At 43.3% G+C, this 112,493-nt stretch overlaps 9 protein-coding genes across 13 annotated transcripts; 5 read left to right on the top strand and 4 right to left on the bottom strand.

Moving 5' to 3' along the window:
* Positions 1-10,257: 10,257 nt before the first annotated feature.
* Positions 10,258-40,513, top strand: ep300b (EP300 lysine acetyltransferase b). Of its 4 annotated transcripts, none has more exons than XM_075454462.1 (30): positions 10,258-11,903; positions 13,650-14,254; positions 15,761-15,940; positions 16,931-17,222; positions 17,708-17,821; positions 18,042-18,284; positions 18,751-18,856; positions 18,994-19,122; positions 19,247-19,364; positions 19,465-19,648; positions 19,764-19,841; positions 19,971-20,056; positions 20,222-20,374; positions 20,611-21,159; positions 21,342-21,611; positions 21,720-21,915; positions 22,469-22,587; positions 26,487-26,726; positions 27,427-27,515; positions 28,654-28,734; positions 31,228-31,284; positions 31,477-31,554; positions 31,963-32,030; positions 32,355-32,505; positions 33,445-33,705; positions 33,820-33,985; positions 34,667-34,834; positions 34,926-35,087; positions 35,317-35,598; positions 35,738-40,513. In XM_075454462.1, the coding sequence occupies exons 1-30, from the start codon at positions 11,810-11,812 to the stop codon at positions 39,035-39,037; spliced, it is 8,619 nt and encodes a 2,872-aa protein (XP_075310577.1). In that variant the 5' UTR covers positions 10,258-11,809; the 3' UTR covers positions 39,038-40,513. The 4 variants fall into 4 exon arrangements, with proteins under 4 accessions (XP_075310577.1, XP_075310575.1, XP_075310576.1 ...); XM_075454460.1 differs by having other exon boundaries at positions 22,469-22,620; XM_075454461.1 differs by having other exon boundaries at positions 19,764-19,859.
* A 1,523-nt stretch (positions 40,514-42,036) lies between these two features.
* On the bottom strand, positions 42,037-47,619 carry cbx7a (chromobox homolog 7a). Its single transcript, XM_075453970.1, has 6 exons — positions 47,284-47,619; positions 46,092-46,135; positions 45,873-45,938; positions 45,713-45,779; positions 43,791-44,085; positions 42,037-43,696 (listed from the first exon to the last, which is right to left on the bottom strand). The coding sequence occupies exons 1-6, from the start codon at positions 47,350-47,352 to the stop codon at positions 43,119-43,121; spliced, it is 1,119 nt and encodes a 372-aa protein (XP_075310085.1). The 5' UTR covers positions 47,353-47,619; the 3' UTR covers positions 42,037-43,118.
* Positions 47,620-51,606: 3,987 nt separating this feature from the next.
* Positions 51,607-67,870, bottom strand: top3a (DNA topoisomerase III alpha). The gene is made up of 20 exons (XM_075454268.1): positions 67,174-67,870; positions 65,562-65,621; positions 65,402-65,475; positions 65,233-65,308; positions 64,867-64,975; positions 64,591-64,734; positions 64,258-64,428; positions 64,078-64,178; positions 62,338-62,412; positions 62,099-62,181; positions 61,511-61,721; positions 60,292-60,477; positions 60,068-60,197; positions 59,152-59,265; positions 58,882-59,047; positions 58,509-58,655; positions 58,120-58,242; positions 54,762-54,919; positions 54,060-54,653; positions 51,607-52,715 (listed from the first exon to the last, which is right to left on the bottom strand). Exons 1-20 carry the CDS (start codon positions 67,402-67,404, stop codon positions 52,546-52,548), a joined length of 3,123 nt encoding a protein of 1,040 aa, XP_075310383.1. The 5' UTR covers positions 67,405-67,870; the 3' UTR covers positions 51,607-52,545.
* Positions 67,871-68,520: 650 nt separating this feature from the next.
* smcr8a (Smith-Magenis syndrome chromosome region, candidate 8a) lies at positions 68,521-77,249 on the top strand. The gene is made up of 3 exons (XM_075454437.1): positions 68,521-69,721; positions 69,994-71,754; positions 74,950-77,249. Exons 1-3 carry the CDS (start codon positions 69,120-69,122, stop codon positions 75,407-75,409), a joined length of 2,823 nt encoding a protein of 940 aa, XP_075310552.1. The 5' UTR covers positions 68,521-69,119; the 3' UTR covers positions 75,410-77,249.
* Positions 77,250-79,386: 2,137 nt separating this feature from the next.
* Positions 79,387-81,655, bottom strand: bud31 (BUD31 spliceosome associated protein). 2 transcript variants are annotated; one of them, XM_075453409.1, is made up of 4 exons: positions 81,454-81,655; positions 80,591-80,713; positions 80,004-80,167; positions 79,387-79,931 (listed from the first exon to the last, which is right to left on the bottom strand). In XM_075453409.1, the coding sequence occupies exons 1-4, from the start codon at positions 81,545-81,547 to the stop codon at positions 79,881-79,883; spliced, it is 432 nt and encodes a 143-aa protein (XP_075309524.1). In that variant the 5' UTR covers positions 81,548-81,655; the 3' UTR covers positions 79,387-79,880. The 2 variants fall into 2 exon arrangements, with proteins under 2 accessions (XP_075309524.1, XP_075309523.1); XM_075453408.1 differs by having other exon boundaries at positions 80,001-80,167; positions 81,454-81,652.
* Positions 81,656-81,706: 51 nt separating this feature from the next.
* pdap1b (pdgfa associated protein 1b) lies at positions 81,707-85,363 on the top strand. The gene is made up of 6 exons (XM_075453407.1): positions 81,707-82,172; positions 82,483-82,574; positions 82,856-82,960; positions 83,089-83,210; positions 83,551-83,702; positions 85,230-85,363. The coding sequence occupies exons 1-6, from the start codon at positions 82,160-82,162 to the stop codon at positions 85,283-85,285; spliced, it is 540 nt and encodes a 179-aa protein (XP_075309522.1). The 5' UTR covers positions 81,707-82,159; the 3' UTR covers positions 85,286-85,363.
* Positions 85,364-85,786: 423 nt separating this feature from the next.
* shmt1 (serine hydroxymethyltransferase 1 (soluble)) lies at positions 85,787-92,942 on the top strand. The gene is made up of 12 exons (XM_075453406.1): positions 85,787-86,686; positions 87,556-87,682; positions 87,790-87,935; positions 88,076-88,191; positions 88,304-88,464; positions 90,765-90,846; positions 90,940-91,152; positions 91,253-91,366; positions 91,463-91,585; positions 91,835-91,951; positions 92,083-92,193; positions 92,284-92,942. The coding sequence occupies exons 2-12, from the start codon at positions 87,590-87,592 to the stop codon at positions 92,454-92,456; spliced, it is 1,449 nt and encodes a 482-aa protein (XP_075309521.1). The 5' UTR covers positions 85,787-86,686; positions 87,556-87,589; the 3' UTR covers positions 92,457-92,942.
* A 2,288-nt stretch (positions 92,943-95,230) lies between these two features.
* On the top strand, positions 95,231-98,481 carry cpsf4 (cleavage and polyadenylation specific factor 4). The gene is made up of 8 exons (XM_075454144.1): positions 95,231-95,624; positions 95,790-95,840; positions 96,366-96,518; positions 96,617-96,712; positions 96,819-96,912; positions 97,019-97,091; positions 97,302-97,502; positions 97,683-98,481. The coding sequence occupies exons 1-8, from the start codon at positions 95,522-95,524 to the stop codon at positions 97,749-97,751; spliced, it is 840 nt and encodes a 279-aa protein (XP_075310259.1). The 5' UTR covers positions 95,231-95,521; the 3' UTR covers positions 97,752-98,481.
* A 904-nt stretch (positions 98,482-99,385) lies between these two features.
* atp5mf (ATP synthase membrane subunit f) lies at positions 99,386-101,145 on the bottom strand. Its single transcript, XM_075454145.1, has 4 exons — positions 101,078-101,145; positions 100,064-100,171; positions 99,664-99,780; positions 99,386-99,549 (listed from the first exon to the last, which is right to left on the bottom strand). Exons 1-4 carry the CDS (start codon positions 101,091-101,093, stop codon positions 99,521-99,523), a joined length of 270 nt encoding a protein of 89 aa, XP_075310260.1. The 5' UTR covers positions 101,094-101,145; the 3' UTR covers positions 99,386-99,520.
* Positions 101,146-112,493: the final 11,348 nt, after the last annotated feature.

The raw sequence follows: 112,493 nt of genomic DNA, 5'->3' as shown, positions 1-112,493 counted from the left end.
GTACTGGAATGGCTTAGCTTTCAGTGGGTGTGCACACTTTTTAAAGGCGCTACACGTATGAAAGGAAAAACTTTATTTATCCCAAAGGGAAATGACATTTTAGACAATCAGTTTCTAAAATTATTGGCACGGAAATAAGAGTCTCAGGCGTGCCACTGAGACCCTCATTCACCTTTGCATTTAGTATGCATGTTGCAGGTATTTCACATGTCTGAGTTCATTTAAGCATTAGCTGACTGAATGATGTATTTAAACAGAGTCGGTGGTGGAAATTGATCACTCTGATGCATTTTCTTTTTCACACAGAATGACGTCCACACAAACTTGCGTTTTTCAGTTGCCTTTCCAGCCTTTTCCTTTTTTTTTGTCTGTGTCCAGTTGCACAATGCTGTCACTTAAACACACTTTCAGCTCTGTTGAAACTTTTAAGTGATGGAAGTCCGCTGCACCCCGGACTGCACGCTGAGGAGACGCTGCCTGTGAAGACGGTGGGAAGGAACGTGCGTGAGCCAACACACGTAACGCTTGATTGTGTCGCTCATCTATGTTCTAGAATGCGCTGCTGAGGGTGGCAGCACGTTGGAGTAGCTCTGTACCTCACATTGAGATTTTTTCTTTTTTCTAAATTTCATTCCTGTTTTTTCTTGGAAGAAATTGCATTTTTTGGACAACTGTTCCTTCCTGCCTTGCTGTGCAGCTGGATTGATTTTTCCCAATACTTTTGTATATTTTGCTCTTTTGTTATGATGCATAACCATAGCAACAGGGTGGTTTACAACAGGGAGCAGCTGATTAACATTGGAAAAGCAGAAATAATTCGACAACTGAAGCCAGAAATCCCACTGGAATTGAAAAGGAGGCGTCGTGGATGCAGAGCAGGAGCAAAGAGGAGAGAAAGAAAGAAGAAGTTCAAACCATCTCTGCCATCCGTCATCATGGGCAATGTAAGATCGTTAGCTAACAAGTTGGATGAACTTCTAGCCTTGACAAGGACTCGGCAAGAATATCGGGAATGTAGCATAATGTGTTTTACTGAGACATGGCTGCAGGATCATATCCCCGACTCCAGCGTCTCTCTGCCGGGCTTCCTGACTGTACGAGCAGATCGAGATTTAAAGAGTAGCAGGAAAAGGAAAGGGGGTGGATTGGCAGTGCTTGTCAACAACAGATGGTGTCACCCAGGACATGTTACTGTGAAGAGTCGTCTCTGCAGTCCTGACATTGAACTATTGGCAGTAAGTTTTCGGCCATATTATTTGCCAAGAGAGTTCACCAGTGTTGTTTTGGTGGCTGTTTACATTCCACCCTCAGCTGTTGCCGACACTGCATGTGATGTCATCAGTTCCATTGTTGCTAAGATACAGACACAACCCCAATTCTTTTGTGGCAATATCTGATGATTTTAATCATGCCTCACTCTCTGCTACACTGCCAACTTTTCAACAGTTTGTCAGCTGCTCTACCAGAGAAAACAAGACATTGGATTTGTTTTACACAAATGTCAAGGATTCATACATTTCCAAATCAAGACCTCCCCTGAGTAAATCAGATCACAACCTTGTTTTTCTCTGTTCAGTATATAAACCCCTTGTCCATAGACTACCTGTCACAAAAAGGACTGTTAGAAAGTGGTCACAGGAAGCTGAAGAAGCCTTACAGGGTTGTTTTGATGCAACTGATTGGATTTCTCTTTATAAGCCACATGGAGAGGACATTAATGCCATGACTGAGTGTGTGACTGACTATATAAACTTCTGTGTGGACAACACCATCCCCACCAGAACAGTGAGATGCTTCCCTAATAACAAACCCTGGATCACCAGTGAGCTAAAGGAACTATTGGACAAGAAAAAAAGAGCCTTTAGGGCAGTGGTGTAGTCTACCTTTTTGAGGTGGGTATACTGTATATTTGGCCAATCATAGGCCCGTGGTACCAAACTAGGGGTCGGGACTCGGGACCCCTCGGGACCAATAGTAGCCCCTAAATACACGCCGTACCTCCAGTGGCGCGCTGTAATAGTCATTGAAAAGTTAAGTACCATAGTACTACAATACTATGACATAACACAGGGCTTTTAATAATGCACTACGACTTGGTCATTGCCATTCTGGTAACAGCACATTTATAATGCTGTCTTAACGTGTTAAGGGACAAACATGTTTGTGGGGTCGCAGCTTTGCACTTACCTGCCCCTTGCATGCATGAGGGACAGCATAAACTCACTTTGATTGTGTGGACTGTGTGCTGTGTATCTCAGTGGCAATGGGACTCCCTGTGGCACTTAATCTTTGTACTCATCCCTCATAGAGCGAGACCTAACAGAGTGATTGTTTTAAAGCAGCAGAACACCATCACATCTTGAGACAGGTTGTTTTATATATATATATATATATATATATATATATATATATATATATATATATATATATATATATATATATATATGTATATATACACAAGGGTTGTCAGAATTAATTAATTGTAATATATATATATGTGTATTACATTCGTTTATATATGTAATATACATAAAAAAATATATATATATATACACACACATCCATTTTAGTTTTCCACCTTCCACTCCTATAGGGGGCGCTGTTGTGCGTTAGAGAATCACCGCATTCAACTAATACAAAGAAGAAGAATTTCTATGGGACGTTATTGTCAAACAACTGATAGTGAATCCCTGGGAGATTGACTGACTGCCGCAATTTCCGAATGAATGCTATTCTGAAGTGTTGTCGTTGTATTGTTAAATTATAACAAGGCTTCCATGAGAAGTGGTAGTTGATGAAACGTGGCTGTGCTATTCTAAATATTGAAAAACGAATTTTAGGTGGGTATACTGAGCATTTTAGGTGAGTATACGGAAATCCACCAAAAAAAGAGGTGGGTATACGCCGTATACCTGCGTTCAACGTAGACTACACCACTGCTTTAGGGAGCGAGACAGGGAGTTACTGAGGAGTATACAGAAGCAGCTCAAAGTCAAGATCAGAGAGAGCAAGGAGGTGTATAGAAAGAAGCTTGAGAGTAAACTGCAGAGGAACAAAATCAGAGATGTGTGGTCAGGAATGAAGAAGATCACAGGCCTCAAACAGAGGGAGGATCGGATGGATGGAAGTCTGGACAGAGCAAATGAGCTGAACACATTCTTCAACAGGTTCAGTTCAGGAACAAGCTCACCATCCTCCCCTCCTGTTCCCAGCCAAAGAGACATCCCACCCTCCTCTGACCCACAGCTTTCCTGTAACATCTCCACCTCCACCTCAGTCATGGATTCTTCTGCTTCCACTAGTTTGTCTTCAACCCAATCAGGAGATGCTGCTGTCCCCTTTGCCCCCCCCTCCCACTTTTCTGTTTCTAGAAGTCAGGTGAAGAGGCAGTTGGAGAGACTGAACCGGAACAAGGCTGCAGGTCAAGATGGTGTCAGCTCCCGAGTCCTGAAGGCCTGTGCAGAGCAGCTCTGTGGGATTCTGCAACACCTTTTCAACCTTAGCATGACCCAAGAGAAGGTACCACTGTTGTGGAAGACATCTTGTCTGGTTCCGGTACCAAAGAAAACTCATCCTTCAGACATCAATGACTACAGACCTGTTGCCCTGACATCCCACATCATGAAGGTCCTGGAGAGACTCCTGTTGACCCACCTCTGTAAGCAAACCAGCACATATCAGGACCCCCTGCAGTTTGCTTATCGCCATGGAGTTGGAGTTGAAGACGCTTTCATACACCTGCTTCAACAAACCCACTGTCATCTGGACAAAGCAGGCAGCACTGTGAGGATCATGTTCTTTGATTTCTCCAGTGCATTTAACACAATTCAGCCTGATCTGCTTCGTCTGAAACTCCAGAAGACTCAGGTGGAGGCCTCAACAATCACCTGGATTAATGACTACCTGACAAACAGACCACAGTTTGTCAGACTGAAGAATTGTGTGTCTAACCAGGTGATCAGCAGCACAGGAGCACCACAGGGGACTGTACTCTCACCATTCCTTTTCACTCTGTACACTTCAGACTTCCAGTACAAGTCAGACTCCTCTCATCTACAGAAATATTCAGTTGACTCTGCAGTTGTCGGTGTGTATCAGAGATGGACAAGAAGCTGAGTACAGAGAGCTGGTGGACCGCTTTGTGGCATGGTGTGGGAACAATCATCTCATCTTGAATGTTAACAAAACAAAGGAGATGATTGTAGATTTCAGGAGAAACAGGGTCAGATCAAACCCTGTTTCCATCATGGGAGAAGAAGTGGAGGTGGTTGAGGAATATAAATACCTTCATCTGGACAACAGACTGGACTGGAGACACAACAGTGAAGCCATCTACAAGAAAGGACAGAGCAGACTGTACTTCTTGAGGAAGCTAAGGTCCTTCAAGGTTTGCAGCAAGATGTTGCAGATCTTCTACAAGTCTGTTGTTGAGAGCGTCATTTCCTCTTCCATCATCTGTTGGGGCAGCAGCATCAGAACCAGGGACCTAAAAAGACTCAACAACCTGATAAGGAAGGCTGGTTCTGTTCTGGGGACGACTGTGGAACCTCTGGAGACAATAATGCAAAGAAGGATTTTGCATAAAATCAAGAGAATTATGGACAACCCTGAACATACTCTCCATGAGACTGTTATCAGAAAACAGAGTCTCTTCAGTCAAAGGCTTCTTCAGTTTGGATGCAAAACGGACCGCTACAGGAAATCTTTCCTGCCCACAGCCATCAGCATCTATAATAACTCCTTGATTTAATTGAGTTACATCAACATTTAATTTCCCTCCGGGATAAATAAAGTATTTTTGAATTGAATTGAATTGAATTGAATCTCTACTCCCCAAACAATCTGACTACTGTGTGGCAACCCCCTCTTAGCCTGTATGTTTTTCCATCTATAAAGTCACACACTGTAATATCTCCTGCCACCTTTGACTTTGATTGCGTTTTTTGATGATGCAATGTCAACATTTTTTTTTTTCTGCCAAGATCTTGTACTGGGAGAGTCAAAGGTTTCTAAAGTGTTATCAAGGATTCTCCCTAATGTTAAGGCCTGGACTCAGACATCACACAGACATCAGTCTGATGATTCCTTAACCACTCTGTCACAGCTGAGCGGTGATGAACCCTGGCACCGGAGTATGCCCGTGTCATCGTGTTTTAAAAAGGAAAAGAAATCCATCTAAAATAAGAATAAATGCGGTGCTTTTCATCAACGTTCGTCTGACAACTACAGTGCCGAAATGAATGCCCTGGAGCAAAAACTTGGAATACATATCTCCCTATAATGAAGTACAAAACAGCTGTATGGGGGGGGGGGACTCAAGTACAAGAGCCTCCGTTTTGTACTCGAGTAAATATACTTACTTCTCCACCACAGGAAACTGTGACCGTGGATGTCCAGTGCATACTAGTTTCTCCTTATTTCCTCCTATATTTTGCAAATACTGTCCATAAAAAGCCTTGTGTGAGTGCATATTGGTGAAAAAGAAATGCATTCAAAAGTGCTTTGTAGAAAGTTGAGTGTGGAGAAGCTCTAAGTAGATTATTGAATAAGAGTCTTGAGCCACCCCTCGTTTCTTGATACATTGTGAGGAAAATGGGAAATAGGTGCAGCCGTTTAATCACGTGTGAAGACAAAGGTGGAAATATAATATTTAAGGGAAAAGCAGAGTTGGATCATTTTTAACAAGCTTGAAAGTAAATATTTGGTATGAGCACCTTTATTCTTTAACACAGCCTGAACCCTCTTAGACGAGCTTTCTAGTCATTTCTTTAAGTCGTCTTCAGGAATAGTTCTGCAGATTTCTTCAATCGTTTTGAGGTCTGGGCTCTGGGGAGGATTCATCCCCCCATAAGACCTGTTGCCACTGATTTTCAGTCCACTTCTTGTGTCCTCTGACATACCTCAGCCTTTTGTCCCTGTTTCATTTCCTTAAGAAAGGCTTCTTGACTGCCGCCCTTCCATGCAGACCATTTCTGATGAGGCTTGTGCCAACAGCAGATGGATAAACTGAAGGTCCAGATGCATCTCTCAGGTCTTTCGTGTCAGAAACTGTTCATCTGCTGTACGTCGTTTTGTTTTCTTTCAGGCCTATCACTTCTTTTGTCCTCCACTTGTTGAGTTTGGTTCCAGGTTTCCAACAAATAGCTCCGTGGGAATCACCTTGTGGGTGCGAAAAATGTTACTGATGTTACGAAAGAAATGGGAACAAATTATGTTTCTTTGCAAGAGGCCGCTTGCCACAAAGTGTCTAAAGATACGAGATGGTTCATTCACGTGGCTTTTTTTAAATAATTTCCACAAATATTTCTGTTACTGTGAATAATTAAGCAGGTAAAACACAAGAGTTTCAAAAAAGCAAGGTTTTCCTTCTGATGACCCTGATCTGGAGGCACTTTGCAGGAAAGCTCTGTGGTTTTGATTTGCTGTTCGAGCAGGGTTTCACAATGCATAAAGAATTTCCCCGTCACGGTGATATCACCATGTGCAAATATCAGTACGACTGCAATAAATGGCAGGCTACACACGTCAATAATAATATCGAGTGCGTTTCAATTGTTAGTAAAGATGATTCACAAGTTTCACAAGCTATGCAGTTAATCTGCTGTGGTGTTTGTGAGTTTCCTCCCTGGGATTGATAAAGTTTTATCTTGAATCTGTGACACGAGCCATTTCTTTATCTTATTTTTGTTTTCAAATAAAAAAAAGTCACAAGCAGGACTGTGACGACTGTGAAATCCTGGGTCGATTCCGATCTTAAAGATCCTTTGGCTGATAGCTGACACAGATTGCTTTTGTCGTTTATTTTCCTTTTGAGCCCAGGGAAACAAATGAAATATGAAATAAGTTTTCAAAAGACTGTAGACGACTCCCAACTCAGCAGCGTCTCTGCGCTTTGAAGTCCCAAAAATGTCTTTTTTTTTCTTTTGTGCCCAACAAAATAAAATGTAAACAAATCTCCTCAGCTGCAGGGCGAGGTCCAGAAAATACCATCGCTTGATATCATCCTATGCGATGGTAGGAAGATTGCGGTCAATGAGCTGAATATTGGCTGATATGTCTGTGCACCCTTAGTAATAACACAGTAAATTCAAATATTGGCCCTTTGATTGTAGTGGATAAAGTGCCAAATGTAAGAAAATTTGCAGGTAAGGCAGAAGTGATTAAAAATTATACAGAAACTTGAGTAAAATGCCCTTTTTTTTTTTAATCAGTTACTTTACAAAGTGAGAAAAAAAAAAACAGCCACTCTTGTAGCGTTCTGATGCTTCAGGGGCATCAGTTATTTCAATAGTTTATTGATTAGACGATCCCATGGCTCCTGATCCGAGGACTCATTGTGTTTAGAACCCTCACCTCCCACCCCATTTTAACAACACTGTATAACACAAGTCTAATGCACACATGTACTTAACATGTTGAAAATCAGTTGGTACCCTCAGCTGCTCAGGATAACCCAGTGTGTACCATTTCTAGTCAATTTTGACGCCAGTCAAGGTAATCTTTTGCTTTTAATCTGTGATTTTGGTCCTTTTTTGGCAGAAGTGTACGGAGAGCTTATTACCACAACCCTACAAGAGCGTGCAAAAAAAAACCTGAATTACACTTAACTGAAAAAAAAAGGTAGCTTGTGGCTTGTTTGGTCTTGTCTTGCTGAAATATGAAAGACCTTGCCTTAAAAACACTGGATGGTAGCAGCACGTTGTTGCTCAAAAATGTGTATAAATGTTGTTCAGCGTTACCAGTGCTCTCATGCAGCCTCATGTCATCACGATTGATGGCATTTGTGTTTTTTTGAAAAAAAAAGGCGCTTCTTCTAAACACCTTGATTTATTGGTGTCTGGAGAAGGCGACACGTGAACAGAAAATAATAGCTCTTAAACAACTGCTTGAATGTTGATGTTCTATCAGCGAGGTTTTGCAAAGTTACTCGTGGCTCTTTGCGAAATGCACGCTTTCATTTTTCTGTACGTGTTGTCGAACCGTATTGATTTCAAGCAGAGTGTGTCATGTCCTCTCGCCTTGAGCCCCAATCCATGTTCACACATGAGGTGTTTTGCTTTGCAAACACAGCAGATCATGCTTTATTGCTCCAATAAATGCGGTCAGGTTGGTTTTTCTTTTCTGTTTTTTTTCCCAGATACCCACTAGTCTGACATCAAGTGTTTTGCTTTTTTTTTATGTTTGTTTTTTTATACAGGTATGTCAGATGGTGCTCCGTCACTTTGGTGAATATGGAGAGGTGTGGTCTTTCTTTACAAAAATGAATCAGGATTTGACTTATGGCAGACATTTTCTAGCTGTGCTTCCCCTTTGGCAGAAATAGGATCCACTCTCTAGAAAGAACACTGTGTTAAAACACCATGTGTTTTATTTTACACACTTCGTATCATCTTTCATTACTTAAGTAAATATGGGGAAGTTTGACCTTTTAAAAAAAAAAAAAATTTAAGTAATAGGGGATGTCTGAGTCTACCAGAATCTGTATCCCCTGTCTATATAGCCTAGATTATATCTCGTCATCAGATGTTTTATTCTATACATGCTTTAGATCATGCTGAATAACTCCAGTAAATATGGAGAAGTTCAATCTTTCTTTATTAAAGTTAGAGGGTGATACAGATTTAGGCAAGCTGAATTTCTCAGTCTGACTAAATCTGCATCCCCTCGCTATAAAGCACAGATGACACCTTACCGTAAAACCTCCACATATTTACTAAAGTCATATAAAGAGCATCTGAATCATGGGCAAAATAAAAGATTTGACGTTTAAGAATACACTGTGCATCATAAAGAGGGGATGTGAATTACGTCAAGACCGTAGCTTTCCTTGGGGTGGTAAAAAAAAAGAAAAAAAGGAAAAACAGACATGGCCATATTTATTAGCGTAATAAAGCATGATCTGCTGTGTTTGCTGACCAAAACACCTTCTGACTGAATGTGGCTTGAGGCTCATAGAAAGAAGATATGACAGACTGTGGCTCCAGGATGACTGTACGTGACTTTCTGGTACCTATACCTATATAAGCAATGGATCAATCCATCATCATCACAATGATCATCTTTTTACCTTCAAGGAGATGGAGTTTTGTGTCAGTACCACCTGAAAGTATGCTACTGTTTGCATAGGAAACTAAAGGTTATAAAATACCGTGTAAAGCTTTGCACTGGGGTGCATTCCATACCTGAGCCAAACTAAAGTGTCATTATCTTGACATGACAGTAGAGCGGTTCTGAACTTCTTGCAACGTGATGGTACCCTGCTTTCGAACAGCGTTTGACTGTGTAAACGACGTCACGATAGGTCTACTTTACACCGTTCTAAAATTATTGTGGCAACCGTGCTTTTGCGGGACAAATGGCTTACTGCAGCGACTTTCCTATTGTTACATTTGAAATTAATACAGTTCGATAACACGTGCAGAAAAACTAAGCTGCGTTTACGTGGGTGAAATCAAAGCGTAGTACTCTGGGTCCAGCTCTCTACTTAAGAGAGCGCGCGCTCCCGTGTATGGGGGGCATATTCTTATCAGGGATAACTACCTTGGCACGACACCGGTTTCCGGACACTCCCGAACACTTACGAAGACAACCTGCCCTCTTCTTCCCTCCCTCCTCCCCTTCACGCCTAATGTTGCTGTACCTCAAACCCTCCCCCCGTATCAGAGGAGTAGAAACAACAAGCCGCCATTTTGTTTGTGCGGACAGACCGTCAGAAACAGGAGATAACCGATAGAAGCAGCGACTCCGGCAGCCGACGGCAGCCGCTCCGGGAACCGCTGGGGGAAGCCAGAGTAGCCAAATCTTGTTCATGCTATCCAGAGAGGGGAAGCATCACGAAAAAGATAAGACGTCAGTGGAGGGAAAGCCGACTTGGTGACATATATATTTATATATATAAATATATACATGTATGCATGAGAAGGAAATACTCAGAAAAATCCAAGGAAGGGGGTGTTTTGCGGAGCGGCGACGGGGAGGAGAGGCGGAAGAGGGCTACATATTACAACGAGGAAAAACCTGCGAAAAGAGGAAAACATCAACATGAAAAATCATTATGTGTCCGTCGCGGAGGAAGGAACGAGCCCGCATAGACAATTATATAAATAAATTGCTGCCGGGCAGAAGGGAGAGGTGGAAAGAAAGACGGGTTTAAAGAGAAGGGGAAAATTGCCTGGACCAACACGAAGGGGGGGCATTCACCATCACAAAGAGTCAATGAGAGGATTTTGTCAGCCCCAAATATTTTACGGGGGGGTGGGGGGGTGTGAAGATTATTGTGTCGACCTGAAGCTTTCCACTTCCGAAATAGCCATATTTAAAAAAAAAAAAATTTTTTTTTACAGCGATTCGGCGTCAATGTCTTTTTTAGAATCAACCTTTTCGCTTGTCGCCGTAGCTCTGCTCCTGTTTTTGGTTTAGAGCTTTCTTCTTCTTCTTCTTCTTCCTCTTCTCCATGCGTGGCCAGGACATCCTCCGAGCTTCGAGAAAACAGTGATTATTAATCACGATTTTTTTTTTATCATCCGAGATTGCAAGGGTTCAAACCGAGCGAGAAACCAGAGGAGGAACATCTGCAGGAGCCCAAGATAAGTAACCCGACGGAACCTTCCTCTGCGAAATAAAACTAATTGGATCAATCTGACAGCGGCGCTGATTGGCAATTAACGCTGCGATTGCCTTCAAGAACTTAGACACAAAAACTGCATGCGAAGAAGTGCATTGAATTTTTTTTTATTCAGGTTTTTAAAGGATTTTCAGTTCCTTAACCTTTTCCAACCGTGCTGACTGCAATAGACACCTCTTGTTTGGGGCTCCATCAACCAAATGTGCAATACGAGTCTGTTCTCTCTGACCCAGTGCCTTGCATGGTCAAACACTAAGTGCACAGTTCAGTCAGCATGCACATGCAAAAGTCGTGCGTGAAAGCATACATCTGCAATAGATTCTTTTTGTATTTTTACGAGTAGATGCAAGTTCGTGGCTCCAGCTTCCCCCCACCGTCCTGCAGAGCAGCCATAGCCTACTATTTATTAAGTTGCTGTGAAGCCAGTTAAGTTGTTTTTTCCTCAGTATCGAGCGTGCATTTGAAACTACGACCGGTGGCCACCACACGCCGGCTGGCAGCCCTCTTTGCTTTGGAAAAGTCAAAGAATCGGTGGCACCGAGAGCCGTAAGAAGTCTGGTCAGGTGAGAGGAATTGTAAATCCAGCCGAGAATCTTTAAACTGTTGCGTGAGATAGCGGCCTCCGGGACTCAACGCAGGAATACCTCTGGCTTGTGTGTGTCTTTTTTTTTTTGTTCAGGATACAGTTGTCATTTTCGTACCACCACGGAGACTCAACCCCTGGAGCTTTTTTTTTGCTATTTTTTTTTCTTTTTTTTTTTTCTCCCAGATCTGAGATACAACATTTGTCAGCCCACTATGGCAGACAGAACTGAGTGCAGCAAAGAGGACGCGTCTTGGGACGGTTTTTGTGTCGCAGAAGAGGCTACATGAGGTTGCCACAGGGCCGCACGCTTGCCTTTTCCCCGACTCCACCTTCCCACCTCCTCCTGTTCAAATCTGCGAAGAAGCAAAATCTCAGACAGGGGAAGGGGGACTGATCTCTGCAGAGAGGTAGAGACCGAGAGGGGGGGACTGAAAGAGTTCAACGCTGCTGTCCTCTCCCCTACCGTCCCCCAAACGGTGGGGGAACGATCAGAAACCTTTCCGAAAGGGAGTGGGAGACGGATATTGTGAGAATACATTAGCCCTCAGTGGATCTACAACCACCCCCCCCCCCTTTTTTTTTTTTAATTCGTCAAAAATATGGCCGATAATGTCCTGGAGTCCGGCCCGCCTTCAGCCAAGAGGCCCAAGCTGTCCTCTCCAGCTCTGTCTGTGTCTGCAAGTGATGGAAATGGTAAATACACTGCATGCATTACTCGGTACAATAAAGCGTTCGCTGTGTTATTGGTTCTTTAATCACTTACCTGGTGAGTGTTGGAAGTCTCTGTAGAGTTGCACAGTAACTTAGTTTGGTCTGACACACTACAGCTCCAAAGAGGATGCTTTTAAACACTCATGTATTCCTAGCTCGACCGAGAAAGTGCCCGTGTGAAACATTGGATTGCTGAGGGAGACACACGATGTGGTCCTGGAGCAGAAGCAACTTTCTAACAGTTCTGTTTTGATGCGTTAGCTTCAGCAGGCTAACTAGCCGCAACTAAGAGATCCACCTCCAAACAATGGAGGAGTCGAGACACCCCAGTTTGCTTCAAGTTGTTTTGATACTTCAAAAGTTCATTAAATGAAACCACGAAGGCGCATAAACATGAACTAAAACGCCGCGTGGTTATTCAATAGATGCAGTGGCAAATTAAGCGATTCGAGATCCGCTTTAAGTGAAAGTAAATGCAACGAGCAAGCTAGCTAACTAGCTAGAAAGATAACCCCCACCAGAGCGGCTCAGCTGAGCTCTGTAGAGAAAATAGGTGACGATTAGTTGAACCTTTCTTTGTGAGGCAGCGTTTTCAGCAAACCTTGGCTCTTTTTGTAGCTGAGGGGGAATACATTTTATGTCAGTAGCTTTGTGTTTTCAGCGCAGGGACGCTCATAGTTGTGGGAGAACTATTGTCAAGCTGGCCATTGTTCGACACTTCATTAAGTTGGGCGAAGCGGTGTCGTCCTGCCGAAGTTGTTGCTCTGTCAATTTAAAAAGTGTTTACCGCGTTTAAAAGAAGGCTAAACCGCCACATTATTTTAAATGACCTTTACTCCACACCCTTTGTTAAAAAGCCTTTATTTTTTTAGGTGTAGTAACGATAATACTACAAAGCTCATTCTTGTTCGCCCTCCATTGTCTGACTACGCGGTGACACTGCGCTGCACTTTTTGCAGTCCACTTTTCGACAGCCACGATAAAAAATGCCTCCACACGCAGAGTGTTTGAACGTTTTCTCTTCGATCGTGAACTCAGCTTTCTGTAAAGAATTGCATTCGCTGATGTTAAGCAAGAGGCTGTAAAATCCTAGCATTTCCTCTTGTTGCGTGGTGTTGTAACGGTCAGAGATTGCGGGTTGAAGGCTTTTAAAAAAACATTTTTTTTTTAGTTTTTAACCCAGGCTCCCAGGTTTTCAAACTCCAAATATAACACGATTTTCAAACCTGATTCCTCCTTAATCTATACCATAATTTGGGCCCCTCGTGTGAGGTCAGTGTTGAAACTAAAGGTCTGAAAGGGGTCCAGCTAGTCTCATGCATTGAAGAAACTCTGGCACACCATTAGAACGGAGGTAAACTTAAGGAAGTGTTTTTCTTTTAAAATACTTTCTAATTTATCTTCCTGTCCAAAGCATAACACTTCTCATATTTCTCTTATACCCTATAACTGCTGCACAAACCTACCTGGATAGTGCAGTGTTTACCTTCTGTGGCTTTTCACCTCGTCTCCACTGTGTTTGCTCCTCATGTATGGAACTGCACCAAACCACAAACTGATGCCCAGGAGAGCGGCCTTGGTTGTAAGAGGCAGCTACTGCTGCATATGTTTTGCAGCTAAAGTCTGTAGAATTAAAGCTGAACATGTTAAAGATGGTGTCATTGAAAAATGAAAGAAATCTCTTTTCCCTCATTGGTAAGATTTTTGTTTCTGTTCCCCCATGGCTAGATTTTGGTTCACTCTTTGATCTGGAGCATGACCTCCCAGATGAGCTCATCAGTTCTGCGGACATGGGGCTGACCAACGGAGGAGATGTCAGCCAGCTCCATACCAGTATTGGAGGACTTGGTGGTGGCATTGGTGGGGGTGGCCAGGATGCGGCTGCAAAACATAAACAGCTGTCTGAGCTGTTGCGTTCGGGAGCGCCAGCGCAGCCGGGCGGCCCTGTTTCCATCAACGCACCATCCGGGGCTTCCATGGGGATGATGGGTGGCGTCGGTGTCTCCCCTGGTGGACCTCAAGGCATTCACCCTCAGAGCCAGCAACAGCAGCCTGGATTAATGCAGCAGGTCGGAATGGTTGGAGGTGTGACTTCGCTCAATAGGACAGCAGCCATGATGGGTGCCCAAAAGGGCAACACTGGACAGCAGCAGCAAGGGCTGATGGTTGGGCAAGTTGTGAACGGCTCGCCAAGAATGGGTTACCCTGGCAATGGCGGCATGGGTAACAATAGTAATATTTTGGCAGAGACCTTACAGCAGCAGGGTAGTCAGCCAATGGGAGCCGGGGGTCAAGCAGGGATGAGACCACAGCAGCCCGGGGCGCTGAACAAGGTACGCACACTCACAGCAGTGGGTCACAGCACCAACTACACACACACACACACACACACACACACACACACACACACACACACACATTGGTGGTTGGTCAGAAATCTCAGTTGCTACTGTGTATTACACATAATTATGTTAAAATGTTAAACTGAGGCTAAAATGTATGAAGATGCCGCTCCGCTGAATCCAGCATCTTCACATAGTTCACCTCAAATAAGAGACCATCCTCATCAATGTTCTCTTACAGAAAAAAAAAAGAAGTTGATTTTGATCTACAATATTAGCAAACGGTTACATATAGGATGTCATTGTGACAAAACGTAGTAGGTTTCTTTCTTTTTTTTAAATTTTTTGTTATTAAACCCATGTTACATTTTTAAAATGAGCAATTAAAAGGTAAAACTTGAGGTGTGCCTGTTGGAGCCCACCAACAGGCACACCTCAAGTGTGTTTTAATGTTGTACGGCAGGTACAACTAAAACATTGAAACTGCTGCTAAAACAGGAAGAAGCCACATTTTTCTTTTGAGTAGAATTGATGAACTGTAAACTGAGACAGACCTGCAGGAGCTGCGTTTATAAGACGGCTGAGGATGAGCTCGTCACAGCAGGTGCAGGGAAGAATGTGGTTATATTGCATCACAGTTTGTTCTGTGGTATCGATGGTTAACCTCCTTGCTCGTCGATATGCCACACGACGGTTGTGATTTCTGTTCTCATGGTGTTTGAAGCCATTACTGTAAACCATAGGTGAACGGTTGGACGGGGCCATTTTCCTGTAGACACTGCTTTAGTTAACGGAGAGTATGATTTGCAAAGTCCAGTTGTTGGAATGCCGTTGGACGTGAAGTATGTGCATATTCGAAGAAGTAATATTTCGTTCAAAGATCAGACGTAGCACTGAATAAATAGGTTGATGAGATGCTCTCGCAAATCAACAGTGAAATATTTACCTCACATCGTCATAGTTCAACCTTGCTGTACTTCAAGGCATGTTCTGATAAGCTACTGTTGAAATAAAGAATACGTGAGCCAGATGTTTAAGTCATTGTAGACCCCATTCTGCCATTTGTCTCGGTCAAAGAGGTGGCGATTGGACAAGTTAGTTCTCTTAATTTATTGTGGAGACATGGGAAGGTCAGGAGAGCACAGAAGTAACTCTGTAATCACAACCGAAACGCGTCATGAACGAAAACTGACTAATTGTTTGATTCTGTGGTGTCTTTCTATGTTTTTCTGTGGCAGCGCTGAAGCAATTTTCAGAAAATCCAATTTGGTTTGACATATAGTTTTTGAGATCATATTTCTTCATTGAATGTTAAAAGATACTAAGTTGCTGGCTCTTTATCACAAAAAAAGCAATTCCGATCCATGAAACTTTTCCCTTCCTCTACTCTCCTCTCTTCACCCTTTTTTTTTTTTTTTTTTTTTTTTTTTTTTCCCCTTATACAACCCGCCTCTAACTTTTTTTCCCCTTCTCATCCTATTCTGTGTCTTCTTCCAGATGAATATGATGGCCAACGCGGGCCCCTATGGTGGTCCGTACGGCCAGTCCGCTGGCCAGGGGCTGCCTGGAGCAGGGCTGGGCCCACAGCTCCAGAACAAGGCAGGCCTGCCCAACAATATGGCCGCCCAGTTCAGCATGGACAAGAAGGCACCTCCTGGTCAAGGCTTGCCTGGGATGGTAAGGGATCGTTTTTGTCCTGTACAGGTGCGGGCATCAGATAAGTCTTTCTTTCCACTATAGACGTATGGGGCTCTCACTGCTGCTCTTAGGTCTCTAATGATTAAAAATTAAACTGAGTGCTCGCAGTGGCATTGCAGGATTTTGCATGTTTTTCGGATTGACGCGTGGTCATCAAGTTTTTACTCGGGTGAGACTGAGACTACGGTGATCGGTTAAAGGATCTGTCGGGGTATATTCTGTCTCTCTTTCTCTTTCTGTCTCTCAACATTTTTGAAAAACGTTGAAGGGATTTCGAGCGTTATGGGATGTATAAAGGAAAAAAAACATTTTGTTCCGGCGACGGGAACAGTGTCAACAGGTGAACGTCCTGACTGACTCGTCACTCACCTCATCGGGCCTCACGTTGACTTCTCATAAGTGTTTTTGAAAACTCGTCAGTACATTCCCTCCTAATTGTGGTCACTGTACAGCTCTGAGATAATGTTGACGATTGTAGGCCTTGTTTAAGTTCCCTTTAAGATGACAACTGATACATTTGATGTTTGAGCAACGAGCTGAGCAAGCATCCTTGTGTGGCAAAGACGTCGCTTATGGTAAAAATCATATCTCACTGCATGCCTGCCCCCGAATGAGTCACTTTTATCATGTTAAAACAAGACATTTCCATCAGGAATTTTTGTAGAAAGACAGGTTTGCGCTATTATTGATCAGTTATATTGTTTGATTGCAAGAATAGCAGAACACCTTTGAATCACAATTTAAATCACGCTCAGTCACGCTTTAGGTTTTTTCCACCTGTTTGTAGATTGCAGAGTAGATGGAAGTGTAGCTATAGGATGTATGACATGTGCTTTATCACAGAAAAGCTTGTATCTTGCAGTAAATGCATCTACTTAAACGGTCTGCTGCCCTCTCACCTCCGTGCTTATTTAAAGTGGTTCGGTGGCATCCGATTGCATTCTCTTTAAAAGTCCTCTCTTTCTTAAGACTCCGCAGCCCGGAGCGGTCGGAGGCGTGTCCGTCGGTGGAGCAGCAGTTGGAGGACCCCAGGTCGGACTCAGCGCTGTGGGGGCAGGACCTGGCGCAACGCCCCCCACCGCCGACCCCGAGAAGCGGAAGCTGATTCAACAGCAGCTTGTCCTCTTGCTGCACGCCCACAAGTGCCAGCGGCGGGAGCAAGCTAACGGGGAAGTGCGGCAGTGCAACCTGCCCCACTGCCGCACCATGAAGAACGTTCTCAACCATATGACTCACTGCCAGGCTGGCAAGTCCTGCCAGGGTGAGCTTGAAGAATTATGTTGATTGCTGGTTTAATGCCGTGTGGGTTATAGCGTAAACACTAGACGGGCTTTAAAGTTGTCATGTATCGGAGCAATTCTTTTTTTTTTTTTTTTTTTTTTTTTTTTTTGCTTGTTCTTGTATGGTGTTTGATCCCTCTTGGTTTGCCTACCAGTTTTTCTTTGTATCAGTTTGAATTATTCCCTCTTCAGCTGGCTATTCTTCTGTACTTTTTCTTTTCTCCCTCTCTCATTGAGCCTCCATCTGGACATAGTTTTACTGTGCTGAATGACTCATACACTAACTTTCTTAGTTTCTGCCTTCTCCATCTTCCTCTTGACATGTTTTCTTTTTTCCCATCTTAACCTTGTCTCATCATTCATCTCCCTCCTTCACCCTGTCACAATTTCTCACCGCGGTTGCTGTCTCTCTCTTCTTTGTCTTCCCTTTCTCTGAAACTTTTCTCCATTTCTGTCTCTTCTCCAGTGGCACACTGTGCCTCATCCAGACAGATCATCTCTCATTGGAAGAATTGCACACGACATGACTGTCCTGTTTGTCTGCCTCTGAAAAACGCTGGAGACAAGAGGAACCAGCAGTGTGAGTGCCTCTTACTAAGAGTGTGTCTGTCTTTGAGCAGTAGTCACACTAATGTGTCCTGCGCCGACTTGCTACATGTTAATGAGTGACAGAAATGTTTTAAAACAGAATTTTTGTAATGAAAAAGTGTTTGATCATAGGCTTGAATACACTAATACTGGTTTGCTGTCATTCTCCCATCAACCCCCCCCTGTTTTACTCACTCCTCACATCATCGCAGCTCTTGTCAACAGTGCAGCGGTGGGGTTGGTGAACGCTTTAGGTCCAGGGGTGCCAGGTGGACAAGCCAACACTCCAAACCTGAACCCTCCCAGCCAGATTGACCCCAGCTCAATAGAGAGAGCCTACGCTGCACTAGGCCTTCCTTACCAGGTCAACCAGACGCCACAGCAGCCGTCGCAAGCTAACATGCAAAACCAGGGGCTGCAGGGGCAGCCTGGAATGAGGACGCTAAATACCATGGGTTAGTTTAGTTTGTCTTATCACACAATGTGTGATGGATGTTCATGCTTGGCCTTGGGGACAGCATCTGCGACGATATTTAATAGCGTGCACCAAGTCTATGAATGTAGGTGCTGCTTCACAAGTCGTCCCAGGACCTAACTTGTCTGTACACAGGGTTGTCTTTTTTTTTTTTTTCGATTTGAATCCCTCTCCTTGTTTTTTTTTCTTCTTCGCTAAGTTTTGGTCAGTCACCGTGTTTTACAGCACTGATTTACATTGGAGTATAGTTCCCTGTGTTGTGGCTTGAAGTGATCTCCTGCACTGCTACGGGAAAAAAACCTGAGGTGGACATTGGCTCATGTTGCTTCAGGCCAAAGAGTTACTAATGTTCAGACGTTTGGCACGGCAAATTTGTTTCACTAATTTTGTCAGTGTTTCCATAATGAAAGAGCAATCAGTGTAACTTTATTGCAATCTTTTTCCAGGAGGTAACTCCATGGGAGTGAACGGTGGAGTAGGGGTGCAGCCCCCCAACCAGCAGTCCACACAACTGCCAGACGCCATGTTGCACAACAGCATGAATGCACAGAGGTTTGGGCTGCTTTTCACTGAACGCGGCTTTTACTTTAGCCTCAGTCAGGCTGCTATCACGTAGCAGACCTTATAAAGTCAAGAGTTAGTCCTGCTTTGCTATAAATCTGAACTTCCTCTCGGTTTTTTCCCATCAGTTTGATGAACGACGGTGTGGGGAACCTGGGATCCATGCCGACAGCTGCTCCTCCTTCTGCTGCAGGGATGAGGAAGTCTTGGCATGAAGACATCACACAGGACCTCCGCAACCACCTTGTCCACAAGCTGTGAGTCTGCTGTGTTTTGCAAAGGTCCCAATAAACCAGGACATTTGCATCACTTAATGTCAGTACAATCTCTTTGCCCTCGATTTAACTTTAGTGATTTCCCTGTGTTTGTGTATGAGAGCAGTGTGCAGGCCATCTTTCCTACTCCTGACCCTGCTGCTCTAAAGGATAGGCGGATGGAGAATCTGGTGGCTTATGCTCGAAAAGTGGAAGGGGACATGTATGAGTCGGCTAATAGCAGGGTGAGAAACCTGCACAGTATGAATAAATGTGCCGTGACAATCGTGCGTTTGTTATGTCCGTTCGTGGGTTGTGTAACCCGTCCCGCTGTGTCACTTCCAGGCGGAGTACTACCACCTTCTGGCAGAGAAGATTTACAAAATCCAGAAGGAGCTCGAAGAGAAGAGGAGGACGCGGCTTCAGAAGCAGGGCATGATGCCCGGCCAACCAGGCATAGCATCCTCTGGCCTCCCCCAGGGCCCACCTGGCATGGGACAGCCACCCATGCCCCCTGGACAACCCCCTAGTGAGTAAATACACAAATACTGTTGACGTATAGCTAAAAGTACAGGTGCTCAGTTCTTTTTCTGCCTTAAAACAAGATCAGTGATTTCTCCGAGTCTTTGTCTCCTCCCTCTCAGATGGTCCTCTAGCTGATCCGTCCATGGTCAGACCAGCAGGTCCCAATCAGATGGTCACCAGAATGCAGAGTCCAGCAGGTACATCTCTAATAACTGGTAATGTCAATACTGCATTGTTTAATGTCACTGTGTCATTGTTTTCAAGAGACAATATTAAGTGTTTACGTCTCAGTTTGACGTCTCATTTTTGTCTTCCTGCACTTGTAGGAATTAACCAGTTCAGTCAGATGGGGATGCAGTCGATGGGTCAGAGGTCGACGCCTCCTCTTCCTCTCAATCCTCCATTAAACCAGGTTAGGATCACTTTGTCTTTACCGTGTCAAATTTACATTTCCAGAAATGATACTCGGGCGTCCAAAAGGTGAAGCCGATGTTATTTTGCAATCTGAAGTACTCCAACAGTAAACGGCAGCTTTGTGATGGATGACTTCCCGTGTCCCTCGTTGTTGTGTTTGCAGATGGGCATGGGAGCAAATAGGATGGGTCAGCCCAATGCCACACAGCTACAGAACCAGTACCTCCCTCCAGGGCAGTTTCCCAGTTCCAGTCCTGGACTTGGTTCTGGCCCTGTTGGTATGAGCCAGCCAGGAGCACAGACTTCTGTGGCTTTGGTAAGACTTAGTTAACAGTGCGATCTGTTAAGATAAAGACTTTTCAGCGCCACGGTTCCCCGTGGGTCTTTGTAAAAGCAGTGATCCTGACATATTTTGAGTCGGGGTGGGAAACCTCCCAGAGGAAATGCCAATGAAAGCATGGGTCTTTTTTCCACTTTACCTGCTCGATTATTTTTATTTGAATGTGTCCAAAAGGAGAATAAGAAATATGCCCTGTGTCCTGTCTTCTGTAGCAGAACCAGATGTCAACGCCACCTTCCCACCCAGCCAGCAGCCCTGCAGCACAGTCGGCCTCATCTGTCCCAGGTTCTGGAGCACCTGGAGGCTCTATGGCACCTGCTAATGCTGGCGGTGCTGGGTCTGTACTGAGCCTTCCTCCATCCTCCACCCAGCCCAACTCCTTCTCTCACTGCCCGCCTGTCCGAACAAACTCTCCGTCACCAGCACGCAGCTTAACACCTCAGCCCCATCAAACACCGCCGGCGTTACCTCGCTCTCAGACCCCGCAGCCACAGACCCCCAGCACACCACAGGCGCCCCCTCCCCAGCACTCCCAGCAGCAGCAGCAGCAGCAGCAGCCACAACAACAACAACAACAACAACAACAACAACAAGCCTCACAGAAGCAGCTGCCATCAGGGCAGACGTTGAACTCTGAGAAAGCCAATCCGCTTCCACAACAGACACTTGGGGCTGTGGCCTCTCCAGCCCCTCAAGTATGTCAGCCATCTTCGGTTCCGACCCAGAACGCTCACGTGCAGCTCCAGCCGCCGCAGACCCCAGTGAGTAGATAAAAAAGCTTTGAGCATCCTAATCAGTCTGCTTTTGTTGGCCTGGTTCTAAATTATGTGACGGCTCCATAACTGAAAGAAAAAGAAAAAAAAAAAAAATTTTTTTCCTGTATATTTGCATTCTAACTTGCCATTTCTAAAATCCCCCCCCATTTCTGTTCTTTTTGCCTCAGCTCTCTCAAAAGCCTTCTCTGACAGCGGACGGTCAGGTTTCTTCTCCAGCTTCAATCACAAGCAGCGCTGATCCCAAGTCTCAGCTCGCCCCCGTGGACGGCCCTGCCCCCAGCCAGGAAGACATCAAAATGGAGGTGAAGAAGCAGGAGGAGGACGAAGAGGAGGAGGAGGAGGAGGACGAGGAGGATGAAGGAGGTGACGCCCTAGGCGACGGCAAGGGGAAGCTAGGCAGAGGTCAGCCCGAGGCGAAAACCGAGGAGAAACCAGAGGTAAAATGGTCTGAAATGATATCGGGCCTGAAGAGTTTTTGTGAGTTAAAGGTAGTGTTTCACTGAAAAGACAATCTGCATTCAAACGCCTTTTTATCTTCCTTTAAGATAAAGAAAGAGAAGCCGTCAGGTGATGGGTGTAAAGGCGAACCCATGGATACGTGCTCCTCTTCTGGGTCGTCGTCGGCAGAAACGAGTGAGGACGTGAAGCCGGAGGTGAAGAAGGAGCCCAAAGAGGAAGAGGAAGGCTCAGGGTCATCGGCCACCAGCAGCTCCCCAGCCAGCACTCAGAGCAAGAAGAAAAGTAAGCGTTGAGTCTTTGCTGTGCTGCAAGTGTCGCATTAACACGCGTTTAGGCCAGCCAAAAAGTACCGTTACTAAGAGGAAGTTGGACAGAAGTTAAAACTTTGACATATTTATCGAAATGAAGAAATCGATCATGGCTCAGGAGCTTTGTTAAACCATTTATTTTTAAATGGTTAAATAAATAATAATAATAAATGCATCTTAAGAATAAACGGTGTGACATTTTTTTTTTTTCCTGTTGGAAAGCTCTAATTTTCCTCTTCAATTACTTTTTATTGAGCCATATGATGCGCAGTGGTGAGGGGGGGAAAAAAAGGTGGGTAAAAGTCAACAGAACAGCAGGCAGAAAATCGACTAAATAACACTTTGCCCGAATCGGTCTGGGTGGTGCATCTCGTGTGCTATATGGGTGTTGCTGAATAATCCGGTCTGTGGATTTTTCCCTGCCAGCAACACTCAACTGCTCCATAGCAGTTTGAAACCCGGTGACTTCCTCTCTGCTCCCTGAGTTTTCTCCTCATTTCTCTGTTTTGCCCGTTCTTCCTTTCCAGTCTTTAAGCCGGAGGAGCTGCGTCAGGCTCTGATGCCCACCTTGGAGTCTTTGTACCGCCAGGACCCTGAGTCCCTTCCCTTCCGTCAGCCGGTGGACCCCCAGTTACTGGGAATACCCGTACGTATTCGAACTAGTAACAAAACTAACCTGGTAAGGGACTGCACTGGCTGCCATTTTGCTTCAAATCTCATGAAATTGTAGCTTTTTTTTCTTTTTCTTTTCATTTCGCTATGTTTATTTTCCTTTTTCCATGCAAGATATTTTTTCCTTCATTTTCATTGTTGACATATTTTTCAACCATGTTTGCCATGTAAAGTTTTGTTAATATAGTTTAGCTTTGCCCCATTGCATGCCGAAAGTTAAGAAAATGAAATTTGGATGTGTGTGTGCGTGCGTCTGTTTGTGTTTATAGTTTTGTCTTCTCTGAATAATCAGGTCATTTGTAAAGCAAAGCAACGGCTCTTACGAACATGTGAGGGTTTAGATATCAAACAGCATTTTCAGTTATTATGCAAAGTTTTCCTTCTAATGGATGTTACCTGCAGTAGATGTGATTTTTAGCAGAGAAAATAACACACGATCCAAACATCCATCGCAGCATTCGGGTCTCCAGACGTAACTCTGCGCCCGGCAGCACTTGTGCATCCGACTCGTTCCTATTTCTCCGTCTTTGCTGGGTTATTGACAAATGGATGATTTGGTTATAAACAGTTTACATAAATGACCAAATCATTCTCTTTTTTTAGTGTTAGGTGAAGCATTCTTTAAGAGGGGTAAAAAAACAAACCGTTTTAGTCCTGCGGATTCCATTGATTCCATCATATTTATCCACTCCTTTAAAGTGATACTCCGGAGTAGATTCAACCTGGGGTCATTTGAACCGTGATATCCAGCCAAGTAGCCCACCCGCAGTTTTTCCGATATTGGCTGAACATCAGCTGAGTTACTGAGTTATCCCGAACAGCTTCGTACAAGGGTTAATGGATCCTGGCAGTATCTCCAAAATTACCACACTAAAATCACATGCCATGACACCAAACTTCTACAGTAGTACAAATATGGTCTGTACTCACAAAGCGATGCATTTGGAAGTTTGAAAATAGTCCAGGAGTTGATTATTATCAACACAAGCCTAATAGCTTCTCTGCAGCTAAAGCTGCGTCGACGTCACTTCTGGAGCTGGGAGCTTCAAAGTAAGATGAGGGTTGATCTACTACTGTAGACAACAAAGTATATGCTATATTCTACATGTTTTTTTTTATGAATTTTTATGTTGTAGAGTTGTGAAATTATTTTATCAATGGAGAAATTGAGCAGCCTTGCTTTGTTGTCTGCAGTAGTAGATCAACCCTCATCTTACTTTGAAGCTCCCAGATCAAGGAAGTGACGTTAACGCAGCTTTAGCTGCAGAGAAGCTATCAGGCTTGTGTTGATAATAATAAACTCCTGGACTATGTACAAACTTCCAAATGCATCGTTTTGTGAGTAGAGACCATATTTGTACTACTGTAGGAGTTTGGTGTCATGGCATGTGATTTTAGTGTGGTAATTTTGGAGATACTGCCAGGATCCATTAACCCTTGTACGAAGCTATTCGGGATAACTCGGTAACTCAGCTGATGTTCAGCCAATATCGAAAAAACTGCGGGTGGGCTACTTGGCTGGATATCACGGTTCAAATGACCCCAGGTTGAATCTACTCCGGAGTATCACTTTAAGATGAAATGGCATCTCTGTGTATCTGTTGCTTAAATCGTCACTTTCCTAACAGAGACTCATTCATTGATGTTCTGAAGATGGAATAGATGTTTATGGTGTAGAGTCGCAGCACAACTAATTAACTGGTTGATAAGTGCATCAGCACCATTTGTAGTCTAAATGTTTAACTGGGACACCCACATTTGGATTAGTTGATTTCTGCCGTTTAAAATGCTGCTTGCAGTTTCATCAGAGCAGCAGTGACTCCTCACAGAGCTGACGCACCACAATCCAAGTATCGCTTTTACGAGCGTTGCATTAATGCTTAAAGTTTGTAGTCGCGTTCGCCAAACTTGTTTTCCAGCGAATATTGGGCCACGACAGCGGCTCATGAGATCCGTGGCGGTTCTTTGACCTTCTAATGTTGGGAAGAGCGGAGAATTTTTCCTTTTCAAAGCGACATCGCCTGTTGATGCCACTTCTTGTCGGGTACTTGGGACTGTCGTGTTAGAGGAGCGTCTAAATCATCTTGGCGTCTAAATCTTAAAATGGGAGCGAGCGGAGGCTTATTGACCGGACGCTGGTTGAGGCTTGTGCAAACTACGGTCCACACGCACATCGATATAGAAAATAAAAATAAATCTTGGTGGTTCGTCAGTGGGAAAATGTCGCACTGCCTGGTGAAACGGTCCCAAAATGCGGCTAAATGATCACAGTCTGGAGCCCGGGTGTTGTAGCTGTTAAATGTGTTCAGATGAGACGGTAGTAAAAAATAAAAAAAACTCACTTTGTGTTTGTAAGTGAACAAATTTGAAGGGGGGGTGCAGTTCATGAGCCAGTTGCTTTCATTCATTGCTTCATTTTTGCCTTTTTTATATCAAATTTTAGGTTTGAGTTATGATTTTCTTCATATAGCTCATCATAGTGTTCCATCGCTAACTTTCTAGTTCAGTTCCTCGCCAGTAGTGGTTTGACAGTGTCCAGGTGGGCAGTGTGTAGAGGTGGATCAGTACTTTTTGCCCTCATAAGTTCCAAATTGGGCGCTTGCTAAATCTCAAGTGTGCGTTCGCATTGACGCAAAGCAGCAGTATCCATCCTTTCACTGCTTCGTGAAATCTGAAAATTAATAATCGGCTTTTTTCTTTTTTTTTTTTTTCTAAGCAGTGATGAGTAAGCGCCAGGCCGTTTGGCTCACATCTCTTTCTGCAACCTCCACAGTCAAGTGATGCAACTTCTAACTGGTAGAAAAAGTGAAAGATGGCCACTTTCATTTGAAAATGTCTCAAGTTTGCTCAAATCTCTGAGCAACACAGCGTTGTAAATTTGGCTCTGCGGTCTGTCGTGGTTATATGCGTCACTTGTTTGTTCATGTGAGTGGTTCCATTCAGAGATGAGGGTCTGTTCATAACTCCTGTTGCCATGGTGACTCAAAGATGGACCCCCGCTCTTTGAAACTCGCACCTTTTTTTTTGCTTTTCTTGTCCTCGCCCTCCTCTCCGCTTCTTTTTTAAATCCAGTAGTTTGAGGAGAAGAGGAGGGCAGACAGCAGAAAGGGGGAAAACAACCCGGAGACTCATCCACCTCCCTAACATTTGCTTCACCTCAGCACTGTCAGCTTTAACTCTGCCGTCTTCTCTTCTTCTTTTTTTTTTTTTTCTTTGTTTGCCTCTCAAGCTGCTGGTGTTGTTAACGCCAGCCACATTACTGCTAAACAGAAAAGAAAAAGCATAGATCTCTTTCCTCCCCTTTCTTATGCCACTGCTCTGTTCTTCTTAATTTTGCACCCTGATCCCTATCTGAGCCTGGAAATTTAGTTGGCATAGAAGCATTACTCCAACTGGCAAAACGGGCAAAGACAAATTGATCATTTTACAATGACATGGCTGGGCTTTGTGCAGTACAATCGCATCTGTAGGTGTGGTTTTTTTTTTTGTTTGTTTTTTTTTTACCTCCCAAGAGCACAGATAGGCACTTAGCTTTTTCTTTTTTTAAGTGTTGGGTGCAACACAGAGAGCTGGAGGGCAGAAGTTGTCATGTCTCTCTGTTTGCACGCGAACCTTCTTCTCTGCAGCGCTCAACAACCTTGTCCCCCTGCACCCTCTTCTCTCCCTACTCTGGTCCCACCTCGTCGACTGTGACGCCTTGGTTGCGTCTTCCTCTGACGTCCACAACGGCGATGGCGTTTGTCGTACTCTTCTTCCCGCGGGCCTCTTCCCCTCCGATGGGCGAACCCCACCCGCCACCTGGCTCTCTCAACTCCTGAACTTTATCTCCCCATCACACCCTAATCTCGGTGGCACCTTCCCTTTCCAATCCAGGACTACTTTGACATTGTGAAGAACCCCATGGATCTGTCGACCATCAAGCGGAAGCTGGACACGGGCCAGTACCAAGAGCCGTGGCAGTATATCGAGGACATCTGGTTGATGTTCAACAACGCCTGGCTGTACAACCGTAAGACGTCGCGAGTCTACAAGTACTGCTCCAAGCTGGCGGAGGTGTTTGAGTCGGAGATCGACCCCGTCATGCAAGGCCTAGGGTACTGCTGTGGGAGGAAGGTGAGGACCTGTATTGTTTTTTTCTTTGTTTCTTTTTCATCTTTATTATGTAGGCTGTGCTCTTAAAGTTTGACTTTTAGAGATGGATCCATTTACTCTTTATGGTGGAAAGATGGATGAGAAGGTGCACCACAACCATAAAGTCAGAGGCCTGTTTGCTTAGTTGCTGAAAACTGATTTGTAAGCCCAGTCATTAACGTTAGATCTTGTTTAGTCTGTTCAGAAACCAACATATGGGAAAATTTGGCTGTTTTAAAGTGTTGTTTGGGGAGTTTTAGATGCGTTTTTGTGACAGAATAGTGTTCCTTGTGTATTTAAGATGAACCAACAAGCTGCTAGCTGTAGCTTTGTAGTATGTTGCTGCCGGATTGCATCAGCTGTGCTGCCAGACTTAGTCTGCCCTAACAGCCAATAACGGCACAGCATTCTTCCTATTCCGCTCCAATCCAGCCTCGCTCGTCATATTTAACAAACGGCTATTTGAATTTGAAGTTGGGGTTTGGGGTTAGGTTTCAGCTGAGTGCAACTCACTCAGAAACATACAGGTGTGCTTTGTTGTGGTTTTTTTTTTTTTTTTTTTTTGGCAACGGTATGGCATGTTAACAGTGTGTGACAGGTGCAGTTGATTTACTTTGTATAAAATTTCCTCAGATAACATGCCTGCAAATGTTTTTTTCTTTTTGTCCCTTCTCTGTTGCAGTATGAGTTTTCCCCCCAAACTCTCTGCTGCTATGGAAAGCAATTGTGCACCATCCAACGCGACGCCGCTTACTTTAGCTACCAGAACAGGTAAGGGATGTCGACAAACTGGACACACGGGTCACGGCCAAAACGCATTCGCAACATATTTGAGATTCAAACCCTTTCCTGTGATTATTAAGCCAGAGGGATCAATTAGTGTGTGTGTTTTGTTGTACCTTTCACATTGATTATATTTCCTCCAGCATAGCATCAATCAATCACAGATGAGTTTTAGCTTGGGCTTCAAGTGGTTACCCTGGCGCCATCTCCATCGCCATAGTTCACTGTTTTAATTTTCATTATGCTGTCATTCATAAAGTGGGCTCCTGTCTTCTTTAGCTCTGATTCATTTGTTGCACCGTTGCTTCCCACCACGTATGTATTTAAGACCCGGCAGCTGGCGCTTTTCTGATGTTTATTTGCACAAACAGAGTGGGAGGAGGGTGGGTCCACTCTGTCCACAAGAAGAACAGTTCCCACTTTATAAATGACCAGAAAGGATGATGGATCTCTGTTGCTTTACCATTTATTTATTTATTCTTTCCTCATTCACCTTTTCATATTTGGAGCTTCGTATCCTCACCCCCCTGCTCCCCCCACAGCTCCTAGTGGCCTCTCATGTTGCTGTAATGTTGTTGTTGTTTACCACTGGACGTCTGACGCTAATCTTTGCTTTGCCTTGGCTCTCTGTCCTCTGTTGGTTGTTGTTCACATCCTGTCCGTCCCCCTCCCCCTTCGTGCTCCCCCACCTCCCTCTCTGTCCCTCCATTGTCCTCGTCTGACTTTAATTACTTATTTCACGCCCCCCCCCCCCCCCCCCATATTCATTTTGACCTCCCCTCCATCTCCCTTCCTCCCCTTCTCGCCCTCTCTCCTTCCTTTTTTTCTTTGTTTTTTAACGCTTGTGATGTCTGCATTGGCCTGCTTTGGTGTGACCAATCATCCACTCCAAAATTTACGCGCAAAATCAAAACACCCGCCCACACAAAAACCCTGCGTCACGATTGGCTGCTGCCTCCTGGCGATGACCCACCTTGCCCTCTGCCTCCTCCTGTGTGTGCGCCCCCCTGGTCTGCCCTGCCCTGCCCTGCCCTGATTGGCGGCTGCTTCTTCGTGCCTTCTCTGTGATTGGCTGTGCTGATGACGAACGGTGTAGTTCACCAAAATATGGGCTTCTTGCTGACAGGTACCACTTCTGTGAGAAGTGTTTCAACGAAATCCAAGGCGAGAGTGTTTCCCTGGGAGATGACCCCTCCCAGCCTCAGGCGTGAGTACCATTACACTCTTTGCTTTCCTCCAACACACAACATGCATGAGCTTGTTGAAATTTTAGATTAGCTTTTTATTTTTATGGTTGCGTAACCTGCACAAGCATGAATTTAAGGTTAAAATTCTGTAATTGATAGTCAGTGAAAGCTAGATACTGTACATCTGAGTGATTGCTGAATCCAAAGCACAGATTCCCACCCATTGAGCTGCAAATGAGAGACAGATCAGTTAAGGAAAGGTTGACTGCAGCGGAAGCAACTTTGGAGGATGTTCCTCTTTTTGTACAAAAATAACATAGGGAGAGTGTACTGTTTTACTGTCTGTCTTAAAAGCACATGTTTAGTACCCAGCTGGTGTGAGGCAATGATTCCAGCACTATTTACCCACAAAAGTGGGTCCTTAAATCCAAAATCCAAAATAACTCGATATGCATTCACTGGTGAGGTCTGGGTGTCGCGCTCTGCTTCCACATGATTGTAAAAAAACAGTCAGAATCACAATGGTAGATGGACTGTACTTGTACGGCGTCTTGTTGACCACTGAAAGCTTTTATAACACTGCAAGCCACATTCAACCGTTCTCTCACGCTGGTGCAGCACATCTTAGTCCATGGAGCGTTACATGGATTGAGTAACAGATATTTAAATGCACTTAGATGACACTAGAGAAAAACAAGGATTGTCGGTTAGTCGGAACAAAACGGGACTTTTGAAATGCATGTAAACGTGTCAGTCCAGCCAATTGTCCCAACTCAAAGCTGAACTAGCACACGATGTCTTTGGAGTTAAAGTCCCTCCCACATTTATACTCTCAACTAGACTCAGACTGGCTTTGCACATGCTGCCCCGTTCCTTTCGAGTACACGGAAGAAGAAGCAGGCAGCACCGATGACTGATCTCTTTTTGGAAAAACAGAAAATGCAAATGATTAATGCAGTTTAGGTCCCAAAAAGCAGCTCTTTTCATATATTTTTCTCTTTTTGTGAAATGCCTAACTAAACGCATTAGAAATTGGGACTGCAAATCAGCTCATTAAGACCACGTGTCGTTTCAAAACTGTCGCTCTGCTCTAACGAAATCCATATATATATATATATATGTATGTATATATATGTAAGTGCATCTGACAAAAATCATTATTCAAGAAACCTAACGACCTCTGCTGTGACCTCAGCGCTGTGCTGTCTAGCAGTCCATTCTGCTCCTGTGCAGAATACACTGTTACAAGGACGACGGTCCAGTTTAAATGAGCAAGTCGAACTGTGGCTCAGCTCCACTGTGAGTTTATATGTACTGACTGAAAATAAAAGAAGATTTATGTCCATTTAAATCTTTTTTTTGCTCAACAGATGCTTGTAGATGACTACAGTTGTGAGCTATTAGCTTGAAACCACAACCGTATAACTTTATAAGTTCTAGTTAAAATTTAAAAGCAATGGCTCAAAAAAAAAACTATCATTTTCACAGCTTATTCTACATCCAACCGTTCTCCGAGAGCTGCCCCCACACGGTGCACAGAAGTCTCCCATCTAGACTGGTGATTGCCACAATGGCCGCATGCCTCCAGCTCTTTTTAAAGTGTACATTTGCACTCGGTGTCAGTCGTACTACGTATAAGCTCAGAAACCCACGAGCGCAAAAGAGGCAACGAGACTCTGCAGCCCTTTAGCTTTACGGAGGGTTGTTACAGTTACAAATGCAAACGGCATCGTCATTTTCAGAATTTTACCACTTGCTGTATGCTCAGTGTGTACCCAAAAGGAAGGAGGACACGCACCTCCACGTAGTGCAAAGTCTCGCTGGCTATCGTAGTTCCAAGCGAGGTGTCAGTCAAAGGCGCATAAATACGCATTTGGAAACGTCAGTGTGCAAGAAACCAACTTCTTTGAATTTTCAGCTTCTATTGGGTTTGGTCTTCATGTCTTTTATTGTATATATGATCTCCGTTTGATGATCTTCAAACGTGATCATCTTGTGGTTTTCTTGTCCGTGCAGGAAAGTGGAGTAATCGCTGTTGGTTGTCTTGACAAAACAAAACTGATTTAAAACCATTGCCTCACAGTGTGTTGTGGGGAACACTTGATTAATTAAAAACACGGATCACATGGACATCTTAATCATTCGGTGCATTGACCTGATTTCGCAGACTAAACTGTTAATTGATCAATTTATAATCGAAAAGAAAAGCATTTTTTATTTTTTTTATTTTTTTTTTCGGAGCCCAAAAGTCCTGACGCGTTGAAGTGTTTGGCTCCTCCACACGAGGTTTCAGTTACCATCGTTCCAGCAGCTCATTGAGGCTGAGGTTTACGAGTATTCTCTCGTTTTTATTTCATTCCTTCCTTTCTCTTTTCTCTAATAAATAAGTATGACAACAGGCCGTGATGGGAACGTAGAAGTTACATTTGCAGTTCGAATGGAGGATGATTCTGTGAACGAAAGTTTACATCGTTGCCTTAATTACAGGAGTTTATGTTCCGTTATTCCCTCAGGTCCATCAACAAAGACCAGTTCCAGCGAAAGAAGAACGACACCCTGGACCCCGAGCTGTACGTGTTTGTCTTCACTCATTATTTAGTTTGGGTTTAGATTCTTTCACAGTTTCAGTTTAGTTTTCTTTGTTTTTGTTGCTCCCGCAGAGGAACAAACAAAGGTCTTGTGTCCCGTATTGACAATTTGCTTTATTAACTTTGGGTCTTCTGTCTGTCTTTTGTCTCCTCGCTTTCTCTCCCTCTGCTCAGACTTGTGGAATGTATTGACTGCGGTCGTAAAATGCACCAGATCTGCGTCCTGCATCATGAAACCATATGGCCGTCAGGGTGAGCCAGCTTTCACGCACACATTCTGCACGATCTAGCTGCTCGACTGGTTGTAGAGTTTAAAAAAAAAATAAAATAAAAAAATTCAGTGTTCTTTGAGAAGCTTCAGAAACGTCACGAAAGCTAAATTAAAAGTACAACTGATAAAACGCCCCGCAGTGTTGTGGAAACGGCAAATCTGTCATTCATCGAGGTTAATTCTCCCTTCATGTGTGTTCTGTTTGTAATTAAAAGACGTGAGCAATTTCCCAGTCATTAGAGTTGTTTAAAGGAAGGACGAGCCCTACAAAAAGCCAAGTTATCCCTTGATTAAAGCCACTCCGTCTCTGTCGTTGGTGCTTATTGTTACAGAGCTGATGGTAACCTACAAATCTAACCAGTCGCTGTTCATTTCCTCCCCAATCACAGCTTTGTGTGCGACAACTGCCTGAAAAAGGTCAACAAGACGCGGAAAGAGAACAAATATGCCGCCAAAAGTAAGTGGAGCTACCGCCTCATGTCATTCCCTTTTTTCTTTTGTTCAGATTTCAACTTTCTCATCCCGGTTTATATCCCACTGTGAATTTATTTCTTCTTCCCTTTTGCCTAAGATTGTCTTCTACGATTCTTAGACTTTTTGAAATATTAATTTGCAACAGCCTTGCAATCTCAAAGTGTCAAAGAAGATGAGGAAAACGTACATGTATGTTGAATGGAGCCGAACACCGGTTCCATCCCTCGGGGAACATGAGATTGAAAGCTGTATTCTTCTCCTCATTCATGTTTGTTTTTTTTTGTTTTTTTTTCCTTTTCTTTTGCAGGGCTTCCTCAAACAAAGTTGGGCTTCTTTTTGGAGTCGAGAGTTAACGACTACCTCAAACGGATGACCAACTTTGAGTCCGGAGAGGTCACCATCCGTGTGGTTCACGTCTCAGACAAGGTGGTGGAGGTCAAGCCGGGCATGAAGTCCAGGTAGACGCTTCACATATATATTACTGAGATGCTCATGTGAGACTGCAGCCCTGTATTTCTGCTGAAAGCAGGACATTAAACGCCACATTGAAAGAAGCAAAGAGCTCTGCTTCCCTTGCGCAGTTTCAAAGTAAAAGGCAAAAATATTGTTCACGTGCCGTTCCCTGTGCGACACGACAAGTGCAGAGAAAGCTACTTTGAACAGACGTCGCTTGAAGCACAGCGACCGCGTGACAAAAACTTTCCACGGCCAGTCTGCCTGCAGCTTCTGGGAATGAGGAACGCACCAATCGGTCTCAAATCGACAAAAACTTTGAGTTAGGAACACCAACACTGCTGGCAGAAGTTAGTCTGGAGCCCTGAAAGGTATCCGTTATGAGTATTGATATAAGGTGTAATTATTATAAAAACAAATGGCACATAAGAGAACCCAACAGTAAATCATGCCTGTAAGTGTTAACTCAGCAGGGGTAATATTAAAATAGCATTTGCTGATATAGCAGTTGTTTGAAAGCAACACGGAGTGACTGATAGCTTTGCTGCATTCCACTCGGTTTGCATTGTCACCTTGTGCTTGCTCAGGAAAAGGACTTTTCCCACAATGAACTGATGCACAAGCGGTGCCTAATAATTCAGCAGAAAGCCCTCTCGCAAAACCCAGTACCTGGGCTTTTTAAAGAGAAAGATGACAAGTTGCATTAAATCCCACTGCAGTTGGTGAGAAGATTAAAGATTTAAACTGTTGTTCAGAGACGGGCGAAACGTCTCAAACGGTAACTGCTCGGTCACATTGTACATTAGCGATATCTTTCATGCAGTGAAACTCAAAATGCAGCTCCCTTTCTAACATTTAGCACTTTTGAGAATAGTGTGGGTTGATATTTAATCTTTTTTTTTTTTTTCTTTTTTTCTTCCCCCTTCCTTCCTCCTTCTCTCCAGGTTTGTGGACAGCGGAGAGATGTCCGAGTCTTTTCCGTACCGGATGAAAGCCTTGTTTGCATTTGAGGACATCGACGGAGCGGATGTGTGTTTTTTCGGCATGCACGTCCAAGAGTACGGCTCGGACTGCCCCCCTCCCAATCAGAGACGAGTGTACATTTCTTACCTGGACAGCGTGCACTTCTTCAAACCCCGACAGCTGAGGACGGCCGTCTACCACGAGATCCTTTTGGGCTACCTGGAGTATGTCAGAAGGATGGGGTAAGAAAAGAGCACCTGTACTGCTGCAGAATGCTCTCCCTTTCTGAGCACACATACAGGATGCAGTTAGCTAAATGTTGCCTTGGTGACTATAGCTACTTGTCCTCGTCTCAGGTTTACAGCAGGCCACATCTGGGCCTGTCCTCCTAGTGAAGGGGATGATTACATCTTCCATTGTCACCCAGCGGACCAGAAGATCCCCAAGCCAAAACGCCTGCAGGAGTGGTACAAGAAGATGCTGGACAAGGCTGTTGCTGAGCGGATTGTCCATGATTACAAGGTGCAGCATTTGATTTAAAAAAACAAACCAAAAAAAAAAAAATGCATGTCCCCTGTCTGTTAATACTTCATTCTGTGAGAAAATATATATATTTTTTTTTATCACAAGTCAGTTTACTGGCTTTTCTGGTAGATGCACAAACTATATTTTTCTTATTCACAGTTCCGTCTGCTTGTATTGAGTGGGCCGTGATTTGAAATGGCGAGCACCGCTCACTGATCTATATAATAGGGAGTGTAGGGAATTATTCAATGAGTCTGGTCCTCTATTTTATTTAATTTTTTTATTTTCTTTAGCACAAGTTTCTTGTGTTTATATTGAATCCTAAATTGTCTTTGTTTTCTAAATTGTCTTCCCATCTGTCTAGGTACCTGACTTATCGCACTTACTCTAGCACTAGTTTTGCTCTTAGCTGTTTGGTTTTGGAAGAAAATGCACTTATGATTTCTTGTGACCTGAAGTTCTTTTGCCTACCGATGTTGAACGCACTTATTGTAAGTCGCTTTGGTTAAAAGCGTCTGCAAAATGACCATAATGTAATGTAATGAAATGGTCTCACTTGCTGGGTTAAGTTTTGTCTTTTTTTTTTTTTTTTTTTTTTATAGAAAACATTGAAATGGCATTTTGCTCAGTTTCTTCTTTTTTTTTTTTTTTGTTTGTTTGTTTTTTTTGGCCCTTTAGGACATCTTCAAGCAGGCAACAGAGGACCGGCTGACAAGTGCCAAGGAGCTGCCATACTTCGAGGGCGACTTCTGGCCCAACGTACTGGAGGAGAGCATCAAGGAGCTGGAGCAGGAGGAAGAGGAGAGGAAAAGGGAGGAGAACAGCACCTCCAATGAGAGCACAGATGTGAGGACAATAAGATTGTCACACGTTGTTTGTTGCACGATATTGGCGTTTTGTGTATTGAATTGCTATAAAAAAAAATAAACATTTGCAGGCCACAAAAGGAGACAGCAAGAATGCCAAAAAGAAGAACAACAAGAAAACGAGCAAGAACAAGAGTAGCTTGAGCCGAGCCAATAAGAAGAAACCAGGGATGCCCAGTGTTTCCAATGACCTTTCCCAGAAACTCTACGCCACCATGGAGAAACACAAGGAGGTATGCGATTGTTAATCAGTTCTTGACGTGACAGTGACTTTTATCATTAGAGCTGCTGTTGCTGCAGCCAGCAGTTTTAAATTATTCTGACTGACAATTAAAGATGAAGCAATGCGAAACAAGTGCGAATCTAACATGAAAGCCAGCCTCCACAGACAGAAGCTGAATCACGCATCGCCTGCCGACTGTATGAGGAAACTCACAGCCGCTCTTCTGCACTATTTGGCAGGTTTTCTTCGTTATTCGCCTCATTGCCGGCCCAGCCGCCAACTCGCTGCCCCCCATCACTGACGCAGACCCCCTGATGGCCTGCGACCTGATGGATGGCCGCGATGCCTTTCTGACTCTGGCCAGAGACAAGCACTTGGAGTTCAGCTCTCTCAGGAGGTCCAGATGGAGCTCCATGTGCATGCTGGTGGAGCTGCACAATCAGAGTCAGGACCGCTTCGTCTACACTTGCAATGAGTGTAAACACCACGTGGAGACCCGCTTCCACTGCACTGTCTGCGAGGTAAGAACCGGAGATTTGACGCAGTGCTTGGGCAGACTGAGTCATAAACACACACAGTTTGAACCGAGACTGCACAAAATTGAATGATTGTATATGGAATTGATTGATTTTCATTTTCTCATCCTTTGTCTTTCTCTAGGATTATGACTTGTGCATCACCTGCTACCACAGTAAAGGTCATGAGCACAAGATGGATAAGCTGGGGCTTGGCCTGGATGACGATAGCAACAACCAGTCAGCAGCAGCTACCCAGAGCCCCGGTGACTCTCGTCGACTGAGCATCCAGCGATGTATCCAGTCGCTGGTCCACGCTTGCCAGTGCCGCAACGCCAACTGCTCCCTGCCGTCCTGCCAGAAGATGAAGCGGGTCGTTCAACACACAAAAGGCTGCAAACGCAAGACGAATGGCGGCTGTCCCATATGCAAGCAGCTCATTGCTCTGTGCTGCTACCATGCCAAACACTGCCAGGAGAACAAATGTCCCGTCCCATTCTGTCTGAACATCAAGCAAAAGCTCCGGCAGCAGCAGCTGCAGCACAGACTCCAGCAGGCCCAGATGTTGAGGAGGAGGATGGCCACCATGCAGAGGGTGGGGCAGCCAGCCGGAGGGCCGCCTGGAGGACCTATGGTAGGCCTTCCCTCACCAGGAAACAATGGCACCACAGCTCCAAATACCCCAACATCTGGAACCCAGCCCCCAACCCCTCAGACCCCAACTCAGAGCATGCCTCCTGTCCCGCAGCAGGGAATGCCTCCTGGAAATGGAGTGCAGCAGCAGCCAGGAGGGATGCTGCCTCAACATTCCCTTCATCAGTTTGAGCAGATGGCGGGCGGAGGTGGTGGGGCAGGAGGAATTATGAGCTCTCCCCAACATCAGCAGCAGATGCTTCCTCAGGTCCAGCAGCAGCAAAGTGGACCAGGGACCAACCCTCAGCAGCTCCAGCAGCTCCAGCAGCTACAGCAGCTCCAGCAGCTCCAGCAGCACCCCAACAATTTGCCACCTTATGCCGGCAGACCACCAGGCTCCTCCCCACTCCACCCATCCCAGGGTAAACCAGATCTTGGCTCCGCAACACCTCCCCAGCAGCAACCTGGTGGTGCTATCATGGCTGGAAACATAGGGGGCCAACAACCTCCCAATCAGCCACCAGGTCAGCAGCAACAGCAGCCCCCCACTGGCCCGCCACCAGCAGCAGTAGAAATTGCGTTGAAGATTCAACGGGTGGCTGATGCTCAAAGGAAGATGGCTCTTCAGAGACAAGCAGTAGCTGCGGGCTTGATACCCTCCCACCCTCACCACCAACAGGGTCAAAGCCAGCAAATGGGCATGGGACACTCAGGGACCGTGGGGATGGTTGGACCCCAGGGAATGCCAACACAAGGCCAAGCGACAGTGGCAACTGCTCGAGCCCACATTGATCAACAGCAGGGTGCTCCGCCCGGGATGATGGTTAGTGCAGGTGCACACATGCAGCAGCCCCCCCAACAAGGTAACATGCCACAGGGCCAGCTTCCGCCTCAGGTGCAGCTTCAGCAGCAGAGGATGGGGGCTCCACTTCAGAACCCTCAACAGCAGCAGTGGGCAGGCCAGGGGATGCCACCCCAGCCGAGACAGGCTATGATGAACCAAATGAATCATCCAGCCATGATGGCTCAACAACAACAACAACAACAACAGCAGCAGCAGCAGCAGCAGCAGCAGGCTCAGCACCAACAAGGTCAGGGCCATGCTGCTTTGATGAATATGGCACAGCAGCAAGGTGCTGGAGGCGGGCTCACTACTGGAGTAACCAGCGTTGGTGCTGCTGGTGGAAACATACCCCAAGCAGCTCTTCAGGAGCTACTCCGTCATCTCCGTTCGCCCAGCTCACCGCTCCAGCAACAGCAAGTCCTCAACATCTTGCGGTCGAGCCCTCAGCTCATGGCTGCTTTTATTAAGCAGAGAACCTCTAAATACAAGGGGGGGCAGGTGGGCCCTGGTGGACCAGTGGGAGTCCCAGGAGGACCTGGTCCCACAGGGGGTCCTGTTGGAAACGTTGTTGCAGGAGGGAGCCCACAGGTAAACATGAATGCGGCAGGTACAGGCCAGCCGGGAATGCACATGGGGGGTCAGGGAGGGACAAATGTCAACATGGCCACCATGGCTCAACTACAGCATGCGCAGCAGCAACAGCTGCAGCAGCAGTTACAACAGCAGCAGAGGCCAATGCTCGGAGGTTTACAACAGCAGCAGGTTGCAGCTCTGCAACAGCAGCAGCAGCAGCAGCAGCAGCAGCAGCAACAGCAACAGCAACAGCAGCAACAACAACAACAACAACAACAGCAGCAGCAGCAGCAACAGCAACAACAACAACAGCAGCAGCAGCAACAACAACAACAGCAGCAGCAGCAAGGGGTAGGACGAGGAATGCAGGGCCAGGGGCCACAGATGGGAAATCTCAACGGTCCCCAGTTTAGAGAGTTTATGAGACGACATCTACAGCAGCAGCAGCAGCAACACCAGCAGCAGCAACAACAACAACAACAACAACAAATGGGAGTAAATCATGGTCAGTTCCAGCAACCGCAGCCACCACAGGGTCAGGGATTTATGGGACAGCAGGGGATGCAGCCTACAGTGGGACAGGGTCCCCCTGGAGGTCAACCTCTTGGCCCTCAGCAACCTAGTGGCCCCCCAGGTCAGCAGGGGCAAGGTTATCCGGGGTCAGTTTCCCAGCAGCAGGTCACAGCTGCACTCCAGCAGAGGCTCCAGCACCACCTCCAGATGCAGCAGCAGAACACCATGGCTGCGCTTCCAATGGGAGATGCAGGGCCAGTTGGAGGGGGTGTAGGAGGTCCTCAGCAACCATCTCAGGGCCCTCAACCCACCCAAACTGGGCCCCCTCCGACATCCCTGCTCCAACAGGCTCTGCACCAAAGGTTGCTCCAGCAGCAGCAGCAGCAGCAGCAGCAGCAGCATCAGCAGCATCTGGGTCCGGGCGGGTCACCAGCTCAGCACAGCAATCCCATGAGCCCGCAGCAACAGCAGCAGATGGCCCAGTCCCCACACCCACACCTGCAGGGTCAGGCACTGCCCACATCGCTCGCCAACCAGGTGCGATCCCCACAGCCCTCACCCAGACCCCAGTCACAGCCGCCACACTCCAGCCCGTCCCCACGCATGCAGCCTCAGCCCTCCCCACATCACATCTCCCCACAGATGCAGATGGGCTCTCCACACCCAAGCCATCTGAACCAACACCATCAAGGAATGGTCGTCCCTCCGCAACAGCCTACAAGCCAGCAGCAGCAGCAACAGAACACTATGGAGCAGTTCGGATCGGACGAGAGCGCCATGCTTTCTCAGCTGAGCAGCATGGCTGGCCTACACGGGCCGGGGGGCAACGGTCAGGACCCAATGGGCCAGAACATAAACCACAACTCTTTAGACCACATGTAGGACTTCTCCCGAGTGTCGACCTGAGCCGAAGAAACGCTCAGTGAATCTCCGCACAAACTGCACTCACCCAGGACAGTGTTATTGTTATTAGCTTTTTTTAAAAAAAAAAAATTTTTTTTAAATTCTTTTTTATTACTATTATTAAATGTTATTTAAAATGTTTTCAATAAAGATGCATTGAACTGAACTTCCTATGGGAGACGAACATTAAATCAAGCATTCGTTAAATGAATTGGAATAAATGAATTGTAACTTATTGCTGTTAATATATATTCCCCCCCTTACTGAGGACAAAGGGGGGAGGTGGGTTATCTAGCACCCTGCTAGAGAACACCCCCCCCCCCCCACCACCACCACCACCACTCCCCTCATCTCCACTTTTTTCAGAAGAACAGTGATATTATTATTTTTGTTGGGGGGGCGGGGGTAAATTGAAGTACTTGCCTTTTTTTTTTTTTTTTTTTTTTAAAGTGGTCGAGAATTAGAGAGATGATTTAACGCAAAGAACTTTTATTCAGTTCTGTTTTGCATCATCCAGTCTGTCCATTTCTGTTTGCAGAGAGATGTGAATCCAAAAATGATGCATATCTTACTTTTTTTTTTTTTTTTTTTTTTTATAAATGTTTGGGTTTGCTTTATTTATTACTATTTTTCTCCATTCGGAGGTGGGGAGGGTCCGTGTCGTGTACCCTGAAACTGCTACAATCCGTATAGAACTATATTTTTGTTAATGACTGTTAAGATGGGGGGTGGTGGTGGATATGTTATTTCACTTTAGATGTCTTCAGTTGGGTCTGTCCAGGTGGGAGTAACGTCTGTGTTTTTATTGCCGTGGTCGAGGGGGCTGGGGGGTCTGCCCCGACTTTTGAGATGTTCGACGGCCAAATTCTCGGCGGTCCTGGCCCAGCGTCTGTAGTGGACATCAGTCGTGCTGGAAGGGACTCTTCTCCTCGCAACATGCAAGCCCTCTCCCTCGAATGTGTGCGCACTCCTTCCTCTTAAAGACACTTGATACGGAGCTTTGGAGGCTTGGGGAGGGGGGGTGCATACCTTTGTGCCTGTAACATTTTAAGTACATGGGCTGGGATATAGGGGAAAACAGAAAAGAAAAAAAAATGGGTGGGTGGGTTCCTTATAGTGTTTTTAGGATTCTTATCTTTGGAGTAAACGGAGGACGACGATGATCCAAATGAACTGTGTTGCACAGAACTGAGGCGGTATGAGCGGCCAGTCTCCGTCTCTTTCTTCCTCGTCCCTTTTGCTGCTTCCCTTGGACTTTATATCCTCCTTTTTTGGGGGGGAGGGGGGTGGGGGACGTAGAGCTCCCTCCTTACAAACTCCATCCTCTTGATCTTTCTGCTCAGAACTTTGGGAGTTTTAATTTAATATTTTTTACTGTACAAAGGAGACAAACTGTGGACTCAAATACTGTTTTTTTTGTTTGTTTTTTTTATATAATAAATTGAAAATTACCAATAGTGTTGCGTTTTGCATGTGGCTCTTGAAGAAATCGATGTAGTTTCTTTTGCAGTCCAAATCTAGAGTTTGCTGCTCCAGGCTTCTCCTGTGTGGGCTGAAAACACAGCGTCAAAACAAAAGGAGAATGAAAGACTATCACTGCGTTTGCTTTGAATTCTGCTCAACGAGGCACAAAAAATACGCCCCCCCCCCCAAAAAAACCCCTCTAAAGTTATTAGAACACTAAATGACTCTGAGGGTCTTTCTGTGCGTGTGTGTGTGTGCAGGGGTGGAGCAGTGATTTTAAATGTGGGGGTGTTCCAGGGATGGCACATGAGCACCACATCAAGCCCATAGACACGACGCTGAAGTTTGCATCCGATTCGAGAATTAATGGGCATAAAGGGCCATTTCACTGCATTTTTTGCATTTTGATTGCCCTAAACTAGATCCTGTATGGAAACTACAATAGTTAGACTGCTCAAATCTGGATGGAATTATTCTAAAGAGGCTGTAGATTCATTAAAACCTTGTTTGGGATTTGTGAAAATGCAGAACAGGGCCATTTTACTGCATTTTTTTTGCATTTTGATCGCCCTAAACTAGATCCTGTATGGAAACTACAATAGTTACACTGCTTAAATCTGGATAGAATTATTCTAAAGAGGGTACAGAGTCTTTAAAACACATTTTAGGATTTGTTAAAACTTTATTTGGTCATTGAAAATTCAAAAAGGTGAAATCATCTTTCTGTAAAAGTGGGGATGTCGAAACACCCCCATCCCCCACGGGTGTGACGCCCATGTGTGTGTGTGTGTGTGAGAGCGAGAGAAGAGGTGGAAATCTTTCTCTGATCTGCTCTGTGTGTTCGCGGTATGAAGCAACGTTTCTGGATGTTTCATGTAACCGGTGGGTCTGCTGTTCGTGATCGCCGTATCACCTGCTTCCAAACTTCCAATCCGACGTCGAGTTTAAATCTTCTCAACAGCTGTAGAGAAAAGCTTCGTGCCACCTAATGATCACGACCTCTTCCATCACATTTTTCCCACACCTGGAGCGCCTGAACGTGACGTGAGTCCGTTCATTGAGCGATCTTGTGACTTTCCAGAATAATCCTCCCCTCAAACTCCTCTCCTGTTGGTGCCTCCTCCACCACCATAATGACCATATGAATCACCCCATGAAATTGAGCTCGTTTAACGTCACTTACAGTAAAAGCTTTTTTCCTTAGAGCAACACGCCATCTAGTGGCGACAGATGGTTTAGGCGCTCTTGAATAATGGGCGCAAGTTTTGAAGGTGGGTGGAAATGTCCTTTTAAAAGATGCCGTTTTGTGAGTAAACTGAGCCTGAAACATGTTCGAAGAGAGAATTGTGTCTGAATAACTCTTCTCTTTGCAAAAAGAGTCGTGCAGAAAGTTCAGAGTTTCTGAACCTCGGCCTTCATAGAGATGAAAGCAAATGTGCTGGAAATATGGGCGAGAAAGGTGTAGAAGTTTCCATGTACCCACCCCATTTGAGATCAATGTACTCCAGGACACGTTTCCTTTAGTACACATTTATTGAAAATACAGTCAAATAAAAATGTTTGTTTTTTTTAATTAGAGAGAGAAGACATGTTTGACAATCCATCTTTGCCAGAAAGAGACTGATTTGGACACATTAAGTGACATAAGTTAGTTTAGCTTATACGTGTGACATGCAATAAATAATATCTCACTACAGTTTGACCTAAAGTACATTTGCACATTACCTAAACGGCGTAGAAGCGGCGGTGTAAACTGATACATCCTCTTTTGCACAAAGGCTACTGAAAAGAGTCGACTACCAATTGGTGATACAAAAATAGAACCAGTTAGCATTTAAAACTTTGAAAAGTCAAAGGATAGACAGCAAACACAACTGGGCCTCTTTTTTTTTTTACATCCATCCTCCTTGAAATGCAGAACTTCATCTAAGCGGCAGCCATTATTCCTCGGTCTTTGTTGTGTTTCTTTTGTGACAGAAATAAACCCCTCCAACAAAGCGCAGGACGGAGCTTTTTATGCATGTGCGGCTAAGACTGATGGGGCATGCGGCTGGTTCTGTGCAAAAAAAACAACAAAAAAAAAAAGAGCGACATCTTTACAAAACATCATTTTTGTAAGAAAGTGGAGCGACTGAAACGGGCCCCCGAGAACAGATCCGACTGTGAGACAGATGTCCAGCTGGAAAGCACTGAGGACACTTGGAAAAAGTAGCTGCATCGGAGTCGTTATGTGAACTGGATTGTTTTCAGACTGCTGTCTCGACATCTGCCTCCTGCTCTCAGTAAACCCAGCGGCTCAAACAACGATACCTGCCAATGGGATCCATTCAGCCTGCTGGATTGAAATGGATCATTTGAGCACTTTGGAGAGGTCTCAGGCTGTTTAGGCCCCCCAAATAAATGAGCCACAATACAAAATTACCACTCATTTCTTCAGTCAAGGGCAATAATGTCTTACAGAACTCAATAGGAAATGAGTGTAGTTTCGTAAACACGTGGAGTTATCTTAAATACATGACTATATACACACATGTAAAAAATGAGTGGCAAGTCTAATCATGGTTATTTGGAGCGCTCCGTTTTCCTTTCTCTTGGTTCAGTAGCCCTTAAAGAAGCCTTCGGCCACCGGGGCTTCTTTAAAAGTCACTGTCAGGGAGTTAAGAGTCACATGTGTAACGGTCACCTTCTCGGGACGCTCTGCTGCATGAGGGGCAGTCGGGGCACCGGGTTGTGTCACGATAACGCTCTGATTGTCGCCTCTCTCCACCGCCTTCCCCGGCTCATCGGCGGAGCAGACAGTGGGGGCGTCACCTGCCGCCTGGACGCACCCCTGAACCCTCACTATCACTGAGGTGGTGTTATTTCTCTCACAACAGCTGCTCTCAACTGTGGGACACTCCGACCCTGACTCCACGCCTTTCTCACCTCCGTCCCAAATTGACCCATCGCCCACCGAAACCGCATCTCCGGGTCTGGCCTCAGAAACCCATTCGCTGTCATTTGATTGGCCGCACGCGGACGTTTGTCTCTGACACTTTTCAGGCGTTACTCCGTCGAGTTTGTCATTCCACGCCTCTGTGCTTACTGCTGTCAGGAGGGCATCCACCTTCTCCTCCACCTCAATGTCCAAGTCCTGATGCTCCAGTGATGGAAGTGAGCTGCACTCTGACTGACCTGTGGGAGAGAACAGGACATGTTTTATTCACCTTAAGGTAACGAACTCGACCAGGCCACTATATTTACATATTTATAAACTTGGCAAACCAACCATATGAGCTGTTTTCACATCTCCCCTCAGTGGCGCTTTCAGACTCTGGCTTGTCCTCCTCACTGCTGACGCCCCATTCCTCATCCACGCGCTCCTCTTTCTTCCTCAGCTGACGGATCGGTTTATTTGTAGAGTGCCGTGCTTTGGTCATCCTCTGCCTGCTTATTCTCCTGGCTGGGCAACGGTACACCTGGTCCACATCTGTGCTCATGGACCTGGTGAGGGAGAGGCGCAGGCGAGGAGGGGGCTTATCCGTCACCTTGTGGGCACTGCGGAGGTCCATGGCAAAGACGTTCTGGGGAGGGAGGGAGGAGTGAGAGGTCAGGCAGGCGAACGATAACTGCGGTCACTACAAGTAAAACAAAGCTACATTCATTCATTTCATTTGTGTACCTTTGTCTTTAAGCACCCTTTCTTTCATTTGTTTATTCTTATTTTTCGGCGTTAAAGGTGCATTTAAAAATAAAAAAATAACTCGGACACTGGTTACAATAGCAAAGACAGATTACGCTCCGTCTGAAACGAGCAACGCACGTTTTCACATTTTGTGTCCTTTTAGCAACTCCGCCCACTTAATATAGAACGTGCCTCAACTACGAACTCACTTTGAGAACGTGGAGAAAAACCAGGAGTGGCGAAAGTGATAGTGAAAACGAGAGAGACTGTTCTTTGGAGTCACACCCTTTGTTGGAAAAGAAAAAAAAAGCTGCACTATATTCTGCTTTATTGGGGCTATTATTAGCACCGAACCCTGCATCTCTCTGCCTGATTGTTGATCAGTGGAAACAGCTGAATCTGTGTCATAACTGAGGGCCCAACACCACTAGTGATCTGATTGGTTGAACTAGTCTCTCCTCACCACCTTAAAGTCAACGTTTGGACAGTTGCGCGCCATCAGAGCATTTAAACATTGATACAAGACTTCTTATTTCTTGCCTTGTCATTCGTTCGCAGGAAGCAGTCGCAAGAATCGAGAGGGAAACTCCACCAATTCAAAAGATACATTTTTAGTTTGTTTAGTTTGGTAGAGAGAGATTACTCAGGGGGTACATAAAGCGTCCAAAGCTAAAAAAAAAAAAAAAAAAATTCCTATGACTCACAGCAATGTCATCTGGGCTGCATCTGAGTCAGCCTGAGACCAAGTTTAAATCTAGAATCCAGTTTTCTCTTTGCTGTATCCATACGATCTTTCAATGCCAGCAAAATAAATCTGTTTAAAGTCCAAAAGTCTTCCTTGATGTTAGAACTGAATCTTTTGGTACTTCTCCAGCCTCCAAAAGTCCCCTTGACCAGTGTGTGACTAGCTAACAGAGCTACGCGAGCCGCCCTAGGCTAGCAAGATATCACGCATTAAAGCTCACTACAGCGTTTTGGATGCTGTAAACGAGAGCACATGTATGAGTGTTTGTAAAACAGCCAGAGGAGGGACACCATTCCAGTCATAACATTCTTACGATTATTGAGACAAAACAATGTATTTAATCTACATAATGTATGTTTGATGTATATAATGTATGATTTGTCTTGCAATGAAACTTTAGCATTTAGATTTGCAAATAAAAGAAATGACCAAGTGACCAAAAAAAAAAGAAAAGAAAAGAAGTTAGTACACAAACTTTGTTAGCCATTAGCAAATGAATAAATGAGTAAATAAAAAAGACAAAAAGTTTTTAGACTTCCAAACAAAACCTTTGGATTTGCGAACAAAGCCCTGCGAAGCTTTGCTCTCACACCTGTTTCGACTGCAAACCCACTTCGCTTAACTGCACAATAAAAACACAATAATAACCGCCGGCATGTCAGAATATCTCATTTGCTCATCCTAAACCGAAAAATAAGCCAATTATTATTTTTAAATGTCGAATGGGAAGTCATCAGAAAGGTACAACCAGAGTTTGTGAAACAAGAAGAAAGGTAAATACCCGCAGCAAGAGCCTCCTGGGTCTGAGACCTTTCCTGCGATAGGCCAGAGCTCGGATTTTCTCCTGACTGCAAGGGGAGGGGGGGGGGCAGACAAAGAGAGACTATGAGTGGGAGAACAAACAAGCAAACAAAACTAACAGACTTTCCAATATTACTCACTTTTCTTCGTAAGCCAGGACTAGACGAGGGTCCAAAATGTTGTCCTCTGGCTCCCAAGTACTGTACCTGCCGACACAAACTCATTCAGCTACTTTCTACCAATCTGGGTAACATGGGGCATGGCCGACCGGCAGCACACTGAAAAACTCTACTGTACACTGTGTGGAAGTGTATATTAATGTGATGAGGTCACTGGATGATGACTCAAGGCTTACTCACTTTCGGGACCATCCTTGCCATTTCAGTAGATATTCCACATTACCCTGTGGAGACAGAGAGGGGGGGTGGGGGGGTCACATTTAGAAGAGATGCTACAGAGTCTAACAGGCTTACTCAAACTGCCCTTTCTATCTGCTCCGGTGAACCCAAGACACAAGCTGCTGTGTGTCAACAGAGGGTGACTGTCGCTTTAAAGAGTGGACCGAAGGAAGGAGGGAGGCTCGTGGAGAATGTTCTCCCTTTCAGACAGTGGTTTTCTGAGGGGTGACGTCAATGACAGCGAGTCTGCGTGGCCTCACAACAGTAGCTTGTGGGGCTGACGTTACCGCTCCACGAGCCTGTTTCCACGATTCTCGAGTACTCTCTAGAACACTCCAGTGGCTGCGATAGGTGGGGCCACGGTGGGAGACATGTAAACAAAGTAGAGTTGCGCAACGCTAAACTCCGAAACAATTATCCGCTGACCCAAGTCGAAATTAGTGAATTACCGCTTTAATAGAGCAGTTTGTCAATCCGGACACCGGCGGTTTCACCGCCAGGTTACAACACTGTAAACGTTATCGCTGCAAAAAGAGGAAGAGCGCGCGCTCCTTTTTTCTTCTTCTTTTTAAAAAAAAAAACAAAAAAACAACAGAAATTTGCACGCGTCGCGTTTAAATACGACACCGAGCACCTGTAGCTCCCTTCTCCCGGAGGTGGGGGTTTATCAGCCAGTGGCTCCACAGCACCCCTCCGCTGTGAATCAACCGGGTCAGCATCACACAGCACGCATTACGCAGCAGTTTCCCCCAGCTACCGCCGCCGCTCCGCTCGCTGGCATAACCAATATCAACTGCGCAGCACCCCGAACAGCGGCCGTAGACCAGCTTTAAGCATACACACACACCCCCTTTTTACATTTCTACTACAAGTGCGTAGGCTCCTCCAAAACACGGTCATGCTGCAGCACCACGGGGTTTGCACAGGAAGGGTGCAGGATGAGACCCAGACCTTGAAACTATGTTAAACTTTGGCGCAGTTACACATAAGAGATTAGTATCAACATCGCTTTAACGTCAACTACAGGATAACAGCGTAACCTAGTTTGGCTGTTACATGGCGACGGGAGATGTTTTTACACCGCGCACACTATTGCGATAAACACTACATTAAATTAAGTTTATTTAAGTGTATAGCCAGTGGTGTTTCTTACCTTTCTTACTCTCTTTTTTGTTATTGACTCAACCGCAAACACTTGGTCTCCTATTGATGACAGCTCCATCGCTGCACGCTGCCTCGCACGTTCCAATCAGGACTTAACTGGATCCCTTACTTGTTTTGGTCGAGGTGCAGAAATTCAAAAAAAGCAGTTTTAGAGAAAATGAGCACGAGGGGAAAAAAATCCCTTAAATTGTCACAGTGGGTTTTGGCACAGGGTAATAACGTCCGTTTTCCCAGCTGGTCCCTCGCGCTTCCCTCGCGCCTCCCTCACACTAAACTCACGCAGTCCGCCTGCCTCACTTTTTAAAATCTGCGACACATCAACACTGGACAGCGCGCTGCTGCTTTAAAGACGCGCGCGCCCCCCCCTTCTCATTGCGTAGTGCCAAGCCCCCAATAAGCGTGCCCGTGACAACGGCGAGGCCGCGCACGCAAATTAGAGCAGAGTGCAGAGGAGGGACAGAGGATGAGGGAGGAGGGTCACAAAGCCGAATTTTACCGTCAGTCTAAAGTCAGGGGGAGGGAACCGTCGTGTTCAAACTATCGAACTTTTCCATAAAAAGTCTGTTTTCTTCAAATAAATAGAGAGACAAACACAGTTTTCTCACATTTGAATTTTTTGGCTAAACTTTAAACAGTAGGCTAGTAGAAATGACATGTTATCACTTTTTGCATATTCTTGCTATTTTTCAGGCATAGTCCAACATTGATTAGCATTTTAATAGAATCTAATGTAGTTTTCCCCTGTGAGGTAAATGCAAAGACTGTTGGCTTAACTTAACATGAACACCTGAAACAGCAGATACAGCTTGCTTCGCTCAGTCCAACATGATTGTTTTTTCAGCAAATGGAAACTTAATATTCATTGTACAGACATGATATGGAATTGATATTTTCTTTGAACTCTACACCAGAGGTCCTACCAGGTCAAATCCCCCAAATTTCTAACTAATCAGTTGAAAGGTTGAAAAACAGAACATGTCAGTCCAATCATAATGTCATGATATGACTGCTATGGCTGATTTAAAGACTGATCAGTGGGAAATGAGAGGCAGTGTAGTTAAAGCACTGCACTCACTGAACTTGAGAGTGATACAGTGTGCGCTCATGGGTTTTTATGTAACAGAAGTAAAGCTGAGGAAGATCAGAATCTGCAATGGAAATGAAAGCCTTGCTTCAGTCTCCAGTCGAAATGTCCACCCATCTAACCGTGTTTGATCCAAATATGGAACTAGGCAGCCAAACCCTGCTGAAAGTCTTGAATTTACATCCCCAGTGCTAAGCAACCCGTCTGCAGAGAGGAGAGCTGGAAATTAGATTGAGCACAAAAAAGAGATAGAAGGTTTCGCTGAAGATAACTACTGCTGATGTGCAAGGGTAAAAATATTCCTTCCAGCATTGGGATCTTAGATGCTTTCCTAACTTTATGCCCGATCATCTATCCGTTCAGCCCTCAGGTGGGGAACAGCTCATAAAGGTGGGGTGACTCCTGTGGAAAAAAGGCCCAGAGCCAGATTCCTATTATCTTTCATTGGGGCTTTTGTGGATCAGTTTACAGTAAAACTCTCTGTTAACTCTGCACACACAGGGTATTCTGATGGTCTCTCTGCACCTGGAACACCTGCATCACTTACTGACATTGGGCGTCATGGCAACTGTTTCTGCAGCAACCGCTGAAAAGCTGGATAGTGACGATGACGCAGCAGGAAGAGCCGACAAACAGTTCAGGGCTGTGGAGCAATTCGAACTCCCTGAACTCTGACCTCCCTCTTCTGGGCGTACACAAGCAGGCCGTGTACGATTCATTTTCTGACCATTTCAGCTCTTTTTAAAGTAAAACCTCACCCTCTGTTGTTAATAATGTTGCAGGTTTCCAAAAGTTACCCCCCTCCCCTTCCCTCCTCTCCTGTTGTTGCAACCATATTTTGTCACGTTTTACATGAACAACTGGATAGTGGACATCACAAAACGCACACACAAACTTTACAGAGCTCCTCTGAGGACTGCAGAAGATTTTACACAAGTTTGAAGTCGAGTGGGGATGATGAGCAAACTTAGATTTATGGTTTAAGCCACTCGATTATTCTCTTTTTCATTCTTTTACTTTTAGGGTTTTAAGTGGCTACATTCTGCCCCACGGTGCCAAAAAAAACATTCAATCAGGTATTTTCCAGCAGTGCCTTTGCATCAAGGTGTAAGGCTATCAGCGAATCCCATCTGAACACGTGGAGATTTAATGGCTCTTTGGGGTGATTTTCCACCTTTAAGGTCCTCATACAGCTGCACAGAGCACAGGCCGGGATGAAGCGCTTTTCCCGTAAGAAGGAGGTTATTGCCCGCACCTCGCAGGAGATACACGGGCAATCACATGACTTGTTATCTGCCCGGATACTACTGCTGAAGCAGAGTTGGGAGTCAGGATGGAGGGGCGAAAACAACACGGCAGGACGGATCACAGCGATCAGTCCCACCCACGTGTTATGACTCACGTATGACTCACCAAACGTGCCAGTAAAGGCATCGCAGCTATTTCGCTGGAATATCAACACACACATGCATAGAAAGGGAGAGACAATGAAAAATATTAGGGTAACTTAAAGCCATGTACCGGGAATACATCGGTTTCTAGTTTATTTCCTTTTGTTTCTGCGGGGCCGGAACTAGAATAAACTCACCAGAGCAGAGTAGCATGCAGCATTTCTGGGAATATTAAACCACTTAGATCCTGATGTGAAACCTACATTTTTTTTTCTTTTGCATTTTAGGCAACGATCCAACTAAAATTAAGCATCTGGGTTTAATGAAACCAATCAGTGTGCATTTCTACAGCAGTGCAAAGCGCATTCATTCAAGCGCTCCGCTGAGGCACGCGTGGACTTTAACAGAACAACCGGTTCTTAGAATACTTTGGGGCAGCATGTAAAATCTAAACAGATACAGAACACCATTATTTGCGACATTTTCCAACACCAACATCGTATGCACAACAGAACACAAAAAACGCCAGCTTTTGAAAGTGAGACATTTTACTACTTGATGGAAAAACGTGAGCTCGTCTGGTATTTGAAGGCAGCACCGCATCTGTTGGGGGGAAAAAAAGTTGGGACAGGGGCAACCAAAGGTTGGAAAAGTACCATGTTGCAACCAATAGGGTTAATTTGAAACAGGTCAGTCACGTGATTGGGAATAAAAAGAGCACCTTAAAGCGGCCGAGTCTCTAACGCCGACAATTGGGCAGAAGTTTAAGCAATCTACAAAAAAAAAAAAAATAGTTTGTCAACGTCATGTTGCGAAGGCGTTGGATATTCCATCATCTACAGTATATAACGACAACAGAAGATTCAGAGAATCCGGAGACATCTCTCTGCACGAGGGACACAGATACATGGCCTTCGGGCCCTCACTGTATTAAAAAACGGGCACGATTCTTTCATGGAAATCACTGCATGGGCTCAGGAACACTTCCACGAATCATTGTCTGTGATCACAGCTCACCGTGCCAATCACAAATGCAGATTAAGGCTGTGTGATGCAGGGAAGAAGCCGCATGTCAACGTGATCCAAAAACACCACCGTTCCCTTTGGGCCAAGGCTTATTCAAAATGGAATGAGGCCAACTGAAAAGCTGTGGCCAGATGAACCAAAATTTGAAATGATTTTTTTGTAAATCATGGAATGCTGTGTCCATCCGGCTTGTTATCAGCACTCAGAAAAAAAAACCTGCATCTGTGATGGTATTAGGGTGCATTAGTGCCTATGAAACTAGCAACTTGTGCATCTGGAAAGTCACCATCATCCTAAAAAAGGTATTTAGAGCCGATATCAGACAGGAATGGGATAGCACTCCTCTCCCAAAAGTCCAGCATCTGGTCTGCTCGGTTTGCAGATGTTAAAAGAAGAGGGGACGCTACTGTGCTGAACATGATCCGTGCTGCTGCCATCAAATTCAAGACTAGCTGATACAGCATTGTGTCGCGTTTTCACTGCTATTTACTGAAGTAAGAGAGAAAAATATTTCTTCCATCAGTGCTCGGGGCAGGAAAAACACAAACCCATAAAAAAGGCTCCAGGCTCTTTTTTGGCTCTGGCTCGGTTCATCAAGAGATTTTCCTGAGTGACTCTGCTTCAAAAGTTCAAGACTCAATGAAAAAAAAAAAAAAAAACGAAACTAACTGAGCCAAAATGAAAATGGCAAAAGACTCAAAGTGAAACCAAAACTAACTGAACAAAGAGAAAATGACTGAAGTCTCAAAACAAAACCTAAACTTTCACAACCGTGAAAAAAATACAAATCACCATGGGGGGATAAAGCACGTTTCAGTTTATTGGTATTCATCAGTTTTGACATTAAAATCTGTGGTGCTGACAGTTCTTCAGACTTTGCCAACAGCACAGACAAGCAAACGTTTTCTCTTTTTGAGCCCCACCATGTTTACAGAGTAAAAACACGTTACTGCTGCTTTTCCTTCACACGTCAGCAAATGTAAAATACCGAAAGATGGCAAAAATGAACAGAAATAACATTTAAAAAATTCGGCATGTTATCATGTTCTATTAATAATTACATCAACGAGTCGTAGCCCCTTTTTGAAATGCACGTTTATTCAATAAAGATCCTTCCAGGATCGTGAACACACAGAGACTCAATAAGGCGAATGAAAAATCTGATCCAAGGCCTGCAAAAGCAAATTTCCAATTAACCGTCGAGCACTCTCAGGTTACTGTGGTTACAGACACCTACAAGTTTTAAAAGTAGTTCAGCACCTCAGTGTGCGACGTGTTGTTGGATCATTGCTTGTGCTCAGAAATGTTCCCTCCAGCAGTGAAAGAGAAGAAAACTTGCGTCCGTCTTAAACGAGCACTTCAGTTTATGTGCATAAAAACAGAGCGGTTCACAGCGAGACTCACAAGAGAATCATTTCCTCATAAAATGGTCTTTGTCTTTCCGTCCGGGGGCCAGAAACGAACCCGCACACACTGCAGATCTGAGGACAGCTGTGAGATCGGAGCAGGCTGGAAACAGAAAGGAAAGCTGCATATTTTGCTGTCCTCCTGCCAATCGTTTGGAGCCGTCGGTCTTCCACTCAAAGCTGTTTCTTGCAGCAAAGTTACAGGGTAAGAAGACAATGTCCGTCTCCTGTGAGGAGGCTCACACAATCTCAGCTATTAAAAAAAACAAAAAAAAAAAACAAGAAGATCTGTTCGATAAAGCAACTCCACAGACCTCCAGAGCATCTCCGGCCCGGAGCAGCACTCACCGCTGAGGACAGGTGACTCGAGTGTGTCCCGGCATGTGGCAGATCCCGCAGGTGCGAGGTTTTTTAGCAGCCGTGGGTCTGTTCGCAGTGCCGTCTCCCGTCGTCTTCCTCCCCTTCTTCCCTCCATCTCCACCACCATTAAATCCACCACCGTAACCTCCTGACACTGGGAACACAGGTCAGAGAACAACATGAGCATAAAAAGCATGTGTGCTCACATTAAAGCCATGGTGTGGATGCCTCAAGGTCTTAGCTTCTGAATCACAGCAGCTTTCTCTTACCAATAATTCATTAGATGGGAATAATAATAATATTTCTAAATATTTGGACTCTGGGCAAGTTTCGAATGCCAGATTATGACATTCAGACACCGGGAAATAAAACGAAACGCGTATTAATGGGGGCTTTTGTTTAGTTTCAGTTCACATTCTCACACACATCTTCTAAATGTGACTATAAAGAAAAACATTCAAAGATAACCTGGGTTTGAACTAGTCTTTTTCCTGCAAGTCCAAAAAAAGGCTTTGCCACCGAAAAGCCTAAGCGCCCTTTATCATAGCGCCTTTAAAATGTATGAAAGTGATCCCTGCCGCCATCTGCGTGTTTCGCAATAGTGCTTTCCATCCACGTGTGAAAGATCACAGGGAGATTTTTACTGCTCAGAGGTTGTCAAAATAAATTAGAACACTCTTACTGGATCATCAGAAATCTGTGCACTTCAGCGCACTTGTCACTATAAAAACAAAACCCCCTTGCAGGCTGTTACGATTGGAAGCTGGAAGCTTAAGGTGCCCGTCAGGGTTTTATGAAAGGAAAAGTGTAACTGACTGCTCTGGAAAAAGGGGGCCATACAGAGATCATTGTTGTATGTGTGTGCAAGTCTGGAGGTGGGGAAAGGAGCACAGCTCTTCCATAAACACAAGCGGGACGGGCTTCTGGGAAAAACAGCAACAACAAAAAAAAGCTTGAGAACCACCGTTTGCCACCATCTTAATGAGCTTGTCAGAACAACACGTTGTACCTCGTGATGGCAGGAAATACCATGGACCATACTGCTAATTATATACTTAATGACGCAATCTGTATGATTCACTGGAAAAGAACACAAACGGTAATTCGACTGCTTGCGCGCGCTCATTTGCAGCGTGACTGCGAACGGTTCAGACTTGTGCCGTGAAGAGAGTGATACGATAAGGTCCCACCTGGTCAGACTGTCATCAGAACTTTTTAAAGATAAGACGCAGGGTGCTCATTCAGACACGAAGCCAACAGTCACTGCTACATCCATCCTATTTGTTCCAGTAGTGTGGGATTAGCTTGATCTAATTGTGTTTATGTATGCTTGTGATTTAAACAAAGCTCAGACCACGTTTTCAACACCAGTTATAACAGAACACCGACTAATTTCAGCAGGTTCGTGTCTGTCTTCCCGCTACAGTTATGATGAGGCTAGGTTAATGGTCCTCATCAGTGTAGTAGGACCAAAAGCATCCGTGTGTGTGAGCCTTGCCTGGTGGAGGTGCGTTCTCATCAGCCCACTGGAAGAAGCCACACTGCTGCTCTCTTGGTTTCCCGCAGGTGTGGAACATGCGGCCCTTGTTCGGCCCGTCTTTCTGCACCGTGCGCGTCACCGCCGTCTCGTTACAGCTGCAGAGTGCCTGTCCTGTCGCGCCTACTTCTTGCTCTCTGCCGCCTCCAGATGTGTTTCCGAACCCCAGGGATGGCCTCTGAGGCTGGGGATTCCTCTGAGCTGACAGCGGAGGACCTTGACTCAGCGGCGCCCCCTGCTGACTCGGCTGATCCGCCCACAGGAAGAAGTTGCAGCTGCCCGAGTTGCACTTGTAGAACTGACGACCCTGGTTGGGCCCGTCCTTGCGCACCGTGAGGAGGAGTGCGTCCTGACCGCAGTTGCACACAATCACATCACTATTGCTGTCTACATGCAACCTGCTGCCGCCTAGTGGAGATCTTGGCTGCGGGTTCCATGAAGGGACAGGAGGAAGGGAAGGGCGAGAATTGGAACTTGGGGCTCTAGGTGGCGCTGGTCTCGGAGGCCTTGGTGCTGGTGGACGAGGGTCTTCTCCTCCTCCTCCTCCTCCTCCTCCTCTTCCTCTTCCTCCTCCGCCTCCTCCTCCTCTTCCTCCTCCTCTTCCTCCTCCTCTTCCTCTTCCTCCTCCTCCTCCTCCTCCCCCTCCCCCTCCACCTCCTCCACCTCCACCTCCACCTCCTCCTCCTCCACCTCCTCCCGCTGGTCTGAGGTACCGCAAGTCCAGCACCTCTCTAAGAGTCTCGTCGCAACCACCGATGCAGCCGACGAATTCCAGAGGCATCATGGGAGGGAGGCTGCCTCTGCGGAACTTGAACTTCAACCTGGAAAAGTGGCGACACGCAGAAGTCAATCTCAGAGCTTGTTATGACTGAGGTTTGAAAAGATAAATGACCCAGACTGGGGGTTAGTAATCAGAACACAGAGAAAAGAAAAAGACCAAGCTAACCGTAACCATATATCATGATATTATGGGACTAAACATCTGAAAAGTAGAGAAAGTCTGCAACATATAAGTCAGATTTTAGTGCTTTTGATCCTTCGAAGGATGCATTACATCCTCCGTACAAACTGCCAAAAGCTAATACTGACATTTTACTGAGTTTTAGTGACAGGACTCTGGTTTCCTAAAATTTATATACATGTAACAAACTAATTCCCAGTCGCCCATGATGTGGGGCTGATGTCGGGTAAAGGACCAGGCGTTTATTACCCCTTCAGTAAATGCACAGGTGGTTTTATGACATTGAAGTCATTTTTCAGGTTGAGTAAAGAGAAAAGAGGGTTCAAACTTTCTCTTTAGGAACGACACGTCCACTCGACAGTCTGGATCTCGATCTGACTTAAACGTTTATGGTGGAAATTGAGAAACTGCTCCACGACCAGGTTCCACCCTGCACAGCTAATCTGTGAACCGCTGGACAAGAAAGGACGGATGGAGATTATTGTTTTTCATCCGAGAACTCCTTAAACATTCAAGCTGTCATAAAAGTCAGAGGAGCTGCAACTGAGTAATAACAGCGATTTATTTTCTTATTCTTTTCCATCATTTTTTCCCCTTCAATACATCTAGAAAAAAAACAGCAATTTCATAGTATTTTTTAAGTGAGTTTACAAAGCTAGAATGCTCAGCTATTTAGGTCAAATAGTTTAGTCTTCTTTATATCCATGTTTTGTTTTTCAAAATAAAATTTAAAAAAAAAAGCTGATAAACATTCTCCAAGTTTGGTGGTTTCATTACTTTTTCCAGGGGAAAATTCCTCCCAATAGACCATATAAACACCAAAAAGACTTCAACTACGTTAAACTCTTTAACCAAACACACATTTTTCGCCATTTTCATGTTGTTCACGTTTGTTTCGGATAATTTATTGCCTTGTTTTGTGTTTATATGTGACTTTTCCTTCGCTGCTGTTTTCGTTCCTCTTCGCTGCTGTAACGTGGAAACTTCCCCATCGCAGGACTAATAAAGGACTATCTGTTCTTTATCTTAGTTTATGGCTTTGTTGTTGTGTGTTGCATGTCGGGGCTGAACGCAGTAATAGCTGACAGAATCCACAGCACATCCGTAGCAAATGGTGAGAAAGCATGATCAACTGTCCAGTGAAAATCCCTTATCGTCAAATGTGAGGTAAAACAGTTTGGGGAGCTCTTACGTCTCTGAGGTCTACGTTCAGGGTGAACGGCTTCGCTAACACACCATTATTAGGAGGGCTTCACAGCGTGAGCGAGGTAAACCTCCCATCACATAGTGGCATTTTTCAAAAAACGTGACAAGCGCTCGTCAGGCGAAAAGTTTGTGTAATACACCACGTTGCCGTGGCGACCGCTGAGGAGCAGGAGCAGAATAAGCAACAGTTTTTCTCTTCTGCACTCCTTTGCTGCTGAAGTTATCCAACAAGCTGAAAGCTGCTGGGTGGGATCTGATTTAGAAAAGAAAAGAAATAAATAAATGAAAACATCACATTGTTTGAGAATAACTGCTGGAGCTCAACTTTGAGCTCTGTACCAGGTTTGGTTGCTATGGTAACAGAGGCTGGTGTGGAGCACTTTGGCTCGCTGCTAGCGAGCGTGCCCTATATTTGGACTGAGCTGAGGCTACTGCTCAAGGGGTTAACGCCTACTTGTGTAAACAAGAACTTAGACAAATTTCTTGCAGCAGAGAGGCCGCAGAGAGCTGCAGAGCCCTCCGTGTTTGTTGGTGTTCGCACAGCTGAGAGAGGGAAAGAAAGAGGTGACAACCGAGGGGACAATTTCTGTCACTTAATGTGTGTAGCTGTGTGGGTCTGAGTCGTGCTGATCCGAGAAACCATCTGCATGTGTTCAAACTCTTTCATTTAGAACAGTTATTGAATGATTACAGTGACGACCGGCAACTGAAAAAAGGAGACTAATGGGTGAATGAGAGATAGTTTAGAGCTACAAAATCTAAATAACTACGTAAGGGAGCTGCATTTGTATTTTCTCTATGTTCTGAGCATGGCAGCTGTTTAGCATTGTATTTCCCCAAAGCTTTGGACTCACAAAAGACAGATAAAAAAAAATAAAAAATGTTGCTGTGCCCATCTGTAACAGGTAGTAGGCGGTCTCTGCTTTCGCATCAACACGCAGCTCTGCGTGTGTGTGTGTGTGTGACATTATCATTCCCTGTTCACAAAAGAGACAGCAATGCTGCGCTGAATACAAAAAAAAAAAGCTTTTGCCTTACTGTCACAAAACCCATGTTCAAGGTTCAGAAATGACCTCGTTTTGTCCTCTTTCAACTTTGCAAGCTTCTCGATACAGAAGCAGTCAGACGCTGTAGTCCTGCATCTACACCGGAGGCAATGCTCACCACTCAGGAGGAGCCAAGTTGTAAACAGCTCATTGATTCGTTGTTTTTGTTCTTGTTTGGGAGTAAAAAACCTGTTTGTCAGAGTCAGAATGAAACAATGCACGGGGAAGCCCACACGTGTCCAGCTGCTATGATGTTGTCATCATACTTCCACCGAAAAGTACCAAAATACACCTTAAACCGTCTTTATCCCTTCTTTATCTGAACTCACAGAGGGATAGATCTAAGAAATTTCTGACTTTCCAAAACTCTCCAAAACCAAAAGCAAAACATTTTTATACACCATGATCCCTTTGTGAGAAATTCACCGATCTCCCCTCTTCGTCACAGAGGGGAACTTTTCCCTCCAGCTTCCAGTGTGGGTGTTCAAAGCAGATATTAGGCTTTGGTTGCGGTTAGCAACACTTTCACTGATGTTTTTTTTGGTGAGTTACAAGTTTTAGAGCTTTAAAACAGCAACATCTCATCCTGCTCATCTTATGTTTTATAGTCGCCCTCAATCGTCTCAAACACATGAGAACAAACTAACACGACAAAGCTCAGGTCTTAGCGTGAGTCTGCATGACAATTAAACAGTTGAAACGTAATCCTGATTAAAAACCATCTTAATCCTCAAACCGTTTCATTTCAGGCAGTTTAAATGTTGGAATGTGACACGCGCAGCTCTGAGGAATAGAAATCGATACTCACATGTGCACGGGGCTTGGCTGACATGCGGGACAAATGCTTTCATCCCTGCTGACCTCGAGCACCATGTCGGGGAACCACACTGCTGTCTTACAGGCCGGGTAGCCCACACACGACAAGAACTTACTGCGGAGGGAGACACGGGGCAGTTATTTTCATCCCGATTTATGCTTAATCCAATTCAAGCACGATCCAAACTGATTTTACAAGCTACACCGAGTTTCTCTGGGTAACTTTTTCTTGCATTTCAGGCAAACCTTTAATTCAGGTCATTTACAACGATCGACTCGCTCCATACAAAAATGACAAAGCTTTCCATTACCTTATATGAACGGTATGTTTATGTGCCAAGAGCGAGTTGTTTCAGCCTCCCACTCTTTCTCTGCCCTCACCTGTTTCCTTCCCTCTTTTTCTTCAGCACCATGTCCCGACCACAGCTGGGACACTTCCTCACCGGCAGCGGGATCTCCATCTCCTGCTGCTCCGCGTCGGTGATCTCCAGAGCTGCACCCAGATATGGTGACAAGGCCTCATCTAACCTGCGCCGGCAACAGAAAACTGACTTGTTACTAGCGGTGAGTAACGATGAGTTGCTACCTCATCTTTGATGAATATGACATGACTACTCATTTGGGCATAGAGAGAACATCAGATTTGCGCACACACACACACACACACACACACACACACACACACACACACACACACACACACACACACACACACACACACACACACACACACACACATATGTTTCCCACTAACTTTTTTGCCTTCCTGACAGACTCGATGAAGACCGTTTTGTACTTCTGGATGTAGTGTAGAAGGACACTCTGTTTCTCCTTTCTGCCCTCTGACACCAGCTTGAGGTCTGCCTCCAGCTCAGCACGAAGGTTTGGTTTTGACATCTCGTAGCCCATGGAGTTGTAACCTAATCAGACAAAACACCCACATTTAGACAGGCGGCACAACTGGGGGACTTTGTATTGAAGCTCGTGCTATTATCGCGGTACGGGAGTGAGTGGACATGGATACCCTCCACTAGCCCCATGCCGAGCTCTCCTGGTAGAAACCTCTGGTCCGCGGTCAAACCCACATACATGCGACTTTTAATCGTCTCGATGTGATCCGCATGAGTGGCATCTGTGCCTGTTAAATACAGAGTTTATATGTCACATGGTGAAACAGTAAATAAGCAAGCACACAAAAAATTCCTTTGCATTAAATCCCCTGGATATTACTCACAGAATACAAAGATAGAATGATTTCATTCACAAAATGAGCACGGTGGCCACATTGACAGAGGACAGCGCTCCGAGTATTACTGAGACCTGCAGACTCGTGCAGACATGCCGAGACGACAAGGTTTGTGTTTTTCCCGGGCCACAAAAGAGTGACAGACCAGACTAGGAGCGCTTATTGGCGAGAACTTTGTGGCTTCTGAAGTCACCGAAACTGACAACTCATCATTGGTGGAGGAAAGTTGGGGAGAAAAAAAGAAGCTTTGTTCAGCTGGGAAAGCTACATCTGGATGTGTTTTATACAATTTCACTGGTAGAAGTATCATCATCTTTTTTTTGTGGCATCAGATAACTAGCTTTTATATTGCTAAAGATGTGGTATTTGTATAAAATTGGTCCAATACTTTAACTCAGACACTTTGGGTCGAAAGAGTCAATGAGAATCTGTGTTCACGGTCACCACATTACTCTGATTGGAACCAATAACCTTGGCCTTGGGAGGTCTCAAACAACAATGTGCTGTGGTGTTATTTCAGAGGTTATAGGCTGTTACGTATTATAATAAACAATATTAAATCTGCCACTTAGGTAATCGCAGCTCATTTCGCTCAGTTAAGGATCTCTCTAAGAAAAAAAATGTTATTTGGCCTCATGTCTCCCCAGAGGCAAATGGACAGTCCTCTGTCACATTCACACATCTAAAAATTTACCAATGCCGTGCTTCTCCATCAGTGATATGAGGTCGGCCTCAGTGAGAAGCTGCGGTGGACTCGTCTGTCCGTCCACCATCTCGATAGCAGAGGGCTGGAACTGGGAGCCTTGTTCGTATACTGGGATCACCTGCAAACCACATTTACCGGATTATGTCACGAACAAACATGGAGAGGCAGCAGGGGTTTAATGGAGGCAAACTTTTCATGTGTGACCCACACACCTTTGTGCTCCACCTGTCATACGGGTAAACGTCCAGGTAATTCCTTTCAATGATCATGAGTCCGGAGGTAGAGAATCTCTCTTGAGCGATGTCTATGTCGACCACTGTCTCCTGCCCCAAAGCATCCCGGGACACACAAGCCAGGAAATGCCGGACGATGAACTCGTACACACGTGCTTCGTTGCCCTGGAAGGAACGGAGGCCAATTATTACAGCAAGGGTGGCGAAAGAAATCTCTTTTCTCTGATAAGTTATTGATTACTTTTCACCAGAGTTGCAAAACTATCTAATAAAAATCAAATACTACTGTCAGTACGCGAAAGCTGTGAGCTTATTGTATTCATCATAAAATCTTTTGGAGGATTTTCATTTGCACAAAAAGATAAAGAAAAACAGTTTGAACTACTTTAGGATTAGGGACAATGGGTTTGAAAAACATACTGGAACATTTTTCAGAAATGAAGATGGTAGTTAATGGAAAGTCCTTATTCAAAATCAAGGAGACGAAACAATTCTTACAAGTCTTAATGTGTAAATGAGTCTGCATTTAAAGCAAGTGCTTGCAGGGCTTAAAGAACTGGCTGGTTGGCAGGTGAAAAGGCCCCTACAAGAGGATTGGAAAGCTCCTCCAAGAAGCAAAGAAAATGGGATGAGCGTTCAAACGTCTCTTCGGGTAAGACATTTCAAACTCAGTGTCATGGCCGGCAAACAGTCTGAATCTCAAACTCATCTATAATTTATGGAGATTATTGAAAAAAAAGAAAAGAAAAGAGAGGTCCATGACAAGGCTCCATCCTCCAAAGCTGATCTGTTAACAGCTGAGCAGGAAAGTTGGAACCTGATCTATGAAGATTACTGTTTTTCATTAATGTTTAAGGCGCCAGAATGTTCTGCTGTTGAATGAAACAGGTGCTGCGATTTGTTTGGTTATTCCACTGAATGCACGAGATAAATGCACATCGCCACACAGTGGTGATTGTTGGGGAGAGCTCAGGGCACTTTACATTGTAATGAAACCTAGCAATTCCCTTTAAGTGAGTACTTGGTGATATTTCAGGGGTATGACGAGGACTGACTGTATACAGAGAAATAAGAACAGCTGTTTGTATACTTTATTATCATTGTTTAGGATTAAAACTCAAAAAACCAAAAGTGAATGATCGATAATTGTAATATTGTAATAAATCGAGTAGTTTTTTTTTTTTTTTAACCAACCCACCTGCAGTGCGCTGGTGAACTTAGTGGGGTGTATGGGAGGGTGAGCCTGGTCTGACTTCTTGCCCTGGCGGGGGTTGGGGCCCCCTGGCTGCTCGAGCACCCGCTGGGCAAAAGTCCCCCATACTTGGCTCTGCGTCTGCTGCTCCACCAGGGGGCCCAGGGTCAGGGTTGCGGGGAAAATGTTCGTCTCTGTGCGGGGATAGCTGATAAACCTGAGCAGAGGAAAAGAAAACGCACGTCTTCACACAAACGACGAGAGAAACTCGGGGAAATATGGCGTTGAAAAACTCATGCGTCACATTCCTAAACTGCCAGATGGTCCTTTCATGTACAAAAATAGGAATGATTTCGAGGTGGGCTGACAACAGAGTAAAAAATAAATAAATAAATAAATAAAAGCATTTGACGGTTTCCCTGAAACCATAAAGCCTCTCATAAGATGGCTTCTAGCCAAAAAGCTAACTGAAGTAAGTTCAAATGAAAGCTACGTTTAGCATGTGCTTAGACCAGGACAAAGCTTGGCTCTCAGGGAAGCAGTATGTATGTCCATTATCTAAACTGGTGCTTGTTCAAAGATTCCCTTACTCACCCTTGGGTGTAGAGCTTTTCAGCAATCTTCATAGTCTCTTTGGCATTTATTCGGAGCTTTCGAGATGCCAACTTTTCCAGTTCCTGTCGGTCAGATAGACGTAGAGGACTTTTTCACAGTGGGGCAAAGCAGAAGGACAATATCTGTTTTTCTCCCGCTATAAGCAATGTAACTGCATCTCACCCCCCCCCCAAAAAAAAAACATGTGTTTTACAGTGCATTACGAGTTATCACTTTACCACAGTGTCCAAAGGCAGCGGTCTCCATTTGCTTTTAGGTTTGCTGGTTACTGAGGCGACTGTTGCCATGGGATCCTGAAAAGGAGTGAAAGGATTCTCTTCTTACGTGTGACATTTAAAGCATCTTGTTGACAACACTATCAAAATTGACTGTGATGTCCTCATCAGCTGCAGGAGTGCTTTTAAAATCAAATAAACGTCGGATGAACAACATCATTTGACGTGTGACACTGTGTCGTTGTTTATTTAACATAAACTGAGCAGTGTGTGGAAATATTAAGTGCACCCCATTCAGTGGCTTGTAAGTCATTAACTTGGAGGAACCGTTTCCTGTACGATGTTATCAGCTTCTCATAATGTTGTGGAGGAATTTTGACCCGCTCATCTTCACAACGTTGCTTCAGCGATTTGATCTTTTCCTGAAATGAATTTACGTGCAGCTTTTACGCGGTGGTCCCACCACATCCTTTCCACGGCCGAGGTCTGGACTTTGACCGGACCATCGCGACGCCTCGAGTCTTTCCTTTTTCAGTCATTCTGTTGTAGATTCGCTGCTGTGTTTGGGATCATTGTCCTGTTTCCACGACAACATTACAGCCAAGCTCCAGCTGTCAGACAGGTGTCTTCACAACTTACTTTAGAACACTTTGGTTTACAGAGGAGTTCGTGGTGGACGTGGTGACTGCAAGGTGTCCAGTTACTGTGGCTGCAAAACAAGCCCAAACAAGCCCCTCCACCACCGTGCCTGACAGTTGTTTTGGTCTTGTCTGTGCAAAGGACATTGTTCCAGAAGTCTTGTGGTTTGTACAGACTTTAACTTTGCAAACCCAAGCTGTGCTGCCATGTTCCTTTTAGAGAACAGAGAAGAGGCGTTCTTCAGACGACAGTCACGAGCAGCGTCATCGATGGGAGGCAACAATTGTTTCTCTAAGTTCCTTGCTGGTGTCTTTCCTCCTTGACATTGTGCTAACACACACCTGAAAACCGCACTACACACCAGCAAACTGCCAAGACTTCTATTGTTATCGAGGGGCTCGTGCCTGCTGATGATCAATTAATAAAATTAATTTAATCAGCAGCACATGGCTGCTACTTAAATCTCTAAATTCCTTTGAGTTATTTAGTTTTTGTTAAATAAATAATGACACAGTGTACTGTGTCTTGTTTTTTGTTAATCTGTGGTTGCATATTACCTCATTTTAAGATTTGGTACCAGATGATTTTATATAATTTCCCGATAAGTGATAATTTTGAATAACGAAAGGGTGCGATTTCTCCTATTTGTCTCCTCTTGTTCCGATATCTTTGAATTTTACCCCGATTTGTTAAAAGGAAGTGAAAGAAATGCCGGTGAGAATAGCTAAGTGATAATTACTGGGGCTCGCGAGCTTCGTTAGTGAACGGTAAGTGTTTTTCCGCCAAAGATTCAGACGACACCTCTGTTCTGTCATCAGGAAGTTACAGCTGTTCAAGATCTAAAATCCAAAGATGCCAAAGGAGAGTGAACGAACTGGAAACAGAAGCAAAACCACATGTACCGACGCCATCACACAATCTACATAAAACTCAGGACAGACAGACGATTGTGAATATATAGTGTGTTGAATTGCATGATTGTTTTACACTCACCACCATTGCTGTTAAACCCTGGATTTGTCACAAATTTATTCAAATTTCTTAATAGTTTATAGTAACACTTGCGGGTGAACACAGCTGATTCATACTGGAACAGTCACATACCTCCATGCAGATTTGATAGAGCACGAGGCAAGCTGTGTGATTGAAGAGACGGTTTCTTTTCCAGCTAAACTCCACAGTGTCCTCCTCCACCTCATGGAGCACTGAGACAGACACGGGGGAGAGGGGTTACCACCCTTTTACCTTTCCGACTGTTGTGGCAGTTTATGGGTGACATTTTACCTTTGATCTTGTAGAAAGTCTCAGCTATGAAAGCTTGAATGGCTTTGAAGCGCTCCACCACGAAGCCCAGCGTGGGAAACTGACAGCTGCCGTATGAGATCAGCTGATTGGCCAGGGACTCTGGGAAGATCTTCTGCAGGCGAAGCGTCTGGAATCGAGTGAATGATGCACCTGTAGAACAAGATCACAAAGGATGTGATTACATTTACAATCTACGGGGCTTTTCAGATAAGCACTAAAGCTGCGGCTTGTGCCAATCTATTAATCACTGAGCCATTTTTCTAATATCGAAGGAAAGTCTTTCTTTATGCACCGGAGCAGGCGCTACCTTACCTATCCGTAAATCCAGCTCCTGACGGACGTCTACAGCATCGCTGATGTTAGCATCAGGCTCCGTTAGAGTCTCGCATGCTCTCCGGATTGAGTTGGGGGTTATCTCAGAAAACTTTGCCCGGAAGACTTGCAAATTGGGCTTCACTAAAAAGCACGCACACAAATACCAAATTACTACAGAGGCCCTTTTGTGCACAAATGCACCCAAAGCCTGTTATTCTACGGCCTTAAACAGTCCAAGTCCAGAGCAACTATGACTCTGCAAACCAACTATACCTGCTTTGCAAACGTCGATAACTTCAAAGCCAATGTTTTCTCCTTCCCTGTCACAATCTGTCCAGATGACCAAGGCCTGGCATTGGCTCACCTCCTTCTCCAGTGTCCGCTGCAGAAGGAAAACAGAGGGAGAAAATCGGAAGAATGAAAGAGGGAAGACAGGAAAAAAGAAATCTGATGTATCACAGGACTGAATCGGGGAGTTGCGAAGTTGGAGCAAAGTGTTGTTGACCAGTGTCAAGTCCAAATAATCATCCAGACATAAAGCCAAAAAATTAGTCAAGATCTCTAACATTCAATCGTACACATAGTAAAATGTGTATACATTTTTTTAAGATTCCTGGCAGGAAAGCCAAACGAACACACCTTTATTTGTACCATGTTATCTGGGCAGTACTTCTCTACCTCTGCGTCAAACAGGAGCACAGGATTGCAACTGTGCCTTTGGAGAGAAAAGATAGAAAGTCAGTAACTGTGCTACTCCGTTGACAGTGAGTAGTAAAAAAATAAAAAGTACATGTATATTCAAGCGTACCATTTCTGGAACGGTGCTTTAAACTCCAGACCTAGTAAGTGGCCTGACACCGACGTCATCGCCACCGTCACATCCTGGTGGAGACAAAAAAATCCAAAACATTGCCAAACATAAAAGGGCCCATTTTCACAGGTTTAATCATTTCACTGTATTTGCTTACCTGGCCAAACAGATGATATTCATACTCGTAGATTTTATTAAATTTGGACATTCCTTCCCTCTGTAAAAACAAAAACAAAACATAAAATCAGTACCACGGCAAACAAAGAGCTCATTGGAGGCTGGGCAATGCTGGGTCAGAGAAGAGATTACTCAACATGGGGGATAAATTATCCAGTTTCTTCGGCTGTTTGTGTGGTTAGCGGTTATGTAAAATGACAAGGAAATCTAACTCTTTAGTTTTGTTCAGACTCTGTAGGAAGGGTAATATAACTTCAAGGCTTCAGTAACCATGGAAATGTATTCAATTGTATTTTAAGGAGAAGCGTTACACAAGAAAGCTAAAGTGGACGCGACGATGATTCACTGAATGTATACGCACAGTGAAAAAAAAGCCTGAGTTATTTTTTTTGATACAGGGACACTTCCAGAGACCATTGTCTGTGAACATAGTGCACCGTGCCATCCACCAATGCAGATTAAAGCTCACGCATAGAGGAAGCCGTATTTGGACCCCGAAACACAGCTGCACTCTGGGGCCCAAAGCTCATTTAAAATGATCCGAGACAAAGCGGGAAACTGTTCTGTGGTCAGACAAATCGAAATTTGAAATTTTCTGGGGGAATTCACGGACACCCTCCATCTGCCCTCCGGACTAAAGAGGAGAGATCCAGTCCGGTTTGTCATCGGCGCTCATTTAGAAAAACCTGCACCTCTGATGGTATGGCGGTGCATCAGTGCCTATGGAACTGGCAACTTGCACATCTGGAAAGGCACTGTTAATGCTCACAGGTATATACAGGTTTTAGAGCAACATAAACATCTTTTTCAAGGAAGGTCTGGCATATTTCAATTAGACAATGCCAAACCGCATTCTGCATCTGCATCAATAACAACATGGCATCGTAGCAGAGGAGTCCGGGTGCGGGTTTGCCTGCAGCCCAGACCTTTCACCGACCGAAAACATTTGGCACATCATGAAATGCAAACTATGACAAAGAAGACCCAGGGCTGTTGATCAGATAGAATGTTATATCACATGAGAATGGGTCGACTTTCCTCTCCTAAAAAACAGAAACAGTTCCCAGATGTTTGCAGGCTGTTGTTAAAAGAAGACGGGATGATACACAGTGGTAAACACAGGCCCTGCCCGAACTTTTTTTTTTTTTTTTGCAGGTATCAAATTCAAAATGAGTTTTATCCAAAGTGACTTACAGTGAGAGACTAATTCTGAGGCAATGTGGGGTTCGGTGTCTTGCCCAGGGACACTTGGACATATAAGCTGGAGAAGTTCGGCATCAAATTAGCAACCTTCTGAATGAAGGAAAACCATTCTTCCTCTTCAACTGCAGCCTTTTACGTGGCTCTATTCAAGCTGGTTGTTTTGTTTGACAGTCTCAAAGGCAACAGGTAGTAATAATCATATACCTTCTCCAAAAAGGACTTAGAGAGAAGCAGACAACCCTCCTGTTTTAGAGAATGGAGATTCAAATATTTGGCCTTTTTTGCTAGAAAAAAAAAAGTTTTCTGACATTGGCTTGCTGGTATAAAGTTTGAAGTAAATGAGAGCATAATCTGCTTTGGGTGTTTTGTGTTTAGGCGACATGACTTACCCTCCTGGCTCTGCCGTTGGACATAATTTCGGAGATGCCTTTGGCTGCATCGTTCTTCTCGGCCACGCAGAGGACCCGCTTGATTTGAGCCCGGCTACGGTTCATGTCTGTCTCCAGCGGTGTGTGCGGACACCGGCCACTCTGTGCCACACAGAAATACCTCGGCTTGACTCTTATCCGCGGAAGTCCCGATCGAAGCGAGGATCTCCCAAGGAGGTGCAGTAATAGCATGCCTGGCAGCTCTCACATGAAGCAGCCGGTCCACCAGGCAGCTTCCCCGCTGCTGCCCCTCCACTGTGTTAGCATGCTAGCTGATGGGGCTAACCAAAGCCATGGCATCCGATCTCAGAAAGTTTACCAAAGTGCTAAAAAGTTGGCACTGGCTGGACAGCGTCAATTCCGGTAAATGTGACAATGGGGGAACGGGGAAAATAACACCGATATTCGAGAAACTGCTTATAAAAAAACTACAGGACGAACAATATCGACCTTAGTCACAGCGGTACAGTTAGCTGTGTTTACAAAATCCGCGCCTGCCTGTCAAAAACTGCCGTACTCAGGGTCGTAAAACTGTCGTAAAGTCCTGCACCAAACAGAACGTATAATTAAAAAAAAATTGTAAACACGATACAATACTTGCACTCAGAGTTGCTCTACGTGAGGAGCACATGCGTTATTATTCATGTATTTCCATGACAGTTATGAATAGAAACTAAATTACAATGTAGTTACATGGCTGTCTGAAGGGAAAATACACCCCAAATATCAATTGGCATTCTGTCTCTACTGTCCATGACTTTTACTATTGTTATTGTAACCGGTCACTGTTACATTATTGGTATGCTTGTAGCGAGCTTCCCATCCCATGCTTCTTCACTGAAACATATAAGAGCTCTACCGAGGCCTTTAGGCTGTAACAAAAAAATGCGCTTTTAAATGTACAGACCCATACATTTGTCATAATTTTGTTTTGCATAAAGAAATTCTATACAACCCAATACGTCACAGAGACCATAGGCAAAAATGGGCATTGATGTTCAAAACCATGTCTTTCAACTGGTGACTCAAATAAATGTTAAGAGTAAAACTGAGTCATTTAAAAACAGAAAATAGGATTCAATGAGCCCCTCGAAACTTCAAATATCGCTTTAAAAAAAATGTAAAGTCACAATTAGTGATTTAAAACCATTCGCAAACATTTGCACTAAGATATATGATATAAATATATAACATTGTTTAAGAGTGCACCGTTTAGCCTTTTGGCACAAGAGTCGCAATGTGAGAAATTTCCGCTTCTGGGTGGATTTTCTCTGAATGGGAGGAGGATTGATCACCTGACCAGGCAGCATCCAGCTGGGTAAACATGGCGTCTTTCTCTGGATGTGAACATTAGATGTAGCGCCTCTGTCTGTAAACGGTGTTCTTGTTTTACCTCTGCTATACTATAGTCCAGCGCCGATAAACCTGCTGGACGCGACGCACGGAGACTTGAGGAAGAGGAAGACAACACGCTCTTCGCTGATGCTGCTTCACATTTTTTCCTTTCTTCACAGCATAAATGGTCTGATGCCTGCCGGGACGCTGTGATTAGCGCTACATCATTTCTTTTGTTGACTGAAACACCGAGTTGCATTTTTGCCGATTGCTCTGTTTTTATTTTCTTGAAGACATATCGAGGATGCTATGCTGTGAGCTTTAGCTCGCAGGGGCACAGCTGATTTTTGTGCCCATTTCACTGTGGGGCCCCCTGCATAATTTATGACCCAGCCTTATTTCTTTTGTGAACCATTTCCATCTCTGGATCAACACCTTTAACCTCGTGCTGTCTGCACAGCATTGGAGCAGAATGACCAATCTGACTGGACTTTCTGTGGCTGCACCCTATTGCTGTACACTGACTGCTTTTTTATGATGCTGTTTCTCATGCCTTTCTCAGCAACACCACTATGATAGGCTCCCCAGATGTGGTGGCTTTCACTAAAGAGGATGAGTATGGGCAGACTAAACCGGACCCCTGGGCTCTCCCAGAGGAGTTCTCTGTTCCCCTCCATCCTCTGGCTGACTCCAACCCTTGGGCCAAAACTTCCTATGCCAAGTTCACCAAAGACTTCATCCTCATCTCTGAGTTCTCCGAGCAAGTTGGCCCTCAGCCTCTCCTCACGATCCCAGATGATCCCAAAGTCTGTGGCACCTTTGATCTGAACTACTTCTCCCTCCGCATCATGTCAGTGGACTACCAGGCATCATTTGTAGGCCATCCACCCGGCAGTGGCTATCCAAGGCTCAGTTTTGTGGAAGACTCAAGGGTTGTGCTCGGAGACTCAAAGGAGGGGGCATTCGCCTACGTCCATCACCTTACCCTTTACGACCTGGAGGCCAGGGGCTTTGTGCGGCCCTTTTGCATGGCGTACGTTGCTGCAGATGAGAAGAAAATCATGCTTCAGTTTCAAGAGCTGTCCCTCCGCTTCTCCCAGGCCTCTGAGTGTCTGAAGGCAGGGAACCGGAGAGCATTTGCCAAGGAACTCCAGAGGAAGCTCCAGGACCTTGAGTAAGAACTTTATTACTAAACATTTTACTTGCTTTCCCATATATGGTATAGAGAAAGTTTAGTTCTCTCAAAAAGTCAAACGGCTGATGACACAAAAATAAGTGTCAGAGGATTGGTAAGGTCCATAAGGTTCATCCTGTCGGGACCAGAGAATGTGTAAAGTGTCACCACAACCAATCCAGAAGTAGTTGAGATATTTCAATATTAACTAAGACATTTACTTTCATTATGTAAAGACCTATGCACCACTGAGCCTGTTTTGTTGTCCCTAGGTACACCCACTCTGTGCTGCAGCGGGAGGAGGGCCTACAGAGAGAGGCGGGGACTCAGTGCATGTACTCGGCTCATGCAGTCGAGAAGGCCAACGAACTTGCAAATGTAGAAAAGAGTATTTATGAACACAGAGACCTGCTAAAACAGATCAGCTCCTACCATCGCCGTCCACGTCGGGATCCTCACGCCGTCACCTGCCAGAAGTGCATGACTGAGTGCCTGAAGGAGTGTGAGGAGCTGCTGGACAAATACGCCAAGCTTGCCAGCCCTTTTAGTTATAGCGAGAAAGGGGCAGTAGGAGAAGGAAGGCTTGGTCGGTTAGATCATGACGGAGGTGAAGAAGAGGTAGCTGAAGAAGAGGATGAGGATGTTAAACGGAGGCCATCCTACACCCCACAGCTAATCAAAGCCAAGTCTGCCAAGTGCTTTGACAAGCGCCTGAAGACTTTGCTAGAACTGTGTGATGAAACGTTCTACGAAGCCACAGTGGGGCTACTAAAAGACACGGAGAGGAGTTTCCGGGGGGACCTCTGTTACTTGCACACACGCCGCCTGGACAAGGCATTGCGCAGGAAACAAAGAGTTGTCAACTTCCTGTTTGAGGAGGACCTTGATGACAATGATGAGGAAGAAGTAGGGACACTAAGACCATTCTGTGCTGTGAACCATACTATAGACAGCTATGTACACTTGAATCCACCTCATATCGTGCTAGGACCAGAACCTCTTGAACTGGATGCACTGGAACCTTTAGGTCCACAAGATCCAGCCTCTAAGGCCAGTGTTGTTCAGGAGAACGAGCTTCGACTTGGGGAAAGCCATCTCGAGTCGTCCCCCTCAGACCAGACTCTGGAAACACAGGAGAGCTCAGAGGAGACCAAAGGAAGCTTTAGCAGCGATAAGAGTGGAACAGATCAAGCAGAGAAACAAGAGAGTCTTGCCAGTATGAAATCAGAAGGGCCTGATCCTGATTCTGATTTGACCCCTGACCCTGACCATAACACTGACCTCGAAAGGGAGAGTAGCAGTGAAGAAATGGAGACCACTGCTGGGGAAGACGAAGGAGACCAGACACCTGTGTCTTTGCTGGAAGTGGTGTCTGAGCTGGAGGTCAGTAGGGAGGATGAGGGTGAGACAGTAAATGAGTCTGACTTGCTGGTTCCGATGGACACAGCATGCTGCATTGCCCAAGAGGGTTTCCTTTATGAAGCAACTGCCCCTGATGCAGTGCCTTACCTGCGACAGAGCTCCCACCCGCAGCACTCTCAAACCCATGTGGTCAACCAGGAGCCGCAGGCCCTTCTTCCTCTGCAGGACGACTACACTGTAGGTTCTTCATGCTCAGAAAGCCCCGCAGGTGGCCTGGAGCTTCCTGTGGGCGTCCTTGGAGAAATAGTTTCTCGTACCTCGGTGGATGATGGATCAGACTGCACCATGAGCGGTTCCACTGGGTCTGATCGGGCTGCCTCACCTCTCGGCTACGGGGGGGTGGTGACCCTCCGTCAGAGGAAAAAGGCTGGTCAAGGTGCCTTGAGGTTTGTGCGTCAGTATCCCTTTGCCCTGCAAGCTCTGTGGTGTCTACTGAGCGGCAGAACCCTGGTGGTGCTCGGGGTAGATGAGGGGAGGGTCCGCCGCCTTGTTGCTGCTCTGGCTCTCTTTGTTCCTGATCCTGGGAAGTGTGGAGAAAGGGTCCAAGCCTGGCTGTCGTGTCCTTTCACCCTTACCGACCTACAGAGGTGGAAGCTCATTGGATTGCAAAGGTAGGAGGAAGCTGGGAAACTCATTTCAGGTATTTAACAAAGCCTACAGGACAGGCTTGCCACAGAATAAGCAGACAAAAAAACAACCAATTTTGTTAAGACTGATTACATAAAAGAGTGACTTTTTGAGAGTTATACAGAGTCTATGTGAAATTTGAATTTGATGGTATTGTCAGCCTAGTATATTCTATTGAGCTATAATCTACTCATCTGGTCTGACTCATTCCTTGATGACTCGGAACCACACCAGTACTATTCAGTGTTCATGCGCACACCTGTCCATGAACTTTTCTTTTCTACTCAGTTTTCTGACGACAGCCATGGCCTTCAAAGTTCCCCCATTACTAATGTATTTTCACTTTTAATCAACTCCATTTTATTCAGGCAATTTTAGGCGCTAGTGTGATAGTGACCTTTGGATTTCACTTCAGTTCTTTGCACCTCTGAGTGTATTTGTCATATCCATTCAGTCCTGTTCCTTTTAGATATGCATCACACAAGGATTCATAATTCAGTGGTATTAAGGCTGTTGAGGCCAGATGATGTTTTCTCTTTTTGTCATCACATCTGGTTCTTTCCACGCCTACAGATTCTGTATTGTGAGTCCGTGAACAGAAAGCACCTGTTTGAATTGAGACTGTCACATACTGTACTCCTTAAGGAATGTGAGGAGAACTCGGTAGCATTTAAAATGTACCGAGTGGTGTCACCATGTGACTAATCAACATGGGGATTTCCTTCATTGCTACATCCTTACCCTCTTTTTTTTAATGAAGCGTTTGCAGAGAAAAATCTTTATTTACACTGTATTACATTTACATACACAAAAGGGGTAGGCTGAATAACTTGGAGACAAAGAAAACGCTTAAAGAAATGTCTCTTGTGTGAAGCGCCGCAGCTGAACAACACCACATACTATGACAGTTGCAACAAAAACTGTATTCATCGTGAATTGAGGCATGTTGGGTATAAAAATGCATTTGTTTTAGCTCAGTGTGCCTACAGTGTTGCTGTTTTCAGTTTAACTATACGCTGACTACAATAACGTTGAAAGCCATAACTGTTTAAGTTTTTGAAAACTGTATATTGGCACAATTATACTCAAGTATGTCAGAGTGAGGAAACAAAAGTGTTTCATATCTCAAAATTTTGAAAGTCACCGTGATTTGATTCGCTTTTATGATGGCTTCATACATCATCAGTAATATCTTTACGTGTTACCAGGCCTGGTTTTCAGTTACCAGGTGAGTCATATAGAAAATTGGTTGTGCGTCTGCAGAGGCGGCGTTGCCGTACAGCAAGCTGCGCCATTTTATTTCTGTGGAGGTGTAGCTGTCAATATAAAATATACAGTGCACAGTGAAAATGAGTACACCCCTGTTGAAAAGTAACATTTTGAACAATATTTTAATACACACACAAGTTATTCCCAAAACGTGCATAGAGTAAGTTTAATACAACATCTGTTGAGCTTACAACAGAAAAGAAAGGTCAATAATATAACTTAAATGACATATTTGTCCATTTTTGTGAAATTATGCTGGTGCAAAAGTGAGTACACCCCTATGTTAAACTCCCTGAGAATGGGCCGTGTTGGCCCGAAATGTCATGAAATGAAAAGGCATTAAAAGGGAGGTCATCGTTGTGCGTTTCATCCTTGCCTTACATTGAAATTTTACATTTTGAGTCTGCACCAGGCTAAAAGAGACGTGTGTGAGATTTGACTGAAATCCTATGGAGAGTATCATGATCTGCTTCAGTAGTCACAGTACATGTTGACAAGCATGTTTCTTTTGGTGAAATTCAGCTTCCTACTGTTGATGGCATCCATACAGCCCCAAACCATGTCACTCCCACTACTATGCTTGACTTTAAGCATGGGGCACTTTTCTTTGTACAAATCACTTTTTACCACCACACAGGCTTGACACCATCTAAAGCAAATTTGTTCATCTTGGTGTCATCAGATCACAGGACATGGTTCCAGCAATCCATATCCTTAGTTTGTTTGTCTCTGATGAGACAATGATAAACAAATTTGCTTTCGATGGTGTCAAGCATGTGTGGTGGTAAAAAGTGATTTGTACAAAGAAAAGTGCCCCATGCTTAAAGTCAAGCATAGTAGTGGGAGTGACATGGTTTGGGGCTGTATGGATGCCATCAACAGTAGGAAGCTGAATTTCACCAAAAGAAACATGCTTGTCAACATGTACTGTGACTACTGAAGCAGATCATGATACTCTCCATAGGATTTCAGTTAAATCTCACACACGTCTCTTTTAGCCTGGTGCAGACTCAAAATGTAAAATTTCAATGTAAGGCAAGGATGAAACGCACAACGATGACCTCCCTTTTAATGCCTTTTCATTTCATGACATTTCGGGCCAACACGGCCCATTCTCAGGGAGTTTAACATAGGGGTGTACTCACTTTTGCACCAGCATAATTTCACAAAAATGGACAAATATGTCATTTAAGTTATATTATTGACCTTTCTTTTCTGTTGTAAGCTCAACAGATGTTGTATTAAACTTACTCTATGCACGTTTTGGGAATAACTTGTGTGTGTATTAAAATATTGTTCAAAATGTTACTTTTCAACAGGGGTGTACTCATTTTCACTGTGCACTGTATGTGGAGGTACATGTATGTTTTACTCCATTACTCGGCATCCAATCCTACTCCTGGATAGAGATGCACCAATTGATCAACAGATTTGTTTTGTTTTGTCCTCCATCAGATAATGTAAACCCAATGCACCTCTATAGTTCAATATGAGTAAAAAAGAAAAAGAACCCAGAATCTGGTGCACAAAGGGGGATATACTGTAATTCTTTCTCTGTTAGATTTGAAACAAAAGCTTCTATCCAGGAAGTTTAGCGCTTGGTGAACGCCCTGTAGACTGGTGCGCTTCTTTACTGGTATTTAACATTGCAGTACTTCCTTTTTAATGTTTTTCCTGATTACAAAAGTATTCAACTGCAGCTGCAGGCTCATTGGTGGCGCTGCAGGTGGCGCTGTTCCTGTGTGGCTCGGTCAGCCATAGCATGGCGTGAAATGTGTGAAAGATTTCATTTTGTGGTCCTTATTATTGGAACATAACTCAAAAAGGCTTTCCATCTGTGATATAAACACCAAGTTTGCACAAAAACTTGCACAGTCATGTTTAACAGTTCTTTTTTCTGCCTCCCACAGAGTTGCATCTCCCGTGGGCTCCAGCATGCTTCACTCGCTGTCCCGCTACAGCCGCTACATCTCCATCCTGGACGCCGACCTGAAGACCTTGCGCTGCCCGTCTTATCGTGGCCATCTCCTCGCCAACATGGCCGACCACCGCACCTACATCCGCCGCGGCTCCACCTACTTCCTCCACCTGCAGAGCACGCTCTGCGACCTGGCAGCCAAAGCCTTCTTATTTACTTTCACCCACCACCTCCACCTGCCGGTCACCTCCACAGAGGGGTCTGAGGTCATTGAGGGCAGGCGCCGCTGCTTCCTGCAGGAGCAGCTGGGGCTGGACGAGGAGGACAGCCAGATACTGCTCTACCTCAGCCAGCTCATCACTCAGCGGTACCTGCAGCCCGCCAACAGCAGCACTGCGGCGGCACCTTGCTTTAATTTCAATTACACCACCAGCGTTTTTTACAAAATCTAATATCATACTGGGACACGTTTTATCCGAAATGTTCAGTGACACTTTGGTATTTAATGGACCAAAAGGGATCTTAAAAAGGTCCAAACTCACTGCACTGCTTATTGTTTTATCTGTTCAATCTCTCTCTGCCTTGCTGTGTTTTCTCTGCTCTTTCCTCTGTTTTCAGGGAAAAAGGAGACAGAGTGACTTCTGATTGTCTTTGACTAGTTCTGTGTATTTTATCCTGAGGTTGTTGACACACACACACGACCACACACATAAGAGATCAGATGAATGTTGGCTCTACTTGTCCTTTGAAAAGTGTTTTCACTTCCGTGGAAAAGGGAGAAAAAGGTCGCTTGTGCTGGCATGTCCGAGTTCAGTCCCAACGCTCCTCAACACACACACACGCTCACACACAAGAAAAACTCTGTGACGTGTAGCCGTGTGTGTGTTCTGGTTTGACCAGCTTGCTAACAGGTTCACTTTCAGTTTTGTGTTGACACCTCCCAGTCACTGAGCAGTTGGTCATCTTTGATATCATCCAAACTAGACGTAAACATGTTTTCCAGCATCGCTGTAACAAACACGCATATGCTGACATTCTCTGCTTGTCGAGAACAGACGTCTGTCCGTGAAACCCGATTAGCACCGCGGCTGTTTTTTTTGTCACAAGCCTCTCTCCTTGAAAACATCCCTCCATCTGTCAAAACCTCCACCGAAGCCTGTCATTTTTTACATTCTATTGAGTTGATTCTTTTTCTTTTTTTTTTTTTGCGAGTGCATTGTAACACAGATTCCTGCTGAAACTGACACGTCCATTTAGTTCCAAAGTCACACCATGTTGGATTTTTAACTGAGTAGACTCAACTTCTTAGAGCAGGCAGGAGGCATTCTCCGAGCTTTCGGGGTCAGTAGATCCCATCAGTGATGTGACGCCTGCGGTAATACATCCACATTCTTGTCCACGTAGAGACCGGCAGCTCTGCTTGTCGCTGCTGGTGGGCATTTTCACAGACCGTACTCCCCCAATCAGGAATATTTTAAAGCTACTTAACCTAAATGTATTGAATTTCACTGTTGTCTTAAAGTTGTGTGAATGTTGTGGCGTCAGCATGAGACAGTCTTGTGCCAGGGTGACCTCTGTGATGTTGTTATTTCAATTTTGTCATATTAAGAAAGACAAACTGACCGATGGTACGTTTTTAAACCTGTTGATTGTTGAAATAATTTATTTTCCCGCGCCATCAGAAGGGAGAGCACACGCCATTCTTTATTTAATAAACTTTTGCTGGGTGTGTGCTGTGAACAATCCCAAAGGTGGATCGTGATCATTTTTTTTTGCTCTGCACACCCAGAGTTTCTGATGAAAGCAGAATATTTTTTCTTATCGGCCTTTAAAACAAGAAGGAGGCGTTTCTCTTTGGAGTTTCCTGCCCTTCACTCTTGTGGCGTCGGTGTGTGAATCTGTTGTGAATGGTAACTACTTGTGACTGCATGGTCGGAGTTTTATAGTACAAGGTCAAACAACGGCTGTGGTCCTTCGCACTACAAACTTTTAACTTTTAACCACGATCTTTATGTCCATTCCATCTATTAATTGAGTTTAGTGCAATTTGAGCTCTGTGAATATTGTTACAGCATGTGTGTTATCTTAACTTTTTTTTTCCAAGCTAATGTCCTGTTATTGCAAAAAGGTGAATGTAATCCGAATAAGCCATACCACAGTGTGCTTAACATGTTGTCACCCAGTGTCCTTATGTTGCCAGATCATATCTACATTTAGAATCTCCTCATCAGGGGGGGCACTGTGCTCACTTCAGCCCTGCAGGACAGCGTCATTGCCAGTGATTTTAATAAAGCACGATGTGAATGTCCTGATGCGTTTATGTCTTATTGATTCTTTTCGCTTTGCTTGGTGAGGTGACCGCGTCGATTCTGCTGAATCTCACTGCGAGATACTGCGAGCTGTCCAATGCAACATCCCAAACACCAACAGCCTCGCGTCTGGGTGCTCCAGCGATGACGGGTGTGCGTTTGAGGTGTCATGAATAATACAGGCGCATCTGTGAACAATTCTAATTGCCCTGCTGGAGCAGCAGAGGGGGAAGGCGGTGGGAAATGTATGATGTGTAAACAAGTCTGCAGAGATGTGATCCGGCCTCATCGCAACTTTCTGCAGGAACTGAGCGTGTGGGCGGCTCAGTGTGCAAGCTGTGATGTGAGCCAGTTTGCCTCTAATGCCTTAAATGATTGAAAAGCGAACCTGGAAGTTCATCATTTGTGGGAGATATTTCAGGGAGCCGGAGCTGCTTGTTGTCGAGCAGCATCTTCTCAATCCATCAGGCCTGCACATAGATAAAGTTAATTCGTTTCATCACATTAGCCGCCCTGCGGGCTACTATTGATCACATTTTTAATGTGACTGGGCGAGATCTAGTGAGTCATGTTTGGGAAGACTCTTTTGTGGGAGAAATTCTAGTAAGCATATTATATTCTTCCAGCCCTGGACATCAGTCGTGATGAGGCGACGGAAATATTCCATTAATCTACCTTTACGTAGAAACCTTAAGACATAATTTACTAACATCATTATGAGGGAAGTGAGAGCTATATTTATGGAAACAAGGTCAATGAGGCTGATTGTTATTTAAACTGAAATTGGTTATGAAAAAGGGCCAATTATCAAGAGTTGAAATATTCAATAATTAACTTGAGAAATCATGCAAATGTAACTATTTTGGCAACACTGTCCAAGAACAACTGAGTTTAAAGATGCTTGTGTGAAATTTGACTTTGCTGGTCACTGTGATATACAACAAGAATATACTGAGAGACGAGATGGATTAAAAGTACTCAAATCTTTTACACACAGTGGTGTTGAGGAAATTTGAGAATCTTCTACATTTTGGCGTTAATATGACGAAAAATATCATTCGATTATCACACAAGTTTTAAAGAGTTCAACAAATGGGAAAAAAATACTGTATTTTGTCATTTATTTACTGACAAAAATGATCCAATGATCTGCTTCCTTCATGTCCTGCCACTTCATTTCTGTTGGATAAAGATTTGGACTCTGACTTCGCCGTTCCAGAACATTCACCTTACTCGTCTTTTAACGTCCTGCGGCACTAACGACACTTCTGTGTCAATGATTATAGTCTCGCTGTATCAGTCTCTGTTGAGATTCCGTGATTCATTTTTATTTCCTTTAGAATTAGTTTAATTGAGAATTTATTGAGGCATAGCAAGCCATCCTGGCTCAGATGTAGCGAAACAGGCCTAAATTGTGAGACCGTCAGCATCATGTTCACACATGGGAGAAGGTCCGGCTGGAGTGGAGTTTTTCTCCAAACATGTCATCCACTGACTGTATAAAAAAAAAGATAAGGACGGACGCTCGGTCACACCATTGGTTTGTGGACTTTTAACTATTTAACTTAAGAAAGTCTGATGACAGGTGAAGGTTTTACAGCCTGTAAAGCATAAGTGGAAAAAAAATAATTGCAATAGTAGTACTTGTTTCTGAATTTTACCTCCCAATGCACATGAAAAATGCTCATGCTGAAGATATAAAAGTTTGGGATACTATAATCACATCCACTTTGTTGATTATATTCTGTATTAACATTATGAATCTAAAAGGCACAGTAGCTTTACCTGTGAAATACATATAGGCGACATAATTATAGGTAAGCAGTTATTTAAAATTTCATAGAAGTCATTAATGTTGCGTGGAGAATACAAGGAGATTATTTGATTCAGGAATATTTCTTTTTCCGATTCAAAGTTGTAATTCCTCTGGATTCTTCCTTGCTGTAGCTGTAAGACCACAACTCAGGCAAAGAAGGGAAAATATTGAGTTCAACTAAAAAAAAAAAAAAAGTTTAGCCTCCTAATGACGCTTTTGTGTCAACTCAGCCACTTTTTTTTCCATTTCATCCCCTCGCATTTCTTTGGCTATTAGGTTTTATTAGGACAAACACAATAACAAGTGAATCTGAAATGTTTTATTTAGAATCATACTACAACAACATAGAAGACTTATAACAACGATTTTTCTAACTAAAACCTCTTCACTTCCGACCCACTTTATACGAGAAATGAAACATTAGCGCGGACCCCTCACAGTGGGTATGACTAGCTGGAATGACAGGCCTGATCCAGAAATAAGTAGTTTTGACCTCCTACAACAAACTTTTCAATCTGAGGTCTTTAGTAAACAACCCCCCCACCCCCAAATAAAACCCCAAAACAACTAATGTTAAGACAATATGGCCCCTTTCAGCATGTTCTCAGTTGTTCTCCTGTGAAAGAATATCAGAAATATTGATCCCCTATATGGGCAGCTCAGGATGATGTTAAAAAATGCATTTCTGATGCAGATGAATTAATTAAAAACAATTAGCTCCAGGGTTATAAGAGTAGAGACTGGATGAGCCCTGATGTCCAACAAAAGAAGAAAAACAGCAAGTCCAAAAACCGCATCTCAGCCAGAGCATCCTCTGCATCCACAGTGGGTGCATTCAATGATCCTTCCCTGTGGAGAGAGCAGTGTAAATAAATCTGACCTCTAGAGTGAAAACTGATAAAGTTCTGTCAGACTTACGACTTCAAGTTTGCTCTTGGGGACTCTGCAGATGCAGTTGGTTCCAAAGTTGGTGTCTCGTGTTTGGATGCAGCGCAGGCAGCACAGGTTCTCATAGCCCTGCTTCTTCCACTTGGCAATCAGGTTCTTGTCTGCATAGCCTTCCTTTATACAGTACTCGTACAACTCTGCCAAACATCAAACAGACAACACACGTCTAGCATCAAGCACAAGAATTATAGCTGTACGAAGGAGTTTCACATATGGAGCAATGTGTGAGGATAAAAAATCTGCAAGAAAATCTGGTAATTCAAGTCTTGAGGATTTGAACCATGTTAATATTTGATAAATAAAGGAGAAAATATGAGGTAGTGCATATATTTAAAAAAATCCAACTTGTAACTTCAAATGCTCTCAAGTACCATAGTTATGAACTCATGATGAACAGATCTTGCATGAACTCAAAGGGATGTAAAGGTCACAAAGACCTTACAGGCATGTGCACTTCTAATTAAAAGCTAAAACTACTTCTCTGTCTTCCTGCTGATGAAGGCAGATAAGAAAGACAAATGAACACGGAAATGTTAAACATCTCATCTGGCTCCGTCTACCTCTGCTGATGGCTTTACGTTTGTAGAAGAGGTCATAGATGTACCGACTGCGCTGATGATGAAGTCTGAAAATTGGCCAAAGGGACTCCACCTTTCGCTTCCCCTCATGAGGCTCTGTTTCAGCTTGAAGAAAGAAGAAAATCAGTAAAGTTAGTAGACACTAAAATCAGTGGTGCAGCGGTGGCATGGATCACCCCAAGGCAAGTGATGTTGCATCCAATGCAGCGTCTTCTGCTTAAAAATCCTGGGTTTTCGGACCTAAATGATGGGATCTGGTCGATCACACCTAGAGTTAATGTCTGGACCTCTGACCTCTCAAGTACAAAAACGCTGCTTATGTACTTAAGTATGTTGACAGTCTGTTAGGATTGTCTGTCTACAATACATCTGAACACAGTGACATTACAATTTAATTTATTTGGAACCTAGTGGCTCAAAACAGATACTGTCTTTTTGCACAGTTTTGGACAAACGAGTTAAACACAAGACAACACTACAGAGAATAAAGATACTATCGCACTTACAAAAAAAAAAAAAAAAGTGAGTCGACGGATGTTTCATGTTGTCTCTGTGTGGCCCTGTGATGGACTGGCGACCTGTCCAGGGTGTACCCTGCCTCTCGTCCAATAGCAGCTAAGGATAGGCTCGAGCCATCCCGCGACCCAGAATTGGATGCGGGTATATAAAATGGATGAATGAAAGGATGGATGGATAGGTTGTTTCACGTTGTGTCTCTATATACTAAATGCGCAAAAGCCTCGTTTCATCGGCACGACCCAAGTCAGAGAAACCACCACCACACCGAGCACTAGCAGCCCGACGGCAATGTTGTGAGGAACATCCGGATAACAAACTCTACCTACCTTCCCTCATTTTCTGATCCAGCTCGTCCAAAGTGGGCTCAATTAGCTCCCATCCATCTGGAGGGGGCTTTCGACTCCTCTTAACTTTCGGCATTTTTGCTCCGTTTAGTAAAAAACACAACAACTGCTACCGACGTTTTCGTCGTACTACTGCTAACCAGACTCAGGCGCACAGATTTGACGTCACTCCGAGTTAGTTTCAATTTGTCTCTCAAATGACCTCACCACGCTAAGTATACGCATTTCTTTTATCGCTTAAATAGTTGGTTTGTGCACCACATAAATTTAGATAAACATGTATTTCAGTAAAAAATAAATATATTTGCGTGGTAAAAGAAAACAACATGCAAACTGGATGCTTTCTGTTGTTGTTGGCATATTACATCACTTTAGCGCACTAGCAAATTGCCTTAAAATAAGCATTATCATCTGATGTTCTTGTGAATAATAACAATTGTTTTTGATTGAGTTACTGTTATTTTTTACCAATTCTTTTTATTTATTTAACAGCGGTTAATTTGTTAATCCTTCAGAAAGTCCTTGAAGTGAAGAATTGTTGACAGGCAAAGTTTCGAACCACCCACAGTATCATCTTCTCAGCGACTGAGTTTAACCAGCTGTCAGTTTGTGCTGCTGCGTTAACATTTATGTTTTCTGTCAGTATTTGTTTATTTGACTATTTTTGACACATACTTCGTTTGTCAGAATGCCAAAAGGAGGTAAGAATGACTTTAAACCTTGCCATGGTGTGTTGAAATGTGTTATTTCTATATCTGTTAGCTCGCTGTTAGCCAGTAAACAACATGTAACGATTTAAACGTCATGCTCATGTATAGTAGCCTACAGGGGCTGTTGATTTGCATCACGATATTTTTAGTCGTGTTAAAACATTGAGACAGTACAGATATAAAGCTGGTGAACTGATCTGATGAATTTGACACCCGTCTGTTCGCCGTTTAAACCCCTTATTGTACAAATTGCACTCATATTTGAGTGTGATGTCCGTTTTTATCATGGTCATCGTTGCAGGTAAGAGAGGCAGCCACAAGGGTCGCATGCGAACGTACACCAGCCCCGAGGAGATAGACGCTCAGATGAAGGCAGAAAAGGAGAGGAAAAAGGTTGGTTGAGGAGTCCACCTCCAGAGGCTGTCATAGAAATGGACCCTGCACTTCTCATAATACAACATGCTCTTTAACAGTAGACTAAAATAAATGCATGTCTGACATTGGTGGAGTGCTTCTCTAGGATCCAATTCATGAACATGGATTTCCCTTCCAACCACTCATCAAGCTAGTGGAGGAAATGGTGACAGAAATCAGCTGCAGTGGTGTAGTGGATGTTCATGTGTATCGTGTAGCACGATGCCTTTACTCAAGTTGTGTTTGTGTTTATGTTGTAGCATGAACAAGAAGAGGAGGAGAATGGAGGAGCAGCTCAGAAGGACATGACAGAGGAGAAGCTACCGGGATCTGGCTCAGAAGACAGCGATGATGAAGATTTGCAGGTACTGCTACACCGTCTCCGTCACACTCACATGTGAAAGCATTATGTTACTCCGGTGGTCATTTCCCATGAATGCAGTCATTCGGGTGCGTGTTTTACATAGCGTCATCTGTTGTAACGTGTTTGCAGAGGAGAAGAGCTGGCGTTGAGGGCTTGATAGAAATCGAGAACCCCAACAGAGTGGCTCAGAAGTCCAAGAAGGTGACGCAGATTGAGCTGGATGAGCCCCGGCAATTATCAAGGAGAGAGAGGTGTGTGTTAACAGTTAGACCTGCTGTAGCCATTTGAAAAGAGAACTGAATTAGAACTCAGGTTATTTAGTAAAATATTCAGCCAGGAATTCTGCATATTAGGAGCTCCAGTAGAGCAGATACTTTCTCCTACCATCAAGTTTTGGATACCACTACACAAAAATACAATACCATGCAGTAGTTTTGAAAATTGGTGACACGGTGTTGCCAAGTGCTAAGAAGCCCCACAGTTGGATACTATAGCAAACATTAAGATGCTGTTCTTCAAGTTCCATAATCAAAGTCAAAAACTTTCTCTCTGCACGTCACTTTCTCCACCTTGACACCCGCTCCTGCACAGAGAAGAGCTTGAGAAGCAGAAAGCGAAGGAGCGCTACATGAAGATGCACCTGGCAGGGAAGACGGATCAGGCCAAAGCTGACCTCGCTCGCCTCGCCATTATCAGGAAACAGAGGGAGGACGCAGCGAAAAAGAAAGAGGAGGAGAAAAAAGGTGAGCAGCCAGAGCTGGGGGAACATTTTCTAATGTGACATTCATGCAACAGTGACTGTATCAAACGGCTGTCCTGAGCCTGTGACACGCTATGAAGTCGGTACCCTGATTGGAACCCTAATGTGGCCCTGAAAGATAATTTCTTCGATAACTGCGCTGGCCATTGTTGTTCAGTGATCTCTTGTTTTCATCCAGGGCAGCTGGGAGAGTCAGAATTATATCAAACATGCCAAATTTAATACTTTTTTTTAAAAAAATGATAGAAACATATAGACCTTTTCTTACCAAGCATCTCAGAATCTCCCTGCAGTAAGTTTCACTGGAAATAAAAACATTCCTGTCTCAGACAAGGATGTGAAAGTAATTTTTTTACAAAGCTTCTTGGGACACTTGCCCATGATTCACGGGTCAGGATATTTACCACGAGCTGCAAAGTCTCAGTTTTGATTCTTAGGGACCCTTGTTCAGTTTTTATCTTGCCATAGTATTATTAAGTAAGCTTCTACACCGACTTTCAGAAAGGAGTCAGTACAATGTTTTATGGGGAAATGTTGAATAGAGTTAAAACTTGTAATACATAAAACTTTTTTTATTTTTTTATCTGTAGGCCGTGTAATTCTTCCAATTTACCAAATAAGCATTTGGAACAGGAAATAAATACCCAGAGCCTCTTTTGTATCTTAAACAATAAATTTGAACCCAACAATCTAGAATTACCTTCAGCTGACCGTTGCATTAGTGGGTCCTGCAGTGCATCGAGTAGTAGGAGGCTGCACATCATTCAAACTTTGTATTAGTAAATGTATAACCTGCATGCATTACCCTGCAGATCGCTGGTATATCTCTTTTTCTCGCTGGTATTATTATTTTGTCAACCAATTGATCGCATAACAAACCTTGATCACTCAGATCTGTTCTTTATTTAAAGTTTTTGCCTCCACCTGCTGGCAAACATTGTCCACTTCTTTTTAGAGATATGCCCCCGTTCCACTGCCACTCAGCGAAGAGATATTTTCAGCAAAAAGTTAACACTTCCAATTGTTTTTTGGAATATTAGCTTGTTTTTCATACCGAGCGGTTGGGAGATGAAGAGTTCTGCTCATTGTATGAATGACTGTACCAGTTGTCAAACTGTGATTCTAGATCCAAATCTTTATCATAAATTGGTAATTAATGTTTGGAACACCTGTATCCGTCAATGTACAGTATGTACGTGTAATCAGCCCCTGTAGTGTGCTCTACAGCTTAGAGTAGCAGATAAAACTAATCTGCTACTCCGAGACATTTGTTGAATTTTAACTCCGAGGTTGTTTGTTTGTGAACAGACGGAGTTTGTTGCAGAAGTTTGTCATGATGAATCTGCTCGAAGAAAACATATGAACGCAATTCATTGCGTTCATATGTTATCGGGGCAGAAGTTTACCGTTTGGAGATCGAGATCGAGACCAGCGTGTTTTCCAGTCATGCTGCCACTGTATCCGTGGGATGATGACATGAGAGTCTGACTGTGTGTTTCTTTCTCTACAGCGAAAGAAGCGGCGACAGCGGCAGCTCGAGGAATGAACTCGCTCTCACTGAAATGATGCAGAATGTCTATCAGAAGCATTTGTGTTCATGGACTGGCGCAATATATATACATATATATATATATATATATATTTTTAAAGGAAGATCTATGAAGAGTATTTGAAATTACTGTAACTATGAACATTTGGAAAGTGGTTGAGGAGACCCAGTGGAGTGTATATTTTGGCACGGAGTAATGACCTCAATCCCTCCAGGAAGTAAAACTACAAATGAGAAAATCTTCACGCACACTTGGAATGAACCCCTTGGTGTTAATCATGCTAAACTTATCATTGTACAATTTCAACTTTATTAACTGAGCATTGCCACTTTATTGGATTTTTTTTTTCTGGGATCTTACATTGTAAATAACTGACATGAAAATATTTCAGATGAATATGATGAAAACAGTAAAATATGTTGCTTCATCTAGTTGCTTGATTGAGCTTCTGTAATGGTAGCCTGCTGTTAGACGGAGTACAACAGCCCTTAAACTCTGTTTCCAGCCTTGTTCTGCTCCATGGAGTGGACTTATTGTAAAGTTAGGCAAGTGAGATCAGGTTTACAGCTTTCCCAACCTCGGTTGAATGAGTACATGTTGGGTCCACTGATAGGAAAACAAGACGAGTCAATATGATGTTTACTTTGGAAAAGGAGAGTCTTCCAGCTCAGATGGAATTTGAGACAGCATAAGTTAAACGTGTGTTTCTCTGAACATTAGGCTTTTTTTTATTGTGACAAACACAACCAAATGTGTATGTATTTTGGTATGATTGACATTATTTACATGACAATGGGTGCTATATATGAATATAGCATCACTTTGTTCCTGCGCAATTAAATGCAGGAGAGTAGGGGCTTTGCTATAGTGAACAATGGGCTGTCTAAATGACAGAAAATCTCCTAGGGCTACTTTTTCAAAGTATTTTAATTAATAATTCAAAGTTTAGTCCCTAAACTTCATCCCATATTGATGAAGGGTTTAGCGCAAGTGTTTCACTCTGTTTAGCATCCTGTCACATTTTTTTGCGCTGAAAATAACTACCTCATACCAAATTGTGGTGGATGTCAAGGAAAAAAGAACAGCTTTAACAGTATTTATAACTTTATATGAATGTATACCTTAATCTTTTTTAAGTATTGGCCTGAAAAAAAAACATGACAGTGCAATGAGGTGTGATTGTTTAAGAGGAAAGTGAGCTCAAACTCCGGCCTAACGATGGCGGTAGTGTTCCTATGGTGCTCCTACTATTCTGTGTAAAATTGGAAAAGAAGAAGAAGAAAGTGGGCGGATGAGGCGCTCTGATTGGTGGAAAATTTCGCGGACTTTGTCCTTGTTTTGTGTTTATGAGTGAGTTGCATTCCCCGATTATAGTTCAGACGACCACTGTCAGCAGCGGGAGCCCCTCCATCACCTGGTGAGTTGGTTAATATTTCATTGACAAAAAAAAAAGTTGAAACGCTACGAAAACGTATGTTGTAGAAACAGCTGGAAATAGCAACCTGCGTGTTTTTGCTTTTATATATTTTTTCCTCCCGCGGTTTTTCCGCGGCGGTCCTAAAGTGACGTTTAGCAACGAGCTTTAGTTTGTTTCTTGGCAAAACAACAAACTAGCTGAATAGTTCAAAGTCTGATTTGTTTGAGTCAGTCGTTCTGGCCGCCTTGGGAAATTTGTTTACTAGTCGCACTTTTTCCACAGCTCACCCCATTATAAATCCCCACAGTCGTCTCCTCTTCGCTGTTTCTGGGCTAGTAAACGACAGAAGATACTACTAATAAGAGACACGCGCTCGGCTTGCTGTTTTTGAGCAACAGCGAACAGATTCATGACTGTCATGAGGAGATTTTTTTTAACTTGTTTACAGGATAAACAGCCACAGGTGAGGCACACCAGACAAAGACATGGGGTGGGAGTCACTACACATCGCGTGCTGTGACAGATTTTGTAGGGCATTTGCTCATCATCCCATGTAACTGTTTAAAGGTTGTTTGATGAGGCTATATCACGCCACAGCTGAGGGGTTGCAACACTGTTGCTCTCTGCAGAGGTGGTGCTGCATATGAACTCTTTGTCGGAGGCTTTTTGCCGTAACAATAGATCCACTGCGCAGCCAAAAAGCCCGTGTTTCCAGCAGCACTAACTGCACTCTCTTATAATCAGACTCAAACTTAATGGATTTTTTTTTTTGTGTTTATTTGACCAAAAGTCTTTGGCTCAAGTCTGTATCTGTGTGGTGCTCATCTAATCTCCAGATGATGAGTTTAATGCTTACCTTTGCTTTTTAGATCTCCACTTTGCGCAACCAGAGAAACAACAAGCATGTCTTTCACAAATGGCCCCAGTGTGGGCAAAGAAACCTGGAGCTCGCACAACAAGATGATGCTGGAGCCTCTGGCCATCAACGACTCAGAGGTTTGTGTTCATCAGATTTCTGTCTGTGTACTGGAGACAGATGTGTGTAACGCGGTTATTTTTGCGGATGCCGAGTACATGAGTGGTGTACGGTGTTTGTGTTTCAGGTGTTCTCCATCATAAAAAAAGAGAAGCACAGGCAGACGTACGGTCTGGAGCTGATCGCGTCTGAGAACTTCGCCAGCAGGGCTGTTCTCGAGGCTCTGGGTTCCTGTATGAACAACAAATACTCCGAGGGTTATCCTGGCCAGAGGTACAAGACTTCATTCAGTTTCGTATATAGTTTATGAAACATCATTGTTTAAGCACATCCTATAAGAGATGCCGCTTTATCAATCTGTGTTAGATAACAAAAAAAAACAACTGTATTAATAGAATGACCCATGTTTTCAGGTACTATGGTGGTACAGAGCATGTTGATGAGCTGGAGAGACTTTGTCAGAAAAGGGCTCTGGAAGCTTTCGATCTGAATTCTGAGAAATGGGGAGTCAACGTGCAGCCATACTCAGGTATCAGACACGGATACACCTGCAGTGTCATAGCTGTCCTCTGCACAACGTTCCTCCGTCCTCTCTTTGATTCATCGCACTCTCACCGTTGGCGTTTGTGCTTCTCTGTAAGGTTCCCCGGCTAACTTTGCCGTCTACACGGCCATTGTGGAGCCCCACGGCAGGATCATGGGACTGGACCTTCCTGATGGTGGTCACCTGACACATGGTTTCATGACCGATAAGAAGAAAATCTCTGCGACATCAATCTTTTTTGAGTCCATGCCGTATAAGGTACAAAAACACGACAGTCACTTTTCAACAGAAAATATTTGACCAGGATTTGGAGTAGAAATGGAGTTGATATACCAGAGAGACCTTCAGATTACTACCATTTCATGTAACTGATTAAGCTAAACAGCTATGTTGTAACTACAGGCATATTTTCATATCACTGATACAAGGGAACATTCTGTCTGTTTAATAGTTGCAGCTGCCAAGTGATTGCCTTTCATTTCAGTGCTACCTCTAAGTTCTTTAATGCCGCATTAAGTACTTGCGCACCTGATTTACAGCACTGAGCTCGATTCTATTATTTTAGGCATTCAACTGCTACTTTTACAATGTCTGGGAAGCATTTTGTTGGCAGCATAGCAGCCTGTATAGTTCTGAATTTATGACCTTTTTATATAAAATCCATTGAATTAATGTAGGTTATGACTTTGAAAGAATATCTTTTCACCCTCTGAACTCACAACTGAACAAAGTGATCGTGTGTTTTTCACACTTCTGTGTTGTAGCCTATAACCAGATTCTTAAAGACTGAAAAGAGGGTAAAAGTTATTTTAGATGTCCAGACTGCCTTACAGACAAAGCTAAACACTGAAATCTTATCTGTTCTCTGGGATTGAAGCAAGGATCTGCAGACTTCAGATGTACATATGTACACAACTTTGAGTGAACAAACTAAGTTAGGACGACTAAATTGCCCTGTGGCCATAATTTGTCTGACCTTCAGGGTGCAGGGATGGCCACAACACAGCAAAACACAACCAGAGTTCAAAGCTCAAAACAAAACAACCTCGTCTTTATCTAATCAAAATACAATGCCCAAAATACAACTAATTCCCAATATATTTTTACTTTGTTGCAGACATCAGTGATATTGTTGTGACACAAGGAACAGAAATGTAGAAATGTCATTCAGGTGGCCTCAGTCACTTAAACTTAAAGGAGAATTCCGGCATTTTTACAAACATATCCCATCTGTTGGAGACCAAGGAAAGTTTGCCAAAGGGAAAAACGCGAGAAATTTTCATGCCCGCTGCGCAAAGTTGTCCGATTGCGCTGATTTCCATGAAAGCGGGCTCTATCGGGCAAGCTTTTAACCTTTCCTGAGGCTCTTAACGTGTATCAAAATACTTTTGACCGAATTGGCCGTGGTGTCAGTAGCAATACAATTCAACCCAGGGGCTAACCATACCATTAGCTAGCACAGACATGATACATTTTGAGATTTCAAAAACAGCGCACCTACCTTTCTCAGCTTCCGTGTTCCACAGGCGTGCGCACAAACTAATCGATCGCCGAAGTCATACACTATAGTATTCCAAAGTACTGTCTTCCTCTGTGGTCAGTGCAATACAATGTCCACATCTGCACCACCATGTCTCCCCAATGCGTGACCTAGCAGCAGCTCCCGTTTCTGGATCATCGTTTTGAGCCATCCTCGCTGCATCTTGTGCCAACAACTCTTCATCAGTGTATTCTGTTTCAAAAAGATAACCCCGACCATCAAACTCGTCAAACTCTTCCATTCCAACATCAGAATCTGGCGAACTATCCATCTCGAAATTGCTTCCAATAAAATCCCGAGGGTTCTTATCTCCCGCAGCTGAATAATGGGTGAAGGTGCGCTCCTTCAAGCAGTCATGTGACACGTCATGAAATCACGGCGAAAATGGGTGTTGAAACGAGTCAGTTGTTCGATAGGAAACAATAACAAACATGGCAATGTGTAGTTCGGTTCCCCAGGGTCGTTTTTGGTGGACAAAAAGAAAATTTTGGAATACTATAGTGTATGACTTCGGCGATCGATTAGTTTGTGCGCACGCCTGTGGAACACGGAAGCTGAAAAAGGTAAGTGCGCTGTTTTTGAAATCTCAAATTGTATAATGTCTGTGCTAGCTAATGGTATGGTTAGCCCCTGGGTTGAATTGTATTGCTACTGACACCACGGCCAATTCGGTAAAAAGTATTTTGATACACGTTAAGAGCCTCAGGAAAGGTTAAAAGCTTGCCCGATAGAGCCCGCTTTCATGGAAATCAGCGCAATCGGACAACTTTGCGCAGCTGGCATGAAAATTTCTCGCGTTTTTCCCTTTGGCCAACTTTCCTTGGTCTCCAACAGATGGGATATATTTGTAAAAATGCTGGAATTCTCCTTTAAAATCCCTCCAAGCAGTAATATTTGTAGCTGTGAGAAATGCTTAAATACCTCATCTCTTTTCTACAAACATGCCAGATTAAAATTGATGACGTATATACAATAACACATCTTATGACTGAAAACTAAGATTAACTACTGTTTTTAGGTGAATCCAGAAACCGGTTACATTGACTATGACAGACTGCAAGAAAATGCACGGCTGTTTCACCCCAAGCTCATCATTGCAGGTCTTTTTAATGCACACACACGCACACAGTTTCTACATCCTGTAGAGAAATGGCACATGGAGATGATGACGTTCCTTTCTCCTTCTTGTCCAGGAACAAGCTGCTATTCCCGTAACCTTGACTACGCCCGCCTGAAGCAGGTTGCTAATGAGAACGGTGCGTATCTGATGGGAGACATGGCTCACATCAGTGGATTAGTGGCTGCTGGAGTGGTGCCCTCGCCCTTTGAACATTGTGACATCGTTTCCACAACAACTCACAAGACGCTGCGTGGCTGCCGTGCCGGACTTATCTTTTATAGGAAAGGTATTAAAAAGGGGAAAAAAGGATGCTGACGGAAGACCTTTTTTATTTTGCCCTTGTCACTTCTTTTATTCTCAAATCGATGCTTCCTTCTCTCCACCAGGTGTGCGGAGTGTGGATGCCAAAGGAAAGGAGACTCTGTTCAACCTGGAGTCTTTGATCAACCAGGCTGTGTTTCCCGGGCTGCAAGGAGGACCCCACAACCATGCTATTGCAGGTAACCCCCTCCTCCTCTCTGATTATCATTTGACCTTAACGTCAGCAGCTGTCCTGTTCTGTCAGCATCCATCACACTAATATCTTTCATTGGCAGGTGTTGCTGTGGCTCTCAAACAAGCCATGACGCCAGAGTTCAAGGCCTACCAGCTGCAGGTTCTTGCAAACTGCAAAGCTCTGTCCAGTGCTCTTATGGACCATGGCTACAAGATAGTCACTGGTAAGTGCCACGGAGCCACAAATGTACAGTAAGGGAACCTTCATTTAGGTGATTTAAAAAAAAAAAAAAAAAAAAAAGGAAATCGCTTTCATTGTGAGGGGGAAAAAACTGATACAGCAAATTATGTTTATCTCCATTTCTTTTTTTTATTGAATGCATTTGGAGGTATTCCTGTTGGGGAATAATGTGAATTAAGTGGGTAGCATGGCCTGGTGCCTGTAGTGAAGCCCTCTGTTTCTTCATGTGCAGGCGGCTCTGACAACCACCTGATCCTGCTGGACCTGCGCAGTAAGGGAAGCGATGGAGGACGAGCTGAGAAGGTCCTGGAGGCCTGTGCTATTGCTTGCAATAAGAACACCTGTCCAGGTATTTTGTGTGTGTGTGTTGGACGGATTGTTTTGGCAAAGTCGTTCATAACTCTTCTCAGATCGGTTTAAGCGAACCTTGCTAAATGTTTGCTCATTAGTTTATAACTCCACGTGCATGTTTTTGTGTAGGAGACAAGAGCGCTTTGCGTCCCAGCGGCCTGAGGTTTGGCTCTCCAGCTCTGACCTCCAGAGGCTTGGTGGAGGAAGATTTCAAGAAGGTGGCCCAGTTCATCCACAGAGGTAATATTTTAGACAGAGCTGATCAAATGATTGAAAAAGAAATGGATAAACTTGATTTTTTTTCTTTTTTTTAATTCTGACTCCCTGCAGGTATTGAGCTGACTTTGGAGGTGCAGAGAAGTCTGGAGCCTAAGGCCACTCTGAAGGAGTTCGTGCAGGCGCTGGCCCTCGGAGAGAAGTTCCAGCAGCGGGTAGCTGAGATCAAGGCTGAGGTGGAGGCATTCGCCGGTCAGTTCCCCATGCCTGGCCTCCCCGAGCTGTAGGAGCAGCAGTTTAGACACTGAAGGCAGCTGGTCTCATGCTTAAACAGTATGAACAATATTGGTTGTGCGTTGTTTGAGTTTTAAATCTGTCGGTGCTCAAATCAACCACTTTCTCATGACTTCAAAGCATCCGTTGATAGATTCATATTTGGTTGGAACAGATTTGTCTGAATGGAGAGGAATTTGAGCTGGCATTTCGTTGTCACTTAATTATTTGGTAATGTTACAGAGCTCTGCTGTTTTTAGAAAGGATTTTGTTCTCCACGGTGGCTTCTTTCTTAGATGATTTTGTCATATGTCTTATTTCTGTTGGGCTGAATGGAAGGGAAAAAAAAATCCCAAAGCTTCTCTCACAAACTACTGAAAGAAAGTTTTAACGTGAACATTCCACTTGTGTGTGGTATGCATTAACAGTTTGTTTTAAATAAAGAATGAATGAATATACCAATATTTTTACATTTAATTAAATTAACGATTAAACAACAATTTCTGTGTTTTGTTTTATTTAATCTTACTGAAGACTGTGTAGTTAGAAGTTTTCTGTATTTACTCACAATTCAAAATATTGGACAAAGTACTGGATGAATTTGGGGGGGAAAAAATAATAACAAAGGGTTGATTTAGATGCAGCTAATGTTGAGGAGTCGCCAAAGTTTTAGTCCATCCAACTATTAAGCTTCGTCGCGCTAAAGTCACACATCAGAGCCTCGTGATTGCTGCCCCCCCCACCCCAGCAAGAAGAATCCATCCTGTGGAGTGCAGCATTTCACACAAAGTTAATGACAAATGAACATGAAACAAAGCACAGCTTGATCAGAATAAAGAGTCTGGAGATGGAAATGGTTCACCGATATATTTAGCTTTCAGTTCGTCTTCATCTCCAGTTAAAAAGGTGTTTTTGACGGCCCGAATGAGAGCTAAAGGAGAGCAGATTTTAAATTCAGCAGCAAAAATACATTTTAGAGAATGATAATAAAATAGTAAAAATGTTAACACAAGCGGTCGTACCGTCTCTACCTCGACTATCGGGCTCCGCACACTTCTTATAAGTGGGTTCTCTAACACCTCATCTGTGGCACCAGATTGGACATCAAATGAAGATGAACTGAGATAAGACTGGAAACATAAAAGCCCTGTGGAAAAAGTAAAGAGCATTTATTTTTCTCTTGTAATTTTAAGGTTTCATGTATCGGAAAAATCATTGGATCCTTACCAGGTCTTTAAATCGGAAGAAACAACTATTTATGGCATATCACTCATACACAGTATGTCATATATTCACCTATGTACTGAACAAAAACTAAACCGAAATGCAGAAGCATACATACACCTAATGATTCGACCTTTAGCAGTGATGACTTGAAGTAATCATTTCTTGTATGGCGCTATCAGACTCCCATGTTGTAGAGGAATTTGGGTCCACTTCTCTCTTCAGTGTTGCTTCAGTTCATTGAGGATTGCAGCGTTTCATTTATGCACAGCTCTCTTAAGGTCCCACCACGGCATTTCAGTCAGGCTGCGGTCTGGACTGTGACTGGACCAATGCAACACAATCTCTGTTTTCTATTTTAGCCACTCTGTTGTAGATTTGCTGCTGTGCTTGGTACCATTGTCCCTCTAAGTATACAGAGGAGTTTACTGTTGACTTAATGACCTCAAGGTGTCCACTTCCTGTCGTTGGAAAAACAAGCCCAAGTCATCAACCCTCCACCACCGTGTTTGATAGTTGGCATAAGGTGTTTGTGCTGATATGCTGTGTTTGGTTTCCACAAAACATCTCCCCTTTGGTCTCATCTGTCTGACTGACTTTGTCCCAGAAGTCTTGTGGTCTGTTCAGATGCAGTTTTACAAACCTAAGCTGTGCTGCCATGTTCTTTTTCGAATAGAAGAGGCTTTCTCCTGCAACTTTCCAAACAAGCCACAGTTAGACTTAAGTCTCAACATTTAACATGCTAACTGAGGCCTGTAGAGTCTGAGATTAAGCTCTTGTTTTTGCAGTTTTTTTTTTTTTTCTGATCTTGGGGTGAACTTTCTGGGAAGATTGACAGCTTTCTTGAATGTTTTCCACTTGTAAATAAACTTCCTGAAGAATGATGGAATAAAAATAGTTTGTAAGTGGCCTCGAAACCCTTCCCAGATGGGTTGATGGGTTGCAGCAATCGCTTCTCTAAGATCACTGCTGATGTTTTTCCTCCTTGGCATTGTGTCAACACACACCAGGATGCTGCAGACCAGCAAACTGACAAAATTTCTGCTGTTACAGAAGTGCTCACGCTTACTGATGATCAGTTAATCAAGTGCATTTGATTAGCAGCAACTGGCTGCTTCTTACTTTCTTAATTTCTGTGGATGCATTAAAGGTGGTCTTAGTTTTTCACACTCTGCTGCTGGATATTGGTTTAGTTTTTGTCATATAAATGATGACACAATGTGATGTATTGTCAAGGTTGTATTTACCTAATGTTGAGATCTGTTGAGGACCAGATTATTTTCATGATGTCCTAGCACCTTAGAAATAGAAAGAGAGTCTACTTTCCATTTCACATGACCATATATAACCATAAAAAGCATGGGGAAAATGTATAGGCAATGTTTTTTTTTCGCAATTTCCTATTATTATCTAACAATTCTCCTCATATATTTCTCTTAAAGTTTTAATCTATATTTAAAAAAAATATGAATGAGAAACGGAGGTAATATTTAAAAAAAGGGAAAAAAAAGGCTCCCAGCGAGCGCTCGACGATCGTTAGGTTGTGTCTGGATCAATCGGGTCAGAGGTCACTGTATGCGCGCGCCCTCACAGAACAAGGAGCAGTACGGCGACAAAAACTTACAGACGTAGCCATGTTCAGGAGTTTTCTTTCACACAAAAAAGCTACAAACCTCCACGACTTCTCACACCTCTGATAGCTGATTATAGTTTGCTTATCGGTTAGCCTGACTAGCCTCGTTAGCCACTTCAGCTGGCTGATGAGGGAATCACAAGCTAACCAGTTCGAGCTAAAGCTAGCTTAACTGAAAAATCGCAGAGTTCTTTGACGTGAGAACCGCAAAGTGAAGCAAACATGCAGGAGCTACTGGCCAACGTGGATCACATCAAGTTTGACCTGGAGATCGCCGTGGAGCAGCAGCTGGGAGCGCAGCCTCTGCCGTTCCCCGGCATGGACAGTAAGTGCGAGGATGCTAGCTGCTACTACTAGCCGCAATACGTTAACCATAAGAAGTTAACGCAGCTAACGGCAGGTTGATGCACCTGAGCGGCCCTAACTAATCGTGTTACTTCTACGTTCCCTGTGTATGATATCAGTTCTGTTGCAATTTGTGTCCCCGCAGAGTCCGGGTCAGCTGTGTGTGAATACTTCATGAGAGGAGCGTGTATGAAAGGTAAAAACCCCGCATGACACAATCTCAGCCGCTGCATGTAAGTTGTGTTGACCGCAGTGTTACATGTTAGCAATTACATATCCGTTCAATTGGAAATGGCATTTTTCAAAAAGCTTTGCACTTAATTTTAGCCTTTAACTTTTATGATAGAAAACGTATAAGGGATCTGTGATAATTATTCAAAAATGGAAGCATGAGATGCTTCAGTGTCCTACACACTTCTTGGTTACTTTGTATGCATTTTCATCAGACCCTTTCCATCTGGTTGATACTCATATTAGAGGTTACTAACTTATTCTCAGCAGGGTTAAACCCCCCTAAACAAAATATAATAATAATTTATACTGTATACCAATATTAATAAGCATGTGACTGTGTAACAGTTCACAGCTGGTCTTTACTGACCTCTTATGGGATTATTTTAGGTTTAAAAAAAAAAAAAAAAGTATCCTAGTCAAGTTTTTACTTTGTTACGTTTGTTTATATGATAAAAAAGAGCATCAAAGCGTTCTCTGTATCTCGCAGGTGGGATGTGTCCGTTCCGTCACATCAGTGGGGAGAAGACGGTGGTGTGTAAGCACTGGCTCAGAGGACTGTGCAAAAAGGGAGACCAGTGCGAGTTTCTCCACGAGTATGACATGACCAAGATGCCTGAATGCTACTTCTACTCAAAGTTCGGTGGGTTGCCCTGACCCCTTGATTTGTGCTTCTTGATCTTCCAAAACGTTTGTCCGCGTGTTGCAAATGAAGGTTTTAACTCGTGCGATGACCCTCAGGCGAATGCAGCAACAAGGAGTGCCCCTTCCTGCACATCGATCCGGAATCGAAGATCAAAGACTGTCCGTGGTACGACCGAGGGTTCTGCAAACACGGTAAGGTCTGGCTCAAAAGCGAGCGGGCAGATCCCCACCGACCCACCCACCCAGCTTTCATTTTGTTTAATTGATCTCCCACTTTGTGTCACCCTTGCTGTCTCAGGTCCTGACTGCAGGCACAGACACACGAGAAGAGTTATCTGTATGAACTACCTGGTGGGCTTCTGTCCAGAAGGAAAATCCTGTAAATTTATGCAGTGAGTGGCCCTTTTTCATTAGTTTCTGACATATAACTATTCAGCTTTATTTTGTGACCACATTAGATTTTGTGAAGTTGGGTAACAGTTAGATGCTTCTTTACAGTCCCCGGTTTGAATTGCCTATGGGAGCCTCTGAACAGCCTCCTCTGCCACAGCAAGCCCAGAACCAGATAAAGGTAGGACCATACCTACACAAACACTCAATGTACACATGACTGTGTAAATTCATGGCATAGGTTCAACTTTTTAGTAGTGAAGCCTCTTCCTCTACAGCTTTGGTCATTTCATCTTCGACTTTTTTGCCAGGCTGAACTTATTGTACATGATTCTTTGTCACTGATTAGCAGAGCGAAAAACGGCCTCTTTCTGTTTGTTTCCTGCTGCAGCCTGTACCAACCATCGGTCGCTCGTCGCTTTCCCTAATCCAGCTGACCAACTCCAGTCCAGGCCAGCGGCAGCATAACCACATGAACATGAACATGAATATGAACATGAATATGAACATGAACATGAACATGAATGTTCAGCAAAACAACATGACTGCCAACAGAGGGCCTCGTCCTCTGGACCAGGTTACCTGCTACAAAGTGAGTCATCTGCACATTTATCTGTCGCTTTGTAAATATTAGTGGCATCCGCTACGTGAAGATATTTGCTCTAACGTTGGTCACATTATGCAGGCACTTGGCTCACAAGCTTTTCAGGTGCTAATGTTATCTCGTGGTTTTACATGACCTGAGTTTTTCCTTTATTGCCTCTCCCTGCAGTGTGGAGAGAAAGGCCACTATGCCAACAAATGCACTAAAGGCCATCTTGCCTTCCTGAGCGGACAGTAACCCTCAACCTAGAGGACCAAACAGCACAGCGCTGTAAGCTCGCTGCCTCTTTGTGAGCCGAGGAGAGCAGCTGAAGACAGAAGGCCTTTGTGCTCCAGAAGCTGGTGTTGAATGCAAAGACTTAAACTGGCGAGGCAGTGGCAAAGAAAAACATGGGAACTTTCCTATTGTTTTGTCTCTCACAAACTGTGGACTTGTGTAAAAGACGACAGTAAAAAGGTTTGTGGTGCAGAGGCTGAACAAGTTGATACGTTTTTTTTCAACAGATTTCTTACTGTACAGCACACACAGCTCTGAAGTAGGCACAAAAACATGACATCAAGGGGCCAGTTTACAGCATCTTTTGGGTCGCAGAGCTGTCACCTTTTTTCCTTTTTATACGACTCAGGTCACGTGACTGCACCGAACAAGTGCTTAATAAATCTGAGTGTAACTTAACATTTGATGAATGGTCATGGGAATGTAGCCTTTAGAGTTTTGTGCTTATTTTAAAAAAATAAATAAATAAAATTAAAAAAAAAATAAAATAATTTAAAAAAAATCCACCTTTAATTTGCCCACATACTGACCCAAAATGTCATCCATTTGAACCTGCAGATTAGCAGCTGTTTGGAGGCCCTGTTGTTCCCTGTGACGGTTCAGCTGAAATATTTTTATTTTTTTTGTTGTTAAGTCACTGGATACAGTCTGTAGTTACTCTGTCTGTATCAATAAATGTCAGATTTACCCATCACGGCACCTGATGTTTTGCACCATGAAGGGTTATTCATATAGTGGAGCTACAGTTAACTTTAGGGATGGGAATCGAAAACCGGTTCTTGTTGAGAACCGGTTCCCAGTGTTTCAATTCCTTGGAATCGTTTAACGATTTTGCAAACAATTCCCTTATCGATTCCAGTGAGCGCGAATGACGTCACCACGCAACATTGCGTGGCGAGTCCAGCGCAGCCAGCAGTCAACATGGCGCCCAAGCGGTACAAACGCTCGAAAGTTTGGTTACACATCCCTAAAAAAGACAACAGGGCAACTTGCAAAGTGAATATTTCACCAAAGGAAGGAAATACTACCAACATGCAATAACTATGAATGAATGATTAACGTCGGTGAATCTGAACCCAGCAGCAGCAGCATTGTTAGCATGTCCTCTGCTAACACTGCAGGTAACTAACAAACACTGCTTGTCATGTTAGTGCCATTTGCCTCATTGTAAAACCTGCTATTAACGGTTAAGGTTAAATGAATGCCTTCTCATGCATTACATTTAGATGAAATCATGAGACAGAGCCAGAGGCTGGTGGGACTACCCCCAGTTCACGTCTACCTCTAGCTTCTCCTTTCACCAGAGCAGGGAAGAGTTAAATTACCCAGGCCATGATAGACCAATGTGGACCTCACCGTTGTTGGGTTTGTAAGGTCATGACTCGTGTTACTTCTAAACTAAACAAAGTTGATGCTAATCGACCGGTTTGTTGTCCTTTTTCTCCAAATGAAAATCGATAAGGGAACCGATAAAGAACCGAATCGTTAAGCAGAATTGGAATCGTAAAAATCTTATCAATTCCCATCCCTAGTTAACTTTGAGTTTATGCACACGAAGGTGAAACAGATCCCACACTGAAGACATGACACTAACATATTTATATATATTGTTTTTTTTTTATTGGTCACAACAGTTAGATATTAACACAACAGAGCTGAGGGTAGAAAGAGCGCGGGGAGCAAAGAGATCCAATCTCAACCCCTGATGGTTTGATGGCTGCTGAAGAGGCTTAGTGGTACTTCCTCCAGCGATCATGTTCTACGAGACAATGTGAACAAAAAAAATAAGCAGTCACAAAGACAGGAAAGCAAATGCTGGAGGTAAAGAAAAGGTTGATATGTAAACGGGCATTAAAAGTAGTGTATTTCTTACTGATGTGATCATATTCCCACATGTAGCTGATAACCACGTAGCCAGCCAGCAGCATAGCCACACCACCGATGCCTCCCTTCTTCACATTGATGTACTTGTTGTAGTATCTGTCATGGCCTGGAAGAGAGGAAGAAAAACAGCACAGCTGAGAACAAGATTCTGGAGTTTTTATTCATAAATCATCTACTAAACATTGCGAGAATTTCAGCTACAAGCTTCTGAGAAACTTCCTCTGAAGGAAGCGGGATGAACCGCTTGTGTTGTACATGCCGTGTTTAACAAACCTATGTTTAATGTCTACAGTGATTGGTTGACAGTTGACAGATCACATGTGACCTGTCAAACAAAATTAGATCTAATAATTGGTAATGATTAAAAGTCCATAAACACTTTAACTTACCTCGGCGGACGGCAGAGAGGATGCCGTTTGGGGTGAAGTCCCGACCTCCCAGCCAGGTTCCCAGCTCACCCAGCTTGACATCCATGAGGCGCTTCTCAACAACGGGAACTGAAAACAAGAAGAGATAGCAACATTGTTTAAACCACACGATGTATTCAATGAAGAAAAATGCCATAATGGAAGTGACCTCTTTGAAAAAATAAATACTAATTCAGCAATTAAGGGGATACTGAAGACCAAACTTTGGTCAAAACCCATAATATTTAAACAGGACAAATATTCTGTTCTTTCAACTTGCTTTTGGACCCAATCTAAGGTGGTCTAGATGGCAAAAAAGCTGCACAATGGCCTTTTTCTGTACTTAAACAAACAGAATTAAGGTTTCACAATTCACAACTGACAATTTTCCTTCCTGTGGGACAATCTAGTTCAGATATTGTGTTTTTTTTCACCGTATCAAAGTGGTATAGATGGTCTAATTTAAGAGCCAATCTAGCATTTAGCAGTTGATTTACTGTACCACAGCCATAAGTAATTGGGTTAAGAAAACAAAACAAAACATGAACGTTCGTTTTTTTTAATCCCATCAAAGGATTAAATTGAATCTAAGAAAATATGTTTGTTGCAAAGCTACACTATCTGCAAGCTATCGCGAAAACCAGTCAAAATAAACCCTTACATAAGTCGGACAAAGATCAACAACATAATTATGATAGCTGCATTCAAACTAGAGGCCAAATTAAAAGTTACCAATAACTGAACATATCAGCTAAATGTACTAAAGTAGCTCATAGATTGATGTTAACAGCAGAGCTGCCATTGACGAGCAAAGTCCTTGACGTGACTCAAAGGATTTAGTCCGGCCTTCGTTCACAAAAACAACCGAGTGACTAATTCACATGAAGCCGCACAGTATAAAACGTACAGTTTCTGAAAGACTCAACATATATCAACAAAAAACACATATAGATTAAAAATGTTAAGATTTTAATTGCAGAGGACACGATACGGTACCTGGTCTGTCCGCCATCTTGACCGGTGCAGAGCGTTTGTTGCAAGGAATGATGGGAATAAAAGGAGGAAATGCATTATGGGAGAACATTTTGTTCTAACATCCGTCCACTAGATGGCGGCAGAAGAAACGCCGTCCTGAAGTGTAACTGTAAAACTATGAAGTAAACAACTTTTTTAAAATTTTATTTAAACATGTCACATTGACAGAACAATGACATACTCAAAAGTAAGTAGTTTTTTTTTAACTTCACATATTCACACCTCCTCTTAAAGTACAAATTGAAAGAAAATAAATTATTGTAGTGTGGGCTATCTCTTATAGAAAAATAAATATTGAAAGACCTTAGATGAACAAGATAAAATAAAGGGATAATAAATAATAAAAAACAAGGAGAAAAGAAAAGGTAAATCACAATGGGATTACAAGGGGTTAGGACAGGTTAAGATTTGCTATGAGTGTGCATAATTTATCTGCATGGGGATTATTTATATGTTTCAGACATTTTTGTAACAAGGATATATAATTTTTTAATGCAAGCCATGAAGGTGGGGATTTGGCATATCGACACTTGTAAATATAATATTTAGTAATGATGATGATGTTCTTTACTAAGAACTCTGTTTTTTTTTTTTTTTATCTTTGAGGATTACACCTACTTGGATGTTTTGAAAAGACCAGAAATCAGTGTTTATGGAACTGGACGATTATAAGTCATGGAGAGATTGCCACAAATTTTGGACAGTCTCACATTCATAAAATAGGTGTTCTGTTGTTTCCAGATTTGTTTTGCAATTAGAACAGTTTTCTACAACAAATTTAAATCTTCTTTTTAAAAATTCATTTGAGGGATAAATGTTGTTTATATTTTTTAAATGAACTTCTTTACATTTTGGGGGAACTGGGAATTTTAAGTATTTTGTCCAAATAGTTGAATTTTCATATTTGTTATAATCTCTAAGAATGAATTAGCTTTTTGCTATACCTGGGTATAAGGTATTTACTGAATACTGTCTTAAAATTTATTGTTACATTTTTCACTTACTAGGTCCAAATCATCTAACTTTATTTTATGTAAATTTGGAGTTGGAATGTTCAAGATATTGTTCTTTATTGCTTGGATAAGGACTTGTGGGATATTCTGTATGACTTTCCTATAAGTCTCACTGGAGCAACTCATGCTATATTTAGCATTAAAATTATTCAATTCAAGTATGTTTCCATTATCATCCATTATGTGTCTAACAGACCAAATTTGTTTAGTCATCCAGTCTTCCATAAACATAGACTTCCTTCTACTCAATATTACCCGATTATTCCACAATTGTACAGTATGAGGGCTGAAATTATGCTTGAACATCAATTTCCAATTTGACAGAAGCTGTTGATGAAATTTGGATAGTTTTATGGGCAGTTTTGAAATTTCAAAATCACATACTAATAGAAAATCAATACCTCCAACTTTGTTAAAAACAAGAGAAGGTAGCGAGAACCATATCTCATCATCATTTCTTAAGAAAGAACTAAGCCATTTAATCTTCAATATTCCATTCATAATTTCAAAATCAATTGCTTTTAAACCACCAACCTCACAATCCTCCATTTTTGATGTAGTGATGCTTATTTTTCCATATGAAATTAAAGTTTATTCTATTGATTTCTTTTATAATTCTAGGTGGGATGGGTAGGGAGTATGCTGGATAAATTAATCTGGATAATGATTCAACCTTGGTTAACATGGTTCTACCGAACAGCGTTAAGTCTCTTTGTTGCCAATTATTTAAAGTTTTTTTGCACTTAGTATAATAACAATAGTATTTTGTATATTCTTTTTTTCACTAACTTCTTCACATTTAGTTATCCAAATCCCTTGATATCTAGTCCCATTTTTGACAGGTATATCATACAACGAAGAATCAGAACAGTTATGGATACTCATAAGTTCACATTTGTCCAGATTCAGGTGCAAACCTGAGGCCTGAGAAAAAAACTTTATTGTTTCTAAGGCTAATGGATGAAGTAAACAACTTGAAATGCAATGTAACATCCTATTAAATGTACTTGGAGATGCAACACAAGATCTATCCATCCATCCATTTTCTATACCCGCTGAATCCGTCAGTCGGGTCGCGGGGGGGCTGGAGCCTATCCCAGCGGTCATCGGGCGAGAGGCAGGGTACACCCTGGACAGGCCATCAGTCCATCACAGGGCCACACAGAGACAAACGAGACAAACAACCACACACACGCTCACACTCACTCCTAAGGACAATTTTTAGAGATACCAATTAACCTAACATACATGTTTTTGGACAGTGGGAGGAAGCCGGAGTACCCGGAGAGAACCCACGCATACACGGGGAGAACATGCAACCCCACACAGAAAGAACCAGCCAGGAGTTGAACCTGGAACCCTCTTGCTGTGAGGCGGCGGTGCAACACAAGATGTCTTGGCATAATAATGATTTTTTTTTTTAAATATGTATTTTACCAACTCTTTTACTCTTACTTTTCCCAGTTTATTTTTCCTCAATGAAAAATTAAGACTTGATCAAAATGCGAAGCTAATGCTTTAAACCTTTCATTTAAAGCATTAGCTGGTCTGTTCTTAGTGGAGGTTTCAAGACAACAGAAAAGGCTTGTTGTTCCATATGATGGACAATGATAGGATACTTCATAATGATGTCTTAAATCATATTTGTATGCCATGCTTATAAGGTAACTTTGAAATATGATCCAGTAGGTTACAGATAACTACTTAAAGATTGAAGTAACGATAATGTACCGAAATATTTAATCAATTCTTATTATTAGGTCAAAGTTATAATTGACATTTGATTATTTCTTAAACAAATGTTTTAAACTAGCCATGAAAGTATAAGACTTATATAAATATAAAGTTTGACCAGGCAGTCCAAACCGATTACAAGTTCTTCAGGTGTCACAGAAAACAGTAAGAACTTCCTCCTTTGGAAAATGATGCAAAGCAACAGGAGAATGTATAACTAACTCAGTTCAAACTTCTTTTTTTTTCAGTAACTGTAATTTATTGAATTTGCATTTATTTGATTTGATTTGCATTTATTTGATTTGCAGTCCCTCCACAGCTGTGCTTTTATACACATTTCTTAGATTTGAGGTGAGCTCACGATTTTCCCCTTCAGCAGATGCCTAAAAACACCTATATCATACATATGAGCTGTAAACATCGCCAACAATGAAAAATACATATATTTCAATGAGCTGATTTGCTATTAAGTTTTTCTATAGAAAGCAGCAAGGTTAAAATACGTCTGAAAATGTATTGTGATCCTGTCGTGCAGAAGAAGGACGAGCACTCCTTAGAAGAGTCTGAAAGCAAAGCACCTCGAACATGGGTTTTTTAGATGTCAAAAAAATGAATATGAGTCTGGTTTTCACATTTAGTTTTGTCAGAGCATACAATTCTGTTAAATTCAACAATAAGGCTTGAAAATTACTACTGATATCTAACACGGCGTCTCAATACAGTACAACCTATCATTCTCTGCTTGTTCTCTTTTAGAAAAGTAGCATCTCAGATCTCGTGTGTCTTAAAATAATGACCTGAAGGGTTTACTATACGCTGGTGTCTCCTGATAATCTATCAGAGGAATAATGTTTCTAAGAGAGAACAGCCGATCAATGAGCAACTCCACAGCCAGTTGCTCTTGTACATAATGTTCCTAAAGATATAGTTATTCAGGCTGGGGTTTGTGTTTGTGTGAGAGTGGCAGTGGTGGTGCTGTGTAGTTCATGTCCCTGCTCAACACAGCTACCAATCAATAACCTCCCTCCCTCCCTCTGTCTCTCTCTCTCTCTCACACACACACACTGAGTGAATTATGATGAGTATAAGGGGAAGTAGATGTATCTTTGGCCATCATCCAAGATGCACCACCAACCTCTTTCCTTCATTAGACGGATTTTCCTCCTTCTCTCTAATGACTTTAATCAGATGGAGGACTCATAGATTCCCCTGTTTTCCCTCTACCTCTTAATCTCTGCCTCTCTGCTTCATTGTGTGTGTGTGTGTGTGTGTGCGTGTGTGTGCGTGTGCTCATGCACTGTGAACATGGATGAGTGAACTGCACGTTGACCCACATTTGATAAAAGTGCAACCCATTTCTTGCTTGGTATTGTTTGAATAGGATATTCCTAAAGATGTGTGTGACCACAGAACAGTATATCCACTGTGCCTTAGTTCATTTTAAATGAACTTTGGCTCAGAGAGGATGTCTGTGTTTCAGGATCATGTTCTCATATGGTTTCTTCTTTGCAAGATAGAGTTTTAACCTGCACTTTGTGGATGGTACGGTGAAGTGTGTTTTTAATGCAGTGCTGTATGATGGCTTGAAGATTTTGGCCATCGAATATTGATTTCCGTCTGTGTCCCTTATGCACATCTTATTACAATTTTTTGTCATTGATATTATGATCTGCAGGTGATGGGATATTCACAGTTTTCACAATTTTTTTGTTGAGGATTATTATTAAAATTGCTACAAACCCCATTTGTAGATGCAGTTATTATGCAGATTGCTGAACCTCTGCCCATCTTCACCTCTGAGAGACTCTGCCTCTTTAAGGTGCTCTTTTTATACCCAATGATGTTACTGATCTGTTTAAAGATAACCTAATTAGTCATCTTTTTTTGGTACCACTTATTTTCCTTTTGTCTTTTGTTTTTGGAAACCTTTTTTTGAGACGTGCTGCTGACGTCAATCTTAACATGAGTTTAAACTAAATAGTAAGATGTGTCACTCTTGCTCCATTGTGAATTAAAAAAAAAGGTTTATGCACATCATTGCATTCTTTTTTTCATTTACATTTTACACCGTGGCCCATTGGTTTTTGTATGGTGGACTTAAACTGCCATAATCCAAAATCCTCCGTTTTCCCATTCCCGTAAAGGCTTTGCCCCCCAATTTGAATAATGAAGCAGAAGGTATGTAAAAACATAGACAAAAATGGGCCGGGGGAAATAAATCAGGAGAGAAAATGCAAAGGGGAAATGACAGTGGGGCAAATACATCAATGAATAAAATAAATTGAAATAAGTCAATTGGGAAAAATGTATGGTGAGATAAAAAATAAATTAAAAACAATATAGAAATAAATATAGGACCAACAAATTATCAAAGAAAAAAACTACATCGGTTCCAATTAGAATAACAAACTAAATTCAGAATTAACACAAGTTTAAATGAATGCAGTTTAAAATTAAAGCAGAAAAAAATATTAATTTCACATCTTTCACATTAAGTCACATTTGCATAATTTTGTTCTGCTATTTAATTTTAGTCGCATTTATTATCATGCCAACTTATCTATTCAGCTGTTTTTGTATTTATTTTGGATTATGTCGGTCCTCCATATATTTGTAACGTTGACATTTTCTAATATTCTGTTCATAAGTTTTCATAAGGTGCTGCCTTCATAAGGAGTTTCGTAATTTTAAGATACGAGCTTAATATGAAGCAGAAAATAGACGGTAACCAGCTCAGATTATTAGAGGGACTAAAAGCTGGGGAAAAAAATCAAGCCTGACTCTGACATAAGTCTCAGTGTATAAGCAGCACATATGCAGCAAGAAGGAAAACCAGACAGTGTCACAGACAAGACTTGACATATTGCATCCTACAACTTTTCATTGATGGAGACAGTTGATTCCAAAAGTTGCCTCTATTTAGCCCATTACATGGCAAATAAATTGGCCAGAATACAGCTTACTTAGGCCAATACTGTTCACCTCTCCTCATGAAGGTCACGCCAAGTCACACTGTGTTGAAGCGACACCTTTGTCCTTCTCATTTACACACGGCACAGACTACAGCCTTAATCTCTTTCTTTGCAATCAAGAAGCCGAAACACACCTCAAGAGGTGGCTTGGTCCCAAACACGCCCACATCCACATATAAAAAAACCATACAGAGACGTGTACAGACAGTGACAGACTGACACACTGAGCAACCATGCACACAAATCTCATCTGGACTGTAAAGGTTACCACAAACACTGTAACGTAATCTCATTGAGAGTGTAAACTCAGAAGCAGAAATGACTTTATGGTCCAGGTTCATGTACTTGTTTATTGGCTTTTTGTGTTTGTTCTACAAAGCCCCAGAGCACTGCACTGGAGTCTGCACCGGCTACACACACAGACAAAAACACTGAGGGACACATGATTTCATTCCACCTCAAGAGGCAGGTGCCCTCGAGGTCGGCCATGGAGTCGGCTCTTTGAAGCTGATGGAGAGAGATGGAAGGAGGGGTTTGTGTGAGGAAGAATAGACGGATGGAGAGAAGAGAGACAGGGATGAAAGAGGATGAGGGTAGAAAAGAGAAGAGTACGAAAGGTGGAACTGTCAGCGAGAGAGAGGGAGAATGATGGAAGGGGAAGAAGGATAAAGGAGAGGAAGGACGAACGGACAGAGTCAATGTTTTTGCACACGGCTCTCTGTTGCCCACACAACCTTAAAACAGCCACTCTCGCAGTCATTTCCTGTTCATCCATCCTTCACAGGCAACATCTTTTTGTACCTTGTTTCACAGACTTAACCCTGTGTATTCCTCTACTTATGTCCTTTGCCTTATTGGGATTCCTCTTTCCTATCTGTAACAATTTAGCTGATTTTCCCTCTTTCTTCCCTCACCTATCGATCTCTTGTCCCCTGCGTCTGTCCCACTTTTGTTTGGCAGCTCAATTTTTCCCATCCATTTGCTTATTCCTACCAGACTCCTTTCCAGTCATTGTCCTCTCGTCAGAGACACGTGTTTATTCTGCTTGCGTAAGGTACACAGACAGGTATGTTTCAGATAGCAAGGCAGTGAGACAGGAGAGATGCTTTGTGGGTAATAAGCTCATCAATAATTCCATAATCTTCTTAGAGATATGACGATCAACAGGGGAGTAACTGAATGGAGCTCACTGGCCTAATGAGGGTTCCAGAGGAAACGTGTGTGTGTGTGCACTAGACCCACATACAAGGAGATGGGGAAAGCACGAAAGGATACTACATGTGTAAAAACGCTCCACCAGGACCATTTAATTCCTAACAGCCTTAATGGCTTTAGACATTAAATCAAACTTTCCCATTCATATTCCCTCACATACTTAAATCTAATGGGGGCTAATGTGACAATGACTAATCGAAGCTACACATTCTCAGAATATGAACATAGCCAGAGAACACATTAAACTTTACTTAACCCATTAAGACCTGTTAAAATGCATAAAAATGACAATCCACACATTACATCACAACTGAATGGCTCAGGTGTGGTTAACAGAATCAGCATTTTTACACCAAGCATTTGTGTTTTCAATAAAAATCAAAGAACAGAAGAAAACAAGGTATAGAAGAAACTCCTAAACAACATCCTTTTGGGTTTAGGTGCAGAGCTTCCTAAACTAAAACAGAATAGAAAATGATCAGACAAACAAAAACAACTTCTACATATAGTACAAGTGAGAAATTTTTCCCATTGGCCTTTATGTTAGTTAAGAAAAAACAAATGAAGAAAGAATCTAAAGGCGTCATCACATCTTCATAGTTCATTTTAAATTGGCCAAGCATGAGCTCAAGATGTAGGCTCAAGCACTGCATTTAAAGTCCTTTAGGTCTGGGGGATTCTGGCAGATGTGATTTAGGTATTTTATATCAGTCCCCTCGCAGACATAGAACAGGAATCAAGGGAATTGGTGAAAAGCAGTGATTTATTACCTCAGGACGTGGGTTTCTTCATTTATCGAGGGCAACACCCAGTTGGTGCCTCTTTTAATCTCTACTTTGTCATGAAGCCGGGATACTTCCCTTTTGCTTGCTCTATCTTTTAAATGTATACTTTGACGTTTGTTTAAGTATTTGCCTTCTTTCTGAGATGAAAAAATGAATAAATGAAATCATTATTTAGTGCTTGAGCAAGAAGATGACTAGCATTGGCATGAAGACTGGAAGCTGAGGCAAACAGCTAGCCTAACTGTCCAACAAGCTGTGAGCCCTACAGAAGCATATTACCCCTTTAGGGTTGACACTGTTAACTTGTTAGTTAAAAACGTTTGGATTTACTTATTTTGGAATCATGTTTCTAATCATGTGACACATTCTCTCTCCCAACTCACTGAATATATATATGTATATATATATATATATATATATATATATATATATATATATATATATATATATATATATATATATATATATATATATATATATATGTATATATATATATATGTATGTGTATATATGTAAGTACCGGTATGTATGTATATCTAGGTATATATATATTTATGGACATATGGGTGTGCACACATTTGTATATTTCTTTTATATCTTTTTTATTTCATTTATTTTTTTCAGGGAACAAGCATATGTGAAGCACACACAACTTTGCTGTACCCTGGTTTCCAATGGCAATAAAGTCTATTCTGTTCTATTCTATGGACTCAGAACCATAAACTGAACAAAGGTTGACTCAGTTACTTTGATATAGTCTGCTAGTTGGTGGACCACCATTTTGAAACTTTAGCCTTAGCTTTTGCTTTAGCCATGGCCATTTTGGTTTTTCAGAACCAGAACTGACCAAATTTGGACAAGAGGGGGAAAGCAGCAGAGCAACACTTGAAATCTTAGTTGAATTGAGCTAATTACAATATAATTACTTGTGGACAAAAATTTTTTTGACACATTTCATGAGGGGGGTGTTGCCTTCAGACCCAAGAAGACATGCAGTGTAAGAGAATCACAATCCCAATGTCTAGGGGATGCCTAAGTATTGTATGCTACCCACTGCTTTGAAATATTACACCAAGGGGTCCTAACCATGCACAACTGACAAGCTGGTGATGACAAAGTGCATGTCTGCCAAATATTTCCTGTTTTTGCTCCATTTTAGGGCCTATCAACTCCTAAAAAAAACCAGCTTATATTTAGCAAGTATTAACAATGCTGCCTCTGCTTTTCTTGCCCTGTTACATAATTCCAGCACAAAATGAATCACAGCCAAACACAACAATATTATGGATTTACAACAAGTGCTTTCCAAGTGCTCAGGGCATTCTCCAGTTTTTATGGCTTCTTAGAGTACATATGTGTAGTGTATACTCCGTTTGACTGTGTTTTTCTTTTCCATGTTCAGAGTAATAAAAAAGATTACGAGATCGTTTGTCCATCCTAGAGCTGGGAAAGACGCACCCATGTGAATGCGCATATATATCTGAGCTCTCCTTTATGCGTGGAAGGTTTTCTTGTGTGTGCATACTTGCATTTTCCTCATAACCGGCAACGAGTTCTGCAGCTACAGCAAAATATTAAGACATCTAATCCCCACCAGATAAACCATGATACTTTCAGGTTAAGACTTTGGTTACAGCAAAGGTAAAGAATCCCAGGGGATCCCAGTGTTGTATATTCATTGGCCCTTTCATTTTTACAAAATCCCTTTTTATCCCTTTTGATCAATTTTTTTCATTTTGATAGCTGTAAGGAAGCGAACTGACCTCAAAGATACTGAGAAAGTCATATATTTTGAATGCTGTGTGAGCAGAAATTGTTGTCCATGACCCATGTATTGATAAACTAAATGTGTGATCATTTTCACAGATGTATTTCTGTTGTGTCACATATTCTAATGTCAATTTAAATGGACTGTACCAGACAGTTCCTGGGTTGGGTTTCAAATTCTACTAATGCACCATTCATACAATTTAGGTGTATTAAACATACAGCTAACCTATAACCTTTTCACATAATACTGGCACTATATTAACGGGAAAAAAAAAAAACAACTTTGGCTTGCTTAGCACACCTCAAACACAGAGAGCAGCAGCTTACTCACACTCAATTCTTACCGATCAACCTAATAATCAGTTGATTGCACACTGCCTTTCAGGAGGTGGCCTCTTAAAGAGGCGGGGAGAAAGAACCGTTTTAGATAGACAAGGACAAGAGATTGATGTACCATTTTCTTTTAACAAAAAGCATGTGTATCATTAAAGGGACACTATGTAATATATTAAGTAATTTATTAGCTCAAATCAACATATTCATTCATAAATTAGTCCTCATTGGTGTAAAATTATCTCTGTCAAAAATCTCAATTATCCTCCTGAGTGAAGAATAACTTGTCTTTATCTACATAGAGCGGGCAAGCTCTATGGAGGCTGCCATGTCCTTCCGGTCTATGAAAAACGACGAAGTACCCAGAGGGACATAAAGCACTTCGAAACGCGTTTTCCCCAACGCCGGGCCTGGAAGCGGAAATGACGTAATTTTGACGTCACGTCCGCCGAATGGCTTATTACTGGCGCTAATGGTAAATAGATTTTATCTCGTAAATTATCCCACTAATACTGCATTGATTGTTACCAAACTTCTGCTGTAGTACACATAGGCTCTTAACTCACAAAACGAGGCATTAGAAAGTTTGTAAGTTTACCGGGAGTTTATTTAAAAGAACACTTTCCAGATAGCAACTACACACTGCTGCTAACGCTACCGCTGCGTCGACGTCACTTCCGGTAACTGACTATGACTAATTGTATTGCTTGGACACCAAAGGCTATGTCAACTTATGTTATCTGACATGTTATCTGTCATCTGTATTTATAGTGTTATTGTATGTGTGTTATGTAATCCTTTGTACTGTGTGTCTTGATGTCTTTTTGTTTGTATGGACCTTGAATCTACACAGCTTCTTGAATCTTGACACATACCGCCTCCCGTAGTTCAAGAAGTTGCAACGCACAGTTGAAAACGCGAGGCGCTAGACAGCAAATTCATTCGACTTTGTAAAATAAAATTGCACCACTAGATGGGGGAAGAAATTACATAGTGTCTCTTTAACTTGTAAATGACCATAGCATGGACTCTTTAAGCCATAAAAAATAACGGCAGCAAATTACAAAGTGTCAATATCTGACCAAGCTCATCTATATCTCTAGTTTGTAAAGTCTCTGTCAGTTTCGCTTCTTTTCTGTTGGTCTGTATGATTCTCTTTCAACAGATCCACATCTGTTGAAAGAGAATCATACAGACCAACAGCTAGCTGTTTGTTTGTTTTCAGCCACCATGCTACACCAAGTTAACCATTTCTTAGTAAAACCCATTGAAATTTTATAAATATCTGGTAGATCAAGTAAAGCTAACTAAACAAATGAAAAATATAAGAAGTGCATATTCTTTTGATTTAGGAAAACAATCCAATATCAAATCCAAATCCAAATACACACACACACATACATATTTTTATATGTATATATGGAGTGATCCACTTCAGTTTGCATTCAGGTCTAGTCAAGATGTGGACAACGTGTCCAGCACTCTATTAAACGTGATTCTTACACACTTGGAGGGCGTAAAGACATTTGTGTGATTTGTTTTATTGATTTGTTTT

The sequence above is a fragment of the Odontesthes bonariensis genome, chromosome 21 (assembly GCF_027942865.1).
Source record: "Odontesthes bonariensis isolate fOdoBon6 chromosome 21, fOdoBon6.hap1, whole genome shotgun sequence".
NCBI classification, from domain to species: Eukaryota; Metazoa; Chordata; class Actinopteri; order Atheriniformes; family Atherinopsidae; genus Odontesthes; species Odontesthes bonariensis.
The sequence above is the reverse complement of the archived record's forward strand: the minus strand, read 5'-3'. Positions and strand labels throughout refer to the sequence as shown.

What these genes read in the sequence shown, in the direction of transcription:
- ep300b (XM_075454459.1), top strand. Translation starts at nt 11,810, where the DNA reads ATGGCCGATAATGTCCTGGAGTCCGGCCCGCCTTCAGCCAAGAGGCCC. An exon ending in TCAATCCTCCATTAAACCAG is followed by an intron (nt 20,057 to 20,221) that starts GTTAGGATCACT and finishes TTGTGTTTGCAG; the next exon opens with ATGGGCATGGGAGCAAATAG. An exon ending in AAGCCGGGCATGAAGTCCAG is followed by an intron (nt 32,506 to 33,444) that starts GTAGACGCTTCA and finishes CCTTCTCTCCAG; the next exon opens with GTTTGTGGACAGCGGAGAGA.
- cbx7a (XM_075453970.1), bottom strand. Translation starts at nt 47,352, where the DNA reads ATGGAGCTGTCATCAATAGGAGACCAAGTGTTTGCGGTTGAGTCAATA. An exon ending in CAAAAAAGAGAGTAAGAAAG is followed by an intron (nt 46,136 to 47,283) that starts GTAAGAAACACC and finishes CTGTCTCCACAG; the next exon opens with GGTAATGTGGAATATCTACT. An exon ending in CCAGGAGGCTCTTGCTGCGG is followed by an intron (nt 44,086 to 45,712) that starts GTATTTACCTTT and finishes CTCCCTCCCCAG; the next exon opens with AACGTCTTTGCCATGGACCT.
- top3a (XM_075454268.1), bottom strand. Translation starts at nt 67,404, where the DNA reads ATGCTATTACTGCACCTCCTTGGGAGATCCTCGCTTCGATCGGGACTT. An exon ending in TCTATCAAATCTGCATGGAG is followed by an intron (nt 62,413 to 64,077) that starts GTATGTGACTGT and finishes ACTCCTTTTCAG; the next exon opens with GATCCCATGGCAACAGTCGC. An exon ending in CAGCCAAGCCCCGTGCACAT is followed by an intron (nt 54,920 to 58,119) that starts GTGAGTATCGAT and finishes CCACTTTTCCAG; the next exon opens with GTTGAAGTTCAAGTTCCGCA.
- smcr8a (XM_075454437.1), top strand. Translation starts at nt 69,120, where the DNA reads ATGATAGGCTCCCCAGATGTGGTGGCTTTCACTAAAGAGGATGAGTAT. An exon ending in AGGAAGCTCCAGGACCTTGA is followed by an intron (nt 69,722 to 69,993) that starts GTAAGAACTTTA and finishes TGTTGTCCCTAG; the next exon opens with GTACACCCACTCTGTGCTGC. An exon ending in AAGCTCATTGGATTGCAAAG is followed by an intron (nt 71,755 to 74,949) that starts GTAGGAGGAAGC and finishes TGCCTCCCACAG; the next exon opens with AGTTGCATCTCCCGTGGGCT.
- bud31 (XM_075453408.1), bottom strand. Translation starts at nt 81,547, where the DNA reads ATGCCGAAAGTTAAGAGGAGTCGAAAGCCCCCTCCAGATGGATGGGAG. An exon ending in GGATCAGAAAATGAGGGAAG is followed by an intron (nt 80,714 to 81,453) that starts GTAGGTAGAGTT and finishes TCTTTCTTCAAG; the next exon opens with CTGAAACAGAGCCTCATGAG. An exon ending in CCAAGAGCAAACTTGAAGTC is followed by an intron (nt 79,932 to 80,000) that starts GTAAGTCTGACA and finishes CTCTCTCCACAG; the next exon opens with GGAAGGATCATTGAATGCAC.
- pdap1b (XM_075453407.1), top strand. An exon ending in CAGAAAAGGAGAGGAAAAAG is followed by an intron (nt 82,575 to 82,855) that starts GTTGGTTGAGGA and finishes TTTATGTTGTAG; the next exon opens with CATGAACAAGAAGAGGAGGA. An exon ending in GCGATGATGAAGATTTGCAG is followed by an intron (nt 82,961 to 83,088) that starts GTACTGCTACAC and finishes ACGTGTTTGCAG; the next exon opens with AGGAGAAGAGCTGGCGTTGA.
- shmt1 (XM_075453406.1), top strand. Translation starts at nt 87,590, where the DNA reads ATGTCTTTCACAAATGGCCCCAGTGTGGGCAAAGAAACCTGGAGCTCG. An exon ending in GAGGGTTATCCTGGCCAGAG is followed by an intron (nt 87,936 to 88,075) that starts GTACAAGACTTC and finishes CCATGTTTTCAG; the next exon opens with GTACTATGGTGGTACAGAGC. An exon ending in CCACAACCATGCTATTGCAG is followed by an intron (nt 91,367 to 91,462) that starts GTAACCCCCTCC and finishes TTTCATTGGCAG; the next exon opens with GTGTTGCTGTGGCTCTCAAA.
- cpsf4 (XM_075454144.1), top strand. Translation starts at nt 95,522, where the DNA reads ATGCAGGAGCTACTGGCCAACGTGGATCACATCAAGTTTGACCTGGAG. An exon ending in AAATCCTGTAAATTTATGCA is followed by an intron (nt 96,913 to 97,018) that starts GTGAGTGGCCCT and finishes GCTTCTTTACAG; the next exon opens with TCCCCGGTTTGAATTGCCTA. An exon ending in AAGCCCAGAACCAGATAAAG is followed by an intron (nt 97,092 to 97,301) that starts GTAGGACCATAC and finishes TTCCTGCTGCAG; the next exon opens with CCTGTACCAACCATCGGTCG.
- atp5mf (XM_075454145.1), bottom strand. An exon ending in CCTCTCTGCCGTCCGCCGAG is followed by an intron (nt 99,781 to 100,063) that starts GTAAGTTAAAGT and finishes CCTCTCTTCCAG; the next exon opens with GCCATGACAGATACTACAAC. An exon ending in GTGGGAATATGATCACATCA is followed by an intron (nt 99,550 to 99,663) that starts GTAAGAAATACA and finishes ATTGTCTCGTAG; the next exon opens with AACATGATCGCTGGAGGAAG.